General features: G+C 48.4%; 2 protein-coding genes across 7 annotated transcripts in view; one reads left to right on the top strand and one right to left on the bottom strand.

Annotated features, from left to right (window-relative positions):
* The window catches only part of ZBTB17 (zinc finger and BTB domain containing 17), a 27,173-nt gene extending 13,621 nt beyond the window's left edge, over window positions 1-13,552 (top strand). The window contains exons 7-15 of one of the 2 annotated variants that reach the window (XM_082273749.1): window positions 4,975-5,117; window positions 5,203-5,503; window positions 5,593-5,680; window positions 5,974-6,090; window positions 6,450-6,570; window positions 7,129-7,259; window positions 7,970-8,197; window positions 9,714-9,803; window positions 13,212-13,552. In XM_082273749.1, the coding sequence (XP_082129875.1) occupies window positions 4,975-5,117; window positions 5,203-5,503; window positions 5,593-5,680; window positions 5,974-6,090; window positions 6,450-6,570; window positions 7,129-7,259; window positions 7,970-8,197; window positions 9,714-9,803; window positions 13,212-13,474 (1,482 nt within the window). In that variant the 3' untranslated portion in view covers window positions 13,475-13,552. The remainder of the gene's footprint in view (window positions 1-4,974; window positions 5,118-5,202; window positions 5,504-5,592; window positions 5,681-5,973; window positions 6,091-6,449; window positions 6,571-7,128; window positions 7,260-7,969; window positions 8,198-9,713; window positions 9,804-13,211) is intronic. The other variant, XM_082273750.1, reaches the window with a different exon arrangement.
* Window positions 13,553-31,003: 17,451 nt separating this feature from the next.
* On the bottom strand, window positions 31,004-141,111 carry SPEN (spen family transcriptional repressor). Of its 5 annotated transcripts, none has more exons than XM_082274218.1 (15): window positions 140,813-141,111; window positions 120,401-120,721; window positions 111,339-111,809; window positions 63,817-63,977; window positions 62,098-62,298; window positions 59,434-59,585; window positions 59,033-59,158; window positions 57,461-57,574; window positions 56,787-56,900; window positions 52,948-53,048; window positions 44,349-52,077; window positions 35,542-35,907; window positions 33,689-33,883; window positions 33,034-33,192; window positions 31,004-31,345 (listed from the first exon to the last, which is right to left on the bottom strand). In XM_082274218.1, exons 1-15 carry the CDS (start codon window positions 140,893-140,895, stop codon window positions 31,214-31,216), a joined length of 10,425 nt encoding a protein of 3,474 aa, XP_082130344.1. In that variant the 5' UTR covers window positions 140,896-141,111; the 3' UTR covers window positions 31,004-31,213. The 5 variants fall into 5 exon arrangements, with proteins under 5 accessions (XP_082130344.1, XP_082130345.1, XP_082130346.1 ...); XM_082274219.1 differs by having other exon boundaries at window positions 63,817-63,974; XM_082274220.1 differs by lacking the exon at window positions 56,787-56,900.
* Between the last annotated feature and the right edge of the window lie 3,068 nt (window positions 141,112-144,179).

Raw genomic sequence — 144,179 nt, 5'->3', positions numbered from 1 at the left:
GGCACGGCGCGTTTTTTGAAGTTGTATTTTGTGTCACCTTTATTGGGGAAATAAAAAAAAAAAAAAGGATTTTTACATCCGGTCACCAGTGGTGCAGTACGGCGTTATCCTATGACCAATCTTTTTTTTTTTGCCTTTCTTTTATATTTTCTTTTTACTTTTTTTTTTTTTTTTTTAACGTGCTGTGACCAGAGCAATAGAATGTTACTGTATCACCCTCCTAGAAAGGTGATAGGTAGGGAGTAGGTAGGGAGTGTATTTGCTCTGCCTGCTTATCAGGGGAGTGGCAGATAAAACTATAGTCACTCTTCTGCTTATCAGGGAGCCTGATCTGTAGTCAGGCCTGTTACATGTGTCCAGGTGTGATTCATCTGGTCTGAGGGCGTGTCCCCACTGTATCCAATAGAGGAGCCTGATCTGTAGTCAGGTGTGATTCATCTGGTCTGAGGACGTGTCCCCGCTGTATACAATAGGGGAGCCTGATCTGTAGTCAGGTGTGATTCATCTGGTCTGAGGGCGTGTCCTCACTGTATACAATAGGGGAGCCTGATCTGTAGTCAGGTGTGATTCATCTGGTCTGAGGGCGTGTCCCCGCTGTATACAATAGGGGAGCCTGATCTGTAGTCAGGTGTGATTCATCTGGTCTGAGGGCGTGTCCTCACTGTATCCAATAGGGGAGCCTGATCTGTAGTCAGGCCTGTTACATGTGTCCAGGTGTGATTCATCTGGTCTGAGGTCGTGTCCCCACTGTATTCAATAGGGGAGCCTGTTGGACAGTGGAGGAAACCCAGCCAGTGACACGCATGCTTTTGTGGCTGTCCCAGTGGGTTGGCACATGTGGTGCATCCTGGGATAGGTTATAAAAGCCAAGGACACATGTGGCAGGGGTCTTTGGGCTGGAAGCCAGGTCCCAGGAGGAGGGGGGGGGGGGCTGTCTCTCCTTCCGTTGCTGAGGATGGTGGTCACAGGCGGTCAGCCTTGTGGACCAGGAGTGTGGTGCTGAATCCAGAGGTCCAGGAAAGCTGACTGGTGGAGCAGACGGCAGAGCGACTCTGGAAAAAACAGGGTCCGTGAGTACAGGGAAGCTTGGCAACTTGGCAAGGAAGGGGATCACTCCAGTGGAGAGTCAGTGGACGGGTGTCAGCACACAGGCAGTGAAAGTAAAGGGGGTGCCAAGTTAGAACCCTGAAGAGAGAATAACTAAAGCAGGAACCTTTTAAAGTATCTTCACTTCAGTGGCAAGGTGAAACAGCGGCCTTGCTGCACTCTACAGTTAGTTGTCCACAAGATTGTGCATAGTTCATAGTTGGAGTATCCCACTAATCCCTTCCCCCATCCCAGGTCTAAATAAAAACACAAAACCCAACATCCCCTGGATTGGTTATTGACTGAGCCAAGGACTTAAACCACTTGCCAACCGCCCACCGTAATATTACTGCGGCAGGGCGGCTCGACTGCATCCAGTCACGTAGTACTACATGACTGAGTGCATGTGGTTTCGGCAGCGCGCGTGCGCCACCTGGAGCCACGCTCCCGCTGTGTTTAGACACAGTGGGAGGAGCGGCGGCACTTGCCGCTGCCCTCCCGCGATCGTCAGAAAAACCGAGAGAAGACCCGCCTGCTTATGTAAACAAAGGAGGCGGATCTTCTGTCAGACAGGCAGGAAAAGATCAGCAGTTTCAGCTAAGCTACAACCCCCGATCTCTCTGTACCTGTCACAGAACCCCTCCCCCCCACACAGTCAGTAAGCACAAATAGGCATTAATTTAACCCCTTTGATCACTCCCAGTATTAACCCCTTCCCTGCCAGTGTCATTTATACAGTGACAGTGCATGTTATTTAGCATTGATTACTCTTATTAGTGTCACTGGTCCCCAAAAAATGTAAAAAATGTCAGTTAGGGGGCCAATCTGTCGCAGTCCCGCTAAAAATCGCAGATCGCCGCCATTACTAGTGAAAATAAAAAGTCCAAAAATCTATCCCGTAGTTTGTAAACGCGATAACTTTTGCGCAAACCAATTAAAATACATTTTTGGGGATTTTTTGTTACCGAAGATATGTAGCAGAATACAGATTGGCCTAAACTGATAACACAATTAAATTTTTTACATTTTTTTATTGGGAATGTTTTATAGCAGAAAGTAAAAAATGTTTTTTTTTTTTTTTTTTTCAGAATCGTCGCTCTTTTTCTTGTTTATAGCGCAACATCTAAAAACCGCAGAGGTGATCAAATACCACAAAAATAAATCTCTATTTGTGGGAAAAAAAAGGACATCAATTGTATTTGGGTACAGTGTCGCACGACCGCGCAATTTTCCGTTAAAGTAACGCAGTGCCCAATTGCAAAAAATGGCCTGGTCATTAAGGGGGTAAAACCTTCCAGGTCTGAAGTGGTTAATTGCTGATTATCTGCTATCAGTTGCTAAGGGTAACCCAGGTGAATCCAGAAGGTGTAGATTTCCGCAGTCCTCTAGGGGGCAGTGCTGCATTACCATAGTAACACTGTACTACTCTGGAAGTGATCAGGATTATTTATTTTTTTTACACGTTGTGATTGCTTATAGCAGTGAATTTCATTGGTATAAGCAACCATTTTTACTGAATAAAACGGATTCATTCTGTGTGTTTTGTTGTAATTAGCTGTGATTGGCCCTGTCTGTACCTTGTGATCAATGTGACCAATCACAGCTAGCAACACAATTGTATACAATGGATTGCATGAAAAGAAGCCATCGGTTGTTTTGTCGCAGCGATCACATGACACCGGCAGCGAGCCGGTACACTGATCAGTCATTGGCTGGGTCCGGTGGACACAGCCGGTAAAAGGGTGCGCCGCCCGGCAAGAGGCGCGTCCTGGGAGGATGTCCTTGTACTATAGGCTGGACAGGAAGGTGTTAAATATTCATTTTCCAAGCTGTGTGGGAAAAAAATGAAAGAAGCCAATTGGTTGCTCTGGGCAACGACACCACGTGGGATCGAACGTGTCTCAATCACTTCATATTGATCCCCCCCCCCCAATGTCCTATAGTGGAGCCTTTCCCTGCTGCACCACCTTCACCTTACTCCCCAATTCATCCCTGATTGATGAATCTCAGCCAACGCATTCCAGGGGAACATCTGCCCTTCATCAGTGTCTATAGAAAGCAAAACCAGGAGCATCGTATGACAACATAACATTCTTATATATATTATGTTTTGTTATTATTGATTTCCATATAATGTGTTTGTAGCCCCAAAAAAAGAAAGAAATCCTCCCTCTGGCCTCCCCCTTCAATCTTCTAAAGGTGTAGCTGCTCCTCCCCCTTCAATCTTGCAAAGGTGTAATGGCTCCTCCCCCTTCAGTCTTACACAGGTGTAGCAGCTCCTCCCATCAGTCTTGCAAAGGTGTAACGGCTCCTCCCCCTTCCATCTTAACACAGGTGTGGCGGCCCCCCCCCTTCAGTCTTACACAGGCGTACAGCTCCCGCCTTCAGTCTTGCACAGGTGTAGCGGCTCCTCCCCCTTCAGTCTTGCATAGGTGTAGCGGCTCCTCCCCTTGAGTCTTGCACAGGTGTAGCGGCTCCTCCTCCTTCAGTCTTGCACAGGTGTAGCGGCTCCCCCCCTTCAGTCTTACACAGGTGTAGCGGCTCCTCCTCCTTCAGTCTTGCACAGGTGTAGCGGCTCCCCCCCTTCAGTCTTACACAGGTGTAGCGGCTCCCCCCCTTCAGTCTTACACAGGTGTAGCGGCTCCTCCCTCTTCAGTCTTACACAGGTGTTGCAGCTCCTCCCCTTCAGTCTTACACAGGTGTAGCAGCTCCTCCCCTTCAGTCTTGCACAGGTGTAGCAGCTCCTCCCCCTTCAGTCTTGCACAGGTGTAGCGACTCCTCCCCCTTCAGTCTTGCACAGGTGTAGCGGCTCCTCCCCCTTCAGTCTTGCACAGGTGTAGCGGCTCCTCCCCCTTCAGTCTTGCACAGGTGTAGCGGCTCCTCCCCCTTCAGTCTTGTGCCGGTGTAGCGCCTCCTCTCCTGGACTGAAACGCTTCCTCTAAGGTCACTGCACACTGTGAGCTTCTCACAATGTGCATTAGAAGTTGCAGCAAGTCAGATAGACCCCGCCCCATTTCCTGGTTGGGGGACGTTCAGCATCATCTAGCCCTTTCCTCCCCCAGAATGTCTCTGGCCCTCCCTTTTCATTCATTGGATTTCAGTTCTTTCAATCATGCAGGCTCTGCATCATATGTGGGCGTTAGCTATGCAAATACAGCCTGTCTAGGAATGCCCACTCCTCCAGACTTACACCCACCCATCAAGGCATTTCGATATTTACATAGCTCCTCCCCCTGCTTGTATCAGGGCTGAGGGCTCATGAGAGGAGTACTGAGGCCGGGTGCTGGGATGTTTTCAGGAAGCTATGTACCCCCCCCCGCCGACCCCTCCCACCAGTTATCTGCTAGCATTGCATAGAGAAGCACAGTGATGACATCACAGGATGTAAAACAAGATGTGTAAATAAAATGGAAAGGTTTTATTGAAACGTAATTTTCATGTAGATGAGGTGGGGGGGGGGGGGGGGGAACCGGGGAAGACGAAATATGGAGGGTGGGGGGAGAGAAGGCATATTTCAAGCAGATAAAACTTCAGCTTTAAAGGCCTGACACGCCGGGCATGAGATACAGTGATTGAAATGAAGCCGCTTCCAATGAAGAACCATTTGTCTTCATATCATCCATCCTCGCTTTTTGCTGAACCTTTTATTTCCTTCACTAAACATGGAGGTTTCTTGGACCCTGGTATTTGTGTCACAATGTTGGATGGTTTTATTTGGGTATTTCCTTTCTTCAGTTTTTTATTGCTGTTTCTCTCATTGTTGGGGTTCCCTCTCATCTCCTGTCATGTGACCAGGGTGGGAATAGTGAGGATGGTTTTGACGGTTGTCCCGGACGAGCCCCCATGTCAGGAGATATCAGTTGCTGACTTTGTTCTTTTTCCCGCCAGTACTGCAATAAAGAATTCACCCACACGGGCAACTACACCCGCCACATCCGCATTCATACCGGTGAGAAGCCCTACCGATGCCAGGAGTGCGACAAAGCTTTCTCTGACCCCGCCGCCTGCAAAGCCCATGAGAAAACGCACAGGTGAGTGTCAGCCATGTTGTTCCGTGCCATCAGAATCTCAGGCCTGGGGGGTGATGGGAGATAACAATCCTTCTCTGCTCTCCAGCCCCCTAAAGCCTCACGGCTGCGATGACTGCGGGAAGAGTTACCGGCTGGTGAGTCTGCTGAATCTGCACAAGAAGCGGCACTCGGGCGAGCCCAGCTACTACTGCAAGGTGTGCGGAAAACTCTTCACTACGTCCGGCAACCTGAAGAGGCACCAACTGGTCCACAGCGGGGAAAAACCCTACCAGTGCGAGTACTGCAACCGCCCGTTCTCTGACCCCACCTCCAAGATGCGTCACCTGGAGACCCATGACACCAACAAGGAGCACAAATGCCCACACTGCGACAAAAAATTTAACCAGGTGGGTGGAGCCAGTGCCACCTTTTCCAGGGCTGTATGTGGGACACCTCTTGTGTTTGCTCATCTCTGCTTTGTCGTCTTCTTGTCCAGCTGGGGAACCTGAAAGCTCACCTGAAGATCCACATTGCTGATGGACCTCTGAAGTGTCGGGAGTGCGGGAAGCAGTTCACCACCTCAGGTGATGAGACCTCCAATTTTCTCCTCCAGAGCCAGAAATTCCATCTGACTTCCACCTCTGACCTCCTACTCTGACTTCAATCTCTGACCTCAAACTCTGACCACCTCCTCTGACCTCAATCTCTGATTTCCTCCTCTGACCTCCATCTCCGATTTCCTCCCCTGACCTCAATCTCTGATTTCCTCCTCTGGCCTCAATCTCTGATTTCCTCCTCTGACTTCAGTCGCTGACCTCCACCTCTGACCTCAGTCGCTGACCTCCACCTCTGACCCAATTCCTTGTCTGTCCTACAGGAAACTTGAAGAGACATCTGCGCATCCATAGTGGGGAGAAACCTTATGTGTGCGTCCATTGCAAGAGGAAGTTCGCTGACCCCGGGGCACTACAGAGACACGTCCGAACACACACCGGTAATAATCTGACTATATACTGATCTGCATTCCCAACCTGTATCCTATACCACCCTGTCTGCCTGCTCCTTTTCTCTGCCTTCTTGTCCTCGGATGCTCTCCTATGTTCTCCTCTGCCTTAGTACTCTGCTCTCTGTCTCTGTCTCTGTGCTCTGTCTCTGTGCTCTGTCTCTGTGCTCTGTCTCTGTGCTCTGTCTCTGTGCTCTGTCTCTGTGCTCTGTCTCTGTGCTCTGTCTCTGTGCTCTGTCTCTGTGCTCTGTCTCTGTGCTCCGTCTCTGCGCTCCGTCTCTGCGCTCCGTCTCTTCTCTTTGTTCTCCTTCCTCTGTGCCTTCAATACTGTTCTATATTCTGCATTACAGGAGAGAAGCCGTGTCTGTGTGTGATATGCGGGAAGGCGTTCACCCAGGCCAGCTCACTCATTGCTCATGTCCGGCAGCACACGGGAGAGAAGCCGTACGTCTGTGAGCGCTGCGGTAAGAGGTGAGTGCTCGGGGAGACCCCAAAGAAGAGGCGGGTGCTCTGAGTGACCCTGGGAAAGAGGCGGGTGCTCTGAGTGACCCCGGGGTAGAGGCGGGTGCTCTGAGTGACCCCGGGGTAGAGGCGGGTGCTCTGAGTGACCCGGGGTAGAGGCAGGTGCTCGCGGTGACCCACGGGGAAGAGGCGGGTGCTCTGAGTGACCCCGGGGAAGAGACGGGTGCTCTGAGTGACCCCGGGGAAGAGGCGGGTGCTCTGAGTGACCCCGGGGAAGAGGCAGGTGCTGGGGGTGACCCCGGGGAAGAGGCGGGTGCTCTGAGTGACCCCGGGGAAGAGGCAGGTGCTGGGGGTGACCCCGGGGAAGAGGCGGGTGCTGGGGGGTGACCCCGGGGAGGAGGCGAGTGCTGGGGGGTGACCCCGGGGAAGAGGTAGGTGCTCGGTGTGACCCCCGGGGAAGAGGTAGGTGCTCGGTGTGACCCCCGGGGAAGAGGTAGGTGCTCGCTGTGACCCCGGGAAGATGGTCACTGCCTCTGACAGTTCATCTAACAATATTTCTTCTCTCAGGTTTGTTCAGTCCAGTCAGCTGGCCAATCACATTCGTCACCATGACAACATCCGGCCGCACAAGTGTAAGGTCTGTAATAAGGCCTTCGTCAATGTGGGTGACCTGACCAAACACGTCATCATTCACACAGGTGAGTGGATGGGCGGTCCCGTTACAGTGATGTCTGCTGACAGTGGGGTGTTATAGGTAACATTGTATTGGGGTGTTCTATGTAACATTGGATTGGGGTGTTATAGGTAACATTGTTTTGGGGGTGTTACAGGTAACATTGTATTGGGGGTGTTATATGTAACATTGGATAGGGGTGTTATATGTTACATTGGATAGGGGTGTTATATGTTACATTGGATAGGGGTGTTATAGGTAACATTGGATTGGGGTGTTATGTGTAACATTAGATCGGGGTGTTATATGTAACATTGGATCGGGGTGTTATGTGTAACATTAGATCGGGGTGTTATATGTAACATTGGATTGGGGTGTTATGTGGAACATTGAATTGGGGTGTTATATGTAACATTGGATTGGGGTGTTATGTGGAACATTGTATTGGGGGTGTTATATGTAACATTGGATTGGGGTGTTATGTGGAACATTGAATTGGGGTGTTATATGTAACATTGGATTGGGGTGTTATGTGTAACATTAGATCGGGGTGTTATATGTAACATTGGATCGGGGTGTTATGTGGAACATTGGATTGGGGTGTTATATGTAACATTGGATTGGGGTGTTATATGTAACATTGTATTGGGGTGTTATAGGTAACATTGTATTGGGGTGTTCCATGTAACATTGTATTGGGGTGTTCTATGTGCTGACAATGTAATATTTGCACAGGGGAGAAACCGTATCTCTGTGACAAGTGTGGGCGGGGCTTCAACCGCGTGGACAATCTGCGATCTCACGTGAAGACCGTCCACAAGGGAAAGGCCGGCATGAAGATGGCGGAGCACGAGGAGGGCGAGTTGGATGAGGAGGAGGTCAACATCGTGACTGTGTCCCCAGAGGACATGGTAACCTTGGCAACGGGAGACATCGCCAATGCTGGGGTCACTGAGCTGACGGGTGAGGTCACATATTCATTCACATTCGGGTCACAAGAGACCGACCAATCTGATCTCACTAGGTAATCGTTTTTGTATTAAAGAGTTAGGGAGCACAGAACTGGAGAAGCCTGTGATTGGACAGCTCTGTGGCGGTGTCACTAGGGAGAAGCCTGTGATTGGACAGTTCTGTGGTGGTGATGTCACTGGGGAGAAGCCTGTGATTGGACAGTTCTGTGGCGGTGATGTCACTGGGGAGAAGCCTGTGATTGGATAGCTCTGTGGCGGTGATGTCACTGGGGAGAAGCCTGTGATTGGACAGTTCTGTGGTGGTGATGTCACTGGGGAGAAGCCTGTGATTGGACAGTTCTGTGGCGGTGATGTCACTGGGGAGAAGCCTGTGATTGGACAGCTCTGTGGCGGTGATGTCACTGGGGAGAAGCCTGTGATTAGACAGTTCTGTGGCGGTGATGCTTTTGATTGGACAGTTCTGGTGGCGGTGATGTCACTGGGGAGAATCCTGTGATTGGACACTTCTGTGGCGGTGATGCCTGTGATTGGACAGTTCTGTGGCGATGATGTCACTGGGGAGAAGCCTGTGATTGGACAGCTCTGTGGCGGTGATGTCACTGGGGAGAAGCCTGTGATTGGACAGCTCTGTGGCGGTGATGTCACTGGGGAGAAGCCTGTGATTGGACAGTTCTGTGGTGGTGATGTCACTGGGGAGAAGCCTGTGATTGGACAGTTCTGTGGCGGTGATGTCACTGGGGAGAAGCCTGTGATTGGACAGCTCTGTGGCGGTGATGTCACTGGGGAGAAGCCTGTGATTGGACAGTTCTGTGGTGGTGATGTCACTGGGGAGAAGCCTGTGATTGGACAGTTCTGTGGCGGTGATGTCACTGGGGAGAAGCCTGTGATTGGACAGCTCTGTGGCGGTGATGTCACTGGGGAGAAGCCTGTGATTGGACAGTTCTGTGGTGGTGATGTCACTGGGGAGAAGCCTGTGATTGGACAGTTCTGTGGCGGTGATGTCACTGGGGAGAAGCCTGTGATTGGACAGCTCTGTGGCGGTGATGTCACTGGGGAGAAGCCTGTGATTAGACAGTTCTGTGGCGGTGATGCTTTTGATTGGACAGTTCTGGTGGCGGTGATGTCACTGGGGAGAATCCTGTGATTGGACACTTCTGTGGCGGTGATGCCTGTGATTGGACAGTTCTGTGGCGGTGATGCCTGTGATTGGGTAGATTTATGGGGGTGGGGTTTCTGTGTTAGGAGTGGTGGAAAGGTTCCATGTGGGAATGCTGCACACTTTGCACACAATATTCTCCTTCTATCTCAGTCTGGGGATTGTAGATTTCTAGCTGAATGCTGAGATAAAGTCACATGAACTATGGGATGGAGTTGTGTTGAGTCTCAGCAGGCCGGCCCTGGGGGAGGGACAGTAAAGTACAGTCACTATGTTCCTTGTAATGGAGAAGTAGGAATTGCAGCGTTGGGTCGGTCATGGAATGTTCTGACGCCGCTCTCTTGTCCCGTAGTTGTTCCCATCTCGGCCTCGGTGACAGCGGATGAGACGGAAGCACTTAAAGCCGAGATCAGCAAAGCTGTGAAGCAAGTGCAGGAAGCAGGTAATGATGGCGCTCCCCTCCCCCTCATGTCAGATGGGTCCACCGAGCACCTTAAAGTCAACCCATTAACCCCTTGATGCCGACAGTACCCTGATATGTGGCCCCACTGGACGGGGCTTTTTTATGGTTGGGCCCCATACAGTATCTGACAAAAGTAAGTACACCCCTCACATTTTTATAAATATTTTATTCTATCTTTTCATGTGACAACACTGAAGAAATGAGACTTTGCTACAATGTAAAGTAGTGAGTGTACAGCTTGTATAACAGTGTAAATTTACTGTCCCCTCAAAATAACTCAACACACAGCCATTAATGTCTAAACCGCTGGCAACAAAAGTGAGTACACCCCTAAGTGACAATCTCCAAATTGGGCCCAAAGTGTCAATATTTTGTGTGGCTGCCATTATTTTCCAGCACTGCCTTAACCCTCTTGGGCATGGAGTTCACCAGAGCTTCACAGGTTGTCACTGGAGTCCTCTTCCCCTCCTCCATGATGACATCACAGAGCTGGTGGATGTTAGAGACCTTCCCCTCCTCCACCTTCTGTTTGAGGATCCCCACAGATGCTCAATAGGGTTTAGGTCTGGAGACGCTTGGCCAGTCCATCACCTTTACCCTCAGCTTCTTTAGCAAGGCAGTGGTCATCTTGGAGGTGTTTGGGGTCGTTATGTTGGAATATTGCCCTGCCCCCCAGTCTCTGAAGGGAGGGGATCATGCTCTGCTTCAGTATGTCACAGTACATGTTGGCATTCATGGTTCCCTCAATGAACTGTAGCTCCCCAGTGCCGGCAGCACTCATGCAGCCCCAGACCATGACACTCCCACCACCATGCCTGACTGTAGGAAGACACACTTGTCTTTGTACTCCTCACCTGGTTGCCGCCACACACGCCTGACACCATCTGACACCAAATAAGTTTATCTTGGTCTCATCAGAGCACAGGAGATGGTTCCAGTAATCCATGTCCTTAGTCTGCTTGTCTTCAGCAAACTGTTTGTAGGCTTTCTTGTCCATCATCTTTAGAAGAGGCTTCCTTCTGGGATGACAGCCATGCAGACCAATTTGATGCAGTGTGCGGCGTATGGTCTGAGCACTGACAGGCTGACCCCTCCCCCACCCCTTCAACCTCTGCAGCAATGCTGGCAGCACTCATACGTCTATTTCCCAAAGACAACCTCTGGATATGACGCTGAGCACGGCACTCAACTTCTTTGGTGGACCATGGTGAGGCCTGTTCTGAGTGGAACCTGTCCTGTTACACCGCTGTATAGACTTGGCCACCGTGCTGCAGCTCAGTTTCAGGGTCTTGGCAATCTTCTTATAGTCTAGGCCATCTTTATGTAGAGCAACAATTCTTTATTTCAGATCCTCAGAGACTTATTTGCCATGAGGTGCCATGTTGAACTTCCAGTGACCAGTATGAGAGAGTGAGAGCGATAACACCAAATGTAACACACCTGCTCTCCATTCACACCTGAGACCTTGTAACACTAACGAGTCACATGACACCGGGGGAGGGAAAATGGCTAATTGGGTGCAATTTGGAGATTGTCATTTAGGGGTGTACTGACTTTTGTTGCCAGCGGTTTAGACATTAATGGCTGTGTGTTGAGTTATTTTGAGGGGACAGTAAATTTACACTGTTATACAAGCTGTACACTCACTACTTTACATTGTAGCAAAGTCTCATTTCTTCAGTGTTGTCACATGAAAAGATAGAATAAAATATTTACAGAAATGTAAGAGGTGTACTTATTTTTGTCAGATACTGTATCTGCGTATCTGTCTCTGTGCTTGGGGGAGCCACACACGTGCTCTCAGCGCAGAGCTCGGGGTCTCACACTAACAATCGGGACCCGGAAAGTGGGGGCCATCTTGTCCTCATTAAACTTCCTGCCCATCACTACACGGGATCGGATCTTTTCCGCCGCTACAGATGAATCCGGTAAGCTGGAGAAATGACCGGGAAGAGGGGGAGGGGGGGACATCTCTCCCGCCGCCCATAAAAGTGATCCCACGACGAATCCACCACTGGGACCACTTTTATGTGAAAGAGGACCGCCCACTGCTAGCTTCTGCTGTACCAACGGTATTTAACATCGAGGACAATGATGTATATTATGTACAGTGGGCGGTCCAGAAGTGGTTAAAAAACACAAAAGATTTTTTTTATTATTATTTTGGGCCGGTTTTTTGGAGAATGAAAGCCCAATTTGTCCTGAAGAATCCGCGGTACCATCCCCCGGAGGCAGAGTATAGCTGTGATGTTCCGTACGGTTTTACTAACATGTCAAAGTTGCAAAATTGTGTTCAGGCATTAACACTTGTTTTATCCTCAGGCAGGAAGGGGTTAAGTCCTGCCAAGGAGGAGCTCCTCCGGATTATTTTGGCTTTGTTCCGACTTCTGAGATAAGCCCCGCCCACCTGCCATCCTGTCCAGTGAGGGCATTTCATTGACCATTACCCTCTTGCCGACCACATATGTGCAGCAGGAAAGAGGGCGGGCTTTACTGCCCATGATTCACACACACATCCATGGACAGCGGAGGTTTCTGTGCTGAGCGCGCCCTCAATGCTCACTCCCAGCACAGTCACTGAGCTGTCATAGACAGCTCTCGGTCTCTAGTCATGATTGGGTGCCAGCTGGATTAGCCACTGATCAGCCAATCACAGTGGTTACATGATCAGGAAGTCCGCCCCGCCCCTTAAACATAAAGACCCCACTTAAAGGGCTGCCAAGGCTGTGCGGGAATCGATTACTGATATAGTATTGTTATTGTAGTGCAGAAAGGTGGGAGGGGCTTATCTGGGGAAGTCAGGCCGCTGGAGTGCACAGGTGGGAGGGGCTTATCTGGGAATTTGGGCCCCTGGAGTGCACAGGTGGGAGGGACTTATCCAGGAAGTTAGGCCCCTGGAGTGCACAGGTAGGAGGGGCTTATCTGTGAAGTTGGGCCCCTGGAGTGCACAGGTGGGAAGGACTTATCCGGGAAGTTAGGCCCCTGGAGTGCACAGGTAGGAGGTGCTTACTAGGGATGTCAGCGTCTGAAATTCAGGCAGGTGGGAGGGGCTTATCTCTGAAGTTGGGCCCCTGGAGTGCACAGGTGGGAGGGACTTATCCAGGAAGTTAGGCCCCTGGAGTGCACAGGTAGGAGGGGCTTATCTGGGAAGTTGGGCCCCTGGAGTGCACAGGTGGGAAGGACTTATCCGGGAAGTTAGGCCCCTGGAGTGCACAGGTAGGAGGGGCTTACTAGGGATGTCAGGCCTCTGAAATGCAGGCAGGTGGGAGGGACTCAGCTGGAGTGCACAGGTGGGAGGGGCTCCTGTGAAGGCGTGTCCTGTGTATGCAGGGGTTGGAGAATTGTGACATTTGTAGTACACTAATCCCCTTTCCACTCCTTCCACAGACCCGAACACGCAGATCCTGTATGCCTGCGACTCCTGTGGCGATAAGTTCCTGGACGCCAACAGCCTGGCAGAACACGTGCGGATGCACACGGCGCAGGCGCTGGTCATGTTCCAGTCGGACACGGACATTTATCAGCAGTACAATGCGCAGACCACATGGCACACGGAACACGTGGTCCAATCCGGCGACCTGCTCTTCCGCCAGCGGGACGGCACAGAGGTGCAACCACAGCCCATGGATTGTCAGAGTCCGGGGGAGTAAGTGCACTTTGGGGATGGACTGTGGGGGATGTGAGGGCGGGCCCAGCGCAGGGGGGAGGGGCCGGCGCTGTCTCATCGCTTTCTGATGTAAAGATGAATTTGTGTAAGTTATGGCCTGTACCAGAGCCCTTATGCGTTCAATAAATATTATTTTTTAACAAGTTGACTCTTTTGTATCATCACTCCGATGGAGGATTAAAGAGACCCTGTCATCTTATTTAAGTGCCCCCCCCCCCATCCAACCTTGAACCCCCTAATACTTACCACCTTGTCCATGCAGGGCCCCAACCCCTGATATCATCACAGTCCACCCCCCCACTACTCATTGTATCCAAAGAGGACCCCCGAACACCTAACATTAATTCTTTCCATGCAGCCCCCCCAAACCCCCAATAATAATCATTAAAACCATGCAAGCTCCTCCGGAACTCCCGGATACTCATCCTATTTATACATGGGCCCCCAGATACTCATCCTATTTATACATGGGCCCCCGATACTCATCCTATTTATACATGGGCCCCCAGATACTCATCCTATTTATACATGGGCCCCCGATACTCATCCTATTTATACATGGGCCCCCGATACTCATCCTATTTATACATGGGCCCCCGATACTCATCCTATTTATACATGGGCCCCCAGATACTCATCCTATTTATACATGGGCCCCCCGATACTCATCCTATTTATGCATGGCCCCCCGATACTCATCCTATTCATGTATGGGCCCCCGATACTCATCCTATTTATACATGGGCCCCCAAACTCATCCTATTTATGCATGGGCCCCCCGATACTCATCCTATTTATGCATGGCCCCCCCGATACTCATCCTATTTATGCATGGGCCCCCCAGATACTCATCCTATTCATGTATGGGCCTCCAGATACTCATTTATGCATGGCCCCCCGATACTCATCCTATTCATGCATGGGCCCTCTGAATCCCTGGTACTCATTATCTTATTCATGCAGGGTCTCCCCAAAACTCTGATAATCTCATCCATGAAAGGCCACTGAAACCCCTGATATTCATCATTGTAGCCATGCAAGCCCCCCCCAATACTAATCTTATTCATGCGGGGCCCCCAAACACCTCTCTTACTTAGGCATGGGAACCCTGACTCTCTGCTACTCCTCATCTTACTCATGCCAGGCTCCCCAGACAACAATATTAGTTTTCCATGCAGGATCCCCCAATACTCGCCATCTTATCCACATTGAACCCCCTGATACTCGCCATCTTCTCTATTTGGGGGGGGGGGGGACTTTTTCAGAGATGTCGTCAGTTCACGATGCATAAATAAGATGATGGAGTCTCTTTAAAGAAAACATTGTTCAAACATTTAAAGGAGATCTCTGTAGAAAGTTTTCGGTCATTGCACAGTGGAGGACAAAAAAAATCAAAACTCAGCAACCAATCAGAAAACTTGTGACCTCAGCAGTAGTGAATTCTGATTGGTTGTTGTGTATCAATATGCTTTTCACCAATGTAATGTGTTATATTTAGGAGAATTATTCTGAAGGTTGCATTCTTTGGGGGGGGGGGGCTTTGTACTCCTCAGATCTACAGATGTGGGGACCATCCCCCCAGAAGAACCCCCAATTATTTCCTCCATGTCATTCACCACTGAGTGTCTTTGTTAAGAACCGCTCTTGTTGAGCGCAGTCCCCCTACAAATCTACTGAGAAAACCGCAATAATAGGGGTTGGAAATTAGGGAGTTAAGTACAGTTTTACTACGACAGGCCACTAGAGGGCAGTATAACACCAGCATTTCTAAGAATTGATAACCAACCGATCCTAAAATGTCCACAAGAGGGCAGTGGTGCACCAGCATTGCAGTGAATTAGGTACAGTCTGATCAGTGATTCCACTAGGGGGCAGTATAACAGCAGCATTTCAATGAGAACACTTTTCAAGGGCACCCCAACTGGAAAAAGGTTGGGAAACACAGATCTAGACTATTTATTGTAATGTTGGTGTATACTGCCCTCTTGTGGACACTTAGCGATCAGTTTGCTGGATTAATACTGCCCTCTTGTGGACACTTCCTGATCAGTTTGTTATCCATTATTCACTAGAGTAGTGATGGGGAACCTTGGCACCCCAGATGTTTTTGGTACTACATTTCCCATGATGCTCAACTACACTGCAGAGTGCATGAGCATCATGGGAAAGAAATGTAGTTCCAAAACATCTGGGGTGCCAAGGTTCACCATCACTAGTGAATGTTCAATGAATGGATAACAAACTGATCAGGAAGTGTCCAAGAGGGCAGTAGAACACCAGCATTGCAGTCTGATCAGTGAGAGTCCGCTGGGGGGCAGTATAACAAAAAGCATTGCATGGAATAGGCCATAGGCTAATTGGTGAATATTCACTAGAGGGCAGTATAACACCAGCATTTCTAAGAACTGATGACCAACTGACCCTAAAGTGTCCACAAGAGGGCAGTAGTGCACCAGCATTGCAGTGAATTAGGTACAGTCTGATCAGTGAGTCCACTAGGGGGCAAAACACTTTTCAAGGGCACCCCGACTGGAGAAGGGTTGAGAAACACTGATCTAGACTATTTATTGTAATGTTGGTGTATACTGCCCTCTTGTGGACACTTAGCAATCATTTTTTTATCCATTCATTGAAATGCTGGCGTTATACTGCCCTCTAGTGAACGTTCATCAATAAGCCTTTACCCTATTCCATGGAATGCTGGTGTTATACTGCCCCCTAGTGAGCACTCACGGATCAGAATGTACTACTGATCTCTTGTGGGTATTCACCAATCAGTTTGCTATCCATTCATTGAAATGCGGGTGTTATAATACCATCTAGTGAATATTCAATGAATGGATAACAAACTGATCAGGAAGTGTCCACAAGAGGGCAGTAGTACAGCAACATTGCAGTGAATTCAGTACAGTCTGATCAGTGAGAGTCCACTAGAGGGCAGTATAACGCCAGCATTTCAATGAATGAAAAACTGATCGCTAAGTGTCCACAAGAGGGCAGTAGTACACCAACATTACAATAAATAGTCTAGATCAGTGTTTCTCAACCTTTCTTCAGTTGGGGCGCCCTTGAAAAGTGTTCTCTGTCTTGAGGCGCCCCCCCTGGCCAAGGCTTGATTCGTGTTACTGCATGTCACAAACACGCAAAATCGCATTCGTTCCTGACACAAAGACAAATGCTCTGATGTTTAGGGGTGCCAATAATTCTTAATGGTAGCCCACACATTGGCAAATGTTAGGTGCTTTTGGTGCGGCACAATTTAAAAAAAACGGACAGGAACTTCTTTCCCTGTATTTCTGCGGGTAGGGGCAGGATTAAACGTGTATATATATATATATATATTATGTACGTACACAAATACACACACACACCTATACAGCCCTTTAAAAAAGTTTTAGCACAGTACCTTTCCTCAGTCAGCCGGTAACTGCACTGTAGGGGGAAGCAGAGAGCACAGCACACTCCCCCCCCCCCCCCCCCCCACAGCATTGCAATGAATGGAGTAGTCTGATCGGTGAGCGCTCACTAGGGGGCAGTATAACACCAGCATTGCAGTGAATGGAGTAGTCTGATCGGTGAGCGCTCACTAGGGGGCAGTATAACACCAGCATTGCAGTGAATGGAGTACAGTCTGATCTGTGAGCGCTCACTAGGGGGCAGTATAACACCAGCATTGCAGTGAATGGAGTAGTCTGATCGGTGAGCGCTCACTAGGGGGCAGTATAACACCAGCATTGCAGTGAATGGAGTACAGTTTGATCGGTGAGCGCTCACTAGGGGGCAGTATAACACCAGCATTGCAGTGAATGGAGTAGTCTGATCGGTGAGCGCTCACCAGGGGGCAGTATAACACCAGCATTGCAGTGAATGGAGTAGTCTGATCGGTGAGCGCTCACTAGGGGGCAGTATAACACCAGCATTGCAGTGAATGGAGTAGTCTGATCGGTGAGCGCTCACTAGGGGGCAGTATAACACCAGCATTGCAGTGAATGGAGTACAGTCTGATCGGTGAGCGCTCACTAGGGGGCAGTATAACACCAGCATTGCAGTGAATGGAGTACAGTCTGATTAGTGAGTGCTCACTAGGGGGCAGTATAACACCAGCATTGCAGTGAATGGAGTACAGTCTAACGGTGAGCGCTCACTAGGGGGCAGTATAACACCAGCATTGCAGTGAATGGAGTACAGTTTGATTGGTGAGCGCTCACTAGGGGGCAGTATAACACCAGCATTGCAGTGAATGGAGTACAGTCTGATCAGTGAGCGCTCACTAGGGGGCAGTATAACACCAGCATTGCAGTGAATGGAGTAGTCTGATCGGTGAGCGCTCACTAGGGGGCAGTATAACACCAGCATTGCAGTGAATGGAGTACAGTGATCAGTGAGCGCTCACTAGGGGGCAGTATAACACCAGCATTGCAGTGAATGGAGTAGTCTGATCAGTGAGTGCACACTAGGGGGCAGTATAACACCAGCATTGCAGTGAATGGAGTACAGTCTGATCAGTGAGGATCACTAGGGGGCAGTATAACACCAGCATTGCAGTGAATGGAGTACAGTTTGATTGGTGAGCGCTCACTAGGGGGCAGTATAACACCAGCATTGCAGTGAATGGAGTAGTCTGATCAGTGAGTGCTCACTAGGGGGCAGTATAACACCAGCATTGCAGTGAATGGAGTACAGTCTGATCAGTGAGCGCTCACTAGGGGGCAGTATAACACCAGCATTGCAGTGAATGGAGTACAGTCTGATCAGTGAGCGCTCACTAGGGGGCAGTATAACACCAGCATTGCAGTGAATGGAGTACAGTGTGATCAGTGAGCGCTCACTAGGGGGCAGTATAACACCAACATTGCAGTGAATGGAGTACAGTCTGATCAGTGAGCGCTCACTAGGGGGCAGTATAACACCAGCATTGCAGTGAATGGAGTACAGTCTGATCAGTGAGCGCTCACTAGGGGGCAGTATAACACCAGCATTGCAGTGAATGGAGTACAGTCTGATCAGTGAGCGCTCACTAGGGGGCAGTATAACACCAACATTGCAGTGAATGGAGTAGTCTAATCAGTGAGCGCTCACTAGGGGGCAGTATAACACCAGAATTGCAGTGGAGTAGTCTGATCAGTGAGGATCACTAGGGGGCAGTATAACACCAGCATTGCAGTGAATGAAGTAGTCTGATCGGTGAGTGCTCACTAGGGGGCAGTATAACACCAGCATTGCAGTGAATGGAGTAGTCTGATCGGTGAGCGCTCACTAGGGGGCAGTGTAACACCAGCATTGCAGTGAATGGAGTAGTCTGATCGGTGAGCGCTCACTAGGGGGCAGTATAACACCAGCATTGCAGTGAATGGAGTAGTCTGATCGGTGAGCACTCACTAGGGGGCAGTGTAACACCAGCATTGCAGTGAATGGAGTAGTCTGATCTGTGAGCGCTCACTAGGGGGCAGTATAACACCAGCATTGCAGTGAATGGAGTACAGTCTGATCAGTGAGGATCACTAGGGGGCAGTATAACACCAGCATTGCAGTGAATGGAGTACAGTCTGATCAGTGAGCGCTCACTAGGGGGCAGTATAACACCAGCATTGCAGTGAATGGAGTACAGTCTGATCAGTGAGCGCTCACTAGGGGGCAGTATAACACCAGCATTGAAGTGAATGGAGTACAGTCTGATCAGTGAGCGCTCACTAGGGGGCAGTATAACACCAGCATTGCAGTGAATGGAGTAGTCTGATCGTTGAGCGCTCACTAGGGGGCAGTATAATACCAGCATTGCAGTGAATGGAGTAGTCTGATCTGTGAGCGCTCACTAGGGGGCAGTATAACACCAGCATTGCAGTGAATGGAGTACAGTCTGATCAGTGAGGATCACTAGGGGGCAGTATAACACCAGCATTGCAGTGAATGGAGTAGTCTGATCGGTGAGCGCTCACTAGGGGGCAGTATAATACCAGCATTGCAGTGAATGGAGTAGTCTGATCTGTGAGCGCTCACTAGGGGGCAGTATAACACCAGCATTGCAGTGAATGGAGTAGTCTGATAAGTGAGCGCTCACTAGGGGGCAGTATAATACCAGCATTGCAGTGAATGGAGTAGTTTGATCGGTGAGCGCTCACTAGGGGGCAGTATAACACCAGCATTGCAGTGAATGGAGTAGTCTGATCGGTGAGCGCTCACCAGGGGGCAGTATAACACCAGCATTGCAGTGAATGGAGTAGTCTGATCGGTGAGCGCTCACTAGGGGGCAGTATAACACCAGCATTGCAGTGAATGGAGTAGTCTGATCGGTGAGCGCTCACTAGGGGGCAGTATAACACCAGCATTGCAGTGAATGGAGTACAGTCTGATCGGTGAGCGCTCACTAGGGGGCAGTATAACACCAGCATTGCAGTGAATGGAGTACAGTCTGATTAGTGAGTGCTCACTAGGGGGCAGTATAACACCAGCATTGCAGTGAATGGAGTACAGTCTAACGGTGAGCGCTCACTAGGGGGCAGTATAACACCAGCATTGCAGTGAATGGAGTACAGTTTGATTGGTGAGCGCTCACTAGGGGGCAGTATAACACCAGCATTGCAGTGAATGGAGTACAGTCTGATCAGTGAGCGCTCACTAGGGGGCAGTATAACACCAGCATTGCAGTGAATGGAGTAGTCTGATCGGTGAGCGCTCACTAGGGGGCAGTATAACACCAGCATTGCAGTGAATGGAGTACAGTGATCAGTGAGCGCTCACTAGGGGGCAGTATAACACCAGCATTGCAGTGAATGGAGTAGTCTGATCAGTGAGTGCACACTAGGGGGCAGTATAACACCAGCATTGCAGTGAATGGAGTACAGTCTGATCAGTGAGGATCACTAGGGGGCAGTATAACACCAGCATTGCAGTGAATGGAGTACAGTTTGATTGGTGAGCGCTCACTAGGGGGCAGTATAACACCAGCATTGCAGTGAATGGAGTAGTCTGATCAGTGAGTGCTCACTAGGGGGCAGTATAACACCAGCATTGCAGTGAATGGAGTACAGTCTGATCAGTGAGCGCTCACTAGGGGGCAGTATAACACCAGCATTGCAGTGAATGGAGTACAGTGTGATCAGTGAGCGCTCACTAGGGGGCAGTATAACACCAGCATTGCAGTGAATGGAGTACAGTCTGATCTGTGAGCGCTCACTAGGGGGCAGTATAACACCAGCATTGCAGTGAATGGAGTACAGTCTGATCGGTGAGCGCTCACTAGGGGGCAGTATAACACCAGCATTGCAGTGAATGGAGTACAGTCTGATCAGTGAGCGCTCACTAGGGGGCAGTATAACACCAGCATTGCAGTGAATGGAGTACAGTCTGATCAGTGAGCGCTCACTAGGGGGCAGTATAACACCAACATTGCAGTGAATGGAGTAGTCTGATCAGTGAGCGCTCACTAGGGGGCAGTATAACACCAGAATTGCAGTGGAGTAGTCTGATCAGTGAGGATCACTAGGGGGCAGTATAACACCAGCATTGCAGTGAATGAAGTAGTCTGATCGGTGAGTGCTCACTAGGGGGCAGTATAACACCAGCATTGCAGTGAATGGAGTAGTCTGATCGGTGAGCGCTCACTAGGGGGCAGTGTAACACCAGCATTGCAGTGGAGTAGTCTGTACAGTGAGCGCTCACTAGGGGGCAGTGTAACACCAGCATTGCAGTGAATGGAGTAGTCTGATCGGTGAGCGCTCACTAGGGGGCAGTATAACACCAGCATTGCAGTGAATGGAGTAGTCTGATCAGTGAGTGCTCACTAGGGGGCAGTATAACACCAGCATTGCAGTGAATGGAGTAGTCTGTACAGTGAGCGCTCACTAGGGGGCAGTATAACACCAGCATTGCAGTGAATGGAGTACAGTCTGATCAGTGAGGATCACTAGGGGGCAGTATAACACCAGCATTGCAGTGAATGGAGTACAGTCTGATCAGTGAGCGCTCACTAGGGGGCAGTATAACACCAGCATTGCAGTGAATGGAGTACAGTCTGATCAGTGAGCGCTCACTAGGGGGCAGTATAACACCAGCATTGAAGTGAATGGAGTACAGTCTGATCAGTGAGCGCTCACTAGGGGGCAGTATAACACCAGCATTGCAGTGAATGGAGTAGTCTGATCGTTGAGCGCTCACTAGGGGGCAGTATAATACCAGCATTGCAGTGAATGGAGTAGTCTGATCTGTGAGCGCTCACTAGGGGGCAGTATAACACCAGCATTGCAGTGAATGGAGTACAGTCTGATCAGTGAGGATCACTAGGGGGCAGTATAACACCAGCATTGCAGTGAATGGAGTAGTCTGATCGGTGAGCGCTCACTAGGGGGCAGTATAATACCAGCATTGCAGTGAATGGAGTAGTCTGATCTGTGAGCGCTCACTAGGGGGCAGTATAACACCAGCATTGCAGTGAATGGAGTAGTCTGATAAGTGAGCGCTCACTAGGGGGCAGTATAATACCAGCATTGCAGTGAATGGAGTAGTCTGATCTGTGAGCGCTCACTAGGGGGCAGTATAACACCAGCATTGCAGTGAATGGAGTACAGTCTGATCAGTGAGGATCACTAGGGGGCAGTATAACACCAGCATTGCAGTGAATGGAGTAGTCTGATCGGTGAGCGCTCACTAGGGGGCAGTATAATACCAGCATTGCAGTGAATGGAGTAGTCTGATCTGTGAGCGCTCACAAGGGGGCAGTATAACACCAGCATTGCAGTGAATGGAGTAGTCTGTACAGTGAGCGCTCACTAGGGGGCAGTATAACACCAGCATTGCAGTGAATGGAGTACAGTCTGATCAGTGAGGATCACTAGGGGGCAGTATAACACCAGCATTGCAGTGAATGGAGTACAGTCTGATCAGTGAGCGCTCACTAGGGGGCAGTATAACACCAGCATTAAAGTGAATGGAGTACAGTCTGATCAGGGAGCGCTCACTAGGGGGCAGTATAACACCAGCATTGCAGTGAATGGAGTAGTCTGATCGTTGAGCGCTCACTAGGGGGCAGTATAATACCAGCATTGCAGTGAATGGAGTAGTCTGATCTGTGAGCGCTCACTAGGGGGCAGTATAACACCAGCATTGCAGTGAATGGAGTAGTCTGATCTGTGAGCGCTCACTAGGGGGCAGTATAACACCAGCATTGCAGTGAATGGAGTACAGTCTGATCAGTGAGGATCACTAGGGGGCAGTATAACACCAGCATTGCAGTGAATGGAGTAGTCTGATCGGTGAGCGCTCACTAGGGGGCAGTATAATACCAGCATTGCAGTGAATGGAGTAGTCTGATCTGTGAGCGCTCACTAGGGGGCAGTAGAACACCAGCATTGCAGTGAATGGAGTACAGTCTGATCAGTGAGGATCACTAGGGGGCAGTATAACACCAGCATTGCAGTGAATGGAGTAGTCTGATCGGTGAGCGCTCACTAGGGGGCAGTATAATACCAGCATTGCAGTGAATGGAGTAGTCTGATCTGTGAGCGCTCACTAGGGGGCAGTATAACACCAGCATTGCAGTGAATGGAGTAGTCTGATAAGTGAGCGCTCACTAGGGGGCAGTATAACACCAGCATTGCAGTGAATGGAGTACAGTGATCAGTGAGTGCTCACTAGGGGGCAGTGTAACACCAGCATTGCAGTGAATGGAGTACAGTGATCAGTGAGTGCTCACTAGGGGGCAGTATAACACCAGCATTGCAGTGAATGGAGTACAGTTTGATTGGTGAGCGCTCACTAGGGGGCAGTATAACACCAGCATTGCAGTGAATGGAGTACAGTCTGATCAGTGAGCGCTCACTAGGGGGCAGTATAACACCAGCATTGCAGTGAATGGAGTAGTCTGATCGGTGAGCGCTCACTAGGGGGCAGTATAACACCAGCATTGCAGTGAATGGAGTACAGTGATCAGTGAGCGCTCACTAGGGGGCAGTATAACACCAGCATTGCAGTGAATGGAGTAGTCTGATCAGTGAGTGCACACTAGGGGGCAGTATAACACCAGCATTGCAGTGAATGGAGTACAGTCTGATCAGTGAGGATCACTAGGGGGCAGTATAACACCAGCATTGCAGTGAATGGAGTACAGTTTGATTGGTGAGCGCTCACTAGGGGGCAGTATAACACCAGCATTGCAGTGAATGGAGTAGTCTGATCAGTGAGTGCTCACTAGGGGGCAGTATAACACCAGCATTGCAGTGAATGGAGTACAGTCTGATCAGTGAGCGCTCACTAGGGGGCAGTATAACACCAGCATTGCAGTGAATGGAGTACAGTGTGATCAGTGAGCGCTCACTAGGGGGCAGTATAACACCAGCATTGCAGTGAATGGAGTACAGTCTGATCTGTGAGCGCTCACTAGGGGGCAGTATAACACCAGCATTGCAGTGAATGGAGTACAGTCTGATCGGTGAGCGCTCACTAGGGGGCAGTATAACACCAGCATTGCAGTGAATGGAGTACAGTCTGATCAGTGAGCGCTCACTAGGGGGCAGTATAACACCAGCATTGCAGTGAATGGAGTACAGTCTGATCAGTGAGCGCTCACTAGGGGGCAGTATAACACCAACATTGCAGTGAATGGAGTAGTCTGATCAGTGAGCGCTCACTAGGGGGCAGTATAACACCAGAATTGCAGTGGAGTAGTCTGATCAGTGAGGATCACTAGGGGGCAGTATAACACCAGCATTGCAGTGAATGAAGTAGTCTGATCGGTGAGTGCTCACTAGGGGGCAGTATAACACCAGCATTGCAGTGAATGGAGTAGTCTGATCGGTGAGCGCTCACTAGGGGGCAGTGTAACACCAGCATTGCAGTGGAGTAGTCTGTACAGTGAGCGCTCACTAGGGGGCAGTGTAACACCAGCATTGCAGTGAATGGAGTAGTCTGATCGGTGAGCGCTCACTAGGGGGCAGTATAACACCAGCATTGCAGTGAATGGAGTACAGTCTGATCAGTGAGGATCACTAGGGGGCAGTATAACACCAGCATTGCAGTGAATGGAGTAGTCTGATCGGTGAGCGCTCACTAGGGGGCAGTATAATACCAGCATTGCAGTGAATGGAGTAGTCTGATCTGTGAGCGCTCACAAGGGGGCAGTATAACACCAGCATTGCAGTGAATGGAGTAGTCTGTACAGTGAGCGCTCACTAGGGGGCAGTATAACACCAGCATTGCAGTGAATGGAGTACAGTCTGATCAGTGAGGATCACTAGGGGGCAGTATAACACCAGCATTGCAGTGAATGGAGTACAGTCTGATCAGTGAGCGCTCACTAGGGGGCAGTATAACACCAGCATTGCAGTGAATGGAGTACAGTCTGATCAGTGAGCGCTCACTAGGGGGCAGTATAACACCAGCATTAAAGTGAATGGAGTACAGTCTGATCAGGGAGCGCTCACTAGGGGGCAGTATAACACCAGCATTGCAGTGAATGGAGTAGTCTGATCGTTGAGCGCTCACTAGGGGGCAGTATAATACCAGCATTGCAGTGAATGGAGTAGTCTGATCTGTGAGCGCTCACTAGGGGGCAGTATAACACCAGCATTGCAGTGAATGGAGTAGTCTGATCTGTGAGCGCTCACTAGGGGGCAGTATAACACCAGCATTGCAGTGAATGGAGTACAGTCTGATCAGTGAGGATCACTAGGGGGCAGTATAACACCAGCATTGCAGTGAATGGAGTAGTCTGATCGGTGAGCGCTCACTAGGGGGCAGTATAATACCAGCATTGCAGTGAATGGAGTAGTCTGATCTGTGAGCGCTCACTAGGGGGCAGTATAACACCAGCATTGCAGTGAATGGAGTACAGTCTGATCAGTGAGGATCACTAGGGGGCAGTATAACACCAGCATTGCAGTGAATGGAGTAGTCTGATCGGTGAGCGCTCACTAGGGGGCAGTATAACACCAGCATTGCAGTGAATGGAGTAGTCTGATCTGTGAGCGCTCACTAGGGGGCAGTATAACACCAGCATTGCAGTGAATGGAGTAGTCTGATCGGTGAGCGCTCACTAGGGGGCAGTATAATACCAGCATTGCAGTGAATGGAGTAGTCTGATCTGTGAGCGCTCACTAGGGGGCAGTATAACACCAGCATTGCAGTGAATGGAGTAGTCTGATAAGTGAGCGCTCACTAGGGGGCAGTATAACACCAGCATTGCAGTGAATGGAGTACAGTCTGATCAGTGAGTGCTCACTAGGGGGCAGTGTAACACCATCATTGCAGTGAATGGAGTACAGTCTGATCGGTGAGCGCTCACTAGGGGGCAGTATAACACCAGCATTGCAGTGAATGGAGTACAGTCTGATCGGTGAGTGCTCACTAGGGGGCAGTATAACACCAGCATTGCAGTGAATGGAGTACAGTCTGATCGGTGAGCGCTCACTAGGGGGCAGTATAACACCAGCATTGCAGTGAATGGAGTACAGTCTGATCAGTGAGTGCTCACTAGGGGGCAGTATAACACCAGCATTGCAGTGAACGGAGTACAGTGATCAGTGAGCGCTCACTAGGGGGCAGTATAACACCAGCATTGCAGTGGAGTAGTCTGATCGGTGAGCGCTCACTAGGGGGCAGTATAACACCAGCATTGAAGTGAATGGAGTAGTCTGATCAGTGAGCGCTCACTAGGGGGCAGTATAACACCAGCATTGCAGTGAATGGAGTAGTCTGATTGGTGAGCGCCCACTAGGGGGCAGTATAACACCAGCATTGCAGTGAATGGAGTAGTCTGATCGGTGAGCGCTCACTAGGGGGCAGTATAACACCAACATTGCAGTGAATGGAGTACAGTGATCAGTGAGCGCTCACTAGGGGGCAGTATAACACCAGCATTGCAGTGAATGGAGTACAGTCTGATCAGTGAGGATCACTAGGGGGCAGTATAACACCAGCATTGCAGTGAATGGAGTACAGTCTGATCAGTGAGTGCTCACTAGGGGGCAGTATAACACCAGCATTGCAGTGAATGGAGTACAGTCTGATCAGTGAGTGCTCACTAGGGGGCAGTATAACACCAGCATTGCAGTGAATGGAGTACAGTCTGATTGGTGAGCGCTCACTAGGGGGCAGTATAACACCAGCATTGCAGTGAATGGAGTACAGTGATCAGTGAGTGCTCACTAGGGGGCAGTATAACACCAGCATTTCCACCAATCCCAGGCTTTATAATATCAATGGAGACAGTTCAGTTACAAGATTGGGGGGTGTGAGGGAGGAGTGTTTACCCCGCTCTTCTGCACCCCACCCCTTTCATAGACTGGAGGGGGAGGGGTGACAATTGTACACAAGAATGAAGTCCCGCCTCCCAGGTTTAACCCTTCCTGACTCCACGATACAAAAAAGCTTTCCCCCACTGGGTTGGGGGAGTTTTGGGGTACGCCCGGCTACCTGGGGGGGGGGGGGGAAATTGGATACAAACTGTTGGGGAGATTTGGGGACAGGGCAGTGTAACGTGTGATTGGCTGATGTTCCCCAAATATTCTACAGAGCTGTGTCTGTGCACAGGAGGGAAATCTGAGAGCTACAAAGATCACCACCGGGGGGCGCTGTGTACACATCTCTGACTAGCCCACTTTGTATGTGACCCCCTCACAGTTGGCTCTTCTCCGTGTGTTATATACTTGTTTTTTTACATCTATTATTACTACTGCAGCTGCTGTGCCCGCCCCCTCCCCTCCTCCCGCCCAATCACAAAGTGCTTTGTTTTATGAGAACTCAGAGAATACAAAGGCTTCTGTAAATGGGCAGTGATGCGGTGTGTGCGCTCTCACTACACTCCGGGAGCGGTGTTCTCACATACAGCCCCTCCACTGCCCATTCACAAAAGCCTTTGTATTCTCTGAATGAGTCGGCATAAAACCAAGCACTCTGTGATTGGTCGGCAGAGATACTGTGTGAGCTTTTCACTACACTCCCAGAGTTGTATGCTCACACACATTATCTCTGCACGCCTCTCCCCTTCACTGCGCATTCAAAGAAGCCTTTGTATTCTCTGGATGAGTTCACCTAAATGCGCTCTATGATTAGGCACGAGGAAGGGCAAGTAGAGGGTCTGCGTGTGAGATTTTAACTACACTCCTGGAACTGTGTTCTCACACAAAGCCTCTCCCCCTCCACTGCCCATGCACAGAAGCCTTTGTATTCTCTGAATGAGTTCACGTAAAAGCTCTCTGTGATTGGGGGCAAGAGGAGTGGAGAGGCGGGCAGAGATGCTGAGTGTAAGAACAAAGCTTCGGGAGTGTAGTTATAGCTATCTTACCAGATGGAAATAAAAGGGATGAGTCCAGGAGGTGGCAGGCACCGGGTTGGACTTCAGAGTACGCTGGCACATTATATACAAAGTGGCTGAATCTCTGGAGTCCAGCTTTACTATGTTGCATTTTTACTGAGCTGGGAGGACAGCTATCACTATACTTCCATTGCTCAAACACTGGACCGGCAGCTGCTATCCCCCCCCCCCCTTTCCTCTCCTCCAATCACAGAAAGCTTTGTATTATGTGAACCCATCTACATGGCCAGCAGCAGTGGGCAGAGCGGCTGCTGTGTAGAGCACATCCTATAGGGGTGCTGGGAGTATAGTAATAGCTGTAGTGTGGGGGTGTAACGATAGATGAAGCAAGTCCAGGAGAAGGCGTACACCTCATTGGACATCTCTTATATAAACCAGAACAAGTCCTACAATTCCTGGATTGTTTTTGTCAGCGGACTCATCACAGAACACGTCATCTCAGGAGATCCCAATCCTAGTGGTTCCAGCAGCAACTCCATTCCATCCTCTTCTGGGAATCACTCCGGAGCCTCCATGTTATAACCCCCCCCCCAATATGTCCAGCAAACTCAAGCAACCCTTCCCCCCACATCACAGACCAATCAAAGGTTCAGCATCACATGACAAGTTCCTGGTGAAACAAATCTACTGAAGAGAGAAAGCTGCCATAGCTCAGTGCGGCTCTGGGCTCTGCCAGCTCCTCTCACATGACAAACCGCTTGGAGTGCCGACAAGGACAGAGCTCGTCCCGCTCAAATCATCCAATAGGGAAAGGAAGTGATGGTGAACCTTGGCACCCCAGATGTTTTGGAACTACGTCTCCCATGATGCTCATGCACTCTGCAGTGTAGTTGAGTATCATGGGAAATGTAGTTCCAAAACATCTGGGGTGCCAAGGTTCCCATCACTGTAAAAATCACAGCAAAACCCTGGGAGGAGGCGTATGACCGCCAAACAGGCCACACCCCCAGGCTCCACCCAACCCAGGCTGAGGCTGTCATACATCTCCGGTGCGACTTTTAGGACTTCCTTTCCCTGCTACATGCAAGTTGCCACTTTGCTTTTTTTTTATCCATCATCACAGCAGAACCCTGGGAGGAGGCATATGACCGCCAACCAGGCCACGCCCCCAGGCTCCAACCAGCCCAGGCTGAGGCTGTCATACACCTCCTAACAAGGTTTTGCTATGCGACTTTTAGGACTTCCTTTCCTTGTTACATGCAATTTGCCACGTTGCTTTTTCTTATCCATTAAAGCCTTTTTAGTATTACTACACTCAGACCAGTGCCCTCTGGTGTTCACTTTTTTTTGGACAATAAACCGATGTGTCGGGGGAGTCCCGTATTACTACACTCAGACTGACGCCCTCTGGTGTTCACTTATTTTCAGACAATAAACCGATGTGTCAGGGAGTCCAGTATTACTACACTCAGACTGACGCCCTCTGGTGTTCACTTTTTTTCAGACAATATACCGATGTGTCGGGGAGTCCCATATTACTACACTCAGACCGGCGCCCTCTGGTGTTCACTTTTTTTCGGACAATAAACCGATGTGTCGGGGAGTCCCATATTACTACACTCAGACTGACGCCCTCTGGTGTTCACTTTTTTTCAGACAATATACCGATGTGTCGGGGGAGTCCCGTATTACTACACTCAGACTGACGCCCTCTGGTGTTCACTTTTTTTCAGACAATATACCGATGTATCGGGGAGTCCCATATTACTACACTCAGACTGACGCCCTCTGGTGTTCACTTTTTTTCAGACAATATACCGATGTGTCGGGGGAGTCCCGTATTACTACACTCAGACTGACGCCCTCTGGTGTTCACTTTTTTTCGGACAATAAACCGATGTGTCGGGGAGTCCCATATTACTATACTCAGACTGACGCCCTCTGGTGTTCACTTTTTTTCAGACAATATACCGATGTGTCGGGGGAGTCCCGTATTACTACACTCAGACTGACGCCCTCTGGTGTTCACTTTTTTTCAGACAATATACCGATGTATCGGGGAGTCCCATATTACTACACTCAGACTGACGCCCTCTGGTGTTCACTTTTTTTCAGACAATATACCGATGTGTCGGGGGAGTCCCGTATTACTACACTCAGACTGACGCCCTCTGGTGTTCACTTTTTTTCAGACAATATACCGATGTATCAGGGAGTCCCATATTACTACACTCAGACCGGCGCCCTCTGGTGTTCACTTTTTTTCAGACAATATACCGATGTGTCAGGGAGTCCCGTATTACTACACTCAGACTGACGCCCTCTGGTGTTCACTTTTTTCAGACAATAAACCGATGTGTCGGGGAGTCCCCGCTGGTAAAACTGCAATGTAAGGCTGCCACACCCAGACCCCGCCCCCTCCCCTTTTTCCTCCCAGACAGCAGATCTTGGCAGGAAAGATGTGGACATGGAGTATCGCGTGTAAAACTGGCTTGTATCTTTTTTTTAATAAAGTTTGTAATCCAATGGACACACACAAACAAAACTCCAGAATGGGAGGGGGGGGAAGTTGATTCCATAAATTAAGAGGCGTCTGCAAAACAAAACAAAAAAAAACCCAAAAAATAATAAAAAATAAAATAAAACAGAGGGGGAGGGGAGGGGGGGACATGATTAAAAAGTCTTCTGTCCATCCAAGTGTATAACACTCTTCCACGGATTGCAAGGAGCGGAGAAATGTCTTCATGGAAAGCACTTTACAAATGAGGGACGATACGTCGAGTATGAAAATAAGATTTTTTTTTGAAAACACATTTTTTGGCACAGATTAAAAAAAATGTTATGTCATGGGGGTCTGATTCTCTAGAGTCAGTATTATATATATTTATATATATAATATATATTATATATACTTATATACACACACCCATGGAGTCCTATAATATCCAAAGAAAGGAAAATAGATCTCCCTTTTGTGGTTTTTTTTTTTCTTTTTTCTTTTTTTTTTCCCCCCATGTAAACTGTACATCCCAAAATGTGAGGAATCCACGAGAAGCGAGGGGCCGCGGTCTCCGGTAGTCCGTCCGTTGGGGCCGCTCCTCGGTCATTAGTCCAGTATTCACAGGTTCCTGCTCACTAAGTCCACAGTTCGGACTTCCCCGTCGCAGCAAGTCGCTCAGAAATATGATACACGCAGAGGGGGAGGGGAATGCTGTACACAGGTCCGAGTCACTCATTTAGTGCAAAGGCAGATTCAGCTTCTTTTTAAAAAAAATAAAATAAAACACAAGGAGCACACCACCGATTCATAACCATCATGGAATATCCCACATTTGCTGGGTGCGGGATCCCACTCCCACCTCCCGCATCTGGCCGCCTGTACGCAATTTGTAAACATCCTGGGAAGCGGCAGAACCGGCTCCGTCCGGCGGGGATTGCGGGCGAGCGGCCCAGTGAGAGAGATTTGTGTAGCTTGTCTCAGGCCAGGGCGATGACGATCATTAGGTGAGGAGAAATGTTGGAGATGCTGGCTAGGAGGTCCGGGGCCAGGCGAGAAAGATGGCTCTCCGAGAATTCACAGGGCGGGAAAATCTGCAGGACGTACGCCGGCTGGAAGAGGCGGAGACAAGATGGAGTCAGAGCAAAGCAGAGGAGTCACAACTTCCTTATAGCACACAGAACATCAGATCAGTGCGGCATGCTCACTAATGTACAACACTCCCAGGTACTCCCATCTGACTCTATGGCCCCTTAAAGGGAGGAGGGGGGGGGGCTCTTATAATACCTGTGAACCCCAATTACCAGCATCCAGGAAAACCCCACCCCCCTCCCCCACTTCATCCTAAACTCAGGCCACCAACCCTTCCCCTAAGCATTAGCTCCAGCCTCCTGGCCACTCCCCCTTATCTTCAGCTCCAGCCTCCTGCCACTCCCCCCCCCAATCCTTAGCCCGAGTCACCTGGCCACTCCCCCCATCGTCAGCTCCAGCCTCCCGGCCACCCCCCCCCCCCATCGTCAGCTCCAGCCTCCCGGCCACCCCCCCCCCCCCCCCATCGTCAGCTCCAGCCTCCCGGCCACTCCCCCCCCCATCGTCAGCTCCAGCCTCCCGGCCACTCCTCCCATCGTCAGCTCCAGCCTCCCGGCCACTCCCCCCATCGTCAGCTCCAGCCTCCCGGCCACTCCCCCCCATCGTCAGCTCCAGCCTCCCGGCCACTCCCCCCCATCGTCAGCTCCAGCCTCCCGGCCACTCCCCCCCATCGTCAGCTCCAGCCTCCCGGCCACTCCCCCCATCGTCAGCTCCAGCCTCCCGGCCACTCCCCCCATCGTCAGCTCCAGCCTCCCGGCCACTCCCCCCATCGTCAGCTCCAGCCTCCCGGCCACTCCCCCCATCGTCAGCTCCAGCCTCCCGGCCACTCCCCCCATCGTCAGCTCCAGCCTCCCGGCCACTCCCCCCATCGTCAGCTCCAGCCTCCCGGCCACTCCCCCCATCGTCAGCTCCAGCCTCCCGGCCACTCCCCCCATCGTCAGCTCCAGCCTCCCGGCCACTCCCCCCATCGTCAGCTCCAGCCTCCCGGCCACTCCCCCCATCGTCAGCTCCAGCCTCCCCGGCCACTCCCCCCATCGTCAGCTCCAGCCTCCCGGCCACTCCCCCCATCGTCAGCTCCAGCCTCCCGGCCACTCCCCCCATCGTCAGCTCCAGCCTCCCGGCCACTCCCCCCATCGTCAGCTCCAGCCTCCCGGCCACTCCCCCCATCGTCAGCTCCAGCCTCCCGGCCACTCCCCCCATCGTCAGCTCCAGCCTCCCGGCCACTCCCCCCATCGTCAGCTCCAGCCTCCCGGCCATTCCCCCCATCGTCAGCTCAAGCCTCCCGGTCACTCCCCCCATCCTCAGCTCCAGCCTCCCGGCCACTCCCCCCATCCTCAGCTCAAGCCTGCCAGCCCCTCCCCCCATCCGCAGCTCAAGCCTGCCAGACACTCCCCCCATCCTCAGCTCAAGCCTCCCAGACACTCCCCCCCATCCTCAGCTCAAGCCTCCCGGCCACTCCCCCCCATCCTCAGCTCAAGCCTCCCGGCCACTCCCCCCATCGTCAGCTCCAGCCTCCCGGCCACTCCCCCCATCCTCAGCTCCAGCCTCCCGGCCACTCCCACCATCCTCAGCTCCAGCCTTCTTGCCACTCTGCCCAGCCTCCTGGCCCCTCCCACCCCACCCATTCTCAGCTCCAGCCTACTGGCCCCTCCCATCACATTCTCAAATCCAGCCTCCTGCCCACACATGAAAGGTCACACAGCTGACGAACCTGGTTGGATCCTGGGTTGGGCACGTTGATAATGCCCGCTGCCTGCTTTGCTTGTAGGTAGGTGATGAAGGCGGCTTTCAGAGACTCTGTCTGGTTCACCACGTCTTCTTGATCGCGGCCGCACGGAAGTGCGAGTAACAAGCAGTAGTCACTCTCCACCTGCAAATATACAAGTAAACGGTACGGTGACTATCACGTGATCACAGCGCTCGCTAGCTGCAGATTTTGTGCCACACATGGCCTGCATTTCCTATGTAAAATTGGTCTCTGCAGCGGCCATATTAGATTAGCACTTCCTCAGAAGTCTCGGGAGGTGCAGCGCTGTGTGTGAAGGGGATGGGGCAGAATGAAGTAGGCGGGGCCTGACTATACAAAGATAAACCTTGTGAACAATTCTGTTACTGTCTGAGGCTGAAGGTAAAATGCGGAGTTGCACATTTTCTGTAATGTGTTCTATTGAGTTAAATTGTTATTGCAGAGAACTATCATAGGGACGCGCCAGCTGGGAGCCGATAACCAATCACATTTGTATATGTTGTCGCCATTTTTCAGCTGCCAGAAATCATTTGAAAGAAAAAAATTCTTGAGAGGTTTTCAGGTCTCTCTGTGCCGCTGCAACAAAACAGCTCAAAGAAAGAAGTCGCAGCAAACTCACCATCATACGGCGAGCGACTCCCTCCAGCTGGGTGGCTTCCAGCCTCATTCGCTGAGCGATCCTCAGGGGAGGTCCTCCCTCGGGGGCTGGCAGAGACCGATGAGCCAAGACGTTATTCCCAGATACAAAGTGCAACTGGACAGCAGCTGTGTCATTCTTCAGAGCAAGGAGACCTTGCCATACGATCGGGTATTTCTGAAAGACAAGGCAGACATCGTCAGGGAAGAACAATGGAACCTTCTAGAAGTGAAAGAAATGACCATTTACGTTTTGGACTATGAATACTCTTATTTTATATATGCCCGACACAAACACAGATAACTACATATGCTGAATGATCACATAGAAGGTGCAAACACAACTGGAATCTGCAACAGCTTTGCTTACCTAACACAAAGGAATTAGAGGAGAAGGTACAAGAGGGAGGGGGGGCCGAGGGAAGGTACAAGAGGAAGGGGGGGCCGAGGGAAGGTACAAGAGGGAGGGGGGGGGGCCGAGGGAAGGTACAAGAGGGAGGGGGGGGGGCCGAGGGAAGGTACAAGAGGGAGGGGGGGGGCCGAGGGAAGATACAAGAGGGAGGGGGGGGGCCGAGGGAAGATACAAGAGGGAGGGGGGGGCCGAGGGAAGATACAAGAGGGAGGGGGGGCCGAGGGAAGATACAAGAGGGAGGGGGGGGCGAGGGAAGGTACAAGAGGGAGGGGGGCCGAGGGAAGGTACAAGAGGTAGGGGGGCCGAGGGAAGGTACAAGAGGGAGGGGGGCCGAGGGAAGGTACAAGAGGGAGGGGGGCCGAGGGAAGGTACAAGAGGGAGGGGGGCCGAGGGAAGGTACAAGAGGGAGGGGGGCCGAGGGAAGGTACAAGAGGGAGGGGGGCCGAGGGAAGGTACAAGAGGGAGGGGGCGGTGCGAAGGTACAAGAGGAAGGGGCGGAGGGAAAGTACAAGAGGAAGGGGCGGAGGGAAAGTACAAGAGGAAGGGGCGGAGGGAAAGTACAAGAGGAAGGGGCGGAGGGAAAGTACAAGAGGAAGTGGCGGAGGGAAAGTACAAGAGGAAGGGGCGGAGGGAAGGTACAAGAGGGAGGGGGCGGTGCGAAGGTACAAGAGGAAGGGGCGGAGGGAAAGTACAAGAGGAAGGGGCGGAGGGAAAGTACAAGAGGAAGTGGCGGAGGGAAAGTACAAGAGGAAGGGACGGAGGGAAAGTACAAGAGGAAGGGGCGGAGGGAAAGTACAAGAGGAAGGGGCGGAGGGAAGGGTATAAGAGGAAGGGGCGGAGGGAAGGGTATAAGAGGAAGGGGGCAGAGGGAAGGTTATAAGAGGAAGGGGGCAGAGGGAAGGTTATAAGAGGAAGGGGGCAGAGGGAAGGTTATAAGAGGAAGGGGCGGAGGGAAGGTTATAATAGGAAGGGGCGGAGGGAAGGTTATAAGAGGAAGGGGCGGAGGGAAGGTTATAAGAGGAAGGGGCGGAGGGAAGGTTATAAGAGGAAGGGGCGGAGGGAAGGTTATAAGAGGAAGGGGCGGAGGGAAGGGTATAAGAGGAAGGGGCGGAGGGAAGGGTATAAGAGGAAGGGGGCGGAGGGAAGGGTATAAGAAGAAGGGGGCCGAGGGAAGGGAATAACATGGGGCAGGGCAGGGGGGAAGGAAAGAAGAAGATGGGGGGAGGGGAGGTAAGAGGGGGCGGAGAGAAGGGAATAAGAAGATGGGGGGGAGAGGAGGTAGGGTATAATGATCATTTACCAAATAACTACAACATGCATTTGTAGCAATGTGACACAACAGTAAAAATCAATATTCAGTAAAGTGGCCATACTGCTGCCTGTCCTCCCCACTGTCTAGCCCGGCTGATAAAACCCATACTCACTGTCAGCAGCTGCACCATGTCCACCGATCTCTGAGAAGGCTCTTGCTTGGGGACTTCCGATCTGGAGAGGGTAGCTGCGGAGGAGGACATGAAGGGGGTCTGTTTCTGAGACTGGTGAGGGGAAGGTAGATCCTGCTTCAGGTTGATGGTAACGGGAGACGGGTAGGAGGTCTCCCTTGACGTGTCCACAGACGCCCTCTGGAGATGCTGGATGTGGGACTCGATTTGGCTTGGGTGTCTGCTAATAGCTGCATGGTGAGCCTGCTCACCAACCGATGACTGAGCTGCCTTGGGGTCCTGGCTGACTTGTGGAGTTTTGCTGCGTCCTGGGGTGTTTGAATGTGAATGCTCACCATCGGGGCCAACCTATGAAAACAAAATCAATAAAAAAATGAAGAACCTGAACTGAACGGTTTGCTCAGAATATGGTCCAAGACCGAGCCAGACATAAGAGGAGGATTTAGAAAAAGGCTTCTCTAGCAGTAAACCTCATTGGGCTCAAGAATACTCGGCAGTCACTACCTACCTTCATTCTAATGCTGAGAGTAAAATTTTCCATTACTGATGGATATTTGTAATCACATTATAGCAGCTCCATATTGAAAGTGGAACTAAACTCTCAAAAGAGAGTCAGTTCCACTTTAACAACCCCCCCCCCCCCCCCCAACAAGCAGAATTGCTGAAATATTTTTAGCCACGTTCCCTGTCTCCATTCCAGCCAAGTCCTGCAGACTCCTGGGATACTTGCATCACATCTCCTAGGAGGCTGCAGGATTGGCCCACAGCCTGGCTAGGGGCGGACCCAGCATATCATAAGACCTGGCTGCCTACACCTGGAAGAGGACCATGATGGCAGAGGAGGACCTGCAGCCCCACAACCCTGTTCCCCCCCCCCCCCCGAATGGACAGAAAGATAAACTGCATCTCTCCTTGTTAGAGGAGAAAAGTAAAACCGAAAAAAAAAAATATTGTCAGATCAGGGTTCCATCTAGGTCAGTGTTAGGGTCAGAGTCAGATGCACAGATCAGGGTTCCATCTAGGTCAGTGTTAGGGTCAGAGTCAGATGCACAGATCAGGGTCCCATCTAGGTCAGTGTTAGGGTCAGAGTCAGATGCACAGATCAGGGTTCCATCTAGGTCAGTGTTAGGGTCAGAGTCAGATGCAAAGATCAGGGTCCCATCTAGGTAAGTGTTAGGGTCAGAGTCAGATGCAAAGATCAAGGTTCGATCTAGGTCAGTGTTAGGGTCAGAGTCAGATGCACAGATCAGGGTTCCATCTAGGTCAGTGTTATGGTCAGAGTCAGATGCAAAGATCAGGGTTCCATCTAGGTCAGTGTTAGGGTCAGAGTCAGATGCACAGATCAGGGTCCCATCTAGGTCAGTGTTAGGGTCAGAGTCAGATGCACAGATCAGGGTCCCATCTAGGTAAGTGTTAGGGTCAGAGTCAGATGCACAGATCAGGGTTCCATCTAGGTCAGTGTTAGGGTCAGAGTCAGATGCAAAGATCAGGGTTCCATCTAGGTCAGTGTTAGGGTCAGAGTCAGATGCAAAGATCAGGGTCCCATCTAGGTAAGTGTTAGGGTCAGAGTCCAATGCACAGATCAGGGTTCCATCTAGGTCAGTGTTAGGGTCAGAGTCCAATGCACAGATCAGGGTTCCATCTAGGTCAGTGTTAGGGTCAGAGTCAGATGCAAAGATCAGGGTCCCATCTAGGTCAGTGTTAGGGTCAGAGTCAGATGCACAGATCAGGGTCCCATCTAGGTCAGTGTTATGGTCAGAGTCAGATGCAAAGTTCAGGGTTCCATCTAGGTCAGTGTTAGGGTCAGAGTCAGATGCACAGATCAGGGTCCCATCTAGGTCAGTGTTAGGGTCAGAGTCAGATGCACAGATCAGGGTCCCATCTAGGTCAGTGTTAGGGTCAGAGTCAGATGCACAGATCAGGGTTCCATCTAGGTAAGTGTTAGGGTCAGAGTCAGATGCAAAGATCAGGGTCCCATCTAGGTCAGTGTTAGGGTCAGAGTCAGATGCAAAGATCAGGGTCCCATCTAGGTCAGTGTTAGGGTCAGAGTCAGATGCACAGATCAGGGTTCCATCTAGGTCAGTGTTAGGGTCAGAGTCAGATGCAAAGATCAGGGTCCCATCTAGGTCAGTGTTAGGGTCAGAGTCAGATGCAAAGATCAGGGTTCCATCTAGGTCAGTGTTAGGGTCAGAGTCAGATGCAAAGATCAGGGTTCCATCTAGGTCAGTGTTAGGGTCAGAGTCCAATGCACAGATCAGGGTTCCATCTAGGTCAGTGTTAGGGTCAGAGTCAGATGCAAAGATCAGGGTCCCATCTAGGTCAGTGTTAGGGTCAGAGTCAGATGCAAAGATCAGGGTTCCATCTAGGTCAGTGTTAGGGTCAGAGTCCAATGCACAGATCAGGGTTCCATCTAGGTCAGTGTTAGGGTCAGAGTCAGATGCAAAGATCAGGGTCCCATCTAGGTCAGTGTTAGGGTCAGAGTCAGATGCACAGATCAGGGTCCCATCTAGGTCAGTGTTAGGGTCAGAGTCAGATGCAAAGATCAGGGTCCCATCTAGGTCAGTGTTAGGGTCAGAGTCAGATGCACAGATCAGGGTCCCATCTAGGTCAGTGTTAGGGTCAGAGTCAGATGCACAGATCAGGGTCCCATCTAGGTCAGTGTTAGGGTCAGAGTCAGATGCACAGATCAGGGTTCCATCTAGGTAAGTGTTAGGGTCAGAGTCAGATGCACAGATCAGGGTCCCATCTAGGTCAGTGTTAGGGTCAGAGTCAGATGCAAAGATCAGGGTCCCATCTAGGTCAGTGTTAGGGTCAGAGTCAGATGCACAGATCAGGGTCCCATCTAGGTCAGTGTTAGGGTCAGAGTCAGATGCAAAGATCAGGGTCCCATCTAGGTCAGTGTTAGGGTCAGAGTCAGATGCACAGATCAGGGTCCCATCTAGGTCAGTGTTAGGGTCAGAGTCAGATGCACAGATCAGGGTTCCATCTAGGTCAGTGTTAGGGTCAGAGTCAGATGCAAAGATCAGGGTTCCATCTATATGCTAAGTAGTTGCAATGATATGTATAGATTTACTAATAAGTTGCACTCAAGCGTTAGGATTTGTTTCACCCTCAGGCTCGGGTCACATATTGTCCATCTGCAATCTCCCTGTTTTTTTTGTTTTTTTTTTTAAAGTCTGGTGCAGTTTTGTTCACCAGTTCACTTGAAATTGCACCTAAACTGGACTTAAAAACAAACAGGACTCTTTTTAACCAACCTATTCTAACACTTCTCTCATATGGAAAATTCTGTGTTTTTTTGTTTTTTTTTTTTTTGCTAGAAAATTACCTAAAACCCCCCATATATATATTCATTTTTTTTTTAACAAGGGCCCTAGAGAATAATGGGATTTTTTGACTTACTGTAAAATCCATTTCTCTGGTGTTCATTGACGGTCACAGCTCCTGTCATTCTTGACCATTGGGTTATACTGCCCTCTACAGTAATAGGACACGAGGCAAAAAAAAAATTCTGGCTACACCCTTGGGCAGTCCCAGGGGGCATACGCCCGAGTAGAGTGCGCCTTGAGAGGGAAAGAAGGTACCTGACCCCTAATGGAATAGGCCTGAACCACTGTCTGTCTGATAATCTAAAAATGGTCGCAGAGGAATAAGACAGTCCTTTTCGAGGTCCATCCGTAACCACAAAGAGTCTGACTTCCTGAAAGACTCCGCAGCTGCCAGGTACACCCTAATCGCCCCGACCACATCCAGGCGTTCAGAATGGACACCCGCACAAAGCAGTCCAGCGCTTTAAGGTCCAGGATTGGACGCACCTTGCCTTCCTTCCTGGAACTGTAAACAGGTTTGAGTAAAAACCCTGAAGATGTTCCAATGTCGGAACCTGGACAATCCCCCCTTGAAGTAACAGGTCTTGTACCGCCCCAAACAGACCCTGTAAGCAGGCCGGGGACAAGCGCAAGTTGGAAGGAAAGAACCTTGCCGGGGGGTGGGGGTAAGAACGAAACTCGATCTTGTAGCCAGACTGAATGACTTTGTGAACCTACTTGTCTTGTACCAGGGAAATCCACAGGTCCGGAAACCAGCAAAAACGTCCCCCCCACCCCCGATACACGTGAAGGCGCACTTTCGTGCTGAAGGAGCCTTGTCTGTGGATCTGGAGAAGCCCGCTCTCGGCTTGCCAGACCAGGTTAATTTGGATCCTCCAGAGGAAGACCTGAAAGGCTTCGAGCCCTTGTCAGTCGACCCTGAGGTACGAAAAGACGTATGTGCCAAGGAGCGGGGCCCCATGTCTACGACGAGGGTCCTTGTCCTTAGTAGCTTTCACCTGTGAGACCTTTAATGATGTCATCCAGGGTAGCTCCAAACAGGTGATCTCCTTGAAAGGGAAGATCATTTAAGGCCTTTTTAGAAGTCTGGTCTGCAGACCAGCATTTGAGCCAAAAGACATGCCGAAGGACCACTGCCGAAACAGAGACCTGAGCCACTAGGTGAGCCGCATCCAAAGAGGCATCACAGATAAACTGCAGCCCCTGGACCAGCTGGTCCACCAGCTCAGCAAAGGCAGGGGGGAGCTGTTCTCCCTCCAGGTCACGGCGTTAAAGCTTCGCCCACTCCGTCAGAGTTTGCGACACCAGGGCAATGGTGAATACCGGCCTTAGTGGCGAACCAGCCAGAGTGTACAACATATTGCAGGGCACAGCCTCTACCTTCCTGTCAGCCGAATCCTTAAAGACTGGGGACTCTTTAACCAAAATTATGGTTGCCTTGTTCAATATGGAAACCGAAGGGTCCACCGCTAGTGGAACAGTCTACTTCTTAATAAGGGACTCCTCATAGGGGTATCGCCTAGCAAATCGCTTAGGGACCCCAAGGGGACACTTTGGTCGTCTCCACTCTTTAGCGACAATTCTGTCAAAATAGGTGGGGAAAAGAAACACCATTGCCGCTCTGGATGGCTTGTGAGAGCTAAAGGGAACATGTACCTCCGTCGCAGCTGCATCCTCCATTTTTAAAGGTCTCACACACAGACATTATCAGTGCGTCCACCAGCGCCTTTTCGTGCGTGGTTGCAGAGGTGGAGGAATCCTCCTATCAGAGGATTCCGGGCGCGTGGTCGCAGACCCAGCAGGATGAGCTATGGCCGCGGCGGCCTAATCAGATTCAGCATAGCGCCCTGCCTCCACCCTAGGAGGTGGACCAGACCACCCACACAGCCCCAGTATAGGTGTGGGGGGGGGGGGGTACATATAAGAGGGGTGCCTGACCGGCAGGAGGGGAACCCGGGGGTCCGACCATCCCATGGTGGGGCCCAGGTCCACAAGAATCAGGCGGGCACCGCTCCAGACAAAACCCCCCCCGCCATCGAAATGGGGGCGCTGTTGGCTAGGAGGAACACTGCAACTCAGGCCGAGACCCGGTTGTATGCGACCTCGTGAGGCCAACCCGCGTCCAATGGGGCTATGTCGCGGTCGACCTAGTGTGGAGCTGGGGTCTGCGCGTGCTCGCTGGACAGACTCGGGTGACCACTGGATCTAGATTATCCAGCCCGTTGCTGAGTCCGGCAGTTGACTGTAGATCACACTGGGAAAAAAAAAAAAACCAGGAGAAAAAAATCAACTAAAAAGAAAAAAATGTTGCCAGGATCAGAGATCCCAGCAAGGAACGAGGTCCTTACTCCTGGCTAGGCAGAAAAAAACTGAGTACCTATAGCAGAGAGAGGGAGTATACCCACTGGGACCGCCCATGGGCATAGCCAGACTTTTTTTCTGCCTAGTGTCCTACTCCTGAAGGGGGCAGTATAACCCAATGGTGATGGATCAAGAGCTTTGTCCATCAATTTATTGAAATTTGTTATGTATTTGCAAAGCGATTTTTCAAACAATTATTGTGGAATAAACATACTTTAATGAATCAAAAAAACAAAACAATATATACCCTCATTTTTTTTTTTTTTTTTGCACAATATAAATGACGATGTTACACCAAGTAAATGGATACCCAACATGCCACACTTTAAAATTGCACATGCCCGTGGAATGGTGCCAAACTACGGTACTTAGCAAATCTATGTAGGCGACGCTTTAAAAATTCCTACAGGTTGCCAGTTTAGAGTTACAGGGTTAGAGGTAGCGTTAGTATTGATCTCCCTCTGACGTTCGCATAAATACCTCATGTATGCCTTCACCACGAGCATGAGAAAGGGGGGGGGGGGGTTAAAAAATATATAATTATTGTATTACTTTATTTTTACACTGCCTCTTTAAAAAAATGAATCACTTTTATTGTTATTGCAAGAAATGTAAACATCCCTAGAGATAATATAGCAAGACCGGTCCTTTTTATGGAGAGATCTGAGGTCTATAAGACCCCACATTGTTCCTCTACAATGGCAAGCATAAAAAAAACCTGAAAAAAAAAAAAAAAAAAAACAATGATCGAATGCTTTAAAAAAAAAAAAAAACAATATATGGCCTTGTTTACATCAGACCACAACAGGAGGTTACATCATGAGGTCACTCCGGTCCTCCTAGACCAGTGGTTCTCAATTCCGGTCCTCGGGACCCACTAACAGGCCAGATTTTAAGTATTACCTTGGGGGATGCAGACTAGAATACTGCAATCACTGAGCAGCAAATGAGATCACCTGTGATGTAATTTAGTTATCTTGCAAACCTGGCCTGTTGGTGGGTCCCGAGGACCGGAATTGAGAACCACTGTCCTAGACAACAGATAAACCAGTTAACCCTGAGAACCACTGGAAAGCAGTAGGAGCGGGTGTTACCCCTCCCGCGGCTTCTAAGTGTGATCCAGCAGCTAATCAGCTGCTTGGACCCCTTTTAGTAGTTAGAAAATCACCAGCTGAAAAAAAAAAATACCGGAGTTATGGCATTTTGCTGCAGCCATAACCAAAGTATTCAACTTCTAACCGAGGACGTCATTTTACGATGGCCCGGTTAGGAAATGGTTAAAAACGGACCGTGGTTGGCCCACAGATATGTGAATTGGCTCCACAGAGAATGCTGGTTTGCATGTCCTGCAGAATGGATGTGGATCAAAGGGCATCCAAATTGCATATACAGGTCCCTCTCAAAAAATTAGCATATTGTGATAAAGTTGATTATTTTCTGTAATGTACTGATAAACATTAGACTTTCATATATTTTACATTCATTACACACAACTGAAGTAGTGCAAGCCTTTTATTGTTTTAATATTGATGATTTTGGCATACAGCTCATGAAAACCCAAAATTCCTATCTCAAAAAATTAGCATATCATGAAAAGGTTCTCTAAACAAGCTATTAACCTAATCATCTGAATCAACTAATTAACTCTAAACGCCTGCAAAAGATTCCTGAGGCTTTTAAAAACTCCCAGCCTGGTTCATTACTCAAAACCGCAATCATGGGTAAGACTGCCGACCTGACTGCTGTCCAGAAGGCCATCATTGACACCCTCAAGCAAGAGGGTAAGACACAGAAAGAAATTTCTGAACGAATGGGCTGTTCCCAGAGTGCTGTATCAAGGCACCTCAGTGGGAAGTCTGTGGGAAGGAAAAAGTGTGGCAGAAAACGCTGCACAACGAGAAGAGGTGACCGGACCCCGAGGAAGACTGGGGAGAGGGAAATGCCAAAATGCCTGAAGTCCAGTGTCAAGTACCCACAGTCAGTGATGGTCTGGGGTGCCATGCCAGCGGCTGGTGTTGGTCCACTGTGTTTTATCAAGGGCAGGGTCAATGCAGCTAGCTATCAGGAGATTTTGGAGCACTTCATGGAGATGAAGATTTCATTTTTCAGCACGACCTGGCACCTGCTCACAGTGCCAAAACCACTGGTAAATGGTTTACTGACCATGGTATTACTGTGCTCAATTGGCCTGCCAACTCTCCTGACCTGAACCCCATAGAGAATCTGTGGGATGTTGTGAAGAGAAAGTTGAGAGACGCAAGACCCAACACTCTGGTTGAGCTGAAGGCCGCTATCGAAGCATCCTGGGCCTCCATAACACCTCAGCAGTGCCACAGGCTGATCGCCTCCATGCCACGCCGCATTGAAGCAGTCATTTCTACAAAAGGATTCCCGACCAAGTATTGAGTGCATAACTGAACATAATTATTTGAAGGTTGACTTTTTTTGTATTAAAAACACTTTTCTTTTATTGGTCGGATGAAATATGCTAATTTTTTGAGATAGGAATTTTGGGTTTTCATGAGCTGTATGCCAAAATCATTAATATTAAAACAATAAAAGGCTTGCACTACTTCAGTTGTGTGTAATGAATCTAAAATATATGAAAGTCTAATGTTTATCAGTACATTACAGAAAATAATGAACTTTATCACAATATGCTAATTTTTTGAGGGACCTGTATGTGAACCGAGCCTCAGTGATGAAGGGGTTAGGCATACACCCGTGTGAGGGCTGTGTTTTGCCTGCACGGTGCCAGAGGTGTTCCATGCATTCCCCTGCAGGCAGTCCCATTCATGTCAATGGACACTGCTGCCAATTTGACAACCGTGGAGGTGTATGTGTGTCACACAGTTGGCATTCAGGGACATGCACCCACATAGATGTCCCGTTCATCTAAGGCCTCGTTCACATGGTGCATCCTACAGCATACACTCATGCAGGGACACGGTTTACCCGCACTGACAAAGGTGCTGTGCAGAGGGAAAATCATGAATTTACTGACAGAACGAGAAAACTTTGCTATAGGGGGGACTGCTGTGTGAACAGACTGCAGAACACAATTTAATGACAGAGGATACATCTGGACAATCAGCTTACCTGGGATGGTGTCATGCTCCGTGATTGCAATCCGATGGGCGATGCAGCAGAGAACTGAGGGTGTGAAAGCTGGGCAGCAGGGTGATAGGGGCGGATATCTGTGTACACTGGCCGATAATCGTGGTAAGAGCTCCCTGTCGGATGGATGAGGGGCACGCCATGCGGAACCACCACCGGCTGCGACAAGTTCAGTCCACTCAGCATCCTGGCATCGTTGTGCTGCGAATGAGGCAATTTCACATCAGGCTGCTTAGTCAGTTCTTTCACAGGCTGTGGCGTTTTACTGGCTGGAGGGGTTTTCACTGGGCCCTCAGGTGTTCGGGACTGCCTGGTCTCCTGGTGGTGTTCCCCCACAGCGGTGATATGAGAATGCATCATCATACGGACATCGCGTGGCATTATGACATCCTGGGGGACACTGTATGGATCGAGCCGCATTCCTGATCCGGGCATACGATATTCGGACTGCATCACAAGCACATCAGACTGAACGTGAGATGGACCCCGGCTGACAGGATGGTGGTAGTGAATGTCCTCATCCGCACCGTGTTGGGAAGACAACGTGGGCAGTACCATCTCTCGGATAGGTGCTGGCTGGGGGGTGTTGGATCGTTGAGGTCGAACATCCATCTGAGGCTGCATAGCTGCTCGGGGAGAGTGAAGTGCTTCTGGTCGCATGCCGTACTGCATTGCTGGTAATGGCGGGGTGTTAATCCTGACATCCCCCTGTGGCAGGTGGCCAAGTGACACAGACTGAGTTACACTATGCGGGGGCATAATAACAGTTTGTTCTGGGTGCATGCTGGGTAAGTAAGGTGGCACTGGTAGTCCAGGACCCAACATCACAGATGGGTTGCTAGTTAAGGCAGGAGAAGCTGTAACACTCGGGTGACAGGACCTGGAAAAGGGAGATGAGGCGTGCCCGGTGGTACAGGGTGAATGAGGCTCTTGTTTGATGTTGAGATGTGGTAGTGCTCTGTCACCCGATGTACTGGATCCAGAGCTCACATGATTGGCTTCTGGCTGCATCTTTCCTGACAGCGAAGAGTGGTGAGGGCTCATATTGGTAGACTGAAGGCCTTTAGACTCTTTCATATCCGAGAGTTTCTTTCCAGAAGAAACCATCTGACCCGAAAGTATCTGTCCGTGGATTAGCACTGGTGCGGAATTCAGCACTTTACCTGCAGCAGGCTGCGAGGAAGCATTGGGAACAGTGATGTGACTTGATTCAGGCTTCTCCAAACAAGAACGTTCTGGTTTGATTGTAGAGATAACAGGGGATGCGTTGTAGGGTTGGTAGCTTGTTGGTGTCTGCGGTCCTTTTGGCAAAATCTGAGATGGCTGAAGCGGTTCCTGTTTTATCTGTGTCTTCGACACAGACTGTTGAATCTCAATGTCCACAGCGCTGGCAGGAGGGATCTGGCTGATTTTTGCACTTATGCGTTGAGGGCCCTCGGTCTTCTGGCCAGAGTAACTAAGGAGCATTACCCCCTGGGAGGTGTTCACCCTCAGGCCAGGACTAGGTCCCGTTTCTGCAGGCCGATCTTCTATAACAGTCATGGTCTGCTTCAAGCAGGCACGGTTGTCATTGGTATTCTGTCTCTGCTTGCTCTTTTGAGATGGGATACACGGTGGAGCTGGCTGATGCGGTTTTGCCAATGTGATTCTTGGTAAATCATCATGTTCATAGGTGGGTGGCATTCTGCTAATGACTGAGGTAGCCTTGGGGGTCACAATGGTGGCCTTCTCCTGAAATACAGGGGCCTCAGCTGCTGGTGGTACAACCGTGTTGGTCAGGGGAACTGCAGATTTTTCTTCTGAAACTGGCTTGATTGTTTCAACTTGAAGATGAGTAGGTTCTTCAACATGTGAAACAGACACGGGTTCGGAGATGGCGGCTGTGACAATACTAGGAGTATTAACAGGTGAAGATACATATTTGGGCTCCATTAAGATCTTTCTTAAGGTGCTTGAACTGGTATCAACGTCGGAGGCCTTGGTGTCCGGGGGTAAAGCAGGAGGTGGGGTAGAAATGGTTGTGTTTTCGTCATGCCTTACCATCCAGTCAGGTAAGATGGCAGGTGCTGAATGTGGGAGAGAGGCAGGCAATGAAAGCGCAGTCTTCCCTGAGGTCGCTGGAATAGCTGGAGGGGTGGTAACGCTGGGTGGAGTAACTGGAGCATTTTCAGTACTTGAGCGAAGTTTGAAACTGCCCTGACTGACATCATCGATAATAAGCTGCTGGGGTGAATCGCAAACATTGGCAGGCTCGGGCCTGTCTTCATCTTTAGACTCTTCATCCCCATCCTTGGAGACAGCATCAGATGATGAATTCAAGCTTGTGTCAAGATTCTGCTTCTCAGGGCTAGGTGCCACCGGTGTTTCCGCAGACGGTTCCTTTTGTCCTTCATCAGAGATCTTCTCCTCTGCTCTGGGTGATTTGCCTTGAATACTTTCATGCACAAATGCGTTGGTGTCTACAGTCTCATTCTTTTTGCTAGTTCTTCGTTTTTTCTTAGAAGCTGCCCGACCCCGAGGTCTCTTCGGAATCGACTCCGCTTCTGGCAAACGCTCCGGCTCTTTAACTTTACTCGAAGACTCGCGTTCTGGTTCTTTGTCTACTATAGGTTCTGCCTGAGATGAGGAAACGGGAGCAGCAGGCAGGACACCTTCAGAGCTAGGGGTACTGTTATCTTGTAAAAGGAGACTGACTGCCTGATTGGTCTCGCGCCCCAAGTCCTCCGGCTGTGGAGCAGCTGGAACAGTGGCAGGCTCAGGTGTTCCCTCAGCTTCTCCTTCTGGTGGATATGGTGGAGCTGGAGGAAAACTTTCAGCATCTGTAGAAATGTCACAAATGATGGAGCCAATGGCTGCTGCCAGTTCTGTCTCGCTGGCCTGGTGTGCAGGTTTATCACTCTCCTCTTCAGGGCGAGATTCTGCCGCGTCTCCTCCCTGAGAATCTTTATAGGGTGGAACAGTGGCAGTTTCAGTGATTTTTTCAATATTTTCCACAGCCTGTTCGAGTTCTATCTGTCGGGCCAGCTGGGCCTCTTCGGGTGAAATTTTGGGTTCTTTTGCAGGTTCCATTTCAGATTCTTTTTCAGGCGTTTCTGGAAAAGTAGTTCCTTCTGGCTTTATAAAAGGTGGTGATAAGTTCTCTTCCTTTTGAGGGCTTTTGATTTTGACGGGTGATATCACCACTGGCTCACCGTCTTCCTGTGGTCTCAACGCACCCTTTACCTCATCAGCGTTAAGGCGAATTTCCACATTTCTCAAACGTGGAAGGGTTTTCGCATTTTTAGGCCTTCCAACTTTTGACTTTTGAGGTTTTTCTATTGATATTTTCTTCTCTGTCGCATCAGTAGTAGGATTCTCTACGGGGATTTTATCCATCTCTATATCTTTTAAGTCATTTTTAACTTCAGAAATCTCTTTGGCCAGTTTTGGCTTACACTCCTCTTCAGTGGCAGCTCCGGTGGTTTCAGGGCATTCTTCATTTAATTCCCCTGAGCACTCCACTGATAGTGGTATAGGGTCCCCTTTAGCCTTTTTACCCTGATGGTTGCTAGAGACAGGAGAATGGCTCTGTGAGGATTTCTGAGAGCGAGGAGATCGCCAGCCTTCAGTTGGTTTTGCATTCTCTACCACCTCCTTGCTTTCAGTATCTTCTGTATCTGGTTTTAATACCTCAGCTTTAATAGGCGACACATTCCCACCAACTGGCCTGCGGACTTTAGGTGGTCGCCCCCTCCTTGGTGTGCTGGGCACAGCAACTGGAGTCTCCTGAACATCTTTTTCTGGTCTCTTCCGAGTGGATCGAGGCGCATCAGAAGATTCTTTTGCAGAAGGTCCATCATTATCACCTGTGGTAGCATAGACAGATCTGACGTTTCTGCGTGTTCGGGAGACAGGCAGACTTAGCTCTGAGACTTCAAGTTCTGGAACAGCGCTTGGAGACTTAGCTGAACTCCTTGAGCTCCTGTCATGTTCAACTTTAGTTTCCAAATTCTTTGGGGGCTCAACACGAGGGGATGCAGAACGATTGCGTTTCTCACGGTCAATCCTGACGCTTTTTCTGGTTGCTGGTTTATCTGCGGTGCTAGATCTTTTGCCTTTAGAGGATTTTTTGTTCTTCGCTGTGATGGGAGCCTCTGCTTCCAAATCATTTTCAGATATAAGTGGCTCTGCTTCCTCTGGAACGGTTTCATTTTTTTCACATGTATCGGTCTCTGTTCCTGTAAACACCGGGGTGCTTTCTTCAAAGGCCTCAGCTTCATCAACCTTGTCATCAGCCTTGGAAGGGGAGGTTGTTGGTGTCACTGGTTTTATCTCTGTGACGGGATCAGTACCAACTTCTGAAAATGAAGCACCAGGGGTTGGTGGTTTTGTATCCACTAATGTAATCTGTTCCCCAGTTGGTAGCTCCTCAGGAACTGGAGGGACAGCCGGAGTCTCACTCGTCTCATCAACAGCTTGAACAGTTTCCACTGGGGTTGGTGGATGAATAGCAATAGGAGGGGTAACTGGGGCAACAACCTTCGGAGAAGACGTTTCTTCAGCAACTGTCTCACAAGGCTCAGCTGGCTTATCTTCTATTGCTGGAACAGTAGGTGGTGATGGCATTTTCTCTGCAACTATTTTCTCAGGAGGAGGTGCTGCTACAGGTTCTGGCTGAGGAAGTGGTGCTGGTATTGGCACAATAGACACGGGAGACTTATTCTCTCGTTCTTTGCTTTCAGGGACAGTCTCAGGCGTCCTTGGTTGATTTTCCTTTTCTTCTGGCTTTTCTGGCTCTTTGGGTCTTTGCTCTTTTTCCTTCTCTTTCTGCTGCATCCTCGTCAGTTCAATGAATCGACTGTGAAATAGTACGACTGGTTCCTGCACAAGCTCCGAAGTGCTGCTGATGCCATCGGAAGATAGCTGCCTCCCATAAGGACGTAGGATGCCCAGGTCAGTATCCTCATCTTTCCTCTCTAGGTGTTGCAAACGTTTGGAGTCTTGTTCGAAGATAGAACTATGAAGAAACCGAGAAGCAAACAGCTCCTGTTTTTCCTGTTCCTCTTCCTTGTGGTCATCTTTTTTATCATCTGATTTTCCATCAGAATCTGTCTTGATCTTTTTCTTCTTCATATACCAGGATGGTATGGGCCTTGGTGCAGAATCTACTTTCTCTCTCTCTTTACTGTTGCGTAAACTGGCAAGCTTGGAGTCCCATTCCAAAAAAGACCAATTCTCTTCACGGGAAGAGGAAAGCGATTTGGCTCTTTCAAGCAAAGCTTTTGTGTCAGGAGTAATGGTCTTATCTAAGAAGCGGTGTCTTTCTAGAGAGCCAGACATCCTCTCCTCCTTTTCCCGTTTATCATCTCCATCCCGCAGTAAAAAAGAAAATCTTGAGCCATCAAGTAAAGAGGACACTTTAGGTGAAGCAGATTTATGATCACTATCTTCATCGGAGTCTGAGGGAACCTCTCCGGGTTCGAGGTCCTTGGAACGTTTACGGATACCTTCTCTTTTTACAATGTTACTAGGAAAGCTAATGTCCATTCTGTTGCTCTCCTGTTTTATTTGGCTATCCCATCTGCCATACTCCTCTTCAGGGCTCACAGCGGTAAATTTAGCTTTGGCAAAGTCGCTCATGTGCTCTTTCCTGATTGAGTCGCTGGGTATCAATTTATAAGTTTCATCTTTAAGACCCAAGCTGGGGAACATGTTCTTTTCATCCATCTTTTCATCTTTGAATTCTTTGATTGGCAGTAACCTCGGAGAGCCTAAGGTAAAGTCATCCTCATTAAACATAAAGGGACGAACGCTTGGAGAACAAATAGTTCTTTCTGATTCATCGCTTATCTGTCGTGAGCTTCTGTAATGTCTTTCGGGTTTGGTGATTTCGAAGTCCAAGTGGTCAGTTTTTTTTTTTTTACTTGGTGGAGAATCGTCTGTGACATCCTGTGGTGGTTTCCCGACTTCATGCACGAGGCTGCGCCTTTCATACTCTTCAGCTTCTTTGCTGGGACTGCCAAACTTTTCAGACTTCAGGATCTCCAGCTCCATCTGCTGCTTCAACTTGCGGTTTTGTTCCATCTGTTTGCGGTAGCTCTGTGTGTAGTCTATATCGATTGCAAGCTTTTCTTCAGTCTCTGACCTCTCCAAACCCATGCCTTCTCTCAAGAGATTGCAGTAGGCTTTTCTATCATCTTTCGAGGCATCTTTGTCCAGATCATCCCCCATTTGCACATGTCTCTGAAGATTCTTCATGAAGTTCATCTTTTTAATGGAGGCATCAGGGGAGTCAAACTGTTCATCTACTGGTTCTCCTAAGCGCAGCTGAAGGTCGGAGTTAGAGCGAACAGAAAGGCTGTGGTCTTGGCTGTCTTTAGGGCTACTGATATTGAAAAGTCTTTTTCTACCTTCCCTTTTTAAAAGTTCTTTTCTTGAGCTTTTCCTATCAAAGTCCCCTTCCCGAAGCACAGGGAAGTCTCTTGAAGATGCAGGATCTAGTTGTTTCCTTGAGCTCAGCCGAAGGTCATCCTCGTCTGCGTTGTTTCGGCGAGCGTCAAGTTTTTGACGCTCACACTTTAAATTTGCATCTGCAAACCTCCTTTTCCGAGCTTCTAGCTTGTCCAAGTCAGCAGCAGACGCGCCTTCAGTAGGCGTTTCCGGCTTTAAGTGCTTCTTTAGTTTTTGTTTGCTTTCTTTATCAACAACTTCAACATGGCTGGAGAGCAGTTTGTCTTTTGGCACTTTACTTCTTGATTCGGCTTTCATTTGCTCAAATTTGGACTGCTCAAGACGTATCATCTGGGTCTTCGGATCCAAAGGCGGCGACTTCATAGATTCGCTATCTGCCTTTGTCTTGGTGGCTTTTTCTAAACCGGAGGGATCAAAAACTTTTCCTTCCTTTTCAGTCACACGAGTGAGGACCACACAAGGCATTAGATCCAACCGGTTTTTTGATGCAGAGTCCTTATCATTCTTCTCTCTGGCCAACAGCTTGCTGCTCCCTTTTTGTTTCTCCAGGCTTGGCTCCTTTTCATTATCTTGATCGGTTTCTGAAGATTGTGAACTCGTTGAATGGTTCTTAGACTTTCGCTTGGCTCGGTCTGCTTTATCTTTTTCGATTAGTTTATCAGTCCTCTCTTTCCGTAACAGACGCTTCTCTTTATCGGTTCTTTCAGAATCAAAAGCGTGCTCCTTGTCGAGTTTATCGCTTTTGATGTAGCGCTCAGCCCGGGCTTTGTCAAGTTTATCAAATCTGGAAGGAGAAACCGAACTGCAGCTACCACTGCGATCGGAGGACCGGCTATAGATCCTTCGCTCCGGGTCACTTGTAATCCGCTCAGATTGTGATGGGGATCCCGCAGGACTTTGAGGTCTTCTTGAGCGCGCTGGGCTTTGGCTTCGCTCTACCTGCCTCCGTTCGCCATCCCTCTCGCGGTCCGTCTCAAACCGCTCCCGTTCTCGCTCTCTTTCCCTCTGTCGGTAACTATATTCCCGTATATCCTGTTCATATGGATCCCTGTAGTCTCTATACTCTCTTGAGTCCTCATAGTAACGCTGTTCATAGTAATCTCCTTGGTAGGTCTCCCAGTCTTGGTAGAATTCTCTGCTGCGGGCAGGGTATTCTCGTCTTGACTCCTCTGTGTATGTGCCTGTTGTACGGACAGTGTCATAATAAGTCCTCTCTGTAGTAGTAAATTCATGGAAGGATCCCCTTCGAGTATCATCGCTTCTGAAAAATAAAACAGGAGGATGGTTTAACTACAAATATTTCATTCAAGGCAAATACAATTTCTGTGTAGGACTTGTTCAGTAAAATTAGCCACTAGGGCAAGATTTGCTTATAGAGCTTACCCTCTTTTGCCGAAAAGACGGCTACAGCGTGGGCTTCCAATGCCGGGAGGGCGTCCATGGGCGGCACGCTCTGTGATCGTCAAGTCCTTCGGACTCGACCGATTACAGATGGGGGGTAAAGGGCCAATCACAGCAGCCGTTTACAACACGATCAACTGTCAGGCAATGACAGCTTATCACAAGACGTAAACACAAGCCAGTTATCGGCTTTTCTCTTCTCACTCTGACAGCGTGAGGAAAGAAGAAGAAAGACGATAACTGGCTTCTGTTGAAGGGATATCGGTCCCACCAGTATCGCCCACCAGTGTTGCCCATCAGCAGACATCAGTGCAGCAGAAAAATTTCCTGTTTGCAAAATTTAACAAAATATGAAATTTTTTTTTGTTAGCAAAAAATAAAACCCCCCCAGTGGTAACTTAATACGACCAAAACAAAGCTCTATTTGTGTGGGAAAAAAATGATAATTTTGTTTGAATGACAATTGCGCGGTCATGAAACGCTGTACCCAAAGTGCGATAGCGCTGAAAGCTGGCCTGGGCAGGAGGGGGTAAAAGTGCCCAGGAGGCAGGTGGTTAAACCTTTGTTGGGAACTGACACATGCTGAACCTCAAACCTAACCACAAGGGAGTCATCACTATATAATCAGATACCCTTTATTACATTAGCACAACACTTATTAGAATATCCTGCAAATACTACACAATATTAAATGCAAAGAAATATACAAATAAAATCAGCAACCACGCACCTTCTTTCTGATATTATTTCATAGATATCCCGTATATCCTGTCCCGTTGATTCCATTGAGCCATAGAAAGCCAACTGACTTTCCTGGTTAGCAAAATCCACCTGATGTATAAATGACAAAAAAAATAAAGTACATCATTATTGGGTGAACTTACATCAAAATGCCATTTTTAAATCTCAGAGTGACAAACATGAAACAAAAGCAGAGGCTTGTGGATTGGAAGGAACTGTGAAACAATCACCAGAAAACTCCCTTTGCTGCAAATAACTTAATCAGGTTCTGCAACACTCATTTAATAACCTCAGTGGCAAGGTCTGCTTATTCAAGGTGCCATCCCCCTGAAACACTGCAAAAAGTACCCATGGAGGGGGAATAGATATACACTCACCTTTCCCTAACTTCCTTAGTGCAAGGGGTGATGCCCCCCTCCTGCCGACAAGATCCCTGGGAATGCCGAATAACCCAAATCTCACCCTCCTGCCAACAACATCCCTGGGAAAGCTGAGTAACCCGAGTTTCACCCTCCTGCAGACAAGATCTCTGGGAAGGCTGAATCTCACCCCCCTGCAGACAAGATCCCTAGGAATGCTGAGTAGCCCAAATCTCCCCCTCCTGCCGACAAGATCCCTGGGAATGCCGAGTAGCCCAAATCTCACCCTCCTGCCGACAAGATCCCTGGGAATGCCGAGTAGCCCAAATCTCCCCCTCCTGCCGACAAGATCCCTGGGAATGCCGAGTAGCCCAAATCTCACCCTCCTGCCGACAAGATCCCTGGGAATGCCGAGTAGCCCAAATCTCACCCTCCTGCCGACAAGATCCCTGGGAATGCAGAGTAGCCCAAATCTCACCCTCCTGCCGACAAGATCCCTGGGAATGCAGAGTAGCCCAAATCTCACCCTCCTGACGACCACATCCCTGGGAAAGCTGAGTAACCTGAATCTCACCCTCCTGCAGACAAAATCCCTGGGAATGCTGATTAGGCTGAATCTCACCCTCCTGCAGACAAGATCCCTGGGAATGTCAAGTAACCCAAATCTCACCCTCCTGATGACAAGATCCCTGGGAAAGCTGAGTAACCTGGGTTTCACCCTCCTGCCGACAAGATAACTGGGAATGCTGATTAGCCTAAATTTCACCCTCCTGCCGACAAGATCCATGGGAATGCAGAGTAGCCCAAATCTCACCCTCCTGTAGACAAGATCCCAGGGAATGCTGAGTAGCCCAAATCTCACCCTCCTGACGACAAGATCCCAGGGAATGCTGAGTAGCCCAAATCTCACCCTCCTGACGACAAGATCCCAGGGAATGCTGAGTAGCCCAAATCTCGTGAGAACACTCTGGCTTGATTTCTCGTGAGATCTTAGCTATTCCCCCATTCTTCTAAATCTGTCCAGAAGCAGGATGACTTCACCCTCGCCTACGCGCAGTGGGGGGAGTCAAGAAAAGGTAAGTATATCCATTCCCCCCCCCCACAGGTGCTTTTATGCAGTTCAGAGATGGGGAGAGGAGCAAAATTAAATAAGCTGACCTGGTCACTGGGGGGTGGACAGTCCACTTTAGGCAGAACTGGCCTACTTGCATTCCCTTAACTCTATGGTAGCATTAAATAAAAGCAAGTTCTCTATAATTATATTGCAGAGGACCTCAAGGTTTTGTCATTCTCTTCATTTCCTCCCTTTAGATTGTAAGCTCAATGAGCTGGGCCCTCCTACTCCTCCTGTATTGAGCTGTATTGTAATTGTACTGTCCCCCTTTATATTGTAAAGCGCCGCCTAAACTGTTGGCGCTATAAAAATCCTGTATATAATAATAAACCTAAAATCTTATCCTGTTTGCATGGAACAGCAAAACATACGATAAGCTCTGCAAAACCTGGCATCACGTGACCAAATCAAAATGGCCGTCCTTTGTACTCTGACGCACCTGCTGTCATTTCATAAGATATCGACCCCCCAAGACAACACAGGAAAAAGGAGAGAGCTGTAGGGAAAGTGAAAATGGTATAGGCAGGGCACTACAGAGTCCTGGGAATGATGGATAAAGGAGGAGTGTATAAGCCTGTCCGACATGTGGGGGGCATTGAATATTTCTGTATGGAATGGAAATGGTTTAGGGTCTCTGTGACTGCCAATGTAAAGCCTCAGAAATCTTATGCTACACAATGAAATGAAATGTATATTGCTGAATCTGCAAATCAACAATATTGCAGGTTACTCACTGTCATAGAAAGCTGCCCACTGCACCATGCAACTCTCTCTGATGCATTCAGTTAAGCCCAAGTAGGGGGCGAAAGGCATTAGCAAGAGGAGTTGGGTGAAGTATCTGGAGCAGTGCTGGAACAATAAAGTTGTTTTTATGCCCAACAGAACTGCGGTGAGCAGCTTTCTATTCCGACACGTGGACTGGCTTAGGAGGAGCGGATCCCAGAGATGTGAGCACCTGCAGCTTAGTGGGGACAGCGATGGACCTTTTAGTGGCTCTGGGGACACTGAGTAATGTTACAGGTTACCTTGCTGCAGAGGTTTTACTGCTTACCAGTAACAAGAGAAGACTACCAGAAAACACCGAGAAGTTCAGACACACGAGGCTAACACTCTGCTACAGGGAGGCAATACAAGCAAAGACAAGGGTAGCTGTGGATTGTGTGCAGACCAAATAAAATCGACAACAATGGAATAAAATCAAGAAGTTCGTTACAACAATCAATAAAATTACACAAGCAGAAAATAGTGCAGATTGGATAAAAATGATTCAAGAAACTCCGGATCCAAACTCAGCGCCTTTCGAACATTTGTCTTCTTCAGGAGTACATGGGTATAGAATCTATGGACATGAACACATGTTATAGACATAATTCCAATTAAAAAACTGCAAGTGTAACCTAATAAACAAAATTAGAGGGTTTAATCATACCAAAGTGCTGCAACCCCCAACGCTTGTTCTTAAAAATACACCAACAGATCGTATAACGCTGGAACCAGGAACATTCACTTTCTAGACCTGACACATACTATGTGCCAAATACCCACTGGGTATTGGATGTGTTTTATAGCAGAAAGTAAAAAATATATCTTTTTTTTATTTTTCAAAATTTTTGGTCTTTAATTTATAGCGCAAAAAATGAAAAACCCAGTGGTGATCAAATACCACCAAAATAAAGCTCTATTTGTAGAAAAAAGATGACTCAAATTTTTATGTGTGTACAGTGTTGCATGACCATGCAGTTAAAGTTACAATGTCTGGTTGAAAAAAGACAAGTCCATCTAGTTCAACAGTTGGACGCAGTGCCAAAAAGCAAAAAATGGCCTGATCATGAAGGGGGGTAAATCTCCCGGAAGTCAAGTGGTTAGGTTACACCTGTTTTTAATTGGAATTATGTCATTACCATATTCATGTCCATAAACTGATTCTATTCACATTTACTCCTGAAGAAGACTGTTCTATTCACATTTACTCCTGAAGAAGACTGTTGGAAATTAGTCAAATTTGCATGTGGAATTTCTTGAATCATTTTCATCCAATTTGAGCTAAAAAAAAAAAAAATAGACATTTTATGATTTGCAGTCTTTTCTGCTTGTGTAATTTTTAATTACAGCTGTAATAAACTTCTTGATTTTAGGTTATCGTTTTATCTATATATGTCAACACACAATCCACGGCTACCCTGGTCTATGCTTGTGTTGTAATATGGACGTATAGCACACCTTGTCCTCCTGGTAACAATATTTGATTATAGCCCCCCCCCCCCCTCCCCACTGTCACAACTAGATCAGGATGGAAAATTTTCCTATGTGAATGTTTGAAATCATGATGCAGTTATTAAGGTGGTCTGTGCACACCTTAACGATAGTCCCACCAATCTTCCTCCCCTTGGTCTCTTTTACAGCTGCCTGGGCAAATTCAATCTCACTGTAGAGAATCAGGGCCATGCCTTTAAAGCGGTCGTACACCACCTGTCGGGGAAAAACAAACAAAGAACAGAGGACATGAGAGCGGCGCCCACTTAGGACTCGGTCAAAGATCAGCAATCGTCCTGTTTCAGTGAGGATTATTTTTTTGATTCAATGCCATCTTCTACCCAACGGAGTAAATTTAAAAAAAAGCAGACTTTAGCAGTCTACTTTGCCTACAAATGAACACTAAGGGCTGTATGGTCAGGATCTGCGCACTCCCGTAGGTTATTGTTACTGGTAAGACAGCTGTAGATTTGTACTAAGGGGGGGTGTAAAGCAATCGTTATTCTGGTTCTATATTGGAAGGGGTGTCCTATCAGCTGTCGGTTATGTGTGTCTAGTGCCACCTGCCATTATGCACGGTGCAGACTTTGGGCATCTAAAAGTGTACAATAAAGTTTACTATTACAAATACAGACAAAACAATGTGTTACAGATCGTTCTGTCTTTTTACGGTAGGCAGCCATCATGTCTGACAATATATGTTTTTAAGGAGGGAAAAGGACAGAAAAGATGCAAGAGGATGTAGGTTCATCTTAGGCCACCAACTGCCCACCTACCTTCAGCACAGGCCCGTAACGGCTAAAATGACGTGTTAAATACTGATCAGTGACGTTGGAGGGCAAGCCATCTATCCAGACGCAGTTGGTTGGCATACTTTTCCCAAAGCCCAGCTGTAGGGAATAGAAGTCATCATGTAAGCTCACTTTTCCAGTAGAAAAGAAAATACCAATTCAAATAATGTGAAAACTGTACAAAGAACAGAATTCCTATTCTGGAGCCTGAAGCCTGGATATGCAGCGTAATGTGCTCCCTGGATCAGGAGTATGTAGAGTTGGGGGCTCCCTCGATCAGGAGTATGTATGTAGAGTAGGGGGCTTCCTGGATCAGGAGTATGCAGGATATGGGGCTCTCTGGATCAGGAGTATGCAGGGTAGGGGACTCTCCGGATCAGGAGTATGTATGTAGAGTAGGGGGCTCCCTGGATCAGGAGTATGCAGGGTATGGGGCTCTCTGGATCAGGAGTATGCAGGGTAGGGGACTCTCCGGATCAGGAGTATGCAGGGTAGGGGGCCTCCCTGGATGAGTATGCAGAGTAGGGTCTCACTGAATCTGGAGTATGCAGAGTAGGGGGCTCCCTGGATCAGGAGTATGCAGAGTAGGGGGCTCCCTGGATCAGGAGTATGCAGAGTAGGGGCTCCCTGGATCAGGAGTATGCAGAGTAGGGGGCTCTCCAGGTCAGGAGTATGCAGAGTAGTGGGCTCTCCAGGTCAGGAGTATGCAGAGTAGTGGGCTCTCTGCATCAGGAGTATGCAGAGTAGTGGGCTCTCTGCATCAGGAGTATGCAGAGTAGTGGGCTCTCTGCATCAGGAGTATGCAGAGTAGTGGGCTACCTGCATCAGGAGTATGCAGAGTAGGAAGAGAGAGTGAGCTGAGCGGTAACGTGATCGCTGGGAGCCGCTCTGATATAGGTACAGATCGGAATATTTTTTTATATAAGACAGGCACAGGAGCACTTAGTGTTATATTACAGAGTGGATGGGATTATTTTATAATAAATAAAAGAGTAGCAGGAGTGGAGGGGCGGGTGCTGATACAGCAAAATGGCAGGGAGGGGAGTGGGGGGAAGAGGACACAGGAGACAGAAAGCAGGGCTGCAGACGACGGAGGCACGTACACTGACCACGATGTCAGGGCTCAGTAGCCATGATACACCGTGGTCAGTTTACAGAGGGGAGGGTAGAAACTGGCAGCATCAGCCAGGTTTTTTAGGTGATACGAGGTGCCAAATTACACAGCACAAGCACCGTGCTGTATAACATGCTTAAGGAAACCGTATCTGTTTTTTTTTTGGGGTAAAAAATGCTTTAAGCACAGAGATCTTATCCTTGAAGTCTGAGAGACACAAGAAGGTATTAGGGGATTTGATATTGGCTGGAAAGCCCTTTAAATGGGAGAAGGTCACCACCTAGTATTGGGTTACAGCTATTGTATAGGACATGTGGATAGGGAGCAGCCTGCTGCTAGGATGGCCCAGCTACTCAGCAGACATTCCATTCCAACGCCTTGCAGTCAGCTTGACATTTCCAGGACAGAGTAGAAAGAAGCTGATTCAGTATGGCGCTCCATACCTTCAACCGGTTGTTCCCCAGATACTCTCCATCCATCTTCTTAATGGCTTTGCAGACACTGGTGATATCGCTGTACTGCAGAAAGGCGTACTGTGGAACCCCATTCAACTTCTTCACATCGATATCCTGGACAGCAGAGGAGAGGAATACAGTCAGATCGATAGTGCGAGAGCAGAATGAACATACACCCAGCTGGAACTTAACAGGATTAAAAATGGACAGACACACAAAACTACAGCTGGACGTATTGATTGCTAATGAAAGCCAGATTCAAGGTTTGCATCTCGGGGTCTGAGAAGATATGAGCATCATGTGCGGCTGGAAGGTGAACACTCAGCAGGGGGACACAACTACACAGGAGGAGACCATGCTGTGTGTAGAGTCATACAAGGCCAGCATACCACAATATCTCCGAAGCGCTGGAATACGTTGTGCAGGTCGAGGTGAGTGGTGGTCTTCTCCAAGTTACCAATGAAAAGGGTGCGAGTGGCTTTGGGGTGAAATTCATCTATTCTCTCATCCAGAGGTCGAAATTCATTCTCGCTTTCCGTTTCTGGAGGGAAAACAAGAGCCAAAATGTAAAGAATGTAATCAGAGAGATGAGTAAGGATTCCATAATGGAATGTTCAGTGATACAACACGGTAGGCACATGGCTAGCACATCCCAATGGCATGGCAAGATCATCTCATCAACACTACAGATCCCAAAACCAGGTCATTGGGCAAATTATAGGACCTCCTATGAGGGTTGGATGAATGGGAAGAACACCCCATCCACACCTGTGTGACTTCTCATGTGACTTCAGACATCAAAGTTACATGACACGTTGTACCTAAATCTTTCCAATGATCACCATTCATAGGTGTGGGATTTAAAGTCACAGCGACTTTGAAGTAATTCATGCACTAATTTGGTCCAAATTTCATGAAACCTGAGGGCCACAGACTTCAATCTTAACCCTTAAAAGTAGCATGAATGTCGTACCTGAATGTTTTAAATGCATCAGTGGGTTCCGACTTTGCAGAGGGACAAGTCACATCCAAGTCGCACCCATCCAAAGCCCTGTGACTTTGGAGTCCTACAAGTGTGAATGGTGCATAAAATGTACCGATCTGATCAATCTCTGTTTATGATTCACATTGTTACCCATCCTATATGTACGCTATGCAAGTTCTGCTTCCTTCTCAGTAAGGCCACATTCTTGGGCCCAGCACAGATTACATGCAAGGACCCCAGCAGGGCTTTCCAGTGATTAGCTGCGGGAGGCAGCCCCACTGAAAGCAATGGGAGGCTGTTGGCTCCTGTAGCTAATTGTAGACGCTTGCATGTAATCCCTCATGCAGCAATCAGCTGCCAGTAATCAGGCCTGGACATAGACAGTCTGTATTCAGGGCCATTCACTCTTAGGTGATCGCTGCACGAGTAATGACATGTGAGCGGCTGCGAATAGCTGCAGGAGCCAACAGCCTTCAATTGATTTTCTTTTATCCGGAAAAATACTTTATTAACATTGGGCCAGTACAACACAATACAGCCAGCAGATTAGATTTGTATAAAATATACAAACACGACCTCAGCAGCACCATGTCACAATGTATATGCATGTACACGTGAGATCCGTGCATTAAATAACTATAGCTCCATTCCGGTCACCAATCGTATATATCCATCAACAAGAATAGTGCATCAATCTGTAATCTAGCAGCCGGCCCATGACCAAATCTACTGGTGCTAAGCCAGGGACATTCAGCCAGGAAACCCATAGCCTATCATACTTTCCGGAGCATGCCCTGTGTTGGTAGACCAGCTTTTCCATTCCTATAGTATTACCCACTGCCGTAATCCACTCCTTTATGTTAGGGGGATTGTCAGATTTCCAGTGTACCATTAGAAGTTTGCGTGCCAAGAGCAGGGTGATAACAATTGCCTCTTTAGTGTAATTCTTCCATTCCAATTCATCTAGTATACTGAGTAGACAGTGCTTGGGATCCATACCTGGTATACTCAGTGTCCATCACCCCTGTCCAATACACATGCAACTTGGGGAATCTCCACAATAGGTGTATTAGGTCTCCATGATCACTTGTACAGATGGGGGTTAGCAATCAGCCCCTAACATGCGGTCTTTGGGGTGTGAGGTATACCCTCAGGATAATGTATAGTTGGGTCAATCTCTGTGTTACGTTTAACGAGCACGTTGGCACCGATTGTAAGGCCTCTTCCCATTGGTCTTCTGTAATCTCCCTGATGTTCCTATTCTCCCTAACTGTCAGAGGATGCTTTTTTAGAAAAGGGTACCAGCCTAACATAGCATTGTGATATAAACCCTTTGGATGTCTCTGCCTCTCTAATTAAAGTAGATAAAGGTGTCGGAGACATAGTCCGTCCAAAGATCTACCCTGCACTGTCACCGCGTGTCTCAACTCCATGTAATAAAAGAGCATGGAGTCTGCGAGATAACATTTATACTTTGGCTCTTCAAAGGGAAGTAGTGAGCCATTCATAAAAATTTGGCTAAGATAAAGCACGCCATACCCTCTCCATTTAGCACCATGTTGCAGCTTAGCCAGCTCCACGTAGGTCCCATTGGATCAAACAGGGCTATACTCCGAGTATCCCGTAACCCCCTGAAGATATTTAGCCCTATTCCAAACCTTCTGAATAGGATTGTACTTCGGGTATAATTTATGTGGTTTAGCCAGCGCCACCCTTCTATTACTTTCAATGGGACTGCCTCTAATCACTGGGAATCTCCGCTGGGGTTCCCACCTGGTTTAATGCTCCTCTCCCTCTATGCAAGTCTATCACTCTACTCATGGCCTTGATGTATTCATTCATAGAATACAAAGTTCCCTGTGAATGGCTGAGCAGTGCCTTGTTCCGGGTGTGAGACCGGAAGCTCCCCACCTTAGTGCCGGAACCCAGCGCTCTATACTCCATAGAGCGGACACATCTAGTGGTGAAGGTCATAGTTCAACTGGACCAACTAGGAGATCAGCTTTAAAGCCAAAACTAAAAGGGCAAAATGTAAAAGGTAGGGTCATCCCTCAGAGAGGCAACTTACCCGGACCAACCCAGGCTGTGACTTCTATCTGCATGCCGAAGAACAGCTTGCCCTTTGATGCATTAAGTGCTTTTTCCTGATCTTCCTGCTGCCGGAAGAAGACCAGACCGTATCGCTCCTCAGACACCCCGTGTATCTGCACCGATGTCACCTTTCCATACTTCTTAAACTCATGGAAGAGGCCATCCTTAAGGCTTGTATCTGGAGGAAAACACAGAAACCCGTTACAGAACCAACTGGATAAAATAACCAGAACATACGAGAAGGAATACAGCTAAAAAAAAGTCACCAATAATACCAATATTTACTCAACTGTATGACCTACACAAGCCAACATCCCACAAGCACACGCGACCTACACAAGCACACATCCCACAAGCACAGGACCTACACAAGCCAACATCCCACAAGCACAGGACCTACACAAGCACACATCCCACAAGCACAGGACCTACACAAGCCAACATCCCACAAGCACAGGACCTACACAAGCACACATCCCACAAGCACAGGACCTACACAAGCCAACATCCCACAAGCACGACCTACACAAGCCAACATCCCACAAGCACGACCTACACAAGCCAACATCCCACAAGCACGACCTACACAAGCCAACATCCCACAAGCACGACCTACACAAGCCAACATCCCACAAGCACGACCTACACAAGCCAACATCCCACATGCGCACACATCCCACACGCGCACACATCCCACACGCGCACACATCCCACACGCGCACACATCCCACACGCGCACACATCCCACACAAGCACACATCCCACACAAGCACACATCCCACACAAGCACGACCTACACAAGCCAAGTCAGATTGCTTCCTTACAGGCATTACACATTTAATGTTCCCACATATACCATGCAGGAGACTGCAAGGATCATAGAGTCTGATTCCACAGTACCGCACACTGTCCATCATATTATACCTGAGCATCCATCAATAGCTGTAAAATAAAACCAGCTCCTCTTCCACATATTGTCCCAATCTTCCACTCCTCTCCTCCCTCTCTATAGTCTCCTCAGTACCCACTTCCATGTTCACCTCCAGGACTTCTCCCCATCCTCAGGAACTCCCTTCCCCAATCTGTCCAGAGCCTCTCCACCCAGCATCTGAAACTCCCTACCCCAATCTGTCCAGAGCCTCCCTCCCCCATCCTCTGGAACTCCCTACCCCAATCTGTCCAGAGTCCCCCCCCCTTCCTCTGGAACTTCCTGCCCCAATCTGTCCAGAGTCTCCCCCCCTTCCTCTGGAACTCCCTACCCCAATCTGTCCAGAGCCCCCCCCCTTCCTCTGGAACTTCCTACCCCAATCTGTCCAGTCTCCCTCCCCCTTCCTCTGGAACTCCCTACCTTAATCTGTCCAGAGTCCCCCCCCCCTTCCTCTGGAACTCCCTGCCCCAATCTGTCCAGAGTCTTCCCCCCCCCCCTTCCTCTGGAACTCCCTGCCCCAATCTGTCCAGAGTCGTCCCCCCCCCTTCCTCTGGAACTCCCTGCCCCAATCTGTCCAGAGCCTCTCCCCCCCATCCTCTGGAACTCCTTTCCCCAGTCTATTCAGAGCCCCCCCCCCCCATACTCTAAAACTCCCTACCCCAATTTGTCCAGAGCCTCACACAAACATATGAATAATAGATTAGACCCCCCATTCACTCTCTTCTCCCCACATTTATACAGACTGTGACCAGGACAAAGATCTCCTACCTGTAGATCGCACAGGGAGATTCTGGACTTTGATCCCGAAACTTTTGCGCGGTTCATCCTTGTCCAGAGAGAGCAGCGGCTGGACCGGAGGTGCGGGAACGGCGGCAGACTGCACCGACCTGGCGGGAGAGTCATCACTTGACGTACTGCTGGAATCACTGCTGCAACAAAACAAACACCAATCAGCATGGCGGTGGCCAAGGGACTGGGCTACGTGTCATTGGCTATGGTGAAATGATGGCCCCTCCCAGATTTTATCCTTCACTATCTCTCTGAACTGGCAGACCAGTCACATGATGAAGCACACGGCTGATACAGGGTCACTATTACAGTGGTAAGGCCAACACCGAGCAGAAACAGGAGATCAATAATCAAACATGGAGAGATGTTCACATTACGTGATACAGAATACCAAAATCTCACACACATAGTAAAGTACCTATTATATTTACAGTGGGTATAGAAAAGAATCCCCCCATATAGCAGACAGTTGGGGCACACATGTATTAAAGGGGGAGGGGGTGTGGGAAATGGGGGGCGGGGTATAAAAAAGAATCCCCCCCCTTTTCAAATAATCACATTTTGTTGCTTTGCAGCTTGAAATAAAGACAGATAAAGTTTTGGTTTGATCCAGCTGTATTTACTCCGTGCAAATTACAGCATCCAAGTGAAAGATATAACATATCAGAGACAACAGAATAACTGAGTTGGAGAAAGGATTCCCCTCAGTATTTTGTTGGACCCCCTTTTGCTGTAATTCCCGCCTTTAGTCTGTTGGGATTTGTCTCTTCTAACTTTGCACATCTAGACTTTGCAATATTTGCATGTGCTTCTATGCAGAACTGCTCAAGTTCAGTTACATTTAATGGTGACCATTTGTGGAATGCAATGTTCAATCATTCCACAGATTTTCAATGAGGTTTAAGTCTGGGCTCTGAGTAGGCCATCCAAGGACATTTCCTGCCTCCTCCTCCAACCACTGTGCTCATTGGTATACATTCCCCTCGTTCTCCGCCAACCACTGTGTGCTCATTGGTGGACATTCCCCGCCTTCTCCTCCCGCCACTGTGTGCTCATTGGTGGACATTCCCCGCCTTCTCCTCCAACCACTGTGTGCTCATTGGTGGACATTCCCCGCCTTCTCCTCCCGCCACTGTGTGCTCATTGGTGGACATTCCCCGCCTTCTCCTCCAAACACTGTGTGCTCATTGGTGGACATTCCCCGCCTTCTCCTCCAACCACTGTGTGCTCATTGGTGGACATTCCCCACCTTCTCCTCCAACCACTGTGTGCTCATTGGTGGACACTCCCCGCCTTCTCCTCCAACCACTGTGTGCTCATTGGTGGACATTCCCCACCTTCTCCTCCAACCACTGTGTGCTCATTGGTGGACATTCCTGCCTTCTCCTCCAACCACTGTGTGCTCATTGGTGGACATTCCCCCCCTTCTCCTCCAACCACTGTGTGCTCATTGGTGGACATTCCTGCCTTCTCCTCCAACCACTGTGTGCTCATTGGTGGACATTCCCCGCCTCCTCCTACAACCACTGTGTGCTCATTGATGGACATTTCCCCCGTTCTCCTCCAACCACTGTGTGCTCATTGGTGGACATTTCCCCTGTTCTCCTCCAACCACTGTGTGCTCATTGGTGGACATTCCCAGCCTCCTCCTACAACCACTGTGTGCTCATTGGTGGACATTCCCCACCTCCTCCTACAACCACTGTGTGCTCATTGGTGGACATTCCTCACCTTCTCCTCCAACCACTGTGTGCTCATTGGTGGACATTCCTCACCTCCTCCTACAACCACTGTGTGCTCATTGGTGGACATTCCTCACCTCCTCCTACAACCACTGTGTGCTCATTGGTGGACATTCCCCAACTTCTCCTCCAACCACTGTGTGCTCATTGGTGGACATTCCCAGCCTCCTCCTACAACCACTGTGTGAGCATTGTTGCTGTGTGCTTTAGAAGGGAAACCTTCCCATTCACAACTTTCTGCCAGCAGAGGGCAGGAGACCTTCCTCAAGAATTTGGTGGAATTCTGCCCCATCCAGTTTTCCTTCTATCCCAACAAGTCCACCAGTCCCTGCTGCAGAGAAACACCCCATGACAGGATATTATCCCCCGCCCCCACATAACATGATACTACCACCCTATGACAAGATATTATCCCCCCCTCCACAAGAGAATGTTGCCGCCCCCCACAACAGGATGTTGCCCCCCCCCCCAAATGCTCCAGGAAAGCGCTTTCATGCTGAGCTAAGTATGATGACCACAGCTGATCACAGCAGAAAGTGAAATGTTTTTGTGTGCCATTGAGAAGGGGATTGGCTACGCCTGATTGAGTTTACAAGTCATTTTTATGAGGGGGGGGGTCCTTTTTCCAACTCCGTAATTCTGTTTTTGAATTTATTTTTTCCTGCCATATTTCATTCGGAGGTTATAAGTTGCACTGAGTAAATACAGTGGATAAAAGAAAAAACGGTGTCAGTCTTCCTTTCAGGCTGCAAAGCAACAAAATGTAATTATTTTAAAGGGGGAGGGGGTGATTCTTTTCTATAACCGCTGTATAAAACAATTGAAGCGATGACCGGAGATCTCCAGAAGGGGGCGCTCCACACCCACAAGTCAGAGTCACTGACAGCCATGTTCAGTCAATGACAATTAAGGTTGGACAGAGGAAAGAGAAAAACGAGCCATACAACCAGGTGACTGGCTGCCTATAGAGAGGAGGAGCGGTCATGTCAGGAAATAGAAGCTGTATGCAGATAAACGATGGAATGTTATCTACTGAATAATGCAGTCCTAGCATGTGGAACTTCTCTAGGCTCCAGTGTGATCGCACTCTGTGCTATCAGACACCCCAACATTTACCTGCCAGGGTGGGGGATTGGGGGAAGGGAGCTTGTCTGGGCCAATTTGTCTTTGAAAGTGCATGTTCCAGAGCAGCCGCCCTCATCCTTCCCTCACTACTTGCTGGCCTGGGAATAGGCATGCATATAAGTGAAGGCTGCAGGTCAGCCAGAGGATCAGCACAGCAGCCCTGAACCTTGTAAAGTCCTTCTGCAATGGCAGCCCCTCTGTACCATAACAGGACACACAAAGGACTATTAGACGAAGATCTCAAGGATCAGAACATTCAGGGGTATGAGAGAGGATTACAGCCACACACACCTACACAGGGGGAACTGGATGGACGATTGTCTTTATTCAACTTCACCTACTATGTAACTATGTATGTAACTATGTAGCCTGTCTCAGGTACAACTAAAAGTGACAAGCTAAGTACAGGACACAAGACAGATGTCTCCTGGGAAAGCAGAGCAGTATATCAGACAGGTAAGGATGGACAGGGAGCACCATCCAGTCTGGGGTACAAAGGATGAAGTCCTAACTTCCCCATTCTATACTGGGACACACATACACACCATGTGTCTGCTTATAGGAAATGGCACTTATAAAGTCCTTTCTATACCGAGCACACTGATGGCTAGCTACCTGACTATTTCAGGACACAGCCAGGAACTCAGCAGCTGCAGACATTTCACAGCACTTCTAGTATATCCCAGAATGACAGAGCCTACAGAGGCTTTACAGACCCTACCGAGTCCTCTACAGACCCTACCGAGTCCTCTACAGACCCTACCGAGTCCTCTACAGACCCTACCGAGTCCTCTACAGACCCTACCGAGTCCTCTACAGACCCTACCGAGGCTTTACAGACCCTACCGAGTCCTCTACAGACCCTACCGAGTCCTCTACAGACCCTACCGAGTCCTCTACAGACCCTACCGAGTCCTCTACAGACCCTACCGAGTCCTCTACAGACCCTACCGAGTCCTCTACAGACCCTACCGAGTCCTCTACAGACCCTACCGAGTCCTCTACAGACCCTACCGAGACTTCTACAGACCCTACCGAGACTTTACAGACCCTACCGAGTCCTCTACAGACCCTACCGAGTCCTCTACAGACCCTACCGAGTCCTCTACAGACCCTACCGAGTCCTCTACAGACCCTACCGAGTCCTCTACAGACCCTACCGAGTCCTCTACAGACCCTACCGAGTCCTCTACAGACCCTACCGAGTCCTCTACAGACCCTACCGAGTCCTCTACAGACCCTACCGAGTCCTCTACAGACCCTACCGAGTCCTCTACAGACCCTACCGAGTCCTCTACAGACCCTACCGAGTCCTCTACAGACCCTACCGAGTCCTCTACAGACCCTACCGAGTCCTCTACAGACCCTACCGAGTCCTCTACAGACCCTACCGAGACTTTACAGACCCTACCGAGACTTTACAGACCCTACCGAGACTTTACAGACCCTACCGAGACTTTACAGACCCTACCGAGACTTTACAGACCCTACCGAGACTTTACAGACCCTACCGAGACTTTACAGACCCTACCGAGACTTTACAGACCCTACCGAGACTTTACAGACCCTACCGAGACTTTACAGACCCTACCGAGACTTTACAGACCCTACCGAGACTTTACAGACCCTACCGAGACTTTACAGACCCTACCGAGACTTTACAGATTCTAGAGGCTAAATAGGCCCTACCGAGACTTTACAGACCCTACCGAGACTTTACAGACCCTACCGAGACTTTACAGACCCTACCGAGACTTTACAGACCCTACCGAGACTTTACAGACCCTACCGAGACTTTACAGACCCTACCGAGACTTTACAGACCCTACCGAGACTTTACAGACCCTACCGAGACTTTACAGACCCTACCGAGACTTTACAGACCCTACCGAGACTTTACAGACCCTACCGAGACTTTACAGACCCTACCGAGACTTTACAGACCCTACCGAGACTTTACAGACCCTACCGAGACTTTACAGACCCTACCGAGACTTTACAGACCCTACCGAGACTTTACAGACCCTACCGAGACTTTACAGATCCTACCGAGACTTTACAGATCCTACCGAGTCCTCTACAGACCCTACCGAGGCTTTACAGACCCTACCGAGTCCTCTACAGACCCTACCGAGGCTTTACAGACCCTACCGAGACTTTACAGACCCTACCGAGACTTTACAGACCCTACCGAGACTTTACAGACCCTACCGAGGCTCTACATATCCTACAGTTGCACCTTACGTATACACAGGACGCAGAGTTGCACCTTATGTATACACAGGACGCAGAGTTGCACCTTATGTATACATCTTGAAGTTTTGGGTACCCCCACCCACTATAAAACAAAAAAACCCTCAGGGATTGTAGGAAGCCCTCAGGGATTGTAGGAAGCCCTCAGGACAGCTGTGACAGACCTGAGAACTCAGCAGAGATCTCATAAGAGACACCAATGATTGGGGGGAGGGGGGGTCAGTTTTGGGTGAAGGGATCATTTAATAGTGATCATTCAGAAAAAAGTCATCCGGCCATGACTGGCGTAAGACAAAATGAGACGGCTCATATACAAATTTAAAACAAGCAACCATTAAACCATGCCTGTAAATCGAGCAGCCAATCAGATTGTTTGGTTCCTGTTTCTAGGGCAGGTCAGTGAGATGGAAGGGAGAGTTGGTTGCTATAGTCACAGCTGTAGAGCTTTCAGGCTGACAATCATACAGAAGGTTTCTCAGCTCCATGCGGTCCAGGACAGATACTGAGCACCGTTCAGCCAATGTGTAATAGTGCATGGAGTACATGACATTGGCTACAAAGGAGGGAACACATTTGTAGAGGGTCATGGTTTAGGTACGGCTTCTTTGGTTTTTTTTTCAGCTTGGACCAATGCAAGTTTGTACATACCATACCTGTGGGTAACCCGTGGAAGCTGGAAGTCCCACTACAACAATGATCACCCCTAGCTTCCACATCCCATGCCCTGCTGTATAGTGAACACAGGGGGTTGCTTGCTTGGCATGGGAGCTATTCGCAGAATGCTTTGCATTAACCTCAATGAATGCAAAGAGCTTTCTGATTGCACAAGGTGGAGATGAAGACGTCACTGCCCCGACTCTTCCCCTCATCCAACCAGAAAATGCTTTGCATTTTGAAATTTCAAGTTGTTCTGTGAATGGCACCTGTGCCAGGTGAGTGACCCCCCTGTATTCACAATGCAGCAGGGCAGCTGTCCCAGGTGAGTGACCCCTGTATTCACAATGCAGCAGGGCAGCTGTGCCAGGTGAGTGACCCCCCTGTATTCACAATGCAGCAGGGCAGCTGTCCCAGGTGAGTGACCCCTGTATTCACAATGCAGCAGGGCAGCTGTGCCAGGTGAGTGACCCCCCTGTATTCACAATGCAGCAGGGCAGCTGTGCCAGGTGAGTGACCCCCCTGTATTCACAATGCAGCAGGGCAGCTGTGCCAGGTGAGTGACCCCCCTGTATTCACAATGCAGCAGGGCAGCTGTGCCAGGTGAGTGACCCCTGTATTCACAATGCAGCAGGGCAGCTGTGCCAGGTGAGTGACCCCCCCCTGTATTCACAATGCAGCAGGGCAGCTGTCCCAGGCGAGTGACCACCCTGTATTCACAATGCAGCAGGGCAGCTGACTGGTACAGGCCCCAGAAGACCGCAGCAATCGTAGTAGCGGTGACTACTACAGAGATTTTCACAGTAATCAGCCAGGTATGGCATATACATACTTCCATCGGTCTATAACTAGGCAAAAACAAAGCCATCCCTGGAATGAACCTTACTGCCAGAAAAAGCAGCTTATATACAGGCCGGTACTCCAGTGGTTGGAGGTCAGCAGGTTGGGACATTTTCCATTGTCCTTCCCCCATTACATAATATTTCACCAGAGATGCGATTTCTCTCTTTCTGTATAAACCCCTAACAATAAATACTAGCAGCAGCAAGTCTGGATCCCCCCTCCGGGTGAGAATTCGGAGGATGCTGGAATCCCGTGTATCACACAGCTCCCTGCCTGGAGATGGAAGGGGATTGTGAAATGTCACATAGGAGCGATACAATGAGACTACAAAGAGGCCCAGAAGATGGAGGTGACCGGTCACTCACCATCTACACCAGGGATCCTCAAACTACGGCCCTCCTGCAACTACACAGCCCATGAGGCATTGTATAACTCTGACATTCACAGACATGATGGGAATTGTAGTTCCTGAACAACTGGAGGGCCATAGTATGAAGACCCCTGATATACACCTTAAAGGGGGATTTGGGAGCCCTTAACATGTTCTCCTAGATCACACTGACCATTGCTTGGACAGAATGGCTCCTGAATGTCAACCTGCCAATAGATGGATCAAATCTTGGCCAGTCCCTGCTGAACCAGGCGAGATTCGAACCATCTATGGAAAGGCTGAATCTATTGATCAACTTCGCTATAACAAGCATTCTGGATTTCCAGCATGCGATAATTGCCAGTAGTTATAGTCGCTCGCAATATTCACTGTGTTCTCTCGGCAGAGGCAGTTCTACTACGGCATGCCCAGAAGCTGTTTAGCAGGGAATGACGCGCCTGTACCGGAAGTGACGAGCGGGGCCGGTGCAGGCGCATTAATTCCTGTTCAGCTCCCAGGAGTCAATGCAAGCAGGAAGTGATGAGCGGGGCCGGTGCAGGCGCATTGATTCCTGTTCAGTGCCCAGGAGTCAATGCAAGCAGGAAGTGATGAGCGGGGCCGGTGCAGGCGCATTGATTCCTGTTCAGTGCCCAGGAGTCAATGCAAGCAGGAAGTGATGAGCGGGGCCGGTGCAGGCGCATTGATTCCTGTTCAGTGCCCAGGAGTCAATGCAAGCAGGAAGTGATGAGCGGGGCCGGTGCAGGCGCATTAATTCCTGTTCAGCTCCCAGGAGTCAATGCAAGCAGGAAGTGACGAGCGGGGCCGGTGCAGGCGCATTGATTCCTGTTCAGCTCCCAGGAGTCAATGCAAGCAGGAATTGACGAGCGGGGCCGGTGCAGGCGCATTGATTCCTGTTCAGCTCCCAGGAGTCAATGCAAGCAGGAAGTGATGAGCGGGGCCGGTGCAGGAGCATTGATTCCTGTTCAGCTCCCAGGAGTCAATGCAAGCAGGAATTGACGAGCGGGGCCGGTGCAGGCGCATTGATTCCTGTTCAGCTCCCAGGAGTCAATGCAAGCAGGAATTGACGAGCGGGGCCGGTGCAGGCGCATTGATTCCTGTTCAGCTCCCAGGAGTCAATGCAAGCAGGAAGTGATGAGCGGGGCCGGTGCAGGCGCATTGATTCCTGTTCAGCTCCCAGGAGTCAATGCAAGCAGGAATTGACGAGCGGGGCCGGTGCAGGCGCATTGATTCCTGTTCAGCTCCCAGGAGTCAATGCAAGCAGGAAGTGATGAGCGGGGCCGGTGCAGGCGCATTGATTCCTGTTCAGCTCCCAGGAGTCAATGCAAGCAGGAATTGACGAGCGGGGCCGGTGCAGGCGCATTGATTCCTGTTCAGCTCCCAGGAGTCAATGCAAGCAGGAAGTGATGAGCGGGGCCAGTGCAGGCGCATTGATTCCTGTTCAGCTCCCAGGAGTCAATGCAAGCAGGAAGTGATGAGCGGGGCCAGTGCAGGCGCATTAATTCCTGTTCAGCTCCCAGGAGTCAATGCAAGCAGGAAGTGACGGTGCGGGCCGCCGCCACAGAGGGAGGAAGTGGAAGGAAGGGGAGTATATTTTCTTCAATAACAAGGTAAGTAACTGAAAAAAAAACAGGACTATCCATTTCTTTTTCAGGTTCAGCAAGCGGATGACCCAAAGTGGTTTAAGGCTGGAACTCCGTTTAAAACGAGATTCCTGCAGGAAAGAAAATCGCACCGTCTATGGTCTAAAGCTGGCCATACATTATACAACTTTTTTTTAGAATATTCTTCAATCATACAGTGCGAGGGCCGGCCTGACTGCATACAAATTGAAAGTGTTTAGGTGTGACCTCATATTATCTGGGTTTTGGTAAATCTAAAAGAAAATAGTTTGATGTGTGACTTGTAAGCCTGAGCTGAATCTGATGGAACACAGACATTGTGCAACAGACTGCAACCTCAATGGTGAAGACACAGAGATACAATCACCTCCTTACATTGCACATCTACTTCCCCTACAGAAAGAGGAAGTGGAGAGTTGCAGGCTGTGATAGGTGGGAGGAGAACCAGCAAGGAGCCGAGTCTTGAAGGCTGGGGGAATGGGAGGTCAATGGTATGAAAGGCAGCAGATCTAATAGAAGGAGTATGGTGGTACCGGCCATAAGCATACAGACACGGCTCCAGAGCTCCGATAGCACAACACCGCCCCACAGAAAAACCATGGAGCAGGCACAGGGATGACAACATGGGATACTGCTTTCCAATGGGCAAAACAAATACTCCCCAAACACAAGATAGACATTATGGATGGGGGGGAGGGGGTACCTGGTTTCACACGATATAGTAAAAGATGCTGCAACGCATTGCTGATTTTTCACATCATGATTGTGCAACAAAGCCGGACCTAACAGAAACAATTACCCCCCGACTAGTAATCACTTTATATCACATAAACCTGGTAAATCCACCCCACAGAACAATAGTCAATGTGGACGGCTAATCTGCAGAGATATGCATCTATTAAGAAGGAATTATGTGATTAATCGCAGTGTTATGTGAAAGGCCGGTCCAGGCTGACAGGAACACACAATCAGCAAGGCTGCAGATAACAACAAGCACCACATTAATAGGCCGGCCACTGACAATTCAGATCTCAGCAGGAACCGGACAGGATTCCAACCGTGTATGGGCAAGGCTGAATGATCAATCAGCTTGGGTATACTGAACCTGCCAGATTTTGCATGCAATTATCGCTAGTGGCTAGTATAGCTGCTAGCAATAATCACTGTGTTCTCCCTGAGGGGACGGCTTTCTCCACCCCCCTGCCAGGAGAATACACTGACAACCTGTGGTTGCAGGAAAGAGATGTGCTCTGTGTATGGCTGCTTAAAGGAGTTGTAAAGTCAGAAGGTGCATTCTATGCATTAAGACAAAAAAGATAAAAGCGCCTTCTGTGTGTAGCAGCCCCCCCATCCCCCCTAATACTTACCTGTGCCCCCTCTCTGTCCAGTGATGTACACAAGTCCCTCGGCCGTTCGGGACTCTCCCTCCTGATTGGCTGAGATACAGCCACGGCACAATTGGCTCCCACAGCTGCCAAAGTCAGTGAGCCAATCAAGAGAGAGAGGGGGTGGGGCCAATCGGCAGCTCTGTGTCTGAATGGACACACTGAGCTGCAACTTGGCTCGGGTGCCCCCATAGCAAGCTGCTTGCTGTGGGGGCACTCAATAGGAGGGAGATGCCAGGAGCAGCAAAGAGGAGGACTGGGGCTGCTCTGTGAAAAACCAACTGCCCAGAGGAGGAAAGTGTAACAGGGTTGTTATTTTTGTTAGAAAAAACACTTTACAATCACTTTAAAGCGGAGTTCCACCCAAAAGTGGAACTTCCGCTTTAGGGAGTCCTGACCCCCCGACATGCCACATTTGGCATGTCATTTTTTTGGGGGGGGGAGCGGGTACCTAGTTTTGACAGGTACCCGCTCCCACTTCCGCTCGGAGCGCCGTGGAGCCCTGAGCAGAAGTTCTCCTCTCCCCCTCCCTCCCTGCAATCTTCTGGGACACGTCAGAGGTCCCAGAAGATTGCCGGCCAATCACGGCGCGCAGCGCGACTCGCACATGCGCAGTGGGTACCCGGCTGTGAAGCCGCAAACTGTAACAGCCGGGTGCCCACAGCAGTGATGCCGGCGCCGAGGGAGAGGATCGAGGCTTCGGGCGGCCGCATCGCTGGACCGTTGGACAGGTGAGTAAATGGCTGGAACTCCGCTTTAAGACAGATCAGACAGCAGAGGCATCATCCACTGCATGTGAGCACCAAAAGCATTAACTTCTAATAATCAACCCCCCCCCCCCCCTAAAATCAGTCGATCCATGTCTCCATGCTTTATTTTGGCGAGAAATCACTTTTAAAAAAAAAAACAGCCCCCTAGTATTTCTGGCTGTGGCCATATTGAGTAAGGGCAGATGATTCTCCCCTACGAGAGAAACCAGGAAGTAACTGAAGAAATGCGTAAATATGATCTACAGTACTCTCCTATCTATTTCAATCAATGTTGATTGGGAGAGTGAAGTTGCACTTTAATTCACACTTGTCTCTGTTCTCCCACGCTTTGCTGCATTAGAAATGGAAATCCCATTCTTTCCCACGCAGACGGTTCACATCTATGGACTGCAGTTTAGTGTATGGAAACAAAAGGAAGGCTTTATTGCCCCATTCACACCTGTGTGTGTATTACCATGTGTGCTGCATGCACACCGATCAGTAAATCCAGCCTCGGGGTTCATCTTTGGAAACAGCCATGCCCAGGGGGCGCGGACCGTCCCGGTCCCCTTCAACGGGCAGCCACTGACCAGACTAGTGTGGAATTATATAAACCACTGAATGCACTAATGCTGGCCATACACTAGCCGAAAGATCGTTCGAAAATCTGTCATTTGGTCCGATTGTTCATTTTTCGTCCAGTTAATGGGCACAAATAGAAAATTGTTAACTTTTCAGAGCCAAAAAATCGAAGGAACAATTGTGATAATCCCCCGACCGAACGATAAACAAACGAAATATTGAAAGGTTAATGCGTTTCTCAGCCGACCTGTCATATGTGACAAACTGAACGAAAAACTGATTCATTTATGTCCATTGAACGATTTATTGTTCGAAAATTCGGTCATTACATGATGGCACGATCGTCTGCTCTCACCGCCGATTTTTCGAAAATGAGTTCGCCCGATATTTCGGCTAGTGAATGGCCAGCATAAGCCCCATTTCTCCATGAGCCAGGAAAGGTCCGCTTCACCACTCCTTCCCGCCAAGACATTGAGAACTGAATTTACACCCAGTGTCTGCATAAGGCCTGGAGCCCCTTCCCAGTACACAGCCCATAAAGGGGCCCCAGAGACCCTCATATCCCATACAAAAACTTTCCAGGTCAAAAGGCTCAATATTTTCCTACAACAGGGATTTAAATATATAAATTTTCCTTAAAATGCAGATATTTCAGTAATCATTGGATTACATTTTCCTCTTTCTATATCTGAAATAAATGTTGATAATAAGCCGAGTCCCATTATTCTGAGCACAAGGCAAAGTAAGCACACAGGTAGAGGCGAGTACACCAAACCACACAGAGGGAGATTTACTAAACCTGGAGGGTGCAAAATGTGGTGCAGCTCTGCATAGAAACCAATCAGCTTCCAGGTTTTACTGTCAAAGGTAAACTGAACAAGCTGAAGATAGAAGCTGATTGGCTGCTTCTGAGTGCTCCAGTTTTAGTAAATAGTCTCTGTACCAATCACATTCCATGCAGTCACAATACAAACTGGATTGTCGTATGATACAAAATACAATCCTAACTATAGGGACCGTTGCTGGATTGAATGTACACAGATGTATATGGTTGGAAGGACAAGGACCTTCCAAGGCTCTGACCTTTAGGGAAGGAAACGAAGTCCGGGTCACACAAGAGCCTTTTGAAATCTACAATCCTGTCAGATGAGAGGATCTTCTGCCAAAAAAAAGCAGTATGTCTCGCTGGATCAAAAACAGTTCCCACGGAGTTCCCCACTGAGATGACGCAGCAAACGTCAGCTGAGCGAGGAATTTTCACACCGTGATCCTCAATTAAGAAAACCACTGGAATGAAAATCTCTGCTGTGGCTTCTTCCTGCAGCAGGTAATAGCAGGAGGCACGCTGGTGGCACTGTCACTGTCCTCTGGTCCTGGCCGCTGCCTCCCCCCCCCCCCCACCGTCCTGGTCACTGTCCCCCACATTCCCACCACCGTCCTGGTCACTGCCCCCCCGCTCCTCGGTCACTGTCCCCCTGACCCCCCCCCCCACCGTACTGGTCACTGTCCCCCCAATTCCCACCACCGTCCTGGTCACTGCCTCCCCCCGCTCCTCTGTCACTGTCCCCCTGACCCCCCCCCCCACTGTACTTGGTCACTGTCCCCCCAATTCCCACCACCGTCCTGGTCACTGCCCCCCCGCTCCTCGGTCACTGTCCCCCTGACCCCCCCCCCACCGTACTGGTCACTGTCCCCCCCAATTCCCACCACCGTCCTGGTCACTGCCTCCCCCCGCTCCTCTGTCACTGTCCCCCTGACCCCCCCCCCCCCCACTGTACTTGGTCACTGTCCCCCCAATTCCCACCACCGTCCTGGTCACTGCCCCCCCCGCTCCTCGGTCACTGTCCCCCTGACCCCCCCCCACCGTACTGGTCACTGTCCCCCCACCATCCTGGTCACTGCCCCCCCCGCTCCTCAGTCACTGTCCCCCTGACCCCCCCCACCGTACTGGTCACTGTCCCCCCAATTCCCACCACCGTCCTGTTCACTGCCCCCCCCCGCTCCTCGGTCACTGTCCCCCTGACCCCCCCCCACCGTACTGGTCACTGTCCCCCAAATTCCCACCACCGTCCTGGTCACTGCTCCCCCCGCTCCTTGGTCACTGTCCCCCTGACCCCCCCCCCCACCGTACTTGTCACTGTCCCCCCAATTCTCACCACCGTCCTGGTCACTGTCCCCCCATTCCCACTGTCCTGGTCACTGCCCCCCCCCGCTCCTCGTCATTGTCCCCCTGTCCCCCCAATTCCCACCACTGCCCTGGTCACTGCTCCTCCCCCCACCCCAGGTTACTGTCCCCCTGCCACCCCCTTCCGTCCTGGTCGCTGTCCCAGTTTCCTCCCCCACCACCCTCTGTCCCGGTCACTGTGGTCGGAACGGATAATGGTGCATTTACAACCAAGAACTGTCATGACAAAAATGGAAAATGTATGTTTATTTCAGGAGCCCACTGGCCAAACCTGAGGGCTAGATAATGAGCCTGACCTACAGATGTCCCCTTCTACAAGGACCGGTCCAGAGGTGCCATCACAGGTCACTTTCTGGCAAAACTATCAATATTACACAATCATCCTCCATTAAAACATTACATATAGGTTACTATATGGCGTTTAGATTTTCCATCGCTGAAATGTATTATTAGCAGGTGAATTTAGAACACAATGACGAAGCCCAAGTCAGGTTTTCCGGGAAGGACAACAGAAACGGGTTGGACTGGTTTAGCTCAGGCAATGTGAATTAGATAATAGAAGAAACACACAGAAAAGCAGATGAAAGGCAAAAGCCAAAAACCGGGCATGCGCTGAACAAAGCTCTCCCAAGGGAGTGCTCACTGCTAAGAGAAAGCAAAGAGCATGCTGGGAATCTCAGTAATACTGCCAGACAAAGCTGCTCTCAATTACAACACGGCTTCAAAAAACAGCACATGTGCCCCGGCTCAGGACAGACACAGCCGGAGGAATCAGCCTGGATTCATGAGAAACCACAAACAATGACAGGACCAGATCCCGGGCATTCTACAGAGGAAAACCCAAAGATAATTATTATACATCGCCAACAGGTTACTCAGCGCTTTACAATACAGACGGGAGACATTACAGCTGCAACAAAATACAAAAGGGTTAAGAGGGAGGGCCCTGCTCGTGGGAGCTTACAATCTAATAATCCAATTTACATACAACACAGACGGCTTGCCTGCTACAGATATGATTGGTTCTCACCGTGTGTTTGTTTAGACAAATAACAGCTCATGCTTTGTAATGACCTCTGCAAAGGGAAGGAATCCCATGACAGCCAAGGATCTTAGATGAAACGCTTTATTTACAAACAGGAAATACAAATCTTCTTTACATTTCCTGCATTGTCATTGGGTTTATAAACAATAACAAGCCAGGTGACAAAAAGAGCCTGGAAATAAACACAGGACCCCCCACTGCTCTCACATATGAACCCTGATAACATTGGGGGACAATGAGCCTAGGGGAGCGCAGTTCATCCTATTCCTGTGGATACAATGTAGAAATTAATTCCTCAGATCTTTGCAGCAGGGTCTGGTTTGGTTCCTGCATGTAAAGGAGACCTATATAGGGGGGGCCCAAGTTACAAGGATCTTAGATGAAACGCTTTATTTACAAACAGGAAATACAAATCTTTACATTTCCTGCATTGTCATTTCATTTATAAACAATAACAAGCCAGGTGACAAAAAGAGCCTGGAAATATATACAGGACCCCTCACTGCTCTCACATATGAACCCTGATAACATTGGGGGACAATGAGCCTAGGGGAGCGCAGTTCATCCTATCCCTGTGGATACAATGTAGAAATTAATTCCTCAGATCTTTGCAGCAGGGTCTGGTTTGGCTCCTGCATGTAAAGGAGACCTATATAGGGGGGGATATATATAGGGGGGGGGGGAGCCCCAAGTTACAAGGATCTTAGATAAAACGCTTTATTTACAAACAGGAAATACAAATCTTCTTTAGGATGTTACATTTCCTGCATTGTGATTTCATTTATAAACAATAACAAGCCAGGTGACAACAAGAGCCTGGAAATATATACAGGACCCCTCACTGCTCTCACATATGAACCCCGATAATATTGGGGGACAATGAGCCTAGGGGAGCGCAGTTCATCCTATCCCTGTGGATACAATGTAGAAATTAATTCCTCAGATCTTTGCAGCAGGTTCTGGTTTGGTTCCTGCATGTAAAGGAGGCCTATATAGGGGGGGGGGAAGCCCCAAGTTACAAGTATCTTAGATGAAACACTTTATTTACAAGCAAGAAATACAAATCTTGTTTAGGTTGTTACATTTCCTGCATTGTCATTTGGTTTATAAACAAGCCAGGTGACAACAAGAGCCTGGAAATAAATACAGGACCCCTCATATATACAGGACCCCCCCCCCCTTCACTGCTCTCACATATGAACCCTGATAACATTGGGGGACAATGAGCCTAGGGGAGCGCATTTCATCCTATCCCTGTGGATACAATGTAGAAATTAATTCCTCAGATCTTTGCAGCAGGGTCTGGTTTGGTTCCTGCATGTAAAGGAGACCTATATAGGGATGGGGGGGGGGGGAGCCCCAAGTTACAAGGATCTTAGATGAAACACTTTATTTACAAACAGGAAATACAAATCTTGTTTAGGTTGTTACATTTCCTGCATTGTCATTTGGTTTATAAACAAGCCAGGTGACAACAAGAGCCTGGAAATAAATACAGGACCCCTCATATATACAGGACCCCCCCCCCCCTTCACTGCTCTCACATATGAACCCTGATAACATTGGGGGACAATGAGCCTAGGGGAGCGCAGTTCATCCTATCCCTGTGGATACAATGTAGAAATTAATTCCTCAGATCTTTGCAGCAGGGTCTGGTTTGGCTCCTGCATGTAAAGGAGACCTATATAGGGATGGGGGGGGGGGGGAGCCCCAAGTTACAAGGATCTTAGATGAAACGCATTATTTACAAACAGGAAATACAAATCTTCTTTAGGATGTTACATTTCCTGCATTGTCATTTAATTTATAAACAATAACAAGCCAGGTGACAACAAGAGCCTGGAAATAAATACAGGACCCCTCACTGCTCTCACATATGAACCCCGATAACATTGGGGGACAATTAGCCTTTAGGGGAGCGCAGTTCATCCTATCCCTGTGGATACAATGTAGAAATTAATTCCTCAGATCTTTGCAGCAGGGTCTGGTTTGGTTCCTGCATGTAAAGAAGACCTATATAGGGAAGGGGGGGGGGGGGGAGCCCCAAGTTACAAGTATCTGGTGGCTATTTCTATTTAATAACCTAACGAGCAGGGCCCTCTAAATGCTCCTGTATTGAATTGTATTGTAACTGTATTGTCTCCCCTCATATTGTAAAGCGCTGCGCAAACTGTTGGCGCTATATAAATCCCCCATGTACAGGGAGATGAGGTCCTCTCATAGCGCGGCCGGCTCATTAATGTTACAGCTTGTGCACACGGTCATATTCTGCTCCGCCCTGCTACAAAAAAAAAAAAAAAAGTCAGACACTAGAGAGGGGCTGAGAGCGGAGTAGGACAGCACAGAGATCTATTGTTCTCAAAGCAGAAACATATTTCCAGCATGCACACTGCCAGACACTAATAGATGGGAGCTGTAATAAGAGGGCAAAAACACAAGCAATTCTCCCCTGCAGCCACACACGCTGGGGGGGGATCGCAGGAGAAAGCAAAATTTCGTGCTGTGTTCTGATACTTTTTTTTTTTGTATTTGCACCAACATCCAAATTTTCAGGACACGCTCTCGGGGTTTATGTCGTCTTTCTTCAAGGTCCAAGCTGCAGCCACTAAATTACTACCGAAAAATCCATAATGGTGCAACTGTGTTAGAAACAGGGCACAGTGACCCAAGGGGTTAGCAGGACACACCTTGGTATGTGGACACAGGGGGGGGGGGGGGGGGGGAGAGGTGTCTACATGTGTGCTCCAACAAGGAACGTCTAAGGAACAAAGTGTACATAGAACACCCTGAAGAGGCGACTGCTTTCATTATGACTTTCTTTTAAAAAGAAAAAAAAAAAAAGAAAAAAAGGAGGAGAAAAAAAAAAAAAAAAAGAAAAAAGGAGGAGAAAAAAAAAAAAAAAGAAAAAAAAAAAGAAAATAAAGGAGAAAAAAAAAAAAAGAAAATAAAGGAGAAAAAAAAAAGAAAATAAAGGAGAGAAAAAAAAGAAAATAAAAAGGAGAAAAAAAAAATAAAAAAGGAGAAAATGAAAAGAATAAAAAAAGAAAAAAAGCCTCCCCTGAACTGGCTGTGTACGGGCCGCTGAGAAATACTCGACTGCATGTTTCACAGCATCTCGGCCCTTCATCATGAAAATAAAAGTGTCTGGCACGGATCCATGAACATGGGAAAAATGCAGCATTTGTGGCTTTCTGTGCAGCAGACAGAACAATAGATCTGCACGCCGTCCAACGCCAACGAAAAAAGAACCACGACTGCGCCGGGGTGGGGGGACAAAGCAGAAAATGGCTGTGTGAATGTAGTCTCTGCAAAATGAGAGCACGGAATCAGGATGGTGAAACGCTCACGCTGGAGGATTGCTTCACCGGCTTTACAATGGGAATGAGCAGCTAAACATTACTAACGTAAGATGTGGAGGAAAAGTTATACACATCTAAGAGTAGCTGTGGGGGGGGGGGGGGGCGGTCTCCGTCTGTCTCCCTCTGCAAACATTCCACAAGTGGCATCCAGCAGTATATTTATAGGCTCCATGATTGCATTCCTGTCCCAGGCTGTAGAGGGAGGAGACCCAGAGAACAGGCTACATAATAACATTGGTGTCGGATGTGTGGGGGTATCTCTGTGGAAGGAGGAGACCCAGAGAACAGGCTACATAATAACATTGGTGTCGGATGTGTGGGGGTATCTCTGTGGAAGGAGGAGACCCAGAGAACAGGCTACATAATAACATTGGTGTCGGTTGTGTGGGGGTATATCTGTGGAAGGAGGAGACCCAGAGAACAGGCTACATAATAACATTGGTGTCGGCTGTGTGGGGGTATATCTGTGGAAGGAGGAGACCCAGAGAACAGGCTACATAATAACATTGGTGTCGGTTGTGTGGGGGTATATCTGTGGAAGGAGGAGACCCAGAGAACAGGCTACATAATAACATTGGTGTCGGCTGTGTGGGGGTATATCTGTGGAAGGAGGAGACCCAGAGAACAGGCTACATAATAACATTGGTGTCGGTTGTGTGGGGGTATATTTGTGGACGGAGACCCAGAGAACAGGCTACATAATAACATTGGTGTCGGCTGTGTGGGGGTATATCTGTGGAAGGAGGAAGCCCAGAGAACAGGCTACATAATAACATTGGTGTCGGCTGTGTGGGGGTATATCTGTGGAAGGAGGAAGCCCAGAGAACAGGCTACATAATAACATTGGTGTCGGTTGTGTGGGGGTATCTCTGTGGAAGGAGACCCAGAGAACAGGCTACATAATAACATTGGTGTCGGATGTGTGGGGGTATCTCTGTGGAAGGAGACCCAGAGAACAGGCTACATAATAACATTGGTGTCGGATGTGTGGGGGTATCTCTGTGGAAGGAGGAGACCCAGAGAACAGGCTACATAATAACATTGGTGTCGGTTGTGTGGGGGTATATCTGTGGAAGGAGGAGACCCAGAGAACAGGCTACATAATAACATTGGTGTCGGCTGTGTGGGGGTATATCTGTGGAAGGAGGAGACCCAGAGAACAGGCTACATAATAACATTGGTGTCGGTTGTGTGGGGGTATATCTGTGGAAGGAGGAAGCCCAGAGAACAGGCTACATAATAACATTGGTGTCGGTTGTGTGGGGGTATCTCTGTGGAAGGAGGAAGCCCAGAGAACAGGCTACATAATAACATTGGTGTCGGTTGTGTGGGGGTATCTCTGTGGAAGGAGACCCAGAGAACAGGCTACATAATAACATTGGTGTCGGTTGTGTGGGGGTATATTTGTGGACGGAGGAGACCCAGAGAACAGGCAACATAATAACATTGGTGTCGGTTGTGTGGGGGTATCTCTGTGGAAGGAGGAGACCCAGAGAACAGGCTACATAATAACATTGGTGTCGGTTGTGTGGGGGTATCTCTGTGGAAGGAGACCCAGAGAACAGGCTACATAATAACATTGGTGTCGGTTGTGTGGGGGTATATTTGTGGACGGAGGAGACCCAGAGAACAGGCAACATAATAACATTGGTGTCGGTTGTGTGGGGGTATCTCTGTGGAAGGAGGAGACCCAGAGAACAGGCTACATAATAACATTGGTGTCGGCTGTGTGGGGGTATCTCTGTGGAAGGAGGAGACCCAGAGAACAGGCTACATAATAACATTGGTGTCGGCTGTGTGGGGGTATCTCTGTGGAAGGAGGAGACCCAGAGAACAGGCTACATAATAACATTGGTGTCGGTTGTGTGGGGGTATATCTGTGGAAGGAGGAGACCCAGAGAACAGGCTACATAATAACATTGGTGTCGGCTGTGTGGGGGTATATCTGTGGAAGGAGGAGACCCAGAGAAAAGGCTACATAATAACATTGGTGTCGGTTGTGTGGGGGTATATCTGTGGAAGGAGGAGACCCAGAGAACAGGCTACATAATAACATTGGTGTCGGTTGTGTGGGGGTATCTCTGTGGAAGGAGGAGACCCAGAGAACAGGCTACATAATAACATTGGTGTCGGCTGTGTGGGGGTATATCTGTGGAAGGAGGAAGCCCAGAGAACAGGCTACATAATAACATTGGTGTCGGTTGTGTGGGGGTATCTTTGGTTCAAATTGTGTAATTGCTACAAATCCTATTAAAATGGCTCTAAAGGCTGAAGATTTTTTACCTTCATATATTCTATGCCGTAAAGTAAAAACCCTCAGTATGCAGACCCCCCCCCAGCCTAATACTTAGCTCAGCCCCATCTCCAGCCAGCAATGTGCCTGGTAGCAGAGGTTCTCTTGGCTCCGTCTCCCCTCATTGGTTCTGACAAAGCAGCAGGAGCCATTGGCTCTCTGGGAGACCAGATATAGTGAATGTAGGCTCCTGGGGAGATCAGATATAATGAATGCAGAGTCCTGGGGAGATCAGATATAGTGAATGCAGAGTCCTGGGGAGATCAGATATAGTGAATGCAGAGTCCTGGGGAGATCAGATATAGTGAATGCAGAGTCCCGGGGAGATCAGATATAGTGAATGCAGAGTCCTGGGGAGATCAGATATAATGAATGCAGAGTCCTGGGGAGATCGGATATAGTGAATGCTGAGTCCTGGGGAGATCAGATATAGTGAATGCAGAGTTCTGGGGAGATCAGATATAGTGAATGCAGAGTTCTGGGGAGATCAGATATAGTGAATGCAGAGTCCTGGGGAGATCAGATATAGTCAATGCAGAGTCCTGGGGGGATCAGATATAGTGAATGCAGGCTCTTGGGGAGATCAGATATAGTGAATGCAGGCTCCTGGGGAGATCAGATATAGTGAATGCAGAGCCCTGGGGAGATTGGATATAGTGAATGCAGAGTCCTGGGGAGATCAGATATAGTGAATGCAGGTTCCTGGGGAGATCCGATATAGTGAATGCAGAGTCCGGGGGAGATCAGATATAGTGAATGCAGAGTCCTGGGGAGATCAGGTATAATGAATGCAGAGTCCTGGGGAGATCAGATATAGTGAATGCAGGCTCTTGGGGAGATCCGATATAATGAATGCAGGCTCCTGGGGAGGTCAGATATAGTGAATGCAGAGTCCTGGGGAGGTCAGATATAGTGAATGCAGGCTCCTGGGGAGATCAGATATAGGAAATGCAGGCTCCTGGGGAGATCCGATATAGTGAATTCAGGCTCATGGGGAGATCAGATATAGTGAATGCAGAGTCCTGGGGAGATCAGATATAGTGAATGCAGGCTCTTGGGGAGATCAGATATAGTGAATGCAGGCTCTTGGGGAGATCCGATATAGTGAATGCAGGCTCCTGGGGGGATCAGATACAGTGAATGCCGGCTCCTGGGGAGATCAGATATAGTGAATGCCGAGTCCTGGGGAGATCAGATATAGTGAATGCAGAGTCCTGGGGAGATCAGATATAGTGAATGCAGGCTGCTGGGGAGATCAGATATAGTGAATGCAGGCTCCTGGGGGGGATCAGATATAGTGAATGCAGAGTCCTGGGGAGGATCAGATATAGTGAATGCAGAGTCCTGGGGAGATCAGATATAGTGAATGCAGAGTCCTGGGGAGATCAGATATAGTGAATGCAGGCTCCTGGGGGGGATCAGATATAGTGAATGCAGAGTCCTGGGGAGATCGGATATAGTGAATGCAGGCTCCTGGGGAGATCGGATATAGTGAATGCAGGCTCCTGGGGAGATCAGATATAGTGAATGCAGGCTCCTGGGGAGATCAGATATAGTGAATGCAGGCTCCTGGGGAGATCGGATATAGTGAATGCAGGCTCCTGGGGGGGATCAGATATAGTGAATGCAGAGTCCTGGGGAGATCAGATATAGTGAATGCAGGCTCCTGGGGAGATCAGATATAGTGAATGCAGAGTCCTGGGGAGATCAGATATAGTGAATGCAGGCTCCTGGGGGGGATCAGATATAGTGAATGCAGAGTCCTGGGGAGATCGGATATAGTGAATGCAGGCTCCTGGGGAGATCGGATATAGTGAATGCAGGCTCCTGGGGAGATCAGATATAGTGAATGCAGGCTCCTGGGGGGGATCAGATATAGTGAATGCAGAGTCCTGGGGAGATCAGATATAGTGAATGCAGAGTCCTGGGGAGATCAGATATAGTGAATGCAGGCTCCTGGGGGGATCAGATATAGTGAATGCAGAGTCCGGGGGAGATCGGATATAGGGAATAAAGTTCTGGGTTTAGTAACTTTCAGGTTCTGCAAAGGGAAACCATGAAGGAAGATACAATGTAATGTTTCCAGCCTCTCATCCTAGGCTGGGAATCTCACAAACATATGATGAGGATTACATAAATACCCAGTAAAGGAGAAATGTCTGACAACCCTCGGGGAGCAGAGGAAGACTCGGATCTCTCTGGAGATTTCAGTGCAATCCACAGGAAGAGGGGAACAAACTCTTCTGATGGGAAGTCATAAGACAGCAGGAACTGCTAGACATTCTGGACCTCTCTGTATATGAGCAGTGTAACAAACCATTACTGTACATAAATCGCACCATTTCAATAATGCCAAATACCTTTTTAGTGCTCTTCAATCAGGTCATGTGATCTTTCCCACGCCTCTACACATTGTACTGTAACCGGTGGGTGATGCTAAGTGGCAGTAGGTGACGCACCCAGTAGCTGTCACAGCGGGATGATCCTATCCTTTGCCCAAGGCTAATCAGAAGACTGACAGCTCCACTCCTCTTCGTGGACTGGGGGGCAGGGCGTGAAAAGGCTGAAGCAACGTCATGTGGTCACGCGATACAGTGTAGCCCAGCACCCGACCTGAGCCATGCTGACGCGGGGGGATAAGTAGTAAGCAGTGAGTAGACACACTTATTTACCAGAATGGGAGCACTGTGGTGCAATGCTGCAGAGGCTCTATGAGCCCGCAGATGGTTGCCACTGACAAGGTGGCAGTCCGTGTGACTGGCAGGATCAACCGGTACATTCTCTAAGACGTGGGTGTCCAACCCTTTGGCTTCTCTGGGCCACATTGAGTGTACAGAAATTTTCTCGAGCCGCATATAAAAGTATATACTATTAGTTAAGGTATATAAGTAATAAAACGCTGCAGTGCCTTTCCCGTGCTACCCCCCCCCAGTACTAAATTTAACACAACTAGTGGGTTATCCCCTCCGAGGCAGCCTCTATGGTCGTGCCCCAAACTCGACTTCCTTCCTCATCAGCAAAAAAAATTGTCAGGGGCAGCGGGCCACATTGCCTGCGGGTTCCGGGGCCACATTGCCTGCGGGTTCCGGGGCCACATTGCCTGCGGGTTCCGGGGCCACATTGCCTGCAGTTCCGGGCCGCATTGCCTGCAGTTCCGGGCTGCATTTGGCCCCCGGGGTGCAGGTTGGACATGTCTGCTCTAAAAGGAAAGTTTATAATAAAAAAAAAAAAAGAAAAAAGGCACAAAGATTTTAACATTTATTGGGGGGTGGGGTTACAATCACTTTAATAAAATATCTCACATCAATCTAATACCTGCCAATTTTATTTTTTTAAAACAAGAATGGAAAAGTAAGCAGGGGCAGCACAGTGGCTGAGTGGTTAGCACTTCCCCCTGACAGCACTGGGGTTGTAAGTTCAAATTCCAACCACGGCACTACCTGCACAGAGTTTGCATGTTCTCCCAGTGTCTGTGTGGGTTTCCTCCGGGTACTAGGGTTTCCTTCTGCACTCCACAGACATGCTGGGAGGTTAATCGGCTCCTGTCTACATTGGCCCCAGTATGTCTGAATGTTACGGTGGACATAAGCTATACGAAAAATCAACCTAAATTCAGGCATTTGGACAGTTTGTTAGTTTTTCAGCCAGTTAATGGGCACAAATCGGTGATCAGTTGTGACATTTTTGAGCCAAAAGAAAAACGAAGGACAAGTTTGGAAATTTTCTGCCGAACGAACGATAAATTAAAAGGTTAATGTGTTTCCCGTCCAAACTGTCTGCACTACATAAATGTAAAAAAACAAACAAAATGATTCATTTATGTCTATTGCACAATGTATTGGTCATTACATGATGGCACGATCGTCTGCTCTCACGGCCAAGTGTTCGCTTTTCGAAAAGGAGTTTGAACGTTTCTTGAAAGACAAGTTCTCTCAGTGAGGACTCTGATATAGGTGCCACATCCCTTAATTATACAGAAAGAAAGGTTTTCCCCTTGTGGTGGGACTTTCCCCACCACAAGGGTGACTTTCATGAGTGCCGTTAAAGTCCCACCACAGGGGAAAAACCTTTCTTTCCTTTGAACAATTTTAGGTATAGTATATGGCCAGCATTAGAGAAATGAAAGCTCCTTGAGGGCGGGGACTGATGAGAACATACAATATATATGTAAATGCTGCAAATGGGCGGCACTATACAAGTACCTGTAATAAATAATTAAAATAAAAAGCGTTGGGAGGTGACCGGATACTTTGGGCAAGAGACCTTCGGGAGCTCCAATCTGAAGATCAGACACAATAGAGGAGATTAAAGTGCCTGAGACCATTTGCTGCCCCTGCACACAGCAACCAATCAGCTGCTTTCATTTTTTTCCCATGCAGCTTAGAAAATATAAAACATTTTAAAAGCCGATTGGCTGAGCTCCAGTTGAGACAAAGTTTATCTCAGAGACTTATTATTAACTCCTCCTCCTTTTGGGTCAAGTGAATCCACCATCACCCCCCGGGAGATGTCTGCATTTCCCACTGGCCCAACTATTCTACAAAATACCCTTTATTTCATTTGTAGCAATGGGGGGAGGGGACATATTCAGCTGTTTTGATTTTAAAGTAAATTGCACTCTATGAATTCTCGTACCTTCTACATACACCAATGTCACCTAAGGACAATGCATCTTTTTTAATGCAAACACAAGGCATGACGGTAAATGACATCACACAATGACATCACAGGTCAGGCTGCCTAAAGGATCCAATCCACCTGAAACTGAATAACATCTTTTAGGAGGAGTAAACATTTCAATCACAGTAGAACCCGTACCTATGACTCGTATCAGCCATGTCTGCTTCCAAACTTCATAAAAAACGGCTGAACTCCCAATGCCTGCTGAAAACCGCAGCAAATGTTCCTCCATCACTACGGATTATTCACATTCCCATTTCCTGATGGAGCTGAAGAAGTGACATGCAGCAGTTACCATCAGCCTGGACGCTAGGACATAACCCCCTAATGGCAGATCCGTGTAATCCGGTCATAGCAGACACCGCTTACAATGCTCCTTGTCTGGGCTCCAGATGAACACCGTCAATGGGATATAGATTATTAGTTGTAATCTCAGCCCTGAAGTGACATATGTGCAGGGACGTATATCCATCTAAGACATCTTTCACTAACCCAGCTTCAATATGGACATAGAGGACGACTCCTTCATGGCCACCATTATTATAGAGCAGGATGACTCCTCCAAGACCACCATTATTATAGAGTACGAAGACTCCTCCAAGGCCACCATTATTATACAGCAGGATGACTCTTCCAAGGCCACCATTATTATAGAGCAGGATGACTCTTCCAATGCCACCATTATTATAGAGCAGGATGACTCTTCCAATGCCACCATTATTATAGAGCAGGATGACTCTTCCAAGGCCACCATTATTATAAAGCAGGATGACTCTTCCAAGACCACCATTATTATACAGCAGGATGACTCCTTCATGGCTACTATTATTATAGAGCAGGATGACTCCTCCATGGCCACCATTATTATACAGCAGGATGACTCTTCCATGGCCACCATTATTATACAGCAGGATGACTCTTCCAAGGCCACCATTATTATAGAGTACGATGACTCCTCCAAGGCCACCATTATTATACAGCAGGATGACTCCTCCAAGGCCACCATTATTATACAGCAGGATGACTCTTCCAAGGCCACCATTATTATAGAGCAGGATGACTCTTCCATGGCCACCATTATTATACAGCAGGATGACTCCTTCATGGCCACCATTATTATAGAGCAGGATGACTCCTCCAAGGCTACTATTATTATAGAGTACGATGACTCCTCCATGGCCACCATTATTATAGAGCAGGATGACGACTCCAAGGCCACTGGTATTATAGCGTACAACAACTCCTTCATGGCCACCATTATTATAGAGCACGATGATTCCTCCAAGGCCACCAGTATTATAGAGTAAGACGACTATCATTCCAAGGCTACCAGTATTATAGAGTACGACTCCTCCAAGGCCACCAGGTATTATAAAGTGCGATGACTGGTCCAAAGCCACCAGTTTCAGAGGATGAGGATTCCAAGTTTTGACGACTCCAGGACCTGCAGTATTCTTTAGTATAAACACTCCAAGACCTCCAGTAACCTACAGAATTCAGAACACTGTGGGGGATTTCATTAAATGGTGAAATCAATCATTCATCAATACTTCCCATGGCAAATATCAATTTCTACAGTTTTCTTATTTCTAAAGCAGCTGGTGGCGATTCCTCTGCTTCCAATAAGCAACTATCCATGGTAAGCCTTTAAAATCATGGAGGGAAACCAAGGGGAAATTTTTGGTCAGAATATGGAAAGACAAAATCTCAATTAGGCTGCTGACCCAAGACAAAATGAGCAGACTGAAGACTTCCCTTCACCATCCTATACTGATCCCTCCAGCACCCTTAGTATTGGAGGAGCGTGTGACCTCCTCCTGGAATGCACTGTACAATCATTAGACTGGTGTACTATCACATGACAGAGGGAGGGAGATTCACGGCCCTCTCTGAGCTCAGACACCAGTCATTTGGTGGTGACTGAGATGGAGGAAGGACTTGGCATCTGGGGAGTACTGGATAGAGGAGTATGAAGACTCCTACACTGGGAAAGTTGACTGTGTTTAATTTCCAGCCCCTAATTCCCTGACAAAATTGAGGGACAATTTAAAACACTAATTATTATAGATTGCACCAAAATCAACTCTGAATATGACGTATTTTACTGTCCATTGTATATACCAGGGGTCTCCAAACTTTCTAAACAAGGGAACAGTAAACGCCTTGAGGGCAATGGGAGTAAACAATGCGCCATCACTGGTGTCAGTGGGGGGGAATAGTGCCCCATCATTGGTGTCAGTGGGGGGGAATAGTGCCCCATCATTGGTGTCAGTCAGTGGGGGGGAATAGTGCCCCATCATTGGTGTCAGTGGGGGGGAATAGTGCCCCATCATTGGTGTCAGTGGGGGGGAATAGTGCCCCATCATTGGTGTCAGTCAGTGGGGGGGAATAGTGCCCCATCATTGGTGTCAGTCAGTGGGGGGGAATAGTGCCCCATCATTGGTGTCAGTCAGTGGGGGGAATAGTGCCCCATCATTGGTGTCAGTCAGTGGGGGGGAATAGTGCCCCATCATTGGTGTCAGTGGGGGGGATAGTGTCCCATCATTGGTGTCAGTGGGGGGGAATAGTGCCCCATCATTGGTGTCAGTCAGTGGGAAGAATAGTGCCCCATCATTGGTGTCAGTGGGAGGAATAGTGCCCCATCATTGGTGTCAGTGGGAGGAATAGTGCCCCATCATTGGTGTCAGTGGGGGGAATAGTGCCCCATCATTGGTGTCAGTGGGGGGGGGGGAATAGTGCCCCATCATTGGTGTCAGTCAGTGGGGGGGAATAGTGCCCCATCATTGGTGTCAGTCAGTGGGGGGGAATAGTGCCCCATCACTGGTGTCAGTCAGTGGGGGGGATAGTGCCCCATCATTGGTGTCAGTCAGTGGGGGGGAATAGTGCCCCATCATTGGTGTCAGTCAGTGGGGGGGATAGTGCCCCATCATTGGTGTCAGTCAGTGGGGGGGAATAGTGCCCCATCATTGGTGTCAGTCAGTGGGGGGGGAATAGTGCCCCATCATTGGTGTCAGTCAGTGGGGGGGAATAGTGCCCCATCACTGGTGTCAGTCAGTGGGAGGAATAGTGCCCCATCATTGGTGTCAGTCAGTGGGGGGGAATAGTGCCCCATCATTGGTGTCAGTCAGTGGGGGGGAATAGTGCCCCATCACTGGTGTCAGTCAGTGTGGGGGATAGTGCCCCATCATTGGTGTCAGTGGGAGGAATAGTGTAATAGGGTCCCATCATTGGTGTTAGTGGGAGCAAAAAAGTGTCCCAAGGGCCATATGAAGGCAGGCAAAGGGCCGCATCTGGCCCCTGGGCCAAGGTTTGGAGACCACTGGTATATACCATCATTGACCTTAATGTCCCTCAGACTCAAACCGACAAAACAAAGGCTCGGGTGTGCCACAAAACTCACAGTCCCATTTCTAAAATGCTTATTCAGGAATCCCCGGAGTGTTTTAAAGAATTTACATTTACATTGAAATAATTTCACAGCAAGTTAGAATACAAAGAAAATCTCTGAATTCCTAACAATCCGCATGGATATCACACTGTGTGAGGGAACCGTAAACCTTATTGATAAATGAACATTCTATAGAGTTTGTGTTGATTAGAAATCCCAGCAGGCATCCTGGAGTTTTAATATCAAAGTTCTAAGCTGGATAAATTGGGGCAATCAGACCCTCGACAACCAACGCCAACTCTCTGGCCCAATGTCAACACCTCCTGGGAAAGGGGGAGGGGCGGGTGGCTTAGACGTCACACAATCGCAAAACGCTTTTTCTGATTTTCCACATTTTTATCTTTGATAATAACATGAAATTTTCCTCTCATTCCCAAATCTTTTAGGGATGCCATAAAATATAAGAATGGATTTCTGGCCATAGAAGAGGAGGAGCGTACATGTATGACTTGCTCATTAATCGAACGTTTACGTTTGATACGGCGGCCCCAAAAGATTTGTGAGCGCTCACAGAACCTTTGCTGAACATCTGGAAATTGCTGAAGGCGTCTGACAAGCGTGAGACAGATATAGGAAAACGCGGCCGGTGTGGAAGGAGCCTAAGGCCGCTGCTAGTGATAAAAGACGCGGATCAGTCATCTCTCTAAATGATACAATGTGAAAAGATCTCCCATGTTCCAGCTTCCAATGTGAGATCCTGGAGGAATACCCCTTTAAGATGAAGCAGACAATGCCCCCCCCCCCGTATTCACCAGGAATTAGGGCAAACAAGCCTGACGGGTGGCGGGAAGACATTTAGGCGGTGGCTCCATGCAGCACCAACAAGGCCAGTTTTTCTGGTTTGCACCTTTCCATGTAACAGTGATAAGAACAGAGAGACGATCGCCGATTGTTGTATGAGGGAGATCACCATTCCCGTGTCCCCAGCAAAGGGATCCCCCTTCCCGTGTCCCCAGCAAAGGGATCCCCCTTCCCGTGTCCCCAGAAAAGGGATCCCCCTTCCAGTGTCCCCAGAAAAGGGATCCCCCTTCCAGTGTCCCCAGCAAAGCGATCCCCCTTCCCGTGTCCCCAGCAAAGCGATCCCCCTTCCCGTGTCCCCAGAAAAGGGATCCCCCTTCCAGTGTCCCCAGCAAAGCGATCCCCCCTTCCCGTGTCCCCAGCAAAGGGATCCCCCTTCCAGTGTCCCCAGAAAAGGGATCCCCCTTCCAGTGTCCCCAGCAAACCGATCCCCCTTCCCGTGTCCCCAGCAAAGCGATCCCCCTTCCCGTGTCCCCAGCAAAGCGATCCCATTTTATACTGTCTGCAAATACAAACAAAGCTGCAATGACTCTGCAGGAGGGATCTGACCTGAGGGGGTTCACATGGCACACCAGGGGGCCCTTCCAGCAGGCACCGTCTATGACCCCCCCATCATGCACAGTTCAGAAGCTTCTACACAGAGAAGACGTCACATGAGAACAGCTTATAAAGCATCACCGCCCATTAACATCTAAAGTGCTGGAATGGAATTCTACCTGTGCCAGAAAAGTCTGATGGAAGCTGCCATTCAATGACTAATGCCAGGGCAGTCCTTGCAATGCCGCTGACTAGGCTTACTTGTATGCAGTTCCCAAGCCAAAGAATGGCATCTTCCATCTGAGGCTTCTCACATGAATCAGCTGCTTTCCTACTTCATGTGAAAGAGTTCCCAAACCTTCATTAGAGGTTGGATATTTGTAGGATCGTCCAATACCGGGCCGTTGGGTTACAAATTGAAGAAAATATTAAAGCAGAACTAAACCTTTCGATTTAAAGGGATCGATTGTAAAGGCTCAAGGTTTGCATTCTATGTGAAGGTGAAAAACATTTTGCAGCTGCCCCCAGAGCCCCCCTTTTCTGAGCCCATCCATTCCAGGGGCTCCAGCTGCTGTCAATCAAATCCAGTGACACGGGGCGGGGCCGAGTCCCGCTCTCTGTGTCAATGGATGAAGAAGCAGGACTCGGGAGCACGCCCACATGGGTGCCCTCATGGAAAGCGGCTCTCAGAGGGGGCACCCAATAAAGGGGAGGAGCCAGGAGTGCCAACGGGTCACCCCAGAAGAGGGGGATCGGGGCTGCTCGGTGCAAAACCCTTACACAGAGCAGGTAAGTATAACAGGTTTGTTATTTTAAAAAAGGAAAACATCTGAACCTTTACATCCCTTTAGGTAAATTCCCGGCATGCCAGGAATCTTCAACTGTCACATTGGTTGCCCTCTCAACCCAAAAGTCAAACCCTCCAATGGCTGGTGTCATAACTGGTCACATGTGCAGCACCATGGCAACTACAGATCAAACAGAGGCCAAGATGGCAGCTTCCTTGGATGAAAAGGATGGGAGGGTTTAGTTCCGCTTTAGTGCCGGTTCACACATGAGCGGTGTGGGAACCCTGCATCGCACTCAACTCGCAGGCAGCTCACACTGCCATATGCAAATCGCTGGGGGTGTCAATACAAAGCTAACGACACCCCCAGATCAGTTCACATATTGCAGTGTGAACTGTCAGATCGGACATGAATCGGATTGCATTGGTGTGATCACCCATGCGATAAGGTTCTGGTGCGCCCCAAAAAAAAGGGTCCTGTGCGACTTTGGCCTGAAATACAATCTGTATGGCTGAATTCACAATGCACAGACATCGCTTGTGGTTTGCAGAGCAGTGCGCTCCGAATCACATGCGATATCCGATATTGCATGTGTGTGAACCGGCACTAAAAGTGGAAGCAAACCCTCCAATCATTTTCAGCCAAGGAAGCGGCCATCTTGGCCTCGGTTTAATCTTCACCTTCCATGAAGCTGCACATGTGATCGGGTGTGACACCGGCCCTTGGATGGTGTGACAGTTTGGTACAGAGAGTACAACCAATGTGACATTTACATTACTGGCATTCCTTTCATTTTACTTTAATAGGGGGGGGGGGGGGGGGCGTGATCCTCCCGAAACATAATGATAATTGAGTCAATGACCGATCCACATTCTATTGTAACCAAGAAACCCTCCGGACTTCCAACTTTATCTGAATTGGATGCCTTTTTGGAGTCTGTACAAGGGCTGAAATCGCACCCAAGCCTGACCCAAGTAGTGCCGGAACCTTTTCTAAAGTCCCAGCGACTTGTGTAGCATCAGTTACCTCTTTATGACCGCCCGCCGCAGGTGAACTGAAGCAGGCAGCCAAATCGCCAAAACTGTACCCAGTTGGCAGCTGGGAAGCCGATGCACAGGGTCAGGTGGCTCCCATTGCTGCCTGACACCCGCGATCGTTCCCCGAGGACGGTCGGATGTTATAAACACAGCTGACCGTTCTTCTCCCTGGAATGATCACAGAGCTCCTTCTCTATAGGATCACAGGTCTATATGGTCATTTCACAAGCCACACCCCCCACAGTTAGAAACACTCCCCTAGGCTCACATTAAACCCCTTCATCACCCACAATGTTAACCCCTTCCCTGCCAGTGTTATTAGTACAGTAACAGTGCATATTATTTAGCACTGATTACTGCAGTAATGTCACTGGTACCCCCAAAAGTGTCAAAAATGTCAGTCAGGGGTCCGATCTGTCCGCCGCAATGTCGCAGTCCCGCAAAAAAAAAATAAAAAAAAAAAAAAAAAAAAAAAATCGCAGATCGCCGCCATTACTAGTAAAAACAATTACATAAATCTTTTCTGTAGTTGGTAGATGCAATAACTTTTGCGCAAACCAAAATACGCTTATTGCAAATTTTTTTTTTTTTTTTTACCAAAAATATGTAGCAGAAAACAAATTGTCCTTAAATGTTAAAGAGGAAGTAAACCCTCCTCTGACACTTTTACATATAGGTGATCCTATGATAAGGCTTCCCTATAGGTACTGTAAATATCTCCTAACCATGTACCGTTTAGGAGATATTTATCTTACATGCAGCCAGTGACGTCACTGACGCATGCACTCTGAAGGAACGGCCGCTGGTGCCGTTCCTTCAGAGCCCCGTGCCGTGACCGTCGGCTCGCGCGCGCATGCGCGGGAGTGACGTCATCGCGGCTCCGGCCAATCAATCTCTGCATAACTTTAACTTCTGCTCAGACAAACTGCAATCCGCATTCAGTTGTACAATTATTATTTCTCAGCTCCACCGGCCTGAACATCGGAATGCTGCACTAAACTATCATTACACCGTCTGCAAGGAGCAAAGGACAAAATCCTCACCTGTGAATCACGGTTCCAGCATGAGGAGTGTACAAAGGTTTATTTATTGTCACACAATGGCACCGCCTAGGTGCCGCCTCCCTCCACCAATCTCAACGGTTACAGCATACCAGCAAAGACAGGCAAGATTTCATCATCATCATCACAAGCCAGGGAAATAAAAGAAGAACAGAGGTCCAGCTAATAGAAGTATAGAACAATCTCCATTAAGCAAAATAATCCGGCTTATACAGTGGGTACGGAAAGTATTCAGACCCCCTTAAATTTTTCACTCTTTGTTATATTGCAGCCATTTGCTAAAATCATTTAAGTTCATTCTTCTTCCTCATGAATGTACACATAGCACCCCATACTGACAGAAAAACACAGAATTGTTGACATTGTTGCAGATTTATTAAAAAAGAAAAACTGAAATATCACATGGTCCTAAGTATTCAGACCCTTTGCTGTGACACTCATATATTTAACTCAGGTGCTTTCCATTTCTTCTGATCATCCTTGAGATGGTTCTACACCTTCATTTGAGTCCAGCTGTGTTTGATTATACTGATTGGACTTGATTAGGAAAGCCACACACCTGTCTATATAAGACCTTCCAGATCACCATGCATGTCAGAGCAAATGAGAATCATGAGGTCAAAGGAACTGCCTGAAGAGCTCAGAGACAGAATTGTGGCAAGGCACAGATCTGGCCAAGGTTACAAAAATATTTCTGCTGCACTTAAGGTTCCTAAGAGCACAGTGGCCTCCATAATCCTCAAATGGAAGACGTTTGGGACGACCAGAACCCTTCCTAGAGCTGGCCGTCCGGCCAAACTGAGCTATCGGGGGAGAAGAGCCTTGGTGAGAGAGGTAAAGAAGAACCCAAAGATCACTGTGGCTGAGCTCCAGAGATGCAGTCAGGAGATGGGAGAAAGTTGTAGAAAGTCAACCATCACTGCAGCCCTCCACCAGTCGGGGCTTTATGGCAGAGTGGCCCGACGGAAGCCTCTCCTCAGTGTAAGACACATGAAAGCCCGCATGGAGTTTTCTAAAAAACACCTTAAGGACTCCAAGATGGTGAGAAATAAGATTCTCTGGTCTGATGAGACCAAAATAGAACTTTTTGGCCTTAATTCTAAGCGGTATGTGTGGAGAAAACCAGGCACTGCTCATCACCTGTCCAATACAGTCCCAACAGTGAAGCATGGTGGTGGCAGCATCATGCTGTGGGGGTGTTTTTCAGCTGCAGGGACAGGACGACTGGTTGCAATCGAGGGAAAGATGAATGCGGCCAAGTACAGGGATATCCTGGACAAAAACCTTCTCCAGAGTGCTCTGGACCTCAGACTGGGCCGAAGGTTTACCTTCCAACAAGACAATGACCCTAAGCACACAGCTAAAATAACGAAGGAGTGGCTTCACAACAACTCCGTGACTGTTCTTGAATGGCCCAGCCAGAGCCCTGACTTAAACCCAATTGAGCATCTCTGGAAAGACCTAAAAATGGCCGTCCACCAACGTTTACCATCCAACCTGACAGAACTGGAGAGGATCTGCAAGGAGGAATGGCAGAGGATCCCCAAATCCAGGTGTGAAAGACTTGTTGCATCTTTCCCAAAAAGACTCCTGGCTGTATTAGATCAAAAGGGGGCTTCTACTAAATACTGAGCAAAGGGTCTGAATACTTAGGACCATGTGATATTTCAGTTTTTCTTTTTTAATAAATCTGCAACAATGTCAACAATTCTGTGTTTTTCTGTCAGTATGGGGTGCTATGTGTACATTCATGAGGAAGAAGAATGGCTGCAATATAACAAAGAGTGAAAAATGTAAGGGGGTCTGAATACTTTCCGTACCCACTGTACAATAACAGTCCGAAAACCTGCGAAACCCACAGCGATCAGACCCCGCCTACAGCCGGAAACCCTGCTAAACCCACAGCGATTAGACCCCGCCTACAGCCCGAAAACCTGCTAAACCCACAGCGATCAGACCCCGCCTACAGCCTGAAAACCTGCTAAACCCACAGCGATCAGACCCCGCCTACAGCCTGAAAACCTGCTAAACCCACAGCGATCAGACCCCGCCTTCAGAAGGTAATCGGTAACATTTTAAATCGGTCAATCTAAAGATTGGCAGTGAGTGTCAGTCCCGTCTCCATGTACAGGGAGATCTCCCATGGATACAATGTGACCACATGCTGTACAGGGAGATCTCCCATGGATACAATGTGACCACAGACTGTACAGGGAGATCTCCCATGGATACAATGTGACCACAGACTGTACAGGGAGATCTCCCATGGATACAATGACAGACTGTACAGGGAGATCTCCCATGGATACAATGTGACCACAGACTGTACAGGGAGATCTCCCATGGATACAATGACAGACTGTACAGGGAGATCTCCCATGGATACAATGTGACCACAGACTGTACAGGGAGATCTCCCATAGATACAATGTGACCACAGACTGTACAGGGAGATCTCCCGTGGATACAATGTGACCACAGACTGTACAGGGAGATCTCCCATGGATACAATGTGACCACAGACTGTACAGGGAGATCTCCCATGGATACAATCAGACTGTACAGGGAGATCTCCCATAGATACAATGTGACCACATGCTGTACAGGGAGATCTCCCATGGATACAATGTGACTACAGACTGTACAGGGAGATCTCCCATGGATACAATGTGACCACAGACTGTACAGGGAGATCTCCCATGGATACAATGTGACCACAGACTGTACAGGGAGATCTCCCATGGATACAATGTGACCACAGACTGTACAGGGAGATCTCCCATGGATACAATGTGACCACAGACTGTACAGGGAGATCTCCTATAGATACAATGTGACCACAGACTGTACAGGGAGATCTCCCATGGATACAATGTGACCACAGACTGTACAGGGAGATCTCCCATGGATACAATGTGACCACAGACTGTACAGGGAGATCTCCCATGGATACAATGACAGACTGTACAGGGAGATCTCCCATGGATACAATGTGACCACAGACTGTACAGGGAGATCTCCCATGGATACAATGTGACCACAGACTGTACAGGGAGATCTCCCATGGATACAATGTGACTACAGACTGTACAGGGAGATCTCCCATGGATACAATGTGACTACAGACTGTACAGGGGGATCTCCCATAGATACAATGTGACCACAGACTGTACAGGGAGATCTCCCATAGATACAATGTGACCACAGACTGTACAGGGAGATCTCCCATAGATACAATGTGACCACAGACTGTACAGGGAGATCTCCCATGGATACAATGTGACCACAGACTGTACAGGGAGATCTCCCATGGATACAATGTGACCACAGACTGTACAGGGAGATCTCCCATGGATACAATGTGACCACAGACTGTACAGGGAGATCTCCCATGGATACAATGTGACTACAGACTGTACAGGGAGATCTCCCATGGATACAATGTGACCACAGACTGTACAGGGAGATCTCCCATGGATACAATGTGACCACAGACTGTACAGGGAGATCTCCCATGGATACAATGTGACCACAGACTGTACAGGGAGATCTCCCATGGATACAATGTGACCACAGACTGTACAGGGAGATCTCCCATGGATACAATGTGACCACAGACTGTACAGGGAGATCTCCCATGGATACAATCAGACTGTACAGGGAGATCCCCCATGGATACAATGTGACTACAGACTGTACAGGGAGATCTCCCATGGATACAATGTGACCACAGACTGTACAGGGAGATCTCCCATGGATACAATGTGACCACAGACTGTACAGGGAGATCTCCCATAGATACAATGTGACCACAGACTGTACAGGGGGATCTCCCATAGATACAATGTGACCACAGACTGTACAGGGAGATCTCCCGTAGATACAATGTGACCACAGACTGTACAGGGAGATCTCCCATAGATACAATGTGACCACAGACTGTACAGGGAGATCTCCCATGGATACAATGTGACCACAGACTGTACAGGGAGATATCCCATAGATACAATGTGACTACAGACTGTACAGGGAGATCTCCCATAGATACAATGTGACCACAGACTGTACAGGGAGATATCCCATAGATACAATGTGACTACAGACTGTACAGAGAGATCTCCCATAGATACAATGACCACAGACTGTACAGGGAGATCTCCCGTAGATACAATGTGACCACAGACTGTACAGGGAGATCTCCCATGGATACAATGTGACCACAGACTGTACAGGGAGATCTCCTATAGATACAATGTGACCACAGACTGTACAGGGAGATCTCCCATAGATACAATCAGACTGTACAGGGAGATCTCCCATGGATACAATGTGACCACAGACTGTACAGGGAGATCTCCTATAGATACAATGTGACCACAGACTGTACAGGGAGATCTCCCATAGATACAATCAGACTGTACAGGGAGATCTCCCATGGATACAATGTGACCACATGCTGTACAGGGAGATCTCCCATGGATACAATGTGACCACAGACTGTACAGGGAGATCTCCCATGGATACAATGTGACCACAGACTGTACAGGGAGATCTCCCATAGATACAATCAGACTGTACAGGGAGATCTCCCATGGATACAATGTGACCACAGACTGTACAGGGAGATCTCCCATGGATACAATGTGACCACAGACTGTACAGGGAGATCTCCTATAGATACAATGTGACCACAGACTGTACAGGGAGATCTCCCATAGATACAATCAGACTGTACAGGGAGATCTCCCATGGATACAATGTGACCACAGACTGTACAGGGAGATCTCCTATAGATACAATGTGACCACAGACTGTACAGGGAGATCTCCCATAGATACAATCAGACTGTACAGGGAGATCTCCCATGGATACAATGTGACCACAGACTGTACAGGGAGATCTCCCATGGATACAATGTGACCACAGACTGTACAGGGAGATCTCCTATAGATACAATGTGACCACAGACTGTACAGGGAGATCTCCCATAGATACAATCAGACTGTACAGGGAGATCTCCCATGGATACAATGTGACCACAGACTGTACAGGGAGATCTCCTATAGATACAATGTGACCACAGACTGTACAGGGAGATCTCCCATAGATACAATCAGACTGTACAGGGAGATCTCCCATGGATACAATGTGACCACAGACTGTACAGGGAGATCTCCCATAGATACAATCAGACTGTACAGGGAGATCTCCCATGGATACAATGTGACCACAGACTGTACAGGGAGATCTCCCATGGATACAATGTGACCACAGACTGTACAGGACTACATTGGTCCCTGTTACTCGGACTCGGCTCCTCCTCCCGCACTCCTTTGTTGTAGATTTTAGGACTCGTTTCTTTGTGTGAACGGTTTTATTTTTGCACTCCTGTTTCGGATTTAAGGAAAAAGCATTATTTGTGAGGATAGATCGAATATTTTCCTTAGAAAAGGTTTCAGGATTTCCTGGTCAGATTATAACACAAAGATACATCAGTGCTGCTAAACAAATACAGGGGGGGGGGGGGATGATGAATGACAAAGCCCCCCCCAGCACGTACACACACCACGCTGGCCTCTTTGTAACATATCCAGGTTAATTGAAAAGCAGTTCACACTTTGCATGAGAGCTGCCCCATCCCCCAGGCTCTGGGCGGCCGCTATGAAGGAAATGCAGCATGCTCGGCCTGGGAGGTGGCACTCGGCCAAGTGAAACTGGATTATTCCAGTCCAGACTGGCTGCATAGACACAAACAACCAGTCCTCTTTACTGCGGCTCTGCGACCACCAGCTCCTTCCCAGAGGCCGGGCCCCGTAGCTCCGAACTGACACACTGGACCATCTCTGCGGTTCGTTCCCACGCAGGCGAGGACACACTTCAAAGGGCGCCGCCGCCTCCAGCTTCCTGCATTTCTATGGTTTAGTAAGAATAAGAGGCTAAAAATACAGCAAGGTTTAAACTTAGAGCAGGGCTGAGAGTCTGCCATAGAGAAACATGGGATGTCACCACACAAATACCCAGAATCCTCTCTGCTCTCACACTACAAGGAGGAATTATCCACACATGGGGCCGGCTTCTTCCTTTCACATGACAAACGCATTGTTCAGGCATCCAGAAAATGTTCACAGAGCTACAAATAGGGGTTCTCAAACCTCATCGAATGCCCCTAAATCAGGGGTCTACAAACTTTATCAGCAAGGGGGGGGGGGGGGGGCACGGACTGTGGCTAGAAGGATGTAGAAAATACCCCCCGGCAGCAATGCCCAATCATTGCTGTCAGTAGGGGGGATGGTGCCCCATCACTGGCATCAGTAGGGGGGGGTGGTGCCCCATCATTGATGTCAGTAGGGGGGGGTGGTGCCCCATCATTGATGTCAGTAGGGGGGGGTGGTGCCCCACCATTGATGTCAGTAGGGGGGGGGTGGTGCCCCATCATTGGTGTCAGTAGGGGGGACGGTGCCCCATCATTGGCGTCAGTAGGGGGGACGGTGCCCCATCATTGGCGTCAGTAGGGGGGACGGTGCCCCATCATTGGTGTCAGTAGGGGGGACGGTGCCCCATCATTGGCGTCAGTAGGGGGGACGGTGCCCCATCATTGGTGTCAGTAGGGGGGACGGTGCCCCATCATTGGTGTCAGTAGGGGGGGTGGTGCCCCATCATTGGTGTCAGTAGGGGGGGTGGTGCCCCATCATTGGTGTCAGTAGGGGGGACGATGCCCTATCATTGGTGTCAGTAGGGGGGGTGGTGCCCCATCATTGGTGTCAGTAGGGGGGGTGGTGCCCCATCATTGGTGTCAGTAGGGGGGACGATGCCCTATCATTGGTGTCAGTAGGGGGGGTGGTGCCCCATCATTGGCGTCAGTAGGGGGGACGGTGCCCCATCATTGGTGTCAGTAGGGGGGACGGTGCCCCATCATTGGTGTCAGTAGGGGGGGTGGTGCCCCATCATTGGTGTCAGTAGGGGGGACGATGCCCTATCATTGGTGTCAGTAGGGGGGGTGGTGCCCCATCATTGGTGTCAGTAGGGGGGACGATGCCCCATCATTGGTGTCAGTAGGGGGGACGATGCCCTATCATTGGTGTCAGTAGGGGGGGTGGTGCCCCATCGGTGTCAGTAGGGGGGGTGGTGCCCCATCATTGGTGTCAGTAGGGGGGGTGGTGCCCCATCATTGGTGTCAGTAGGGGGGGTGGTGCCCCATCATTGGTGTCAGTAGGGGGGGTGGTGCCCCATCGGTGTCAGTAGGGGGGGTGGTGCCCCATCGGTGTCAGTAGGGGGGGTGGTGCCCCATCATTGGTGTCAGTAGGGGGGGTGGTGCCCCATCATTGGTGTCAGTAGGGGGGACGATGCCCCATCATTGGTGTCAGTAGGGGGGATGATGCCCCATCATTGGTGTCAGTAGGGGGGGTGGTGCCCCATCATTGGTGTCAGTAGGGGGGGTGGTGCCCCATCATTGGTGTCAGTAGGGGGGACGATGCCCCATCATTGGTGTCAGTAGGGGGGACGATGCCCCATCATTGGTGTCAGTAGGGGGGTGGTGCCCCATCATTGGTGTCAGTAGGGGGGGTGGTGCCCCATCATTGGTGTCAGTAGGGGGGGGGTGGTGCCCCATCATTGGTGTCAGTAGGGGGGTGGTGCCCCATCATTGGTGTCAGTAGGGGGAATAGTACCCCAAGAGCCAAATAAAGGCACGCAAGGGGCCACATACAGCCCCCTGGGCCGCAGTTTGGGGACCATCGCCCTAAATGATCAACATCTTCCAGGGGGGCAGACTGCAGCTAAAAGAAGGATATATTAGGGATACGCTGAAAATGATTGGCAGAAAAAAGGGTTATGGGCATTTTGACGATAGGAAAAAAGGGAATGGCACACGATACGATTTTGCCGTGACTTTACCTTGCTTATGGTGTGTGACTCAAGAAGAAACACGGGTGTGATTTTGATGCGTTCTTGCTGCATTCTCAGTTCATTTTAAATGGGGGGGGGGTGATTTTTTTTTTTTTTAAATGGCCAAATATGCATCAAAAATGCAGCAAGCAGGATGGAAGCGCAATAATGGACTGGTGTGAGGATATACATAAACTCGCTCACTCCCATCAGATCAGGGCTCTGATGAGAGTACTACTTCCTGTTACCAAATGAGGAGCAATGCTATGTGTGGGGTCTAATCGTGTTCAGATACCCCGAGTACAGGAACTCATTCACTGAGCCGTGGTTTACAAAAGGTATAGCTTTGAAATTGCGCTACTTCAGTGCGATTTTAAAGCTGCAGATTAGTGCGATTTGCACCTCAGATTTCATTGCGGCAGGCGACTTCATTTAACAGAAATCTATGAGAGTCGTGATGAAAATCTCAAGTACTGCAGGAACCTTTTTCAAAGTCGCTGAGACACGAGTCGCGGCAATTTGAACAGTTCCATTGCCAGTTATAGGGTGTGACTTATCATGCGATTTGGATCTGACAAATCGCACCTATGTTAATGGAGGGATTAAAGTAGAACTATAGGCAAAACATAGATAGATATGAGTTGGGAAGGGTTATAACCCCTGTACATTTCCCCCACCCCCCTCTGTCTCAATGGGTAGATTTATCTTCACTTCCTGTCCCATAACCAAAACAGGAAGTTTGCGGAAATCCCTGGAAATTAAAGGAATTTCTTTGTCCCCATTGGAAGATTCCCTCTTTAGGCCTCCTGGCTCATTGTAAAAACGCTGTTTCTCCAGGCAGGAGATTGTCACCGTTAAAAAGTCGCCTAAGCTGCGTTTTTTCAAGCTAGTTTAGCAGCATTTGGGCATTTATTTCATTGTCAATCATTTCTATTTATTCTAGCTATTTAAATGAATAAAACGCTGAAGTGCTAAAGGTGCGCTGAGACGCATTTAGCAGCATCAAGCGTTTTTCTGCTGTTTCCCGATGTACTGGCAGCGGTTTTTTCCTGTCTCTAAATGCTGCTAAAAGCCTGTGTGTGCGGGCACAGAAAACACGCAGGGGAGACAAACGCCAGACACCCCCAGGAGCCGCTGTAAAAACGCCAGACACCCCCAGGAGCCGCTGTAAAAACGCCAGACACCCCCAGGAGCCGCTGTAAAAACGCCAGACACCCCCAGGAGCCGCTGTAAAAACGCCAGACACCCCCAGGAGCCGCTGTAAAAACGCCAGACACCCCCCGGAGCCGCTGTAAAAACGCCAGACACCCCCAGGAGCCGCTGTAAAAACGCCAGACACCCCCAGGAGCCGCTGTAAAAACGCCAGACACCCCCAGGAGCCGCTGTAAAAACGCCAGACACCCCCAGGAGCCGCTGTAAAAACGCCAGACACCCCCAGGAGCCGCTGTTAAAACGCCAGACACCCCCAGGAGCCGCTGTAAAAACGCCAGACACCCCCAGGAGCCGCTGTAAAAACGCCAGACACCCCCAGGAGCCGCTGTAAAAACGCCCCGTGTGCACAAGGCCTCATTAATTTTCTGGGGGCAACCCAAAATTTGGGATTTTCTTTTACTTTTAAAGATAATGATACACAGGACAAATAAAGATGGAGAGTCTCCTTGGGGGGGCAAAGATTGCAATAAAAACCGGACTGGGGTTCTAATCCCTCTCCACTCCAATCAAAGCTAAAAAACAAAGAAAATAAATAATAAAGTTTTGCCTTTAGTCATACTTTAGCAGTGACACTGAACTTTGGTACAGAGAAAATCTTTGAGCGGGAGCTCCTTCTGCTCGATGTGAAGGGGGGGGGGGGGTGTCCTGTAAAAATCGCATTCAGTTTCCCAAACAGCTCCTGTGTGAACCAAGGCTGAAATGACTGACAAACACCTGGGTTCACACCGGAGCGCGGCGGGAAACCGCATGCAATTTATACAGGAATCACACTGCTTTCCTATTCAAATCGCATGCGACTCTTTGAAGTGCGATTTGAACCTATTCATTTTGTATTGGCTGAAATTGCACTGCAGAGCTATCGGTACTCGGTATCAGTGAGCATTTGACCAAAAGGGACTTGTACCCCTAGATAAAAAAAAGGGTATCAATGCAACCCTTCTAAAAACCACATAGGTGTGAACCAGACCTTAGATTGTAAGCTCTCAGGATCAGGACCCTCTGATTCCTCCGGTATTGACTGTCCTGTCTGCCCTCATATTGTAAACTGTTGGCACTATATAAATCTGTATAATAATAATAATACAGGCATACCCCACTTTTCAGTACACAATGGGATCAGAGCATCAATGTAAAATGAAATTGTACTTAAAAGTGAAGCAAAATCTTTATTAATTTCTCAATGCATGTAAATACACCAACTCTATGGGGAATATTGGTCAGCTTGACATGGCACTGCTCCCAAACCATAGGTGACAGGGACACCAAACTTGGGGAGCAATGTGAGGGGACCCAGGACTGACATGGTAGATTACCTAGGCAAGCTGGCCGACCACAAAATAGGATATGTTGTAGTCCTCTCAGTGCTCTCTAGGTTTGATGTCCATGTCCCTTATGGTTTAGGAGCAGTGCCATACCAAGCTGACCAAGATTTCCCATAGACGCCAATGTTACAGGGAGCAGTGCCATGTCAAGCTGACCAAGCTGCGTCCGTACGTAAAGTGAGTGTATGTAAAACAGGGTATGCCTGTATAAAACTACAACAGAGCCAGAGAGATGCCACATCCAATGCTATGTACAATCTTCAAAGCAATGCTCTCTGCTGGGGGGGCTGAACCTACATCTGTGACTTTTAGATTGTAAGCTCTCGGGATCAGGGCCCTCTGATCCCTCCTGTATTGTAAAGCGCTGTGCAAACTGTTAGTGATTTATTAATCCTGTATAATAATAATAATAATGGGTGGGGAAGTTGTCACATTGTTCCTCACGTAAGAGGAGAGATGTGAGAAGTGTGCGCCCAGATAAAATCCTTCTACGGCCTATTTAAGGAGGAAGGAAATGTTCTGCCATTCCCAAATGAAATGGCAGTGGACCTTGTTCCATGTTCAGACTTTATTGCACCCCAGAATGGGAGCATGCTTGGCCTGGTTTACACACATGAATAGAGAGAAGAGCTCCTGCCCTGGATGGAGGGGTGATAAGGGGGGGGGGGGGGGTCTCTCACTCTTCCATTGTCTGCATAGAAGCAGCTGCAATTCTGGTGCTGCAATATTGTCGCCTTTATGACATTTTCTCTGCAGGGATTACACCGTATAAATATTTCCTGGGAGATTTCCAGCACTGCAGTCCCCGGTGTAAGCATGGACTGTGCAACTAAAGCTGAAGACATCAGCCATTGTATACATATTCAGATAAACAGAACAGTCCATAGCAGCCCCCCCCCCCCCCCTCCCAAGAGGAACCTATCCAATCATCCTGAGGCCTCTGCTAAAAGATATTTCTTCTCCAGGTCCCAGTGCACTGACATGACCACCGAGTTGTAGAAAGGTTTACATAGAAGAAAAGAAAATATCATTTCAAGTTTCCGACACCCACAGCAGATTAACACAGAAGGTATAAAAAAGCAGGCAATCAATTTTTATATCTTCCCTTTTCACAGGCAGCCCATCCTCCATTATTATACATCACCCGGGTTTATTAAAGTGGAACTTTACCCATAACATGATCAAGGAACATCCATTCCACAGGAATAATTCTGCTACAAATTGACTTCCCCACCATTAGGTGTCCGTGTAGAAGTGAACCCTCCACCATTGGGTGTCAGTATAGAAGTGACCCCCCACCGTTGGGTGTCAGTATAGAAGTGACCCCCCCCACCATTGGGTGTCAGTATAGAAGTGACCCCCCCCCACCATTGGGTGTCAGTAGGAAATGTAACCTTACATTGGTGGTGAATCTAGCACCGCTAACAGAGGAACTCCGGTTCAGACAGCCGGGTCCATGACAACTACAGAGGAAAATTCTCCTACAGAAGGGCCTTGATGAATCGGATTACTTCCAGATGTCTCCAAACTGAGATCTTTCTTGTAAAAAAAGAAACACAAAACCAACACAAACTACAAAACCGGCTACAAAAGTCTCACGATATCCATGGCAGACTGCACACAGATCACCTGAAACACCAACACCCACAATACACAGCAGACGGTAATGAAGTCTGTGGGGCGGAGATTGTCCAGAGATTCCGACATTTGTGGGCTCAGGATGAATCCTGCAATCACATATCATGGGGGTAACACAAAGCCCAGAAGACTTCCACCATTTTCACAGCAATCAGAGGCGGGAGAGTTCCGGGTTGTTGGGGTCACACTCAATACTTTGTAGCAGCTACAAATCCTCGACATGTAACTACAGGGTTGTTGCTGTAGGTGGCCACAGTACTTATCTATGCGGATATAGATGACCATCAGCTGCATTGGATAACATGGGAAGCTTTTGAACCCGGGGGAATCTGTCGCTGGCTCCACACACAGCACACAAAAGTCAGATCTCAGAACACAAACCTTTATTAATATGAATAGATTTTATTCTTAGCAACAAAACCTCTAAGGCTGATGTAAGACGGGGAATTCTGCTGGAGGAAAGGCAATGGAATCGCTCCTTCTGTAGTGGAGTTGCTCTGCTGAATCTCGATCACTAATGATCGCCTCTCGGTGATCCCTCCACTGGGTCACCATCTGCAGAATGACCGGTCTGACATCAGCCTATGAGGAGCACTTCTGACGCTGCTACAACACGGCCAGCCTGGGACGGGTAAATCTCTCCATTGTATCAGCGACCAAGCAATGCACTGCATCCTACAACTAACATTTCATATAGAAGATCTGTCAATAATAAATACTGGGTTACAAAGATGATGCAAAGGATAACCCGAGGTCAGGCCAGGCAGCCGGCCAACATGGGAGTCTGAGAAGCACCAAAATATGAGGAATCAGCAGTTTTTTTTAGGTTTTTAAAGCTGAACTCTGACCATCACTTCCTGCTACAATTTACAAACATGGGGGGGGGGGGGGGGGGTGTTTACTTCCTAGTTTTGTTTTGTTTTATTTTAGAAACGCACATTTTTTAAATCTTTGACATCATTGCTTAGATACAGAAAGCTCAGCTATGGCCGGGCTCCTGGGGCAGGAATCTGAGGCATCAATTCCACCCACTCCTATCATAAAAATGGCAGCTCTGCCAATCCTGTGCAGGTCTGAAGGCGTGGCCGTGTTGGTGGGTGGGCCCCGGGTCTCTCACTGCAGCCAATGTGGAAGTAATAATGAAAGTAAGAGAACCACAGCGGGATTGTTACAGGTCTGGGGGCGGGGCCAGGCAAAATGGCTGCCAATCTTTATGGAGAGATTTATTAATGGCTGCAGCACTGTATAAAAGAAGACGACAATGAGAGTTCAGCTTTAAACACTCCGTCCTTCCCAGGGGTGTCACTATGGGCAACACGGCAAGTTCTCCTATAAAGCATTCTCACATCAAAGGCTCCGATGCCTGAAAACTGTCCCTTATCAACATCAATAGCTGAACACAATGCTGAGAATTCTTCCAAAGAGAAAAAACATCATAATGTAACAAACACAGTTTTCAACCAAAACATAGCCACCCCAATACAACCAAAACATACCCCCCCCCAATACAACCAAAACATACCCCCCCCCAATACAACCAAAACATACCCCCCCCCCAATACAACCAACATACCCACCCCAATACAACCAAAACATACCCCCCCCCCCAATACAACCAACATACCCACCCCAATACAACCAAAACATAGCCACCCCAATACAACCAAAACATAGCCACCCCAATACAACCAAAACATACCCCCCCCCCAATACAACCAAAACATACCCCCCCCCCAATACAACCAACATACCCACCCCAATACAACCAAAACATACCCCCCCCCCAATACAACCAACATACCCACCCCAATACAACCAAAACATAGCCACCCCAATACAACCAAAACATAGCCACCCCAATACAACCAAAACATTCCCACCCCAATACAACCAAAACACATAGCCACCCCAATACAACCAAAACATAGCCACCCCAATACAACCAAAACATACCCCCCCCACCCCAATACAACCAACATAGCCACCCCAATACAACCAAAACATAGCCACCCCAATACAACCAAAACATAGCCACCCCAATACAACCAAAACATAGCCACCCCAATACAACCAAAACATACCCACCCCAATACAACCAAAACATAGCCACCCCAATACAACCAACATACCCACCCCAATACAACCAAAACATAGCCACCCCAATACAACCAAAACATAGCCACCCCAATACAACCAAAACATAGCCACCCCAATACAACCAAAACATAGCCACCCCAATACAACCAAAACACATACCCACCCCAATACAACCAAAACACATACCCACCCCAATACAACCAAAACACATAGCCACCCCAATACAACCAAAACACATAGCCACCCCAATACAACCAAAACACATAGCCACCCCAATACAACCAAAACATACCCACCCCAATACAACCAAAACATAGCCACCCCAATACAACCAACATACCCACCCCAATACAACCAAAACATTCCCACCCCAATACAACCAAAACATAGCCCCCCCCAATACAACCAAAACATTCCCACCCCAATACAACCAAAATAAACCCACCTTACACAGCTGAGATAAACCCACCGTAATACAACAGAAGTGTGAATAGAAAGCCGCCCATTTTCTAACAAGCAGCAGACATGAAGGATTCCATTATTTGCAGATGCACAAATATATAAATGTAGCAGCACTCAGTCTCCTTGGCTGCATGTATCACCCTCCACACACATATAGATATATATTTATTTGTATGAAACCTTTTATTTTCCTTTTTGCATTAAAATGTCAAACAGGATGTAAGCAGGTCCCCTATGCTGGCAATCATTGCTGAGTGCTGGAGAATTTTTTGTTCCCGATAGAGCCTGGCAATCATCTGCAATGAGACCTACCTGTCACTGCTTGTGCTACTGCTGCTGCTGAGGGAGTCACTACTAGACGATCGACTCCTAGAGCCGCTGCCGCTGGGTGACCTGGCAGGCCGTGACGCTTGGCTGGCCAGCCTCTGAGGGGATTGGTTCCTAGACTGGGATGAATGGGGCGAGCGACTCCGGCTATGCTGGTAGGTCCGATCAGTCCGCCTCCCTCGTACCTCCCTGGAAATGTCATTCCTGTAAATATCCCTGTGTACCACGCTAGGCAATGTAAACTGCTCCCGGGTCCTAGACTCATAACGAGATTCGTGAGTGTCAAAGCGGCTTGGACTCCTGCGAGAATTATAGAATATTCCATGTTGTAAGGTCCGGTCACGAGGGTCTCTATAGTAATCCTGATCGTAATGTCGTGTCCGTTCAAAGCCGCTAGTCCCGCGTTCGTGGTGTCCATAGGCACTATCATATGACCGCTCCCGTGTCTCAGAAGCCCTGTGTTAAGAGAAGGATGGAACGTTCAGTTCTCCTGACAAAAGCACAGCATGGAGAAAAGAAAAAATCAAAAGAACACAGTTCATGCAATCGTTAACAATTTACTACGGGATTTACAAGACATCGTTTACCACGTGCGAGGGATTCATGGCCAGCAACGGTGACTGCCTTATATTATAGGTCAGGACAGGTAACTGGGATATGTATGCAGTTCTCTGTTATAAACAGAAATCAACTCCATGTCCAGAGACAACCTGACCATGGTGGGCAATGTGCGGGAGGGGGGCAGAGAACTGGCCTGGGGTAAGTCCCTTTCCTTCTCCTCACCTCTATCTGAAGCTGGTAAGTGATCACCACTACCTAACTCAAGCTGGGAACTTATTGAGCATTGCATGATGGGCAGCACAGTGGCTAAGTGGTTAGCACCACGTTGGTTCCAAACCCAACCACAGCACCACCTGCCTGGAGTCTGCATGTTCTCTCTGGGCTTGTGAGGGTTTCCTCCCACACTCCAAACACATGCTGGGAGGATGACTGCCTCCTGTCTACATTGTCCCCAATATGTGTATGTATGAATGGGAGTTCAGGACCTAATGGCACTTTTCCACTGCAAGTACTCCGCTTGGCTCCACTCGGCTCTGTTTGGTTTTCCACTGCATGGTATGGTGTTGGAACGGTTCAGTACGGTTTGCTTTTCCACTAATGGCACTTTTCCACTGCAAGTACTGGCTCGGCTCTACTCGGCCCTGTTGGTTTTGCATTGCATGGTACGGTACGGTTTGCTTTTCCACTAAAGTAAGTGGGTGGGATAACAATGATTCTCTGCCCAGACTGCCACCTTCTTGCCTCCTGACCGTCCCAACCCACGTGTCTCCAGTTAGAGGGGTAGGAATCCTCTCCCTTCCTCATTACTACCCTACCCTGTTGATTCCTAATACCCCTTATGATTGAACTTCACCTCAGTACACACTGGTTTGGGCCCATGTGGCTGGGGTTTATACCCGAGTTGCATCGGCCCTCCAAATCTACATTGTTAGACTGAATCCCTTGCCATATAATCTACTTGGCAGGGCCAAATATTGACTTGTTTATGCCTCAGTACTTATTTATCATAGATGGCATCTTTCTGCTCCTAGATGTAGTATACAGTGCTTCTGAATATGTGCTATTGTTTGTATTCGCTACTACTGACGGTGCTGTAATGTCATCACTTGTTAATGTTCATTTTTATTCTTCCTAATAAAACGTTTATTGAAAAAAAAAAAAAAAACACAATGATTCTCTGGCCAATCAGTGGCTAGTAGTGACAAACAGTCAAGGCTGCATGCAAAGGATTGTGGGATATGGTACCAGTACGGCCCTGTTGGAACCACAACTGAGGTGGTACTGTAAGTGAGCCGTACCGTTTCATGTAGTGGAAAAGTGCCGCCGTACCGATTCTACACCGTACCATGCGGTACCAGCAGTGGAAAAGCACAAAAGTGAGCCGAACCGTTCGGTTCCATGCAGTGGAAAAGCACCATAATAGTAAGTGGGTGGGATAACAACGATTCTCTGACCAATCAGTGGCTAGTAGTGACAAACAGTCAAGGCTGCATGCAAAGGATTGTGGGATATGGTATAGGTACGGCCCTCTTGGAACCACAACTGAGGTGGTACTGTTTAAGTGAGCCGTACCGTTCAGTTCCATGTAGTGGAAAACACCGCGGTACCGTATGGTTCCAACACCGTACCAAGCAGTGGAAAAGCGCAAAAGCGAGCCGAACCTTTCGGTTCCATGCAGTGGAAAAGCGCCATTAGATGGTAAGATCCTTGAGGCCAGAGACTGATGTGAATGTACAAAGTGCCGCGTAAATTAACATACAAAGTACCTGTAATAAATAAAATAAATGACAAAAAGGACGAACAAAGTCTGGGACAAACTAAGATGGTTAAGGGAGATCTTCACTGAAATAATAAATGGTACATAAATCCGGGATCTCTGAATGAAATGTGAGCTCTGGCTCCCAGCTACAATACAAATTACCACCACCCGGGGGGGGCTACTTCTGGTGCAGATCACAACGGATTTATCAATTTACTGTGATCCTAAAGTAGAATGTCAGCCAAAACCAAGTCTTATAGAAAAAAAAGCCCCCACCCCCCTCCTAACACCCATGCTGAATAACCACTTACCTTATCTCCACCCGGTTATGTGATCCCCGGTGTCAGTCAGCAGCGGCTGCAGGGGAGAGAAGAGGGCGCTCGCCAATGGCTGGAAATGCCTGGAAGCGGTGATGTCACCTATAGACTCCCAGCTGTTCTCTGCACTCCTTCCTCTCCCCTGCAGCCACTGCCGGCTAACGTGAGGGACAGCTGGATCACATGACCAGAGTGGGCTGTAAATAGGGAAGTATATACGTCTTTCTTACACAGGTTAGTCAGCATAGGGGTTAGGAGGTGGAGAGGAGAGAGCCTGACAATAGCTGGGAATGCCTGGAAGTAGTGATGTCACCTATAGGAATTCCAGCTGTTGTCGGTGCTCCCTCCTCTCCCTGCTGCCACCACCGGCTGACACAGGGGAGTCGGATCAAGTGACAGGACTGGAGCAGACTGAAAATAGGAGAGAGCCCGACAATAGCTGGGAATTCCTATAATCGGTGAGGTCACCTATAGGGCGGCTCCCAGCTGTTGTCAGGACTCCCTCCTCTCCCCTGCAGCCCCTGCCAATTGACACAGGGTAGCCAGATCACATGACCTGACTGTAAATTGGTAAGTATATATGTCTTTCTTACACAGGTCAGTCAGCATAGGGGTTAGGAGGTGGAGACAAGGACAAAGCCATTGACAATGGCAGGGAATGCCTGGAAGCAGTGATGTCACCTATAGACTCCAGGCTGTTCTAAGTGCTCCCTCCTCTCCCCTGCAGCCTCCCCTGGCTGACACAGGGGAGAGCTGGACCAGGATGAAAACAGGTAAGTATACACCTCTTTCTTACACAGGTTAGGTGTCAGGGGGGGGGGGGCTTTTTAAAGACCAGTCAGGTGGAGGCTGGAATTCTACTATAAGGAAGATAAATAATAAAACATACATGAATCCGGGTTATCTGTATGAAATGTGAGCTCTGGTAAAGCTCCCGGCTACTAACCCAGGTACCATCATCGGGGTGGGTCTACGTCTGGCACAGATCACCATGTATTGATCTATTAGTGAGGTCTGATCTTACAGAGCCGATATTGGAATTACAGGCACTATGGAATGCAAACTATTCGTCTGACAAATAATCTGTCCCAGAACACAACGCGGACACAGGGAACGGGGTTCTCCTTTAACCAATTGATAAATGACTGAAGATTGCCTTCGCTGTGAGGAGCCGGTTTATAAAAAATGGTGACTACATTCACTTCACTACATTCTTCCCCAAATATTCAACAATCCAAATTAAATGTTAAAGCTGAACTCAGGGAAATTAAATACAATAATTGTTTCTGGAATCTCGGTGATCTTTGTGTATTCCTTCCAGATCTGTGCAGGGATCCAGTGTGAGACTTCCTGTAATAAAGACCGCCCACTGCTGCCCTCTCTCCTTGTAAGGGGGACTGTTCTTATCTCCGCCCACTCCTGTAGTTTTCTGTTGTGGATGGGGCCTGGCGAGTCCCTCCCAGAGCACTGCTGTCTCTCCTTGTGCAGGGGGATTGTTCTTATCTCCGCCCACTCCTGTAGTTTTCTGTTGTGGGTGGGGCCTGGCGAGTCCCTCCCAGAGCACTGCTGTCTCTCCTTGTGCAGGGGGACTGGTCTTATCTCCGCCCACTCCTGTAGTTTTCTGTTGTGGGTGGGGCCTGGCGAGTCCCTCCCAGAGCACTGCTGTCTCTCCTTGTGCAGGGGGACTGGTCTTATCTCCGCCCACTCCTGTAGTTTTCTGTTGTGGGTGGGGCCTGGCGAGTCCCTCCCACAGCTCTGCTCTCTCTCCTTGTGCAGGGGGACTGGGTCTCATCTCCGCACCCTCCTGTCGGTTTTTTTAGTGGGTGGGGTCTGGTGAGTCCCTCCCACAACTCTGCTCTCCTTGTGCAGAGGGACTGATCTCATCTCCGCACCCTCTTGTAGTTTTCTGTACTGGGTGGGGCCTGCTGGGCTCCTCCCACAGCTCTTGTACAGGGTGACTGCTCTGATCTCTGCACCCCTCCTGTAGTTTTAGTAGTGGGTGGTGCCTGAGGAGTCCCTCCCTCATCTTGTGCAGGAGGACTAGTCTTGTCTCCGCCCCCTCCCGTAGCTGGTAAAGCCTGCACAGCCCCTCCCACACAGCTTTCTCCTTGTACAGGGTGACTGCTCTGATCTCTGCACCCCTCCTGTAGTTTTTAGTAGTGGGTGATGCCTGAGGAGTCCCTCCCTCAACTTTGCTCTCTCCCCTTGTGCAGGGAGACTAGTCTTGTCTCCGCCCCCTCCCGTAGTGGGTAAAGCCTGCACAGCCCCTCCCACACAGCTCTCTCCTTGGTATAGGGTGACTGGTCTAGTCTCCGCCCCTCCTGCAGGTTTCTCTAGTGGGTGGGGTCTGGTAAATGCCTCCCACAGCTCTGCTCTTTCCTTGTGCAGGGTGAAGGATCTTGTATCTGCCCCTCCTGTATTATACAGTGGGTGGAGCTTGCTGGAACCCTCCCCACAGCTCTATTACCTCTTGTGCACAGAGACTACTGGCCTCTATCCCTCTTTCTGTAGCATGTCGAGCCTTCTGAGCCCCTCCCACATTTCTGCTCACTTTACAGGCTATGGACAGCACAATGTTGTCAATGCTACTGGGGGGGGAATATCTGAATCTGCAAATGTATTTGATGCACATAGTGGACATAGATCTTAGAGATTAGTATATAACAGATTTAAAACACATTTTTTAAGCCCAGAGTTCAGTTTTAGACTAAAAAGTAGACAAACCTGTAACACAAACTGGGAAAAAATAGAAATAAAATTGATGTAATTTTGAGGGACGCGCCTTCATATGTTTCACTCACTGTACTAAGATAGGACACGCTTTATAAATGCGCCCCTTGCATTATTATGAATGGCCCCGGGGGGTATTATTGAAGGTTTGAATTTCCGTGGCTTATTCTTTTGATTTGGAATAAGATATAAATGATAATCGGGTCCCACCAACAATCCAAGGGGTTGGGGACTAAGTGAACACCATGGCAGGAGCCTTTCAAGCCTATATATTCAGAAATCTATTCAATACAATATGGCAGTTGAAATACGAAGTGGGTCAATATAATAAACGGCATCGGGGGCATTACTAAAGGTTTGAATTTCCATGGCTTATTCTTTGGATTAGGAATAAGATATAAATGATAATCGGGTCAAAGCAACAATGCAAAGGGTTGGGGACTAAGTGAACACCATGGCAGGAGCCTTTCAAATGGATTTGTTCAGGAATCTGCAGAAAAAAATATGGCGGGTGAAAGATGGGGTAAGTAAATATAATGAATGGCCCCGGGGGAGGAATTACTGGAGGTTTGAATATCCATGGCTTTTTCTTTTGATTAGGAATAAGATATAAATGCTTATTGGGTCAAAGCAACGATGCAAAGGGTTGGGGACTAAGTGAACACCATGGCAGGAGCCTTTCAGGCCTATATGTTTAGGCATCCATTCAATACAATATGGTGGGTGAAAGATGGGGTAAGTAAATATAATGAATGGCCCCGGGGGCATTACTGGAGGTTTGAATTTTCGTGGCCTATTCATTTGATTAGGAATAAGATATAAAATGCTAATCTGGACCCAACAACAATTCAAAGGGTTGGGGACTAAGCGAACACCATGGCAGGAGCCTTTCAAGCAGATATGTTTAGGCATCTGCACAATACAATATGGCGAGTGAAAGACAGGGTAGGCCATGTGACGGGGTAGGCCATGTGACGGGGTAGGCCATGTGACGGGGTAGGTGTTCCGTGAAAAAACCATACCCGTGAGAAAACCATACCCTCGTCACTTCCGGTGCACCTACGGAGGGTATGGATTTCTCACGGTAGTTAAACTTGCGGCACTTACATTAAAACAGCTCCTCTGCAACAAAAATCATCTCCGCTCCTTCCCCTGTCACTGCCCTCATCTCCGGTAATAAATAAAGCGGATCACGGACCCGCGATCGCCGTCACATTTACATCTCATACACCCGCCACCGCTTTTATATTTATTACCGGAGATGAGGGAAGTTACAGCGATAGCAGAGGAGATGATTGATGTTGCAGCCAAAGTGTTTTAATGTACCCGCCGCAAGTTTAACATTAGACACAGTGCCGTGAGAATTTCATGCCCACCGAGCATGCGCACTTGTCTAATTCTTTAATGTTCAATCACGTATCCGGGGCTCTGAGCATGCGCACTGCTGCGCTGCTCAGATGTTTTAGACCGGAAGTGACGAGGGTATGGTTTCTTCACGGGGTATGGTTTTTTAACGTTACATAGGCCATGTGACGGGGTCGGCCATGTGACGGGGTCGGCCATGTGACGGGGTCGGCCATGTGACGGGGTCGGCCATGTGACGGGGTCGGCCATGTGACGGGGTCGGCCATGTGACGGGGTCGGCCATGTGACGGGGTCGGCCATGTGACAGGCTCTTCAATTAGTAAACCCCCCACTAGGGGGATTTGATCTCTCTCATCATTTGCACTAATACCCGCGGCTCTTGACCTCCCTTTTGCCTCTTCTGGTCTTTGGCTCTGACAATTATTCTAGATTCTGATGGAGGTTATGAGGCGGACAGCTGGGTCTGCTGGGTCTTCAGTAATTATCCTGGTTCTCTGCAGCCTGACATCTCCAGGCGTAGGGGAGTCACATTATGTTTGCAATGTGGACTAGTATTCCCCCAGGGTTAAAATAAGGTCTAGTATTCACCCATTCAAACTACAATAGAAACAACACTATATATATTTGTGTGTATATATATATATATATATATATGTATATATATATATATATATATATATATATATATATGCGCTTTAGGTTTTCTTCCGAAATATTGCATTGGCGAGGACTGTGGCAAAATGGAACAGCAAAAACATAAATTTTTCGCTGTTAAGTATTAGGAAAGCAGCACTTAGGACAAGAGCGGGGGTGCTTAGTGTTATGGTTACAAAGGAGACACATCAATACAATCTCTATGAAAAAATTAACAGTACAGAGAGGAAGAGGAGGAGGAGGAGGAAGTAAAGTTGTAAAGATCAGATATGTAGGTGCTAACATAGCTGTGGCTGTATCTATTAGTGCTATATAAGTTGTACAGGGGGGGGGGGGGGAAGGGAAGGGGGGGGTTAGTGGAAAAACAGGATGACTTTGGGTTAGGAGAAGGGCGGAATATATACAGGGCAGCACATACCAACCTTTTCCAATTGAGGAAACACGACCTAAAATCCCAATTAAATCTAGGGAGTGATTTGAGAACATAACTTCCCCAATTTGGTCCCTTTTTAGGGTAAATCCACCTTCTCAATGAGGCAAAATGGCATGGGTTTTCAAATGACACTTTTGATGAACCGATAAAAATGTATTCTTACGTAACCAAAAAAAAAAATATATAAAAAAAAACAAAAATTGGAAAAAAGTTTAAAAAAAAAAAAAAAAATTTGGGAATAAAATGTTTTATCAAAAAAAGGAAAAAAAAAAAGGGAGCAATCCACAGAGGACGAGGATCCTACGGACAGGAACACCATTAGAACCTTTTTTTTTTTTTCAAACCCCCAAACTTCGACCGGCATCCGCTTATCCATCACCCGTCTCCTCATCCACATATTTGGACTTGAAAAAAACTTTTTTTTCTTCAAAATCTGTCTTGCAGTAGCCGTTTTCTTTCAAACCACGGAAACGTTTGAGTCCAAGCCATCGGTCCATTCACAGGGTCCCGGGTACAGACATCCACTTACTGGTCATATCCACAATCCCAACGGTTAAGACGTGAAAAAAAATGAAAAATAATCGGTTATATCTGCTCTCTCCAATGATATAAGATTTCAGAGTGACGTTTTTTTATAGAAATCTCCATCCTAACACGGATCAGCCCTGTAAAAGTTCAGAGTTCAGGAACCACTTTACATTCCATAGTTTTATAGATGGCCATAAAACCAGTTTAATCCACAGAGATAGCAATCTGTGTACATCCAAGAGATGCAAGTCTTCAGTCTTCGGGAAGACTCCCCAGCTCAGGTTGGTGTACAATCCACAGCAGTGTGACAGTCAGGTCCCCTTTGTTCTTTGCAATCCGTGTGCAAGGCCCGGTAGAGCAGCCAGAAGAGACGGCCATGTTTTACACTCCAGAGGTAGGATTAGGATAACTCCAAGTATAGATCCACAGGGACAGCGATACGAGACCCCCAGCGAGATAAATCCATGTCAACCAGCGCCATACTTCCACGGATCATGAAATACATATCCAGCCAGCTGCATCCCCTTTACGGATCCACAAGATCCCAGCCATCAGGATAAGAATCCCATGTTTCCAAACCCATGAGGAAGGATACAAATTTCCCAAAATTTTTTAATCCAACGGGGGTAACCTAAGTGAGTTTTTGTTTCCTCATCATATAAAATACAAAATACCTGCCTAGTGAAACCTTACAACTTACCCATCGAGTCTCCGTTCATAACGTCCTTCCCGTGCATGAAGTGATTGCGGGGGACCGTAAGCCGGCCCCCCACTACCTCCTCTGAACCCAGAAACCTCTCTACTACGAGATGTTATGGAAACTGTCTCATCCAAAACCCGGGCAGCTCCTGGAATAGTGCCCGGCTCGTTATAATCCGTCCGGAGGTCACGGTCCCCCATTTTGTTGACAGCATTATGCGCCTTCTGTGCACTTTTAATATCCACAAAATCCACAAATGCTGCCACGCCGCCGTCCGATCCCCTTTTAGGTAAAATTTTGACACTCTCCACACGTCCATATCTGCAAGACAAGAAAAAGGAAACAGAAATTCAGAGATTAGAACATATACTAATTATATATTATATTATTCAGAACATATACTAATTATTTTTACTTTAAATGCTTTGATGTAAATTAGATATTGTTACCCCGGTAACACGACAGATTACAGCGTAGCATAATGCCGGCTACACACGATGAGATTATCGGACAAATGATCGTCTTTTTTTGCATGCCAGTCTTATATCGAAAATGAAGAGATTACTAAAATTACCATTCAAATTCAGCAGTGATGCAATGTATTGTATTGTATTTTCTAATGACAAATGCACTGATTAGAAGAAAGTTGTACAATCTGGTATCATACGAGAAACATTATCATGCTTGTCCCATCTAATAATCTCATTGAATTGTCATGATCGGCCCTCGAAAGCTGCGTACTACCCATCAGATCATCATACCATCGCTTCGAAAGCGGTATTTTTTGTACTATTTTCTCATCATGTGTACAGCCATTAGGCTCCATTCACACATGTCATGCGAGTGTGTGTTACATGATGAGTCACAACATATGCATTTCAACGGAAGCCGTTCAAATCTATGCCACCTAAAGGCACTGAGACTATAAAAAGCAGAGATGCACCGAAATTTCCACGGCCAAAACATATCGGCAGCGGAGATGCCCCGAAATTTCCGCGGTCATAACATGTCGGCAGCAGAGATGCCCCGAAATTTCCACGACCAAAACATATCGGCAGCAGAGATGCACCGAGATTTCCGCGGTCATAACATATCGGCAGCATAGGTGCACCGAAATTTCCACTGCCAAAACATATCGGCAGCACAGATGCACCGTAATTTCCACGGGCAAAACATATCGGCAGCAGAGATGCACCGTAATTTCCACGGGCAAAACATATCGGCAGCAGAGATGCACCGTAATTTCCACGGGCAAAACATATCGGCAGCAGAGATGCACCGTAATTTCCACGGGCAAAACATATCGGCAGCACAGATGCACCGTAATTTCCACGGGCAAAACATATCGGCAGCAGAGATGCACCGTAATTTCCACGGGCAAAACATATCGGCAGCAGAGATGCACCGTAATTTCCACGGGCAAAACATATCGGCAGCAGAGATGCACCGTAATTTCCACGGGCAAAACATATCGGCAGCAGAGATGCACCGAAATTTCCACGGCCAAAACATATCGGCAGCAGAGATGCACCGACATTTCCACGGCCAACACATCAGGCACAGAGATTGCCCCGAAATTTCCACTGCCAAAACATATCGGCAGCAGAGATGCACCGTAATTTCCACGGGCAAAACATATCAGCAGCAGAGATGCCCCGAAATTTCAGCGGCTCAAACCTATCAGCTAGTGTTATTGGCAATTTGCCGATAAGAGAAAAAGGTGCCAATAATAGCACCGAAAAGGCATGCAATTTTGCTGTGTTTTTCATAGGCCATGTGACTCAAAAACCGCATCAAAATGCAACAGGTGTGTTCTTGATGCATTTTCAATGGGGAGGGGTGCTTTGATTTCTTTTAACTGACCAAAAAGGCAGCAAGCAGCATTTTTAAAGTATAACTTTTTTTTTCTCACTATATTTCTTTATTGATTTAATCAATTTTACAATACAATCAACATATAAAGAAAAAAAGAAGAAGACATCCAACTCTTTTACCATTTTTATATACCCCTATCTAATTCCCTCACACCCCCGCCTAATTACCCCATTTCGTACCCATCTTTCTAAGTATTTCTTATATGTTCTACACTTGGTTTTAATTTATATACATATATATATATATATATGGACACTGCTGTGGGAGCTGACATGCTCCCTCTGCGTCTCTTCCTGGTTCGGCGGCTCCGGCACTGTGAGTGGCCGGAGTTGCGATGACGTCACTCCCACACATGTGCAGCAGACGTCAGCGGCTGCATGCAGGTTTAATTTTAGGAGATATTAATTGTACCTACAGGTAAGCCTTATTATAGGCTTACCTGTAGGTAAAAGTCATATAGCGGAGTATACTACCGCTTTAAGAAAATGATTGGTCCTGTTTACCAGTATCATTAAAAACAAAAAAATTATCCAAATTTTGGATTGTCCCCAGAAAAGTAAAAGAGGGGAAATCTTCCAATGGGGACACTAGTTCTGGTGACGTGGGGGGGTTCCCGAGAAATTCCCTTGATTTACAGAGATTTCCTCTCACTTCCTGATTGGCTATGGGGTAGGAAGTGAAGAGAAATCTCTGCAATAAGACACAGAACAAAAATAAAATAATCTGATAGGGGTTGCTCTATCCAAAAAAAAAAAAAAAAAAAGTTTTGCTATAGCTTTACTAACACCACAATGGAAGCACAACGGAGCAGAGTGAAGACAATTTAAAAGGATGCATTTTTCTTGAACCTTTCTTGCAGTGGTGCAATAATGGCCGACAAATTCATATTCATTTAAATTCATGATGTTAAAAAGTTGAAAAAAATTATATATAAAAAAACAAATATATTTAAAACTGTCATTTTCGGTTTTCGGCCAAGTGCATCCTGAATTTTCCATTCCGGTACATCTCTAATAAAAAGGTTTCTGCACTACTTTTGGCACTTTTCCACTGCAAGTACCGGCTCGGCTCTACTCGGCCCTGCTTGGCCCGGTTTGCTTTTCCACTGCTGGTACCACATGGTACGGTACGGTATGGTTTGCTTTTCCACTAAAGTAGTACTAAAGTTAAGTGGGTGGGATAACAACGGGGTGGGTGGGATTCTCTGACCAATCAGTGGCTAGTAGTGACTGCATGCAAAGGATTGTGGGATATGGTACCGGGTATGGTACCTCTTGGAACCACAATCGAGGTGGTACTGTTTTTGAGAGCCGTACCGTTCGGTTCCATGCAGTGGAAAAGTGCCGCCGTACCGAACCGTTCCAACACCATACCATGCGGTACCAGCAGTGGAAAAGCACAAAAGCGAGCCGAACCTTTCGGTTCCATGCAGTGGAAAAGCGCCAATAGACTGCAATGTAAACTCTGAAAAGTTGCATGAAGTCACATCTTAATGGTATCAATGAGACAGTTTTGCAACAGCCAAAGTCACACCCAAGTAGAAACCCATCCAAAGATGCAATGGAAAGTCACATCCAAAGTTGCAATGTAAAGTCACAATGGCGCACAGCTTTGGAGTCGCACAACCTCACATATCCGAGTCAGGTTTGTTTGAAGAGAAGGAAAAACTCCAGAACAAGGAAAAATTTCCCTTCAATAATCAGAGCCCATGAAATTCATTCGAGGTTTGGCGAGGCGAGTCTTAACCCGTTCAGGCAGTGGCCGCCCCAGAAATGTGAAAATTCTAGCCCAGAGGTTGACTAATACTTGGAAAATTGCACACTGGCCAAACACCTGCCAAGAAGAAGGCCGTGTAAAAGCAGCAGCAGCTAAACCCGGGGTTTTCTCATGTTCTAACTTGCCCTCTCAGCGAGGAAGGGATTTTAAGGCTGAAAAGATTGCAGATCTTAAATCCAACATATTCCCTGCTAAAATAAGCAAACTCAATCATGACCTTTGCTGATACAATATGGCCGCCATAAACCTGGAAACAATTATTGGTATGCAAAAGCAAGCAACTCTAATTATATACTCAGGAGGAGCCCCCTACGTGGCAACCAAAAATAAAAAAAAATAATAATAATAATGGGAATGGGCAGAGCACGGTGCAAACTCATGGGTTCTGCTTACTACAGACGGGGAAGGGGGTGATTGTAGGCATTCCGTATGGATTATTCACACAGCCACAGATAGGGTGGGATGGGATCTCCTTCTTGCCAACTCTTCATCTCAAGAACATCTGGAAGTTATTTCAGGCCGGGTCTAATTCTTTCCACAAAAAGCGAAGAGAGGGGGGGGGGGCATTCTGACACTGCTGGCTGCTCGTCTAGCCACAATATTATCAGTTTTATTTTCTCCTGTGCACAGACTCTCTTCTCTCACCGTGTACTGGGGGGCTGTACTGGGGGGCTGTACCGGGGTACCGGGGGTGGGAATGGGGGCTGTACTGGGGGCTGTAATGGGGTACCTGGGGTGGGGATGGGGGCAGTACTGGGGGGGCTGTACTGGGGGTCTGTACTGGGGGTCTGTACCAGGGTACCTGGGGTGGAAATGGGGGCAGTACTGGGGTACCTGGGGTGGGAATGGGGGCTGTACTGGGAATGATGGAAGATCCCTTCAAACCATAAACTATGTCAGGGACAGATTGCAGGAATAATCTACTATAAGGATACATTATGTCCAAGAGGAACAAAATACAATAAAACTCTGAAGGTGAACAGAGGACTATTCAGAGCCTAGAAGTAGAGGACACTCCGGGGCTGTTCTCATTGGGTTTATAATGTCCTTCACCTGTACTGAGGCACACAGGGAATAATCCCTAAGGCTTACTTTACACCACAACCTAGGATGCATATTAGACTGCGGTGCTGTGATTTCTGCTCTTTACAACATAAACACGATGTAGGAGCAGCAGCCAATGCTGGCGTGAATCCGACCAATAACAGCAAAGGATGAGATATCACCGGGCAGGACAAAGTCCACGCCTTCCTTCATCAAGCAAACGGCAAAACAGAGAAGAGAATGACATTCAGCAATCATCAACCAGCAGGCGTATTACACAACAATGTTACAGCCCGGGGTTGTGCGTTGCTGCACATCGCATGTGATTTGCACAGAAATCGCACCGCATTCCTGTGTGCATGCAACGTCTGTGTGGCGTGATTTAAACAATACATTTTGTATGCCTCAAATCGCAGCCACACCAAAATGGTGCAGGACCCCCCCCCCCCCCACACACACCGGAATCGCATTGCATGGGTTTTCACACAGATTCTGGCACTATAATTTGCGAGTTGTTTCGGGGTGTCATTAATCTAACATTGACACCCACAGTGGATTGCATGGACGCCGTGCAATGCAGTGTGGGAAAGGTCTTGCTGCATTTCCCAGAGCAGTTTGAACCGGGGCTCAATGAAACACAGAGGGGGATTTACTGAGACTAGAGCAGCAATACATAATGACCAATCAGCTTCCACAGCCAGGAGGTGTAATGTTAGACACACTATGGGGTTGATTTACTAAAACCAATTAGGAAGCTCACTGTGCAAAGAATTTTCACTTCGCTTAGTTACATAATTAGGTGGACAAAGAATAGACACAAGCCCATGGAATACAACCAATGCGTGATTAGGGCAAAGCTATACTGACTTCATCATCCAATCGTATGCCAGCAACAATACCATTTTGTTTTCCTTGAATGCGATTGGGTATTTTTATATTAATTTTCACCACATTCACTAAGCTGGAGGAAAATCCCTCGTTTTGCCTTTAGTAAATCAGCCCCCATGTCTGCATTTCTTACTTGCTCGTTTGCAATGTGCAGGTGTAGCTCCGAGTACAATTTTGGCATCTGCCAAGGTGAAATAATTGCCGTGCATGCGCAAGTGTCAGAGGCTAAAGATTCGAGCTCGGGGGGGAAGATTCGAGCTCGGGGGGGAAGATTCGAGCTCGGGGGGGAAGATTCGAGCTCGGGGGGGAAGATTCGAGCTCGGGGGGGAAGATTCGAGCTCGGGGGGGAAGATTCGAGCTCGGGGGGGGAAGATTCGAGCTCGGGGGGGGAAGATTCGAGCTCGGGGGGGAAGATTCGAGCTCGGGGGGGAAGATTCGAGCTCGGGGGGGAAGATTCGAGCTCGGGGGGGAAGATTCGAGCTCGGGGGGGAAGATTCGAGCTCGGGGGGGAAGATTCGAGCTCGGGGGGGAAGATTCGAGCTCGGGGGGGGAAGATTCGAGCTCGGGGGGGAAGATTCGAGCTCGGGGGGGAAGATTCGAGCTCGGGGGGGAAGATTCGAGCTCGGGGGAAGATTGGCCAAAGATGTCAGCAGCTGCAATGCTGGAGGGGAGGAGTGAAATAATAAAAGGTCATGCACCCTCTTTTTTAGCATTGTCTGGAATTCCCCAGTCCATAGAGGGCAGCAAGGTATGGACTGGAAGTGAAAGTCATCTGATATCTGAGCACCATAGTCCAGCACAGGAGGGGGTTTCTACTGTCCTGGCAGTGGGTAGTGTTTAGGTTTAGGCTACGTTCACATGTGGGCGTAGCGGATCACGGGCAGAATCGCTGCAATTCTGCCCATGATCGGTATCATTGCAAATCACGGGACGCCTGTGTGATGCCCGTAGTTTGCAATGGCACCCCAAACGCTGTGCAATGTGGCAACGATTTCCACCTGGCGAATCGCGGTAACATCGCGCAAACAGAATCGCGGGACGCCTGTCACCCAAAAGAAGCCCTTGTACCTTTTTTTGGGAGACAGGTGTCCCGCGATTCTGTTTGCGCAATGTTACCACAAATTAGCAAGCAGACATCGCGGCAACATTGCACAGCTTTGGGGTGCCCCGCGATTTGCAATGATTTCGGATCGCAGGCAGAAGCACAGCGATTCTACCCGTGATCCGCTGCACCCAATGTGAACGTAGCCTCAAGCTTAGAAAATGAAACGGAGAAGTTGGTTGGTCACTATTCACAAGAGCTCCAGCCTCAGATTCTTCTCATGCTGTTTAAAAAAAAAAATTCCCATAAAAGGTAAAAATGTTACATTTCTGATGCGGAAGTTAAAAAAAAAAAAATGAAAGCAGCCAATGGGATGAGTGGTCACCTGCAGAGAGCAGTGAGAAGAGATTAGCGCGGGAAGAGATGGGGCCAAACATAACATTACTGCACAGACTTTCATTTCCAGGATCTAAAATTATCAAAAGAGAGAAACCAACAAGCCGAGTTCTGAAATTCACTCTTCTGAAACATTCAATGTACACACCAATGATCACACAGAGCCGGGTATTCAATGTACACACAGAGCCGGGTAATCAATGTACACACAGAGCCGGGTAATCAATGTACACACAGAGCCGGGTATTCAATGTACACACAGAGCCGGGTATTCAATGTACACACAGAGCCGGGTATTCAATGTACACACAGAGCCGGGTATTCAATGTACACACAGAGCCGGGTATTCAATGTACACACAGAGCCGGGTATTCATGTAATGGGGGGGGGGGGGGGGTGTCACACAGCAGACAGACATCTGTGCATAAATCCATCATAAATAATAAATATCAGTCTGATAATTTGTGGGAGCCGAGAGAAAAACAAAAAGGTTCCAGGAAGGTAAAAAGGGGCGGATTTTAAGTGATGTTTCGGTAAGCAGACAAGGCCGAGTGCAAGGCAGAGCTGTGAGTCAGCAAACAACAAATCTCCAAATAATAGCTGTAAGGGGCAAATTCACAGATTGTAAATGGAGGGCGTGGGAGCACAATAGACAATGTGAACACTGGAGGCTTCAAGGGCGGCTTTACCAACACATTTCCACAACTAAAACATGAATATGTGACAGCAACATGGCCTGAGCACAGAAAAGGGAACTGGAGGATTACACAAGAATGCGGCTGATAAAAACCTCATCTACACCGAGACACCCGGAGTACAAGCAAACCAGAGAGACAGCTGGGAGCAAACCAGAGAGACAGCCCAGAGTACGAGCAAACCAGAGAGACAGCTGGGAGCAAACCAGAGAGACAGCCCAGAGTACGAGCAAACCAGAGAGACAGCCGGGTGCAAACACCGACACAGCCGGGTGCAAACACCGACACAGCCCGGAGCAACCACCGACACAGCCCGGAGCAACCACCGACACAGCCCGGAGCAACCACCGACACAGCCCGGAGCAACCACCGACACAGCCCGGAGCAAACACCGACACAGCCCGGAGCAAACACCGACACAGCCCGGAGCAAACACCGACACAGCCCGGAGCAAACACCGACACAGCCCGGAGCAAACACCGACACAGCCGGGAGCAAACACCGACACAGCCGGGAGCAAACACCGACACAGCCGGGAGCAAACACCGACACAGCCGGGAGCAAACACCGACACAGCCGGGAGCAAACACCGACACAGCCGGGAGCAAACACCGACACAGCCGGGAGCAAACACCGACACAGCCGGGAGCAAACACCGACACAGCCGGGAGCAAACACCGACACAGCCGGGAGCAAACACCGACACAGCCGGGAGCAAACACCGACACAGCCGGGAGCAAACACCGACACAGCCGGGAGCAAACACCGACACAGCCGAGAGCAAACACCGACACAGCCGAGAGCAAACACCGACACAGCCGAGAGCAAACACCGACACAGCCGAGAGCAAACACCGACACAGCCGGGAGCAAACACCGACACAGCCGGGAGCAAACACCGACACAGCCGGGAGCAAACACCGACACAGCCGGGAGCAACCACCGACACAGCCGGGAGCAACCACCGACACAGCCGGGAGCAACCACCGACACAGCCGGGAGCAACCACCGACACAGCCGGGAGCAACCACCGACACAGCCGGGAGCAACCACCGACACAGCCGGGAGCAACCACCGACACAGCCGGGAGCAACCACCGACACAGCCGGGAGCAACCACCGACACAGCCGGGAGCAACCACCGACACAGCCGGGAGCAACCACCGACACAGCCGGGAGCAACCACCGACACAGCCGGGAGCAAACACCGACACAGCCGAGAGCAAACACCGACACAGCCGAGAGCAAACACCGACACAGCCGGGAGCAAACACCGACACAGCCGGGAGCAAACACCGACACAGCCGGGAGCAAACACCGACACAGCCGGGAGCAAACACCGACACAGCCGGGAGCAAACACCGACACAGCCGGGAGCAAACACCGACACAGCCGGGAGCAAACACCGACACAGCCGGGAGCAAACACCGACACAGCCGGGAGCAAACACCGACACAGCCGGGAGCAAACACCGACACAGCCGGGAGCAAACACCGACACAGCCGGGAGCAAACACCGACACAGCCGGGAGCAAACACCGACACAGCCGGGAGCAAACACCGACACAGCCGGGAGCAAACACCGACACAGCCGGGAGCAAACACCGACACAGCCGGGAGCAAACACCGACACAGCCGGGAGCAAACACCGACACAGCCGGGAGCAAACACCGACACAGCCGGGAGCAAACACCGACACAGCCGGGAGCAAACACCGACACAGCCGGGAGCAAACAGAGACTTCCATTTAAACTTTGTATTGGATGACTGGGTTGGAGTGGGAAAAAAAAAAAAAACATAAAATCACAAAGCTTTCATGTAACAGAAATTAAACATAAGACGACTACTGTAATATTTCCCCGCAAACTCCATAGAAACTCGGATGTTTCATACTTTGTGTAATTAAACCTCATCACCAGTATTACACTTCTGCACCAGAAATTTACAACATAACAGATTAATACATTTAACTAATATATATAATACAGACACATACAATTGGATGAATACTGGATGTATATAATAATAATAATAATAATAATAATAAATACAAAAAAAAAAAAAGACCTCTATTTATAAATATAATCCAGTAGTTGCCACAGCACAGGTATCAGAGAAATAAAAAATGGGCCCAGTGCATGGAAAAGCCAGCAGTACTTCTAGACCAAATTAGAGAATAGCATTAATTAAAAAGAAAAAATATAAAATACTGTACACACATACATAATGATTCCCAGGAATAAGTTGAAGGTCCCCCCCCCCCCCACACACACACTTTTGTAGCTCCACCGAAGGCTTGCTTTGCTCATTTTATTGGTGGTAATAATAGTAAACAGAGGATTGAGGCAATCAGAGAGCGATTGAAATGTAAAACACACAGGAGAAGGGCATTCACACAACAAGAGGCGGGAGAGCGGCAGATATTCCTCCCCCATACAATGGCAAACCACTGTTTACATCTTCCCAATAATGAGGGGGATTTACATGGGGAGAAAAAAAAAAAAAAAGGGGAGACTCAATTGCTGAAAAATGCGGGAATCTCTGATCTCGGGGACCTCTCGTTACATTGTATGGAGGACGTTATCTCTGATCTCGGGGTCCTCTGGTTACATTGTGTGGAGGACGTTATCTCTGATCTCGGGGTCCTCTCGTTACATTGTGTGGAGGACGTTATCTCTGATCTCGGGGTCCTCTCCTTACATTGTGTGGAGGACGTTATCTCTGATCTCGGGGTCCTCTCCTTACATTGTGTGGAGGACGTTATCTCTGATCTCAGGGTCCTCTCGTTACATTGTGTGGAGTACGTTCTCTCTGATCTCGGGGTCCTCTCGTTACATTGTGTGGAGGACGTTATCTCTGATCTCGGGGTCCTCTCGTTACATTGTGTGGAGGACGTTATCTCTGATCTCGGGGTCCTCTGGTTACATTGTGTGGAGGACGTTATCTCTGATCTCGGGGTCCTCTGGTTACATTGTGTGGAGGACGTTATCTCTGATCTCGGGGTCCTCTCGTTACATTGTATGGAGGACGTCATCTCTGATCTCGGGGTCCTCTGGTTACATTGTGTGGAGGACGTTATCTCTGATCTCGGGGTCTTCTGATTACATTGTGTGGAGGACGTTATCTCTGATCTCGGGGTCCTCTGGTTACATTGTGTGGAGGACGTTATCTCTGATCTCGGGGACCTCTGGTTACATTGTATGGAGGACGTTATCTCTGATCTCGGGGTCCTCTCGTTACATTGTGTGGAGGGCGTTATCTCTGATCTCGGGGACCTCTCGTTACATTGTGTGGAGGACGTTATCTCTGATCTCGGGGTCCTCTCGTTACATTGTGTGGAGGACGTTATCTCTGATCTCGGGGTCCTCTCCTTACATTGTGTGGAGGACGTTATCTCTGATCTCGGGGACCTTTCGTTACATTGTGTGGAGGACGTTATCTCTGATCTCGGGGACCTTTCGTTACATTGTGTGGAGGACGTTATCTCTGATCTCGGGGACCTTTCCTTACATTGTGTGGAGGACGTTATCTCTGATCTCGGGGTCCTCTGGTTACATTGTGTGGAGGACGTTATCTCTGATCTCGGGGTCCTCTCCTTACATTGTGTGGAGGACGTTATCTCTGATCTCGGGGACCTCTTGTTACATTGTATGTAGGATGTTATCTCTGATTTCGGGGTCCTCTCCTTACATTGTGTGGAGGACGTTATCTCTGATCTCGGGGTCCTCTTATTACATTGTATGTAGGACGTTATCTCTGATCTCGGGGACCTCTCATTACATTGTGTGGAGGATGTTATCTCTGATCTCGGGGACCTCGTTACATTGTGTGTAGGACGTTATCTCTGATCTCGGGGTCCTCTCCTTACATTGTGTGGAGGACGTTCTCTCTGATCTCGGGGTCCTCTCCTTACATTGTGTGGAGGACGTTATCTCTGATCTCGGGGTCCTCTTGTTACATTGTATTGAGGACGTTATCTCTGATCTCGGGGTCCTCTGGTTACATTGTATTGAGGACGTTATCTCTGATCTCGGGGTCCTCTGGTTACATTGTATTGAGGACGTTATCTCTGATCTCGGGGACCTCTGCTTACATTGTATTGAGGACGTTATCTCTGATCTCGGGGACCTCTGGTTACATTGTATTGAGGACGTTATCTCTGATCTCGGGGACCTCTGGTTACATTGTATTGAGGACGTTATCTCTGATCTCGGGGTCCTCTGGTTACATTGTATGTAGGACGTTATCTCTGATCTCGGGGACCTCTGGTTACATTGTATGTAGGACGTTATCTCTGATCTCGGGGACCTCTGGTTACATTGTATGTAGGACGTTATCTCTGATCTCGGGGACCTCTGGTTACATTGTATGGAGGACGTTATCTCTGATCTCGGGGACCTCTGGTTACATTGTGTGGAGGACGTTATCTCTGATCTCGGGGATCTCTGGTTACATTGTATTGAGGACGTTATCTCTGATCTCGGGGACCTCTGGTTACATTGTATTGAGGACGTTATCTCTGATCTCGGGGTCCTCTGGTTACATTGTATTGAGGACGTTATCTCTGATCTCGGGGACCTCTGGTTACATTGTATTGAGGACGTTATCTCTGATCTCGGGGATCTCTGGTTACATTGTATTGAGGACGTTATCTCTGATCTCGGGGACCTCTGGTTACATTGTATTGAGGACGTTATCTCTGATCTCGGGGACCTCTGGTTACATTGTATTGAGGACGTTATCTCTGATCTCGGGGTCCTCTGGTTACATTGTATTGAGGACGTTATCTCTGATCTCGGGGTCCTCTGGTTACATTGTATTGAGGACGTTATCTCTGATCTCGGGGACCTCTGGTTACATTGTATTGAGGACGTTATCTCTGATCTCGGGGATCTCTGGTTACATTGTATTGAGGACGTTATCTCTGATCTCGGGGATCTCTGGTTACATTGTATTGAGGACGTTATCTCTGATCTCGGGGACCTCTGGTTACATTGTATTGAGGACGTTATCTCTGATCTCGGGGTCCTCTGGTTACATTGTATTGAGGACGTTATCTCTGATCTCGGGGACCTCTGGTTACATTGTATTGAGGACGTTATCTCTGATCTCGGGGACCTCTGGTTACATTGTATTGAGGACGTTATCTCTCACACATTGTTACAGAAGGAGATTTCTATTTAATTAGGCTCACAACATCTCAGCCTTTTCTCAGGATGGGGGATGGGTGGGAAAAAGGTCCACATCCCTAAAATCAACGGAAATGATAAACCCACACATCACCAAACCACCCCTCCCCCAGCCTAACGGCCAATTGCGACACACATGACATTAAGAAATATCTGCGCTGGCCGGGGGGGGGGGGGGGGGCAGTCCTCTCTCCAGCGGCACCCACACTGCACACAGCACAATTCTAAAGCGTTTATTCCCTCCCCCCCCCCTCCCTGCATCTCTTAGCAACGTCTCCTTGGTAACTTCTGCACAATATTTGAAGCCCTTCTCAGGTGCAGTGAATTCCCAGCAATACAACAGAGTAGAGAATATCACATTAATCTGGGGGGGGCACTTAGAGGAGCCCCAACGCTGCTCTGGAAAAACGACAGCGGGGCTATGGGGGGAGGGGGGGGGCTGTAGTCTCTCAGCTCGCCGGGCGCCATTTTAGAGAAGTGTGAGCTCCGGGTGTACAGAAAGCCGGGCTGGATGGATGGAATGGGTGGGAGCGGGGGGAGGGCACTGCAGGCAGACTCAGAAACAGAGCTGGGAATTCTCCATACAAGGAGAGCGAATGGAAGAGGGGGGGGCAGGGAGCGGAGGGCTGTGGTTGGTTATCAGATATTTACTACTGTCTGTGGGAACGGAGGACTGGAAGAGCGATACCCCAGTGTGTGACTTCATCAACCCCGGCCTGTCCCGCTACAAAAAGTGCCTATTAATAGCCCCGCCGAGGAGGGCAGTGTGTGATCTACCCCACCCCCGATTCCCACGAAGACCAAAACTATCAGCCACTATGAATGGGCTGCATTCAAATCCTCCCCTCCCCCCTACACAGATACCTCAGGAGGGGAGGAAGGGGAAAACGTTCAATAATTAACCAATCAGAGGAGAATCGGACTGAGCCATGGGCCGGCCACAGGACACAAATACCTCCCTATATACATACCTCCCTATATACATACATACCTCCCTATATACATACATACCTCCCTATATACATACATACCTCCCTATATACACAAATACCTCCCTATACACATACCTCCCTATATACATACCTCCCTATATACACACATACCTCCCATATACATACCTCCCTATATATACACATACCTCCCTATATACATACCTCCCTATATACACACCTCCCTATATACACACCTCCCTATATATATATATATATATATATATACCTCCCTATATACACACATACCTCCCTATATACACAAATACCTCCCTATACACATACCTCCCTATATACATACCTCCCTATATACATACCTCCCTATATACACACATACCTCCCATATACATACCTCCCTATATATACACATACCTCCCTATATACATACCTCCCTATATACACACCTCCCTATATACACACCTCCCTATATATATATATATATATACCTCCCTATATACACACATACCTCCCTATATACACACATACCTCCCATATACATACCTCCCTATATACATACCTCCCTATATATACACATACCTCCCTATATATATATATATATATATATATATATATATATATATATATATATATATACCTCCCTATATACACACATACCTCCCTATATACATACCTCCCTATATACATACCTCCCTATATATATATATACCTCCCTATATACATACCTCCCTATATACACACATACCTCCCTATATACACACATACCTCCCTATATATACACATACCTCCCTATATACATACCTCCCTATATACATACCTCCCTATATACACATACCTCCCTATATACATACCTCCCTATATACACACATACCTCCCTATATACATACCTCCCTATATACATACCTCCCTATATACACACCTCCCTATATACACACCTCCCTATATACATACCTCCCTATATACATACCTCCCTATATACATACCTCCCTATATACATACCTCCCTATATATATATATATATATATATATATACATACCTCCCTATACACATACCTCCCTATACACATACCTCCCTATATACATACCTCCCTATATACACACATACCTCCCTATATATAAACATACCTCCCTATATATAAACATACCTCCCTATATATAAACATACCTCCCTATATATATATATATATATATACACATACCTCCCTATATACACATACCTCCCTATATACACATACCTCCCTATATACATACCTCCCTATATACACACACATACCTCCCTATATACACACATACCTCCCTATATATATATATATACATACCTCCCTATATATACATACCTCCCTATATACACATACCTCCCTATATACACACATACCTCCCTATATACACACATACCTCCCTATATACATACCTCCCTATATACATACCTCCCTATATACATACCTCCCTATATACACACATACCTCCTTATATACATATACCTCCCTATATACACATACCTCCCTATATATAAACATACCTCCCATACACATACCTCCCTATATACATACCTCCCTATATATACACATACCTCCCTATATATAAACATACCTCCCTATATATACACATACCTCCCTATATATACACATACCTCCCTATATATAAACATACCTCCCTATATATACACATACCTCCCTATATATAAACATACCTCCCTATATATACACACGTACCTCCCTATATACACATACCTCCCTATATATATATATATATATATATATATATATAAACATACCTCCCTATATACACATACCTCCCTATATACATACCTCCCTATATACATACCTCCCTATATATAAACATACCTCCCTATATATAAACATACCTCCCTATACACACATACCTCCCTATATATAAACATACCTCCCTATATATACACACGTACCTCCCTATATACACATACCTCCCTATATATATATATAAACATACCTCCCTATATACATACCTCCCTATATACATACCTCCCTATAGATAAACATACCTCCCTATACACACATACCTCCCTATATACACACATACCTCCCTATATACACACATACCTCCCTATATATACACATACCTCCCTATATACACACACGTACCTCCCTATATACACATACCTCCCTATATACACATACCTCCCTATATATACACATACCTCCCTATATACATACCTCCCTATATACATACCTCCCTATATACATACCTCCCTATATACACACACATACCTCCCTATACATATACCTCCCTATATACACACATACCTCCCTATATACACACATACCTCCCTATATATACACATATATATACATACCTCCCTATATACACACATACCTCCCTATATATACACAGTATATACACATACCTCCCTATATACACATACCTCCCTATATATACACACACATACCTCCCTATATACATACCTCCCTATATATAAAGTCCACACTCCCCCTGTGCAGTATAAACACAGCTACCCTGGAGCGTGTACCCCATCGCCTACACCCCCCCCCCCCCAATACACCACCTACACCCTGGGAAGGGAGTGGTCTATAACAGGATATGGAAAGTATGTATACAGGAGATATACACGGGATATACAGGGGGGTATACAGGGGATATAGTGTATACAGGGCATATACACGGGATATAGCGTATACAGGGCATATACACGGGATATACACGGGATATACAGGGGATATAGTGTATACAGGGCATATACACGGGATATACAGGGCATATACACGGGATATATAGCGTATACAGGGCATATACACGGGATATAGTGTATACAGGGCATATACACGGGATATAGTGTATACAGGGCATATACACGGGATATAGTGTATACAGGGCATATACACGGGATATACAGGGCATATACACGGGATATAGTGTATACAGGGCATATACACGGGATATAATGTATACAGGGCATATACACGGGATATAGTGTATACAGGGCATATACACGGGATATAGCGTATACAGGGCATATACACGGGATATAGTGTATACAGGGCATATACACGGGATATAGCGTATACAGGGCATATACAGGGGATATACACGGGATATACAGGGGATATAGTGTATACAGGGCATATACACGGGATATACAGGGCATATACACGGGATATATAGCGTATACAGGGCATATACACGGGATATAGTGTATACAGGGCATATACACGGGATATAGTGTATACAGGGCATATACAAGGGATATAGTGTATACAGGGCATATACACGGGATATACAGGGGGGTATACAGGGGATATAGCGTATACAGGGCATATACACGGGATATAGTGTATACAGGGCATATACACGGGATATAGTGTATACAGGGCATATACACGGGATATATCGTATACAGGGCATATACACGGGATATAGCGTATACAGGGCATATACAGGGGATATAGTGTATACAGGGCATATACACAGGATATACAGGGCATATACACGGAATATATAGCGTATACAGGGCATATACACGGGATATAGTGTATACAGGGCATATACACGGGATATAGTGTATACAGGGCATATACACGGGATATAGTGTATACAGGGCATATACACGGGATATAGTGTATACAGGGCATATACACGGGATATACAGGGCATATACACGGGATATAGTGTATACAGGGCATATACACGGGATATAATGTATACAGGGCATATACACGGGATATAGTGTATACAGGGCATATACACGGGATATAGTGTATACAGGGCATATACACGGGATATAGCGTATACAGGGCATATACACGGGATATAGTGTATACAGGGCATATACACGGGATATAGCGTATACAGGGCATATACACGGGATATAGTGTATACAGGGCATATACACGGGATATAGCGTATACAGGGCATATACAGGGGATATACACGGGATATACAGGGGATATAGTGTATACAGGGCATATACACAGGATATACAGGGCATATACACGGAATATATAGCGTATACAGGGCATATACACGGGATATAGTGTATACAGGGCATATACACGGGATATAGTGTATACAGGGCATATACACGGGATATAGTGTATACAGGGCATATACACGGGATATAGTGTATACAGGGCATATACACGGGATATACAGGGCATATACACGGGATATAGTGTATACAGGGCATATACACGGGATATAATGTATACAGGGCATATACACGGGATATAATGTATACAGGGCATATACACGGGATATAGCGTATACAGGGCATATACACGGGATATAGCGTATACAGGGCATATACACGGGATATACAGGGCATATACACGGGATATAGTGTATACAGGGCATATACACGGGATATAGTGTATACAGGGCATATACACGGGATATAGTGTATACAGGGCATATACACGGGATATAGTGTATACAGGGCATATACACGGGATATAGTGTATACAGGGCATATACACGGGATATAGTGTATACAGGGCATATACACGGGATATAGCGTATACAGGGCATATACACGGGATATAGCGTATACAGGGCATATACACGGGATATAGCGTATACAGGGCATATACACGGGATATAGTGTATACAGGGCATATACACGGGATATACAGGGGATATAGCGTATACAGGGCATATACACGGGATATAGCGTATACAGGGCATATACACGGGATATACAGGGCATATACACGGGATATAGCGTATACAGGGCATATACACGGGATATACAGGGGATATACAGGGCATATACATGGGATATACACGGGATATAGCGTATACAGGGCATATACACGGGATATACAGGGGATATAGGGGATATACACGGGATATACAGGGGATATAGGGGATATACACGGGATATAGTGTATACAGGGCATATACACGGGATATAGCGTATACAGGGCATATACACGGGATATAGTGTATACAGGGCATATACACGGGATATAGTGTATACAGGGCATATACACGGGATATAGTGTATACAGGGCATATACACGGGATATAGTGTATACAGGGCATATACACGGGATATAGTGTATACAGGGCATATACACGGGATATAGTGTATACAGGGCATATACACGGGATATAGTGTATACAGGGCATATACACGGGATATACAGGGCATATACACGGGATATAGCGTATACGGGGACAGGTAGTATACGGGGGATACAATGTATACAGGGACAGGTAGTATACGGGGGATACAATGTATACAGGGACAGGTAGTATACGGGGGATACAATGTATACAGGTCAGTGTAGAACATGTAGTCTCAGCAGTCAGTTCTCAGGCGTTATGTACACACACATATATATATATATATACACAGAGTAATCAGCCACAATGGCGGGAATAATCAGCACTACCTGTGTACATGAAGGACCATCAGACCCAGCAATGTATGGAGCACACCTGTGGGGTCAGTCCTATATACACCATTACTGGACGCTGTGTATACAGTGGAGATGGTGTACACAGTCCATACAGTCCATAGTATATCTGTATGTCACTTCCCTCTATCACCCCCCAGTACCATCGGCCTTCTGTACACACAGGCGCCCCCCCCCGTATCTCACCCTCCTATACCATGTCCCCCCTCTGTACACACAGCCCCCCGTATGTTACCACCCCTCTGTACACACAGCCCCCCGTATGTTGCCCCCCCCATACCATGTACCCTCTCTGTACATACAGCCCCCCCCCCCCGTATGTCACTCTCCTATACCATGTCCCCCCTCTGTACACACAGGCCCCCCATGCAGTGCCTCCCCCTGTATATCGCCCCCCTCTGTACACACAGCCCCCCTATGACGTCTCCCCCTCTGTACACACAGGCCCCCCCTATGCAGTGCCCCCCTCTGTACACACAGCCCCCCCCCCTATACAGTGCCCCCCTATACAGTGCCCCCCTCTGTATACACAGCCCCCCTATACAGTGCCCCCCTCTGTATACACAGCCCCCCCATGCAGTGTCCCCCCCTCTGTACACACAGCCCCCCCCCCTATACAGTGCCCCCCTATACAGTGCCCCCCTCTGTATACACAGCCCCCCTATGAAGTCTCCCCCTCTGTACACACAGGCCCCCCATGCAGTGCCTCCCCCTGTATATCGCCCCCCTCTGTACACACAGCCCCCCTATGACGTCTCCCCCTCTGTACACACAGGCCCCCCCTATGCAGTGCCCCCCTCTGTACACACAGCCCCCCCCCCTATACAGTGCCCCCCTATACAGTGCCCCCCTCTGTACACACAGCCCCCCCCCCTATACAGTGCCCCCCTATACAGTGCCCCCCTCTGTACACACAGCCCCCCCCCCTATACAGTGCCCCCCTATACAGTGCCCCCCTCTGTACACACAGCCCCCCCCCTATACAGTGCCCCCCTATACAGTGCCCCCCTCTGTATACACAGCCCCCCCATGCAGTGTCCCCCCCTCTGTACACAGCCCCCCCCCCCTATACAGTGCCCCCCTCTGTACACACAGCCCCCCCTGTATATCTCCCCCCTCTGTACACACAGCCCCCCCCCTCCCCCTCACCGTTTGAAGTGTTCGATAATCTTGTCGTCCCGGACGTTCTCAGGCAGATTCCCCACCCAGAGGTGCCTGGTCTCCCGCACCATGCTGGCCGCGCCGTGTCCCGCTCATACAGCCCGGCGGCCGTCCCGGCCCGGCATCACCAGCCCCGGGGAGAGAGGGAGGGGGGAGGAGAATGTGTTGGGGGGGTGGGGCTCCGCCGGTGTAGCTCGATAGACCGATGTTTCCCGGTGACGTGTCTCCGCCGCGTCCCGCTCTCTCTCTCCTCACACACACGCTCGGCGCCGACACTGACACTGCGCATGCGCAGCCGCCGCTGAGGTGAATGGGGAGCTGAGGGGGTGGAGGAGGGCGGGGCCGGACCGCGCACGCGCGCTAACCTCACCGGCCCGTCTCCTCACGGCGCAGGCGCTGAGCTCCACCCCCATGCGCCTGCGCACTGACAAAGCGCTGACAGGCCCGGAGGGGGCGGAGTTACCTATGACTGACAAGATTGGAGGAGGGAGGAGTCGTGACTGACAGAATGTGGCTGTGTGTGAGAGACCCCCCCCCACACACACACCATAACAGCGTGGGTGGGAACAACCCCCCAACTCCACGCCTTCAGGTGTACAGAGAACAGCACATCTCCATAGCAACCATAGATCTTCAGGTGTACAAAGAACAATACATCTCCATAGCAACCATAGATCTTCAGGTGTACAAAGAACAATACATCTCCATAGCAACCATAGATCTTCAGATGTACAGAGAATACATCTCCATAGCAACCATAGATCTTCAGGTGTACAGAGAACAGCACATCTCCATAGCAACCATAGACCTTCGGGTGTACAAAGAACAATACATCTCCATAGCAACCATAAACCGTTAGGTGTACAGAGAACATCCCATCTCCATAGCAACCAATAAAACTTCAGCTGTACAGAGAATATCAAATCTCCATAGCAACCATAGACCTTCTGGTGTACAGAGAACATCACATCTCCATAGAAACCATAGACCTTGAGGTGTACAGATAATATCAAATCTCCATAGCAACCATAGACCTTCAGGTGTACAAAGAACACATCTCCATAGCAACCAAAAAACTTCAGGTGTACAGAGAATATCAAATCTCCATAGCAACCATAGACCTTCTGGTGTACAGAGAACATCACATCTCCATAGAAACCATAGACCTTGAGGTGTACAGATAATATCAAATCTCCATAGCAACCATAGACCTTCAGGTGTACAAAGAACACATCTCCATAGCAACCAAAAAACTTCAGGTGTACAGAGAATATCAAATCTCCATAGCAACCATAGACCTTCTGGTGTACAGAGAACATCAGGTCTCCATAGCAACCATAGATCTTCAGGTGTACAAAGAACAATACATCTCCATAGCAACCATAAACCGTTAGGTGTACAGAGAACATCCCATCTCCATAGCAACCAATAAAACTTCAGCTGTACAGAGAATATCAAATCTCCATAGCAACCATAGACCTTCTGGTGTACAGAGAACATCAGGTCTCCATAGCAACCATAGGCCTTGAGGTGTACAGATAATATCAAATCTCCATAGCAACCATAGACCTTCAGGTGTACAAAGAACACATCTCCATAGCAACCAAAAAACTTCAGGTGTACAGAGAAAATCAAATCTCCATAGCGACCATAGACCTTCAGGTGTACAGCGAACACATCTCCATAGCAACCATAGACCTTCAGGTGTACAGAGAACAGCACATCTCCATAGCAACCATAAACCTTCGGGTGTACAAAGAACAATACATCTCCATAGCAACCATAAACCGTTAGGTGTACAGAGAACATCCCATCTCCATAGCAACCAATAAAACTTCAGCTGTACAGAGAATATCAAATCTCCATAGCAACCATAGACCTTCAGGTGTACAGAGAACATCAGGTCTCCATAGCAACCATAGGCCTTGAGGTGTACAGATAATATCAAATCTCCATAGCAACCATAGACCTTCAGGTGTACAAAGAACACATCTCCATAGCAACCAAAAAACTTCAGGTGTACAGAGAATATCAAATCTCCATAGCAACCATAGACCTTCTGGTGTACAGAGAACATCAGGTCTCCATAGCAACCATAGGCCTTGAGGTGTACAGATATTATCAAATCTCCATAGCAACCATAGACCTTCAGGTGTACATAGAACACATCTCCATAGCAACCAAAAAACTTCAGGTGTACAGAGAATATCAAATCTCCATAGCGACCATAGACCTTCAGGTGTACAGCGAACACATCTCCATAGCAACCATAGACCTTCAGGTGTACAAAGAACACATCTCCATAGCAACCATAGACCTTCAGGTGTACAGAGAACAACACATCTCCATAGAAACCATAGACCTTCAGGTGTACAAAGAACACATCTCCATAGCAACCATAGACCTTCAGGTGTACAGAGAATACATCTCCATAGCAACCATAGACCTTCTGGTGTACAGAGAACAACACATCTCCATAGCAACCATAGACCTTCTGGTGTACAGATAATATCAAATCTCCATAGCAACCATAGACCTTCAGGTGTACATAGAACACATCTCCATAGCAACCAAAAAACTTCAGGTGTACAGAGAATATCAAATCTCCATAGCGACCATAGACCTTCAGGTGTACAGCGAACACATCTCCATAGCAACCATAGACCTTCAGGTGTACAAAGAACACATCTCCATAGCAACCATAGACCTTCAGGTGTACAGAGAACAACACATCTCCATAGAAACCATAGACCTTCAGGTGTACAAAGAACACATCTCCATAGCAACCATAGACCTTCAGGTGTACAGAGAATACATCTCCATAGCAACCATAGACCTTCTGGTGTACAGAGAACAACACATCTCCATAGCAACCATAGACCTTCTGGTGTACAGAGAACAACACATCTCCATAGCAACCATAGACCTTCAGGTGTACAGAGAACAGCACATCTCCATAGCAACCATAGACCTTCAGGTGTACAGAGAATACATCTCCATAGCAACCATAGACCTTCAGGTGTACAGCGAACACATCTCCATAGCAACCATAGACCTTCTGGTGTTCAGAGAACAATACATCACTGGAATAGGGACCGGTACTACACCACTACTACATGGCTACTACACCACTACACTGACTGTGCGGATTCCAGGTCCTGTGCTGAACGGCTGCCCTTCTGCATGCTGAACACAAGAGGTCGCTTGCTCAGCACGGTCGCCATTAAGGGGACACTTTGTATTTTCTCAATGATTGCAAATTGTTCTCTGAGTGGGTGAGGAGGAGAGCGTGACATCACCACCCCACCTCGTCCAATCAGAGAAAGCTTTGCATTTACTGAATGGTATCCGTCGC

Source organism: Pelophylax lessonae (assembly GCF_965119305.1).
Source record: "Pelophylax lessonae genome assembly, chromosome: 12".
Taxonomy (NCBI): Eukaryota; Metazoa; Chordata; class Amphibia; order Anura; family Ranidae; genus Pelophylax; species Pelophylax lessonae.
The sequence above is the reverse complement of the archived record's forward strand: the minus strand, read 5'-3'. Positions and strand labels throughout refer to the sequence as shown.

Coding starts and splice junctions, on each gene's coding strand:
- SPEN (XM_082274218.1), bottom strand. CDS start 140,895: ATGGTGCGGGAGACCAGGCACCTCTGGGTGGGGAATCTGCCTGAGAAC. Junction 111,810..120,400: donor TATGAACGGAGACTCGATGG/GTAAGTTGTAAG, acceptor CTCTTAACACAG/GGCTTCTGAGACACGGGAGC. Junction 53,049..56,786: donor TTGGTGGGACTATCGTTAAG/GTGTGCACAGAC, acceptor TTTATACATCAG/GTGGATTTTGCTAACCAGGA.